We start from the raw sequence: 126798 nt of genomic DNA on the forward strand, positions 1-126798 counted from the left end.
CTGAGTCTCTGGAAACCCTTGACTAAAAAGGCAAGTTATAGAGACCAACATTGGTTGTGTCCAGATGAATATGAACTCTTGAAGGAGCTTATCCAAGTGTTCAAAACCATGTTTAAGGATATTTCCAATGCAAAAAAAATATGCAGGAGGTTGAAGTTGAAGAATTTTACATATTCCAGGCCTAGTCTCAAGTCCAACCTTATCATGAACTATGCATGACCATATTGTGAGCTACATGCTGACCTTTGCAATCGAATCAATCTGTGTTCACAAGGAACTATGCAGTTATGATTTGGCATTTGATATATGTCTTTCTACAGGGAGGTACTAGAAGAACTGAGTAGATGAGTAGTCTAGCTAGGAAGAAAACTATCAGAACATTACAAATTAAAAAAATAATAGTCTGATTTAAATTATTTTTAAGATACAGTTGTGTCAAGAAGCTTACCTGAGACAAATCAAGAAGGATGGCTAACAATTATAACCCCTACCTGGGAGCTTCAAAATGCCTGCAAGACCCATTTTCCTTGTAGAAGGTGTCATTATCATGTCTTTTACTGTCTTACTCAGCCTCCTTGGCCATAATGTATTGGACTAGGGATAGTTGTTCTAACCAGTACTCTATGGACTGCTCTGCTCTGCTCAAGAATGGCTTTCATGGAATGTGACTAGCTACATGCTGAATTAGCCACCTTCCCTCTCAGGAAATTCAAATTGGAATTTCAAGAAGAAATTGGTGCTGTGTGACAAAACTTTTCCTGGGAAGATGCAATATAAGCATCTGCTCTCTCCAGATAGGGAGCCTAAGACTGATGAAAGTACAGATAACGCCAAAGGCCAGTTTGGTAAACCAATGAGCTTTCCTGGCGTTATTTATGGGAGCGCTGGTGAAGGTTTACTTACAGGAGGAGAAATGACTCAAAGACAGTTGCATCACCAAAGCCCACCTCAGCGTGGGTGACAGCTCATAAAGGCTAAAATTCTGGAGCATGCTGCACAACCTGTAAGTGGTACAACAGTTTGGAAAGTGTCCTTTGACTCTGTTGGTCTAAACCTCTTCCAGGCAGCTTGACTGGCTTCTGCTTCCTCTGGAAAGCTTAGCTGGTGGGAGAGTGACTCTTCAGCCGTCTTCATTGCTTTTTCTGGGAGGGAGGGGCCTGGTAAATCTGGTCAGTTTCAGGGACTTCCTGGAGGTATTTTGATTTGTTTACCTTCTGTCTTGAATCCTTTCACTGCAGGGTAGAATGTTTCAATCTTAAAGGAAACTGCTACACAACAGTTGGTAACTGTTGGTAATAACCATGATAGGGTAGTCACCAGACCCGCCAAGTCTTGAAGCTAAAGGCAGACAATACAGCAACTGCAAGGTCTTGGGGGGCACCCTGCCTCCATGAGGCCTGAGAGTGCATTTGTTCCCATTTTGCTCTCCTCCACTAAGAATCTCAGTTTGTGCTTACCTTTTTCAGTAGTGTATACCATGTAATGGGGCACAGAGGGGAAGACAATCTAACCACAGCTATCCTGAACAAAAAAATGCAATAATGATTTAAAGCAGATATGAAAGGGCAAAATATCCACCCAGATGAGGCAGATAACATGCACTAGTGAAACCAGGCAGGCAGAGATAAATATGCCTTCTTAAAAAGAGCAACTGATCCCTAGCCTTGGTCATAGTTATCATTCAGAAGGAAAAACACTGTTCAACATAACTTTGATATTAAAAAAGAGATAATGCAGGCCGGGCATTGGTGGCGCACGCCTTTAATCCCAGCACTCAGGAGGCAGAGCCAGGCGGATCTCTGTGAGTTCGAGGCCAGCCTGGGCTACCAAGTGAGCTCCAGGAAAGGCGCAAAGCTACACAGAGAAACCCTGTCTCGAAAAACCAAAAAAAAAAAAGAGATAATGCATTCCATGTTCATAAAATATGCCTATCACAGTGTGAAAGTTCCTTACTTTGGAGATAGGGATGTAGCTCAGTAAGTAAAGTGTTTGCCTTCCAAGCATGAAGAACTGAGTTCTATCCCCAGCACTCACACAAAAAGCCAGACATGTTGACACATGCTTGTAATCTCAGTACAAGGGAGATGGAGCTAGAGCAGCTAGCCTGGCCAAATTAGTGAGCCCAGGACCCAGTAAGAGAGCTTATCTCAAAAAAAAAAAAAAAAAAAAAAAAAAAAAAAAAAAAAGATGGATAACTCCTGAAGAATGATATGTGAGGTGAGTAGGTAGGTAGGTAGGTAGGTGGGTGGGTGGGTGGGTGGATGGATGGAGTGATGGATAGATAACTAAATTTGAAAATACTTTATTTTATAATTTTTACAATCATTATTTATTGGAATCCATAGGAACTATGTGGAAATGAAACTACTCAGTCAATTTACATTTCTAACTCCTTAGCACATTATTATCTCATAATATTAAAATGTTTCTCTATAACTAATTAGTCTCCTAGCTGACTCATGAAACCCCTAAAACTTAGTGTGCTGACTCTTGTGGTTTGCTTTCTGCTAATGAGTCTTTGAATTAAAGGAACCCATTTCTTGGTATTTCTGACGTATATTTTCCCAGGATAATTGCCTCCCACAGACTCCTTCAGGCATCGCCTATCAGACAAAAATGCATAGTGGGAAAAATATGATTTTCTCCAACTTGATCCAGGTCTTTAATCAGAGATTGCCAGTTCTAAGCAGCTCTTCAAAGTAAGCTTTCCAATCTCTGAGGCACGACACACTGAACTAAGAAATGAACGTGGGGACTATCCTCAGCAGACACACATGGGAAGCAACATAACATATATAAAGCACATAAAAGTTTCAAAGTATGTGATGCTACATTAGTAGAACCTAATTCAACTCTCATTCCCTGCTCAGGGAAAATATGAGTAGGGTATGAATTTTGAAGCCAAACTAAACTAGATTCAAACTCTGACATGCTTCCTAGATAGATATCTTTAGCATGTACCTTAACTTCTCTGAGTTTCTGTGACTGTCTCTAAAGACTGAGACAATAAGGCATTCTAAGGCTGGTATGAAAGTGAAATGTCTTGACAAAGAAGATTACTTTCTTGTTTCCATTCCATCATCTTGTGAAATATAAGTATTAACCAATTAATATGCTTAATTAATATACAGCATGTTTTACTGTATGAGATACTTGTTTAATTTATATGATTTATATATATATATACATATATATATATAATGCATCTGAAAATGAAGAGAGAAAACATGAATATCCTTCAATACAATATTGAATGATAGCATTCTTCCTCCTCACACCTCTGTGCTGCCCTTTCATCTCAAATAGATGTGTCTGGAATAGCTTGGGTAGAAATATCACACGCTTGTTTATTTGTCATTTACTTAATAAATATTAATCCCTATTATATGGCAACCACTGAAGATAACAAAAGTAAATGACTCCTCGGACTGTGAGGCATTCATACCTCAGACTGTGATAGACTTAGGTTAAGCATAATTTCCTAAAGGACATTCTACAGAACACCAGTTCTGCAGCTTTTTAAGTGCTTTAAGAAAACTAAGTTTGGGGAAAAGTTTTCTAAATTTCATTACTGTGAGGTTTTTAGAAACAGTAGCAGTCTTGGGGGCATAGAATATAATACTGGTATTTGATCATGATCCTTTTCTCAGGAGGTCTCTTTGAGGCTTGTCAGAACAGACCTACAATGTAATGACAGAAACTCTCTGATGCTGCATTTCTGAAATCCCTTATGGGAAGCAGATATTCTTCCCAATGCGCATGCTGGGGTAGTAGGGCAGCCACAGTCATTGAATCCAGTCTAGATTGGAGATCTGATTCTGCCTCTTTTATCCTCATTCCTCAATAAGAATCCTAATAATACCAGCCTCCTAGAATTCTTGTGAGGAATAAATATAATAAGAGGGACATGCAAGGTATAGTCTGAAGTTAAAGCCTACTAGACATTCTCCCCCACCCCATTCTAGGCTGGATCTTATTACATCCTAAAAAGTATAGTACAACCCGTCAAGATAAATACATCCTGCTTGCCTACAAAGCAAATGAATGTGCTTCTCTCTCTGTATTTCCTCTGTTATTTTGCTTGAAGTTTTGTGCTCTCTGCACTTCTGTGTTTCAGCCATAAGTGCTGAGAAGACAGAAGGCAGGCAACAGGGTCTAGATAAGAAATCCCGCCTGCTTCTGAGAGTTCTCACGTCTGTACATCACCTCAGTCAGAGTGGGCACTTTGACAACATCCACCGAGCGTTATTTCATAGTGCATAAAATTCAGAAAAGCCCTCCAAACCTACCTGGGATTCTTTGATTCAAGAAATTCAAAGAAAAAGGAGGAGAGTTCTGATGGTGTTTAAACCAACACTCCATATACCCTATGATACAGCGTCTGAGAGTCATAATATAGATTCTTCACTCATTACTGTAATCCATGTCCATCAAGAAATAGCTCAATATTTTAAAAAAAAGTTCAACTTTGATAGTTAAACCCAGACTGCCTCCTATGAGGCAAACTATTTGATCCTACTCAACTCACTTTCTTCATCTACAAAACTTGAACAATAACATTATCTGTCTCAAGAGTCAGTTGTAAGTAGGAATTATATAAAATAAGAACCAAGGCTAGGAATGTAAAAAGACAATAAATAAAATTTAATGACATTCCTCTATACTTGAATATGAATATAAAATTTTATACTACAGCTAAAAAACTCTAAAATAAAAAGCTTTGATTTTTTTGTTTTAATTATACAGGGTTATATTAGGTTATTTAAAGTTCTCAGTTTCCATGATATTGTCCTTTGACTACAAGTACCTTAAGTGAAACAAAAGGAGTTGGGGGTAGATGTAACTCTAATTTGCCTCATGTTATCCTGGACTATTAGTACATCCATCTTCCAAAAAGAATAACAAAAGTTTATTATATTTGGCATTATAGTCATATTCCATCTTCATAATTAAATATATTTTTCACTAGTAATAGTTTGCCTCAATTAATTTGTTTATCTCCATCATTATGCAATCAACTTATTTACAATCACAGATTCTTCCCTCAATGTAGAAGTCTGCCTGTCCTTCTATAGTCATCCTGGCAAGGCAGCATTTAAATTTTACCTTTTGCAAGAACACTTCTGTGATTAAGCCTACACCAAATCAGTATTTATTTGCATTAATTGTGTGTTTGTAATATGTCAGGTTCTTCTCTAAGAGTTCTCTGTTGGCTCCTCTGTGGATGCTTTAGTTACACTCTTTTACAGATAAGAAAGATGAAAGATGAAATAATGAAGAGCCTTGCCTGAGACACACAGCAGACAAACAATGATCCCCTTTCCCAACTAAGTCATCAGATAGATCCCACATCCTTCACAGCAATTTATGTCCTGCTTCTTCTACATAGTTTTTCCTGAAATATCCCATGACAGTTCATGTATCAAAGTCATACTTTGTTTCTTCAGTTAGACGGTAACATTTGGGGGAGGAGGTTTCCCTTTCCTTCATTAAATCTAATATGGTGGACTATAAAGCATGAATATCCTTTGGCAAACTCTGCAGCTGTCTGGCCAGAACAGGTCATGTTGGTTAACTTCTATCCGATTTCTTATAACAGGGACTTCTGGACAGGGTAAAAGTAAACACCGTCGCTACTGTAAAGTTGCTTCGTCAGCCCACATAGTTAGCGTGGGAAAAGCAGAGGTCATTCCACATTGGTTTGTGAGTCAATGCTCGTTTTTTCCAAAAATCCATCTATGTGGCCTTGCGATAGGCACCAGCGGTGTATAATAATTTAGGAGATACAAAATAACACACCAGGCAAGTAGACATTTTACCTAACAAATTACGCCTGTTGCACATAATTCTTTCTCAAACCCCCTTATTTATAAAGGAGCAATGCCAAATTTGTTCACTGTCTGGGGTTTCTTACTTTGTCACTTTGAGGTCTACCATGCCAAGAAAGGCAAAGGAGGCAGATGAGATGAACCTGGCTAATAAACACATTTGAAGCATCTGCTATGTGAGAAATTAGTGTGAAATACAAAGCCTTTTTCACAGAGGTGTTTTCACTTAAACTTGTTTAAGATATTTGTCAACAAATTATAATAGGGGCTAGCAAGACTGCTCAGCAGGTAAAGGTACTTGCTGCCAAGCCTTACAACCCAAACTTCAACACTCAAAACCCAAATAGTTGAAGAAGAGAATTGACTCTCATGTGCATTTGTGCACTATTAGAGCACATGCACATACACACAAATAAATAAATGTAAAAATTAATTCTGTAATTAAATAAAAGTGGCAAAGATGATAGTGGGGTCAATTTATTATAGTTACTTTTAGGAGCACAGGTGAAGGGTTATTTGCCAGAGCATAGAGGAATCAAAGCAGTGGCGTCTTGAAAAGCCCACCTCAGCATAGATAAGTCAGGACTCACAAAGTGGGACAGACCTAACAGAACCTCATGGCAGTTAGTAGCAGCTGACCAGCTTTTTTATGTAGACTTTCAACATAGTCTTTAGTTGTGTTTCATTTTCTCTACAGTGATATCTCATTTTTTTTATTTTTATTAGTTCTTGAGCATTCCATAGAATAAATTTTAATTGTCCTGACTCTCCTTCCCACAACTCTTCCCAGATTCAGTCTCCAGCCAAAAAGGCTGGTCATTTCTCGGCCTTTCTGAGCTAGCAGGTTTTCACCACAACATCTGACTCCCAAGTCTTTATTGGTAAATAGAACGACTGAGACTTAGCTAAATACAGTTGGTGCTGAGCTCTGGAAGTCGTGCTGAAGAAAAGGAGGAGGGATTGTACAAGCCAGGGGGGGTCAAGGTCATGATGGGGAACCCACAGAGAAACCTGGCCTGAGCTCATGGGAGCTCATGGACTCTGGACCAACAGTTAGGGAACCTGCAAGGGACCAACCAAGGCCCTCTGCATGTGTGTGACAGTTGTGTAGCTTTGTCTGTTTGTAAGGCTCCTAGCAGTGAGATCAGGACCTGTCGCTGGTGCTCAGCTGGCTTTTGGGAACCTGTTCCCCATGCCAGATTACCTGGCCCAGCCTTGATGCAGGGGGAAGAACTCCACCTGCCTCAACTTGATGTGCCATGCTTTGTTCAAGCCCATGGGAGGCCTGCCCCTTTCTGAATGGAGATGGAGGAGGAGTGGACGGGGAGGAGAGATAAGTGGGAGTCAGGGAGAGGGAACAGGGGAAACTGTGGTCGGTATATAAAATAAATGGAAAAAATGTTAATTAAAGAAAAAAACTGCAGTTGGCAGCAGAGCCAATGCCAGCAGAGAAATCTCACCAGGCCATGGCCTGAGCAGCGTGGCATTGACTGTGGGGCCAAGAGGCCACAGAAGGTAGTTAAAATATCAGATTCAGGTATAGCTGCTAAACCAGAAGAAAAACAACACACACAAATTGAAAATTATATTAATTTCCCTGTGGCTTATAGGAAAAATATGAAGAAATCGCCATTAAAGGGTAGAAAAACAGGGCTGGAGAGATGGCTTAGTTGTTAAGAGCACTCAAGGCTCTCTCAAAGGATCTAGGTTCAATTCTCAGCATCCACATGGCAGCTCACAATTGTCAGTAACTCTGGTTCCAGCAGACCTGATGCCCTTTCCTGACTTCTGCAGGCACTTACGTGCATGTGGTGCACACACATATACTCGGGTACACATATTAAATAGATACTTTTAAAGAAAAATATTGAGAAAATGTAAGCATTGGTGATGACCAAAGAAATCTAAATGATGACAATTTAATAATGTGTTGTGCTTATTAAAATATAGAGAAAGAGGGAATTAGCTAGGATAAAATTCTGGCAAGGTTATAATAAAAAAAAAATGACTAACCTCCACTACCTGACAGTAAGACCTTATTGCTAAATATATCACCTGATATACTTATATCGTCAAACATGGAGAAATAAAGCTGTTGCATAAGTAAAAGCTTCAGCCCAGCTGAATTGCATTCATTCTGCTCACGGGTACTATACATGCTTCTAGAGGAGAACAGTGGTCATTAATCTCACCCTGCTACAAAACCTGTGAGATAGCATACTGACCTGTCTATAAGACATACTGCTGCAGTAGTGGTACAAATGTGTGGTAAAAGGCCTACTTCATAGGAAGGAACCCATACCTGAAACTGTCAATGAGGAAACTGTTAAGACTGGAGAGGTCATAGGCCTAGGGGGGAACCTACTGCAATTCATCTGCTAAATGAACAAAACAATAAAATGATTCCTAATGACATAATATACCCATAGATCACTGCACCACTGAGCCCTCGTCAAAGAAGCTTCTTGAAATAGAAGGTAATTAATAATTAGACCCACAACTGGACAACACGCAGAAAGTGAGAGACCTTGAAGCACTCAGCCCTAAGTGGGATGTCAGTGTCATACCCCTCCTCTCAAGGCTCACAGATCTAAGCAAAAGAGGATGCAGAAAGACTGTAAGAGCCAGAGGTGGTGGATGACTCCAAGCAAACAGTATTTTCCAGACACAAGAGGGCTCAAGCACATATAAACTCCATTTAGGTTGATGTTGGCTGTGGGCTTGCTGTAAATTGCCTTTATTAATATTGAAGTATGTCCCTTGTATCCCTACTCTCTAGGACTTTTAGTATGAAGGGGTGTTGGATTTTGTCAAAGGTCTTTTCTGCATATAAGGAGATGATTATTTAATTTTTATCTTGCAGTCTGTTTGTATGGACCACATATATTGATTTATCTATGTTGAACCATTCATCCATCTCTGAGATGAAGGCTACTTGATCATGGTTGATGATCTCTTTGATATGTTCTTCTATTTAGTTTGCAAGTATTTTATTGAGAATTTCTGCAGCTATGCTTTTAAAGAAAATTGGTCTGTAATTTTCTTTGTTGAGTCTTTATATGGTTTGGGAATCATGGTAACTGTGGCCTCATAAAAGGAATTATACAATTTTTCCTTCTGTTTCTATTTTTGCAGAATAATTTGACATTATTGGCATTAATTCTTCTTTGAAAGTCTAGTAGAATTCTGTACTGAATATATCTAGCCCTGGACTTTTTTGGTTGGGAGATTTTAATTACTTCTATTTCACTAGGGGCAATAGGTCTACTTAAAGTGTTTGTCTGATCTGGATTTAACTTTGGTAGGTTGTATATATCAAGAAACTTACCCATTTCTTTTATGTTTTCCAATTTAGTGAAGAACAGACTTTTAAAGTATATCCTTATGATTCTCTGCTGGATCTCTTCAGTATCTGTTATTATGTCCCCTTTTCATCTCTAATCTTATTAATTTGGATATTCTTTGTGTCTTTTGAGTAATTTGGCTATGGGTTTGTCAATTTTATTGATTTTCCCAAGGAACCATCTCCTTGTTTCACTGATTCTTTGCATTTTTTTGTTTGTATTTTATTGATTTCAGCCCTGAGTTTGATTGTTTCTTGCCATCAACTTCTTTTGGGTGCTATTTCTTGATTTTAATTCTAGAGCTTGTATGTGTGTCATTAAGTAATTAATATTAGATCTCTCCAACTTTTTTTAATGTAGGTACTTAGTGCAATGAACCCACTCTTAGAAGGGAGTGCATTGTGTCCCACAGGTTTGTGTATGTTGTGTTTTCATTTTCATCTAATTCCAAAAAGGGTTTGATTTTCTTCTTGAATTCTGTCTTGGCCCATCCTTTATTCATTAGTTGTTCATTTTCTATTTTTGGTAAACTTTCTGTTGTTTCTGCTGTTGATGATGTCCAGCTCTAATCCCTAGTGGCCAGACAGGATTCAGGGTGTTATTTCAAGTTTCTTACATCTGTTGAGATTTTCTTTGTGTCCAAGTATCTGTTGAGATTTTCTTTCTGTCCAAGTATGTTGTCAGTTTTGGAGAAAGGTTCCAGGAGGTGCAGAGAAGATGATGTATTCTTTTGTCTTTGGGTAAAATGTTCCATAAGTATCTGCTGGGTCCTTTTATGATGTCATTAACTCCAGCATTTCTCTGTTGAGTTTTTGCCTGGATAGCCTGGCCTGTCTATTGGTGAGAGTGGAGTACTGAAGTCACACACTCTCACTGTGTGGGGTCAGCATGTGATTTTAGCTGTAGTAGTGCTTCTTTGATAAATTTCTGTGCCCTTGTTTTTGTGCATATATGTGTAGAGTTGCAACATCCTCTTTGTGGGTTTTTCCTTTGATGAATATGTAGTGTCCTTCCCTACCTCTTCTGATTAGTTTTGGTTTGAAGTCTATTTTGTCAGATATTAAAATATCTACTCTCGCTTGCTTCTTAAGTAGATTTTCTTGGGATATCCTTTTCCGTCCTCTTACCCAAGGTGATGTTTATCCTTGATGTTGAGGTATATTTCTTGGATGAAGCAGGATGGATCCTATTTTCAAGTCTGTCTGTTAGTCTGCTTCTTTTTACTGGAAAATTGAGACTATTGACATTGAGAGTTATCGATAAGTAGTTTTTGTTGATTCAGTTGTGTGTGTGTGTGTGTGTGTGTGTGTCCACTCTTTTCATTTGCTTGTCTGGGATTATTTATTCCTTATGTTTTCTTGGGTGTGATTAGCCTCTTCAGGTTGAAGTTTTTCAAGTACCTTCTGAAAGGCTGGATTTGTAGAATAGATATATAAATTTGGTTTTATCATACAATGGTTTTTCTCCATCTATTGTGATTGAAAGTTTTGCTGGGTATAGTAGTCTGGGCTAGCATTTGTGGTCTCTTAGAGGTTGTAGAACAGCTCTCCAGTCCCTTCTGGCTTTTAGAGTCTGCATTGTGAAGTCAGGTGTAATCCTAAAAGGTCTGCCCTTATATGTCACTTGGACATTTTCCCTCGTAGCTTTAAATATTCTTTCTTTGTTCTGTACATTTAGTGTTTTGATTATTGTGCGTCATGTCCAGTTTAACTTAGTGATCTGTATGTTGCTTATACCTTGACAGGCACCACCTTCTTTAGGCTAGGAAAACTTGCTTCTGTGACTTTGTTGAAAGTATTTTTCTGGGCCTTTGAGCTGGGATTCTTCTTCCTCTCTTCCTATTATTTGTAGATTTAATTTTTTTGTACTATTCCTTCCTGGATGTTTTGTGCCCTGATTTTTTTTTTTTTTTTTTTTTTTAGATTTAAAGTTTTCTTTGACAGAGGTATCCACTTCTTCTATCTTATCTTCAGTGTCTAAGTTTATCTCTTCTATCTTTTGTACACTGTTGGTGAGGCTTATCTCTGAGGTTTTTGTTCAGTTTCCTAAGTTTTTCATTCCTAGTCTTACCTTAATTGGGGTTTTCTTAAATGATTCTGTTTCTACTTTCATGACTTGAACTGTTTTCTTCACTTCCTTCCACTGTTTGTATTTTCACAGACTTAATTAAGGGATGTATTTATCCTCTTCAAGTCCCTTTAACACATTCACAATAGCTATTCTGAAGTCCTTATATTATATTCATAAGGGGTGTTTGAATTTTTCAATTCCATCTTCACTTTGGATTGCATTTTTTTCAGTATTTTTTTTCTTTTATAATTAATTTAATTTTACATATCAGCCATGGATTCCCCTGTCCTCCCTCCTTCCACCCCTCCCCACCCTTCCCCAAACCAACTGCCATTCCCACCTCCTCCAAGGCAAGGACTCCCCTGGGGATTCAGCTCAGCAGGGTAGATTCTGTTGAGGCAGGTCCAGTCCCCTCCTCCCTTCACCTAGGCTGAACAAAGTGCCCAGCATAGGCCCCCAGGTTCCAAACAGCCAGCTCATGCACTAAGGACAGGTCCCGGTCCCACTGCCTGGGGGCCTCCTAAATAGTTCAAGCTAATCAACTGTCTCAATTATCCAGAGGGCCTGATCCAGTTGGGAGCTCCTCAGCTATTGGTTCATAGTTCATGTGTTTCTACTAGTTTGGCTATTTGTCCCTGTGCTTTTTCCAATCATGGTCTCAATATCTCTTGCTCATATAATCCCTCCTCTCTCACGTGCCCATTGGACTCCTGGAGCTCCACCTGGAGTTTTTCAGTATTTCTGTCTCTTTATTGAATCCAGTTTGTAGATAATCCTGAATTCTCTTTGTTATTATACTCAGCCATGAGGGTGTTGTTAGACTTCACTCAGGAGTTTATTCTTACCCTCTTGAACTTTATTTTGTTTCATTGTGTCTTCTTTAAGTGCCTTGAATTCTTTGACCATGTTTATGATCTTTTAAATTCTCTGCCCTGAGGTTCATATAGGTAATTGCCATTTGAGAACATTTCTATAAGACTGGTGATCTTCTTGGGGGGTGAAGCGGTACACATTGTCTTGGTCTTTCATATTGTTTGTGATTTGTTAATAGGACCTTGGCATGTAAGTTTAGTTAATTGGCTATGTATTTCATATGAGGTTCTATCCTACCTAAGTTGAATGAAAATTTGGTTTTGTTTTTGCTGTTGTCCAAACTTAGTTGAGCCACAGCAACAAGATAACTGAAGGAGATCAAGGGGATACAAACAGAATGGAAGAAGTCAAAGTATCTTTATTTGCAGGTGACTGTATACATTAGAGATCCTAAAAATTCCACAAGAAAACTCCTACAGCTGGTAAACACTTTCAGCAAAGTAGCAGGATACAAAATTAATACACAAAAACTGATAGCCTTCTTATGTGCAAATGACAGACTGAGAAAAAAAATCAGGGAAAAAATACCTTTCACAATAACGTCAAAAAAAATACCTTGGCATAATTCAAACTAAGCAAGTAAAAGACTTATATAATATATAAATATATAATATAAACTTTAGGACACTGAAGAAAATATCAAAAGATGGGAAGCTCTCCCATGCTACAGATTCCAGGCAATCCCCATTAAAATTCCAACACAACTCTTCACATACCTTGAAAGGATAATTCTCAGCTACATACAGAAAAACAAAAACCTAGGATAACTAAAACAATACTGAAAAATAAAAGAACTGCTGGAGGTATCACCATCCCCAAATTTAACTTGTACTATAGAGCTATAGTAATAAAAACAGCATGGTATAGACATAAAAACAAACATACTGATAAACGAAATAGAACTGAAGACCCTGACATAGTCCACACACCTATGGACACATTATTTTTTTATAAGGAAGCCAGAAATACAAACTGGAAAAAAATGGTCAAACTGGATGGCTATATGTAGAAGAATCCAAATAGAACCATACTTATCAAACTGCACAGAACTCAACTCAAAATGGATCATGGGCCTCAGCATAAGGCCATATACACTGAATCTGATAGACAGGAATGTGGGGAACAGCCTTGAACTCATTGACACAGGAAAAGAATTTCTGAACAGAACACCAACAGCACAGGTATCGAGAACAACAATTAATAAATGTGAGCTCACAAGCCTTCTGTACAACAAAGGATCCCTCACACAAAGCATCTGAACACATAATGGGGAAAGATTTTTACCAACTATATATCCAATAGAAGGTTAATATCTAAATATATTAAGTACTCAAAATACTAGACACCAAGAAAGTAAATAATCCAACTTAAAAACGGAATGAAAATCTAGACAAAATTCTCAACAGAGAAAACACAAATGGCTGAGAAGCACTTTAATAATTTTCAACATTCTTAGTCATCAGGGAACATTAGTTCAAAACTATTTCATCTTACACCAGTCAGAATGGCCAAGGTCCATAAAACAAATGACAGCTCATGCTGCAAGGATGCTGAGTAAATGGAATGAACACTCATTCATTGCTGGTGGGAGCACAAACTTGTATAGCCACTATTGAAGTCAGTGTGGCAATTCCTCAGGAACCTGGAAATAGATTGACCTCAAAATCTAGCTCTATCACTTTAGGGCATATACCCAAAGGACTCTACATCCTAATACAGAGATATTTGTTCAGCCATGTTCATTGGTGCTCTATTCATAATAACCAGAAATTGGAAATGGCCTAGATGTCTGTCAACAAATGAATGGATAAAGAAAATGTGGTACATTTACACAATGGAATATTACTCAGCTATAAATAAAATCATTAAATTCACGGGTATGAATGAAGCTAGATAGATAGATAGATAGATAGATAGATAGATAGATAGATAGATAGATAAATTAGTGGTGAAAATATTCAAAGCATGCTACATCAGTACAACCCCAGAGGTTAGTTAGGCCAGGGAACTAGGAAAAAAACCAAATACTACTCTTCTGCTAAAAGAACAGCAATAAAATGACTCCTCATGACATTCTGCTATACGCATAGATCAGTGCCCTGCTCAGCCATCATCACAGAGGCTTCCTCCTACAGTAGATGGGAACAAATACAGAGACCCACAACTAGACAATGTACAAAGTCAAAGACCTTAAAAATTCAGTACTAAATGGGATATCTCCATCAAATCCTTATCCTCAGGGCTCAGGGAACTCTGCAAAAGATTGTAAGAGCCAGCAGGGATGGAAAGACACCAAGGAAGCAAGACGTTTTAGACACAACAGAATCTGTTGCACAAGTAAAATCACAGACTATGGCAGCATGCACAGGGCCTGCATGGGTCTGGACCTGATGGCATCCCAGTATTGAGAATAGAAATGGACACAAGCCCCCATCCATAACCCATAAGCTGTCTCCAACTGATACCTGCTCACAAAAGAAAAATTAGATTTCTCCAATGGAGGCTCACTGGGCATACAAACCACACTTAAAAGCAGGCCTTATGTCCAGTAGCACATGGCCAACACAAAACAAACTCAGTGATATTTTTGGAGATTTTTGTCTCATAATGCTTTGGCTGGGCAGGTTTTTTTTTTCTACTTTTCTCCTTATATATTATGGTTTCAATGTTGTGTTTTTATGGTATTTCTGTGTTTGTGTGTCTGTGTGTGTGTGTGTGTGTGTGTGTGTGTGTGTGTCTGCACCTGTGTGTATTTCTTGTACTTTTTCTTTGATTCTTTTTTTCTGTTTGTTTTTTTGTTGTCTTATTCTGATTTGCTTTTATCTTATCTTATTTTTTTTAGATGTCTGTTTGTTTTATAATGAGAGAAAGAGAAAGAGTAATGATATGCATGGGTGGGGAAGTGAGGAGGATCTGAGAGGAGTTAGGGAAGAGGAACCATGGGCAGAATATACTGCAGGGGAAAAAAACATCTATTTTCAGTTAACTAAATGAAAGTGAAAGCAGAACACCAAAGCCTCTGGGACATATTAAAAGCAGTCCTGAGAGGTAAATTTATAGCTCTAAGTGCATACATTAAAAAATGAGAAACAGCACAAATAAATGACTTCATGATTCAACTCAAGATCTGGAAAAGCAAGGACAAGGTAAACCCAAATCCAGTATAAAGGAAGAAATAAAAAAAAAAAACTGGCATAAATTAATGAAAATGGAAAGAAAATATAAAAAGATTCGGTGAATCTAAGAACTTATTGTTTGAAAAAAATGAACAAGATTGACAGACTCTTAGCTGAATTAACTAAAGAAATAAAAAGAAGTAAAGCCAAGTTAATACAACTAGAAATGAACAAGACAGCAGAAGAGCAGACTCCAAAGAAACTCAGAAAGTTGTAAGGAAATATGCTAAAACCATTCTCCACCTGAAAACACACACACAAGCAATTTTATATGTACTGGGCAGGATATATTTAGGAACATGTATGTATGTGTATCTATGTGTGCATACATATGCATGTAATAACCATTAGTGGGGGAGAGGCCATGAATTTGAAGGAGAGTAGGGAGGGGTGTATGGGAGGGCGCAAAGAGAGGAAAGAGAAGCGAGAAATGGAATTCTATTACAATCTCAAAAACAAAAAAAAATATATTCAATTAAACTGGAAAACCTAAAATAAGTGGATAAATTTCTAGAAACATCTGCACAACCAAAATTAATCCAAGAAGAGACAAACAGCCTAAACAGGCATAATAAAGAGATTTTAAAAATAATGAAAGGTTTCCTGACCTCCCCCAAAAAAAAAGCCAAGCCCAGATGGAGTCACAGCAAAATTTGCCCAGACTTTCAAAGAAAAACTACATCCTCTGCTTCTCAAGTTATCCAAAAAAAAAAAAAGAAAAGAAATGGTAGGAGCAATTCCAAACTCTCATGAAACCAGTATAACTCTGATTCTAAAATCAGGGAAAGACAGAGCCAACAAAAGAGAGCAAAGGGCCACTGTCCCTGTGGACCACAGATTCAAAACCTTTCAGCTAAAAACTTGCAAACTGAATTCAGGCATATACCAAGATATCATTCAACAATAACAAATTGGCCTTATCCCAGAGATACAGGGATGGTTAATCATACATAAGTTGGTAAATATAATAAGTAATATAAATTGACTTGATCACATAATCATCCCAAGAGACACAGAAAAGGCCTTTATAGAATCCAGCAAGACTTAATGATAAGAGTCCTAGAGAAAACAAGACTGGAGTGAGTACACCTAAACATAATCAAGGTTATGTATGGCAAAAACAAAGCCAACATAAGAGAGAAAAATTGAAACAATCCTATTAGAATCAGAAACGAGACAGGAATGTCCATAATCCCGACTCCTTTTATAATGTCTGAAGTCTTTAGAGTAAAGAAACAAGAAAGAATTATGAATTTATCTCTATTTGCAGGTGATAGGATATTATACGTAAGAGAACATTGCTAGAAATAATCAACACTTTTAGCAAAGTGGCAGCAAAATCAACTCACAAAATCAATAGCCTTTCTATATACCAATAGCAACAAGCTGAAAAAAGATCATGGAAACATACTCATTTGTAATAGACTAAAAATGCCTTGGAATAAACCTAACCAAGAGGATTAATTATCTATAAAATAAAAACTGTAAACCCCTGGAGAAATAAACTGCAGAAGACACTAGAAGATGGAAAACCTCCCGTGCTCATGGGCTGGTAGAATATTGTGGAAATGACCATATTACCAGAAGCAATTTACAGATCCAAGGCAATCCCAATCAAAATCCCCATAACGTTCTTCACAGAAACAGAAAAATCATCCTAAATTTCATATGGAACCACAAAATACCCTGAATAGCCACAGCAAGCCTGAGCAAAAAGAGTAACACTGAGGGGATTATAATTCAGATTTGAAGTTATTTTACAGAGCCAAAGTAGTGAAAAAAAGGCATGGCAGTAACATCAAAATAAACATGTAGATCAATTGAACAGAAGACTCAGTCGTAAGTAAGCACACACACTGACAGCCACCTGGTGTTAAACAAAGATGCCAAAAGCATATAGTAGAGAAAAGACAGTATGCACCCCCCAAAAAATGATGCTGGAAAAATGAGATGTCCACATACAAAAGAATGAAATTAGACACATACTATCACCCTGTACAAATGAATCAAGAATCTCAACTCTGAAACCACTAGAAGCAAACATAGAAAGCGCCCGACAAGACAATGGCACAGGACTTTCTGAATAGGACTCTATATGCTCAATAATTAATGCCAACAATTTACAAATGGACGCTCATAAAACTAAAAATTTTCTGTACGTCAAGGAAAACAATCAAGTGAAGAGAACGCCCACAGAGTGGAAAGAATCTTTGGTAGTTATATATTCAAAAGAGGATTGCTATCTAGAATATATGAAGAACATTTTAAAAAGAATCAGGAAAACAAACAATCCAGCCACCCCGAAAAATGAGTTGTGGATCTGAACAAAGAATTTTAAAAAGAGAAAGAAGAGGAGAAAAGAAGGAAGGGAGGAAGGGAAGGGAGGGAGGAAGGGAGAGAGGGAGGGAGGGAGGGAGGAAGGGAGGGAGGGAGGGAGGGAGGGAGGAAGGAAGGGAAAAGTGAATAGGAAAGACTACTAGCAATAGTGGAAAGGATGCCTGAACTGGCTAGTAATCAGATCGGTAAATACCCTAACTGTCATCATAGAGCCTTCATCCAATAACTGATGGAAGCAGATGCAGAGATCCACAACCAAGCACCAGACTGAGCTCCAGGAGTCCAATCGAAGACAGAGAGGAGGAATTCTATGAGCAAAGGGGCATCAAGATCATGATGGGGAAACCTACAGAGACAACCAAACCAAACTAGTGGAAACTCATAAAATTTAGACCAACAGCTGTGGAGCCTCCATGGGACTAGACTAGGCCCTCTGCATAAGCAAAACAGTTGTGTAGCTTGATCTGCTTAAGGGGCCCCCTGGCAATAGGATCAGGATCCATCCCTGGTACATGAGCTGGCTTTTTGGAGCCCGCTACCTATGGTGGGACACCTTGCACAGCCTTGATGCAGGGGGAGGGGCTTGGACCTGCCTCTAGTGAATGTACCAGGCTCTGCTGACTCCCCATGGGAGGCCTTACCTTGTTAGAGGAAGGAATGAGGGGTGAGTAGTGGCAGGGAAGGCTGGATGGGCAGGAGGAGGGAAGAGAGGGGGATCTGTGGTTGATATGAATGAATGAATAAAAAAAATGAATTAAAAATTTCTAGAAAATAAGTAAATAAATAGATAAATAAATAAATGAATGAAAATACCTTTTAAAGTGTTCAAAGGCCATGCCTTTAATTCTGACTCACAGAGGCAGGTGGATCTCTGTGAGTTCCAGGACAGCCCTATTTAATAAGACCCTGTCTCAAAAGAAAAAAGTGCCCAGCATCCTTAACAGTCAGGAAAATGAAGATTAAAACTACCTTGAGATTCCATCTTACCTCAGTTGTAATGACTAAATTCAAAGCAGTAACTGACAGCAAGTGTTGGCAGGATGTGGAGAAAGAGGAACCCTTAGTCACTGTTGGTGGTATTGAAAACTGGTGCAGTCACTATAGAAATCAGTATGGAAATCCTCAAAATTCTCAAAACAGATCATAGGACCAGTGTTACCACCCTTTGGAGTGTGCTCAGTGATGCAACACCCTACACAGAGATGCTTGCCATATTCTATTCGCAATAGCTAGGAAACAGAAGTGGCCGAGCTACCCATCAACAGTGAATGAAGCGTGACACATTTACATAACTGAATTCTATGCAGTTGTGAAGAAACAAATTCACAGGTAAATGAATGGAACTTAACATATTATACTGAGTGATGTAGCCTAGACCCAGAAGGACAAACAATCATGTTCTCTCTTATTTTTTAGATCCTAGATCCAAATCTTTAAATTTAAGTGTATGGTTTGGAATAACCATAGAAGTTGGGAAAGGAGAAAGGGACCATGGGGGAAGGCAAGGAGATGGATCTCTAGAGAAGATGAGAGCAGGACACTGGTGCTATGAAGGGAGAGAGGGTCAAAATAGAGAAGAGGGAACTAACTGGGAAGGAATGAGAGAGGATAATACAAATAGCGAGGGATGGAGAGGGGTAAATAACACTAAGTATGCTTGGAAAAAGCCACAGAGAAACCTGTTATTTTATCAACTTACAAGAGAGAGAATGAGCTAATAGAGTTAACCCATACAGTGTGATAAGGCTCCCCTCAGAAGCCAAAGACTAACAGAAACCCCAGTGCCGGGCATGGGATCCCACCCTTTGAGGTTGGCTGGGGAGAACAAGAGCCCACCAAAACAATATAGGCTATTATCACAGGTCTTGGTTGCCTTCCAGAACTTGATGGTATGACGTGATTACTGAATACCACACACTTCTGTTGATCAAAGGACTTGGAGAAATCAAGCTAGTACTGACTTGGTCTCCTCCCTGAGGCCTAACTGTCATCGTGTTGAAAGGCACCACACAAGCTGCCAAGTGAGAAGAGTTATCAATAGTCCTACCCGGTTGTAAATCCTGAGGGGGGTGGGGGAGTGGGGAGAGACAGCATGGCAGAGACAGAGACACTGAGACACAGAATATTTTGAAAAGGGGGAGACAAGGATAAAACAATAATTTTGCTGTTTACAAAATACATTGACATTATTTACATATTTGTGTCATAAGGATAATTGTTATCAATGGCAGAAGTTTTTCAAGTCCAGCTTCTTTCTCATTTACTCTCTGAAAATGTCATATATGTATATCGTGTATTATGTTTGTAACTGCCCCTCATTTCTCCCTCCAGTTCCCCCAACACACCTAACCACATCCTTCTCCCAACTCTCCTGGAACTTTTTTTTTCTTTTTGGGTTTTTTAATTTTTTTTTTAAGACAAGACCTATCTGTTATGTAGCTCTGGATGTCCTAGAACTCACAGAGATCCACCTGCTTCTGCCTCCCAAGTTCTGGGATTAAAGGTGTGCACCTCTCCCAGCTCATATATATACATATATATGAATGTGTGTGTGCCCATATGCACATGGGGATGGGGCCATCCACTGAATCATGGGCAACCTATCTGTGGCTACAACCCCAAAGAAAAATGACTATCCCTCCCCACAGCTGCCAGCACTCTCAATAGATCCTGAGATGGGGTAGCATCCTCATGAGCCGCCACTCCCCATCCGTGGGGAAAGTCTGGCCACTTGATCTTGTGAAACAAGCAAAAGCTGCTGTGAGCTCATGCGTACAGCAGTCATGTCAAGTACAGCAGTCATGTCAAGTACAGCAGTCATGTCAAGTACAACAGTCATGTCAAGTACAACAGTCATGTCAAGTATAGCAGTCATGTCAAATACAGCAGTCATGTCAAGTATAGCAGTCATGTCAAGTACAGCAGTCATGTCAAATCCAGAAAACAGCATTCCGCCACACTCCTCCACATCCTCTGGCTCTTCTATTCTTGCTACCCCTTCTTCCATGATATTCCCTTGGGCCTTGGCAGGGCGTAGAGATTGATATAAATGTCTCCTTTAGGGCTGAGCACTCACAGTTACCTATCCTTAGCACTCTCTCCAGTGTAAGACTCTGCATTAACCACTGCAGAAATAAACATCCCTGTCAACGGTTAGAATAGCCGATATCTATAGGTATATGCATAAATATTTCAAAGGCAGTTTGACAGCAGGACAATATAGGAAAATAACAATTGTAGGAGCCCTTCTAGGGCCTGTGGCCTCCAGAGCCATAGGCTTTTGACTACATTTCCAGACCTAGGCATGAAGTGCCTCCTTTAACAAGGCTTCAGATCCAGCCATAGAGCAGTTGGCTGTCCACTGGGGTCATGCCACTACTGCACCAGTGAGCACATTTTGCCTGGCAAGAAAGTTTCGTAGCATGTGGGGTCCAGTGCTGGGTAAGATCATTCGTGTCTTTTTTTTTTTCCATTTCGGGGTCTGAGTACCACTTTTTAGCACCAGGAAAACTAGACAACAGAGAGGAAAACTCCTGGTCAACTTGAAATTGACCTCTCTGTGTCCTACAACCAAAATATGCGGTGGTCTTCAGCAATGGGATCTTACTATTTATTTATGGTAGACAACTAAGAGTAATGGCAACAGCCTAGGATGTTTGCAGCTCTCCCTTACTAGTACTTCAAAGGGAGGCAGCTTATGCCAAGCACTGAAGCTTTCACTTAATAACCCACGTCTACAGGGAGCAGTATTGACTTTCTTAAGTAACATTATTTGAAGCTATTAGGTCTGTAGTTGGGTATGAAGGTGTCTTTCTCCCAAAATACCAGCTTCCTCAATGTTCCCTGTAATTGGCAGAATCTCTGCTTTCCTAAAGTGTATACTGACTCATCCCTTCTTCGGAAACTAGTCTCAGATGGTGATCCGTGTATAAAATCATACCTTTGGAAAGACTAAGAGGGCAGAAAAAGTTTTAAGCAGCTGCTGTTCTGTCTGCATCTATATCACTCTTATCTGCTCATGGAGAAAAACCTACGCATACTGATGATTCCCTTTTAAGTGACCAAAGATAACTTCCCAATCTTGTTTGGTACCGATGTATCAAGTGACCGACTGCCTAAAGAGTAGGGCAGAGTTGACTTTAGACTTGTTTGCTTCAGGCAGGACATTCTAAACATTCTTCCTCTTCCCACAGAGAATATGCACCAAAGATTTTCTGTAATTCTTGCAGAGGAGCCAACTTAAATCTCTTTTTTAGAAACCGTTATGGCTAGTCAATTAGCCTCAGATGAAAATACCTAAGAAATTCTGAGAGGAAAAAAGATTCATAAAATTTTCAGCATCTAGTTAACATTTTCATCTTCCCTTTCAAGCCCTGGGAGGCTATTTTGGTGTTTCACTCTAGGGTATATGTGTTGGTGGGGTGGGGGGTGGGAGATGACTTTTACCATAATAAACATGAGGGTCAAAATCTTGAGAATGTTGGCATTAGGGCACTAGCTTTATATACAGATAAGCACTTGCACAAAACAAATAATGGCTTGTTTTCTACCTATTTTACATATATTTCCCCAAGCTCACCGAAATGATTGTCTTCAAAGCCTGTGTCCATTATCCTCTCACTGTCTTCCCTGCAATCGCGCCTCTGAATAAATACAGGGGCTGAGTTACAATTTAAAATAATGAGACCCTGCAGGCCCAGTGTCCTCACATGCAATAAAAGGGTGTGGACTAATTGCAGGAGCACAATTTTTTTTCCTACATTTGCTTCACTTTGATTGGTGGATTGGTGCTTTAAATAAAGGTTTCTGATCTTTCCAGAATGAGAGACACAGAGAGAGCCCCAGGCACAGTGCAGGAAAAAAAAATTAATCTACTTTTCTTAGAACTATTTTGATTGGCATCATCAGGCCTGGGAGCACAGTGAATGTCAGCATCTAAGGTAAAATGTGATTTTATCATTTCCATATGTTTGCTGTAAATTCTCTTTTCCTATCTCCAGATAACCTTTAGAAAGAAAATTTATCTTTATTACAAGAAGACTATTTCAACCATTAGAATGTTCCAGAAAATACAATAATACCATTTGGCTAAGAAAACAAACTTATTTGTACAACTTTTTAAAAATGTTTGTGTCTATTAGTGATGGTGCCTAATGTATAAAAATATGGAGGGTGAGCACAAGTTCTAATCAGATGTGCATTCAGGTCAAAGTAATGGGCCTTTAGAACTTACAAAATACATTTTAAGATTATTCATTTTTAGGAAGGAAAAATCACTAATATCAAAGGGGATAAATATAGTCAACACTAACTTGAAAGCTATGTGTTGAAATGATTCTGTATTATGATCCAATTATAGATTTATTTCAAATGCACTTCAAATTTTATCTGAACTTAAACAAAGAATAAAATTCTGTGACTTGTGGTTGCTAGACCCATCTTATGAAGTGAAGCATAGCATTTAAAGAATATTCCTGGAGGTTGCTCTTAAATACTCGTTTAGATTGTAGCTTCATAACAATAAATGCTCAGATAGATATTTTAACTGTTTGTCATTTCGTCCTGGGAACCACTTGTTCAGCGACACTTGGCTTTGTTAATTTGTGGTTGTTAATGATGATTGCTTGCTTGCTTGCTTTTTACCTGATTCTCTTTGGAAGAACAGACACTCACTCTTAGAAATGTACTTTGACCATTATGAATGCAATTCTGCCTGATGTAATTTTCCAACCCAACTGTGTTTTAGATTCCACTTTTCAAAATGAAGGGCCTGATCCTGTTCCTGTCCCTAGTGAAAATGAGCCTGGCGGTGCCGGTAAGTCCATCCCAGGGGATCTGTGAGGCTCCTGAGTCTGACTAAAGCAACCCTGGAGGGTTATCTGAGGGTCCGAGCACTGACTGCCTTAACTGAATACAGTGTGTAGCTCCTGATGAATCATGAGTTGTGGTGGCCAGACATCAGCTTTATCATCTAAAAGCAATAAGGCCAATACAATCTTCCACTCCAAAAAATATTTTAGAATATTTCAAAGGCAACTTCTATATCTCACTTCACTCTTTTAAAAGTTAACAGACTAAAGTATCACGGTTCTCATTATGCTATTTTATTATCAATTTCTTGCTGTCATTATGAAATTGAAGTGAAAAGAGAAAACATCTCCAAGGGGGAAAACTATGTGTCTCTTTATATTAGCAACATTACATGGTTATAAAACTAAAGCACATAGTTCCAGTTAAAGATACTCATTAGCTGGCACATTTAGCTGTTCTACCACCCAACAGGAATTTTTAAATGAAAGAAAAATCGAGGCAGGCTACCTAACTTGCCATTGTATGATAACTGAGACTGAGGTCCATTTCAGTTGTCCATCATCGATCTAAAACATTGGCTCTCTTTGAATATATAGTGATCCACATCTGAGTACTTCAGAGTCATACTGAGGAACAGGGAAACCACTTGTCTGTCCATTGGATCAGATGTTTCTGCTTTTAATTCCCCACAGAAAATGCATCTCTGTGTATTTATATCCATGTAAATAATGTTCCTCTTTAATGTATGGCTTGGAGTAGGTATAAGCAAACTACTTAGACCCATAGTTAGAGCTCTCCAAAATTTGGAATTAGGACACTTATCAATAAGGGTGAAGGTGGCTCTGCTCTCACAATACCCCCAAATTCTGAACACCTCCTGGTGCACACATGCACACAGGCACACACAATCACTTCCCTTGTCTACACAGCTCATCTATTTCTCTGCTAAAAGTGTTTGCTACACATTTTTAGTGGCTTTCCTTCAACATAAGGCCAAAATGAATTATTTGGAAAAATTTGCATCGTAACTCAGAAAAAGGGGTCGTACTTGTATGAAAAAGTTAAGGATAAAAAAAAAAGTACAGGGTGGAATTCCTTAGCCTCTTATTCCTAAAAGATAAGGATCCCACTGTTCCATACTTGTGGGGTGGATGGATGGACAAACAAAAAGGTGCTTGTAGTATAAATGAAAGACAGAAAGAATTACAATCTCAACACTAGGTAATTGAAAATATCCATGAAATCAAAGACTCTCAAAATCCAATTTTTGGTAGGTAAGGTAAAATCATAGAATTGATCCAGCACACAGGAAGCTGAGAATATTGTGAATTAGTAGCCAGCCTTGGCTACGTAAGTTCAAGGCCAGCCTAAGCTAAATCCCAAAGGCTTGTCTAAAACATATAAGTAAATAATTTTTTAAAAAACTTTAAATTTAAAAATCCAATTTCTCTTCCAGTCTCCACCCACCCTCAGACACTGGTATTTGTGCTTATTACCATACAAAAAAATTAAAAATGACTAGAAAGAGAAGTATTTTATATTTTTAGAGAGCTACTTGTAAATATACTTAGGCTTCACAATAGCATAGTACTTAGTACTAGAATATTTTTTATTTGTGAAAAAATAATTCATTGTCTGATTGAAAAATTAAAGATATATTTTATTATTTTTATTTATGTGTGTGGGTGTGTGGGTGTGTGTGGGTGTGTGTGTGTGTGTGTGTGCACGTGTGTGCGCGCGCGCACACGCGCGCGCATATGAGTGCAGGCGCCTGAGGAGGTCAGAGGCATCAATCCTCCTGGAACTAGCATTACAGATGGTTGTGAGCCACCTGACATGGATGCTAGAAACCAAACCCAGGTCTTCTGGAAGAACAACAGGTGCTCTTAATGCTGAGCCATATGTCCAGCCCATGATCTAAAACTTTAAACATAGATCCGTGAGCTTATACCCAGAATAATCTTAAATAATGGCACAGAGGCCTTTTGAATGGGAGGCAAGATAGGTCTGCACATGACTTTTCTCAATGCTTAACCATACCATATCCCATAAGCCAAAATCACAGATGTTTATAAAAAGCATAGGAACATTTAGCTCACATGTATCTCCTTTGCTTTTATATGTGATCATAATTAAGACTATGAAGTACTCTTGTGTTTTGTTCCCTTATTTTATTTCTCATTGTAAATCAGTTTTCTTTTAAAGAAACATAGTATTAAGATGAACACAAAAAAATTATGTGGGAGCAAAATTACTAAGTATAACAATTCCTCCAAATGACTTGAATTCTTCATTCTGTCTGAAAAACAAAGTCATTTGAGTAATAAACCAATATGGTAGCCTCTTAGATATTCCATTCAGCAGGGACCTCTTACTCCAAACATACATTTACAGAAATTTCTCAACAAAGAATTCAAGATCATTCATATTTCTATTTAGGCATTTCCTCAACAACCTGGGGCTCCAAACATGGCACCTCCGGGCATGGCTAGTTTGAGTCTTGAGGTAAGTATCATCAGTCATTTATATATACATATACATATACATATACATATATATATATATATGTGCAATTTCTATACTAGCCTGTCCCTGCTTGTAGATAGATATGGTGTATTGTTTCTCACTCTTCCTAGTCCAGAAATCTTTGGCTGTCATTCTGAGCAATTCTAAAATGTTAATGGTATTCATTACAATTTTATCTTATAAATTCTACTTCAGTTTTAAACTCTGAGGTATTTTAAGTTTTAGGTCACTTATATGTGAATCAAAGGAACACTAATAATTAATACTTAATATATGTACATTAATTAATTAATTATTGTACCTGCTGAAACATTCTGTAATTGAAAACAGATTCCATTTATCTCTGATGCTTATATCTTAGATAATAAAGCTCTATGACACAAACATATTTGCACAAAGTTTAGCTGTTAAAAAAAGATCCTATCAGTAGCATTAACATTAATATATATTCTGTTTAGAAAACCACAATAAAATAGGAAGATTTTATAATGAAGAAGCTAACAGAAAGTACCATGAGGCTATAAATATACTGAAAGCAATCAGTATATATATATATGGACCAGATAGTTATTTCAGATGGAAAGCTACCTTCATTGAGTGTTTCCCCTCATCTTTCTGCTCAAATTCAATACAAGCAACATTATTCTTTTCCCATTTAAAAGGTGAATCTTGGCCAGGTATGGTAGAGCTCACCTGTAGTCTCAATATGCAGGGAGACTGAGGTGAGAAGGAGGATCATGAGTTGATCCTCCCGGGTCCCCATGGAGACCAAGCTGGGCTCTACAGGGAGACCCAGTCTCAAAAAAAAAAAAAAATAGACAGAAAGAAATTTACTTTTCACAGAAACAATGGCATTCTTGGCAATCTACCTAGATACCACTTCTTACAATATTTAGTATCTATTATATTGAAGTCCTTTTTGGCTGGGGGGGGGAGAAATGAGGGTTTATTTGTATTGTCTGAAAATTCTTTTTCAGGCTGATTTTGTAAAGTAAATAAATTAAAATAATTTAATTGAGGGAAAGAGAGTTGATAAAGCAATAGTCTCATAAATGACCTTGTATTGAATGAGCTATTTTCCTATGTCTCCATGTGACATCCAATTTACTAGTATTTTCTCATTTAATGAATGGCAAAAACAAGCTCACTGTTTTCACAGACTAATCATGTCAATATCTCTTTCCTTCAGTGATAACTTGTGTCTATTTTAGCTTTATTCAAGTTGACCTGCCCCAAGATTTGCATTGATGATGTTAAATGTCATGAGAAACCAACTATGTCCAATGGGCAGCTATCCTATGTTAGCACACTAACCCACTTTTTTTTTTAATAGACGATGAGACAGTTGGGAAGCTTGCAGGGACTCAACGCACTTTCTCAGGTAACTATTGGAGATGAATGAGATCTTCCTAAAAACTTTACTTGGAAATATTTATTATGAGCATTCATGGTTGGTGGCTATGACAGCAACAGCATGGTAACTGATGACATTTGTTTATTAATTGGCAATGCCCAAACATTAAGAGAAGAAATGAGTGATTAAGAAAGACTTAAACAAAATAGAGTGTGATAGTCAAGCATGGGCCTCACTCCTGTCACCCCAGGGGTTGGAAGACTGCGTCAGGAAGAGTGCTGTGAGTTCAGAGCCAGCCTAGGCTACATAGTCGGTCTCCAAAAACAGGTTATAGTAGTGATGATGTATGGTGGCAGAAGGAAGTAAAACAATATACCCAACACTCAGAAGACTGAAGCAGCAAGATTGCAAAGTCAAGACCAACCTAGGGACATGGTGTCGTATAACCCTGTCTCAAAAACACCAACAAAATAAACTGTCAAAACACATGCACTGAATTTCCTTAAGTAAGTAAGACAATACCCTTTCTTACACTGATAATTTTGTTAAATGGCCCCAAACACAAATTCCCAATCCATAAGTCTCAACCAAGATTATGGGACATTGTGACTTGGCCCAGAACATAATTTAATTTTGTTGGAAAGAAAAAAATGACTTATCCATTTTTTCTATCAAGCGGTAAATTTTTTTTTTTGTTCCTCTCTCCTAATACTGAAATATATGTATGTTTTCTTCCTCCCCATCAGTACTCTAGACTCGGCTTCGGGAAAGCACTTAATACTTTGTGGCTGCATGGTCTCCTCCCACCGCATAACGCTTTCCCATGGATAAGACCGAGGGAACATGAAACCCAACAGGTAAGCTAATTACATCCATGTATTCAAACTCCAAGCTTTAAGCTCTTTTCCTACTTTTCTTCTTGAAACTGACACCTACTAGCAGCAAATACAAATTAGCAATTAACAAAAAAATTTCCCTAGTACCAAATAAATCAACTCCTATAACTGCTGTTACTTGGGAATTTTTCAAAAAATGGGAGTTTGTTTCAATTAAAACAAATTTGCATTTTTATTTCAAACAGCTTCTGAAATAAGATATCTACAGTAAAGATATCAGTAATAACAACAAACAACCTCAGAAATGAAAACAGGCTATATACTGGATAATTTTCATTTTAATGAAAATTTCCTAGATAATTACCTAAAGACTAATTTCAAATGACAATGAGCATCCTGACCAACAACACTATGAGAGAAACTAATAAATCTATCAATTTGTCAAGTGTTATTTATTAGGTTCCTAATGAGCATATTGTCTAAACTGTGGTTTGGGGGTGAAAATAGGGTTATTTTAGAATGGCACAAAGGCTCATGAGACTTCAAATCTGATGGGACATATTCCAAGATGTTAGTTGAGAGGTAGAAGTAATGAATGCTATAGGAGCTGACACATGGGCGATGGTTGAAGACAAAAAGCCGTGCCAAGTTAGCATGACTTCCAGACCAGATCTAGGAGTGTACAGTTAACCTACAAGTAACCTGTACTCAATCACAAGCAGTTTCTACATACAAAAAATCACATGGTAGTTCCACAGTTACTTTTAATTTTACATGGACTTCCATAACAGCATATCTACAAGGCCACACTGACCATACAAATTACGTTATTAGTGGCCGTTTCTTCACTTGTTTCCAAAGTAGATTTATGATGAAAATATTTAAGTATTTTAATTACCCTTTTATTAGATCACAAAATATATTAATACCCGTTACACACTGAGCACTTATTAGTAGCAATATTAATACATTAAATATGGGGGTTGGATAAAGGTCAATAAGATATTGTTCTCTGTCAGTTGACTTAGGGAGAAGTTTGTGACAAATTCTTGTAATCTAGTAAGAAAATGGTGAAATAAAGATATACAGGTAGTGGTGGTTACCCAGAGGAGAGGAGACATTCTACCACAAAATTCAGACACATAGATTTCCACGCCCCAAGAAACAATGGTCCCAACAAAAGTAGAGGGGTAAGTACATTTAAAACTTTCCCAAGTACACTGCCTCTGCCTCCTGCTTCAAGACTCCTCCCTTCCAAACAGCAAGCATCCACGCACTTGGCTGTAGAGATTCTAGGCACCGTGGTTCGATGAACCATCTCTTCCTGACACTCTTTTCAAATTTCTCTACAGTATGAATATTCTTTGCCTGTGCATCCCCCACCTCTCCCATCACAGCCATCCCTGCAGCCTCACCAACCAGGACTGAAACCCTTCCTCCAGCCCACTGCAGCGACTGGTGTCCAGGTCACACCCCAGAAGCCAGGGCCTCAGCCTGCAATGCACCCTGGACAGCTACCCTTGCAGGAAGGAGAACTGACAGCAGCGGATGATCAGCCTCAGGTGGTGCCCTCAGAGATCACACCAACAGCCGAGGTAACTCTCCGATATCAGAGCGGGACTACCCACTAACACAATGAAAGAAAAACTAAGTGGAGGGACATACTTAAATAATCATGTCTCTCATGACTAATATACTAAAAAACGAATACTTTATTAATATTCTTTCATGAGACATAAATATCCGTTTCTATTTTGCCATCAGAGATGGCACAGATTCCAAAAGATCTGCATCTCTAAACTTGTCTTGATGGACCCTTCCCTTGGGAATAAGACTATTCAAAGAAGGTCAGGCATACTACCTTGGGTTTTCCAGTGTTGATAATACTTAGCACAGTGATTGCTTCCTCTGCATAACAAGTCAAATATTGGATTATTATCCCTCTGCAGATAAAATACAACTATGCAAAATTACCTTGTAATGATATAAAGAAAAAGAACAATGGACAGAAAAAGAAAGGTGCCGTGCAACTACCAATTCTACGTAGCAGACATTAACATTCACTCCTATCATTCTGACTACAATCCTATAAAAATAAACATCATGAACCTTTTTAAACCTAAGAAGATGCCAGGCTTGGAGTATGCCTTTAATCCCATTACTCTAGAGGCAGAGGCAAGAGGATCTCTGAGTTCAAGACTAACCTGATCTACAGAGTAAGTTCCAGGATAGCCAGGGCTACACAGAGAAATCCTGCTTCAAAAATAAATAAATAAACAAACAAACAAACCTAAGAAAACAAGCTTTGAGAGGCTATAAAATTCTCCAAGGATTACACTCAAACTAAGTGGCAATGCCTGAATTCAAACCACTCAAGCATGTGCCAATTCCAAAACTCATTGCCACTTACTCTGTAACGTACAGCAACTCCGTGATAGACACGTCTCATCTCCCTATGGGTTCACTTGAGCCACATCAGTAAAAGAAATTGTAAAGGCATAGGTTATCCCAAGACTTAAAGAGGGTAAAACAGAGAAACATTTAAACTGCTTTACCGTAATTATAGACAAGATAAGTGAGTACTCTGTTTGCCTGTTTTGAATGACAGTTTCAATATTTCTTTATGATATAGGTCCCACTAATGGATTTTGCTGATCCACAGTTTCCAGCAGTAAGTACAGATCCCAATGAGATTCTTTCTTGGAGGAAAAAGAATCTCTATACTTTAAAAAGTTTGAATGAATTTTTTTTATTTTCTTATTTAACCTATGGGTATGGAGTGTTTCTGAGTTTCTTTTTCTTAACCATTGAGTACTAACTTTTCATACTAATCAATCGAAAAATATGTTCCTGGAGCTCTTCAAAGTTGCTGCAGTGGCTATTTGCCTGTGCTGATTGACTCCTCTGCTTTCTATCTGCTAAAGGTGTTCCAGATAGCCCGTTCCATATCTCGGGGTCCAATGGCACACAATAAAGCACCAGCTGTAAGTCACTGTTTTCTACTTCCACTTCTGTGTTTGAAACTTACTTAAATTTATCTTGGGAAGAGTCACGTTTTTATAACTATTTTGTTCTGCTTAGTTTTACCCAGGAATGTTTTACATGTCTTATGGAGCAAACCAATTGGTAAGTCCATATTCTGTAAAAAGCACCAATTAGATAATATCTTCAGAGCTAAAAGTCATAGAATCTGTACCTAATATAAGATATTCCAAATAAATATTCCCTAAATACCTACAATTGAGATTGCAATAGCAAGATGGCAAACTTCTCTATTTGCATAACTCTAGGCAGACACACACAATTGCATTAAAGAAGTTTTTTTAAATCCGTCAAATTGGCTCTATGTACTCAATAATGGCTCAGCTCTCTACTCAGCCTCTGGACACAGCACTACTAAGTCTTAAGGGAGTACTGAGTGGTTTTGTTTTTTTTTTTTTTACTTTGTCTTGAGTAAATAAGGAAGTCACAGAGGCAGCCAGTTCATAAAGCGATGCACTGTTTCTCTTTTAACAGAATGCTCCTGCCCGAGTTGGCTTCATGAGTTCAGAAGAAATGCCCGTGAGTACTGTCTGCTAACTCTTCTTAGAACAGTGGTCAGGGAGAACTGCTACAGACTTCTGCCTCCAAGAGGCAATGACACTAAAGTGCCTGTAGGATCGTTAGACCTGATTGTACTGCTCCAAAACTGAAAGCTTGACTCTGAACAGTATCAAAAGATTTAAAACATTTCAGAGTTGAGCATGGTGATAGAATCCCAACATTTGGGACATGGAGGTAGGAGGATCAAGAGTTCAAAACCAGCCTTGACTACATGAGACCCTGTCTCAAAAACAGTTGATTTTCACCACATTTTCTAATCATTTGTTCCTGGGTGGCTGCCATTCTTGAGCCTAGGGTTTTGTCCCACTCCTTGAATGTGAGCAGAAGAGTCACTGCTCCTCAAAGAGAGGTCATCGCAATGAGCTGCAAATACTCCAAAGTAAAAGAGATGTGCAGTTTACACAGACATCCCATGCCTTTTAGGACTGTTTAGTTTCCCCAAAAGATAAGTTCAAAAGTAACCCAAAGTAAATCTGCCCTTAAAAGTTAAAGAACAAAAAAGGAAAACTGAGTTTAAGTTTTGGTTATTATAAAGCATATTAAGCCAATGAGAATGTATTATTTTAAGTCAGTGAGACACGACTGTTTTATTATTGTTAGTACATGTTAAAATTTTCAGATTTAAAATCAATAAGCTCACATAATTTTAACTTTTCTCTCTGCAATGTCTACTAGTTACATCTGTTAGGGTGCAAAATGAAACTAAAACTCTATCAAGTTAACGAGTCCTTGCCAATGGCACAGCCTACCAAATTAATAAAGGTACATGCATGTTACCACTAAAAGAAGACTGTCATCGCACCATCTGTTAATGCCTTCTGTGTGCCAGATACACAGAACATGCTAGGGAGCTTAATGATTTAATGAGTTGGAAGATAGGCACCATGCTAATAATGTTACATTCATGGGATAAGAGTAATGAACATGTTATTAGAAAGAAAGTAAGACAGCCCAGCTCAGGCGTTCACAGAGCCAGCTCTAGATGAGATGAGAAGAAAGCCAAGAAAAGTGGAAGGAGAGAATATTTTATTTATACACTACCAACACAATTGGCTGAAATTAAATATCCAAGACAAATGCTAATTATCATCTTATTAGTGATCTAATTATATTCTGTCTCATTCTCAAAAGATTTTGTGATTGTTTATGAAAAACACGATAAGTATAATGAAAAAATTTAAAAGTGAGATTTAAAATGAGTCGAAACAGTGGAGAAATCACTCAGTTCTGCTCAAATATAAATAGTCCTAGATTTTGGTTCCCACAGTCATGGCAGCAAAAGGAACATGTCAAGTTTTAGAATTCTATATGTCCACAGAGGAAATGTTTCCTCCAGAGAAATCAATCCTTTTCTGATACTTCGTTTTTTAAAAAATCGAAGGAAAAGAAAAGGAACAAAACAGAACAGAAGGAAGGGGAGGGAGAGAGTGGGGAGGGGAGAGAAAGAAGACAGAGGGAGGGGGAGAGGTGAGGAGGAGGGAAGTCGAGGGTAAGGAAAGGAAAGGGTCTGAGAGAGAGAAGAGAAGGGGAGGGAGGGGCAAAGGAGGAAGAGGAGGGACGGAAGGGAAGGTGAAGTGGAAGGAGAGTTAAACTCACATAGAACCCTGCTCCTCATGCTGGCCATCTCGCCAGCCTTAACACATGGAGAGGTGCTTAGTCTTACTCAACTTGATACGCCACGTTTTGTTGATATTCATGGGAGAACTGCCCTTTCCTAAACAGAAACCGAGGAGGAGTGGATTATTGGAAGGGGGTGGCGCTGGGAGGAGAGGAGGGAGGAGAAACTGTGGCCAGGATGTAAAAATACATAAATAAATAGAATTATTTAAAAAAAAAAAAAACCTAACACATAGAGCTGTATTTGAGAGATATTGAAAAATGCCATGGCAAGGTCCTCCAGAACTTTCCTCCACAACCAAGGCAGTTATGGACCTCCCGTTTTGGTTTATGATGGTAGAGTCCTTTTCAACTGCTTATTGTTTTCCTTTTACTATTCTTACTATTCTCTCATACATTACATCCCACCCACAGTTTCCCCTCCTTACATTCCTCCCACCTGCCCTCTCCCCCAATCCACTGCTCCTTCATTTCCCTTAAAAAAAAAAAAAAAGCCTGGTATCAGTGCAACAGTCGTAACAAGTTGCAGGAAAACTAGGCACAAACCCTCCCAGCAAAGGCTGCAGACGAAGGAAAAGGCAGACTGTTGCTTACTGTTTTCTTAACATTAAGATGGCAGAGCCTCTACCTTCCTGAAAGCGGCTTTCCCCGACCCAGAGAAGTTCAGAATCCTCTCCGCTGTATTTCATAGCTAGTTCTGTGTGAAGTGTGCTTTCACAAAGCAGTCAGCCAACTCTCTGTTCTGTTAGTGTTTGTAGCTTCTCAGGGAACATACCAGGTGTAAATGCATGGGATTAGTAACACACAGTAATTATGTCATCGATGGATATTTATTTTCCAGGGAGGAAGAGGAAGTCCCATGGGCTATGGAACTCTGTTCCCAGGATTTGGGGGCTTCAGGCAAACCCTTAGAGGACTGAACCCCAATTCACCCAAAGGCGGAGACTTCACTGTGGAAGTAGATCCGGTATCTGTAACCAAAGGCCCCGAGAAGGGAGAGGGTCCAGAAGGCTCTCCACTGCAAGAGGCCAACCCAGCCAAGCGGGAAAACCCAGCTCTCCTTTCGCAAATGGCACCTGGTGCCCATGCAGGACTTCTTGCTTTCCCCAATGACCACATTCCCAGCATGGCAAGGGGTCCTGCAGGGCAAAGGCAGGGACTCCTCGAGGTCACCCCAACAGCTGCCGACCCACTGATGTCCCCGGAATTAGCAGAAGTTTATGATACCTATGGTGCTGATGTTACCACACCCCTGAGTGATGGAGAAGCTACCGTGTCCCCTGATATCACCATGTCCCCTGACACTCAGCAACCACTGATGCCTGGAAACAAAATGCACCAGTCCCAGGTGCACAACGCATGGCGTTTCCAAGAGCCCTGATGACCTTGAGATAGCCGCTACTTTGTGTATGCACAAGCTTTCCAGCTTCGTCCCCATAGCGTACCTTGTTGCTAAAACACTTACTACCCTTCCGCAGTGAAGGTATTAAGAGCACTAAGCATGTATTAATAAATACAAGTGGCTAGAAATAGTGTAGGTCCCTTCTTGCTTCCATTCTTATTGAAATAAAATGTATCAACTGTCTCTGTGATTTAGAAATACTATTAATGATATCAGAGCAAGTCTGAGTCTCAGCACTTGGGGGTCTAGCACTTAGCTGTCTTAGGCATTACAGAATTTCTCTTACTAGCAAGACATCATTATACCCAGGAAATGTGACACTGCTTCTTTCTCTAAGCAAATGCACTTAGTTTCAGAATTCTAAAGTATTTCATTTAACCCTTATTAAATGGTGATTGGTGGGGAACCCTGACTGATATTACTGGGTTTCATATATTGGGTTTAAAATTCTTATTTGTAGACTATTTTATTTAATCTAGGAAAAGAAAAGGCAATTGGCCTGTTTTAAATAAAGGATTTTTCTCACTGAAAATGTCAGGAATTGTATGCTTATTATTTATATGTACTTAAATAGTTAAGAAAAGCATACTCATCCCATGTTTGCTACTCATTAACTTATTTTATTTAATTTATTTTATCCAAAGTTCTCTGAAGATCTACATAAGCCCTAGGCACTGTGCAAGGCATCAGGTTTATGGTCCCATCCTTCAAAAATTAGAATGGACACAATTGACAGATAATCACAGTAATAACAAAACAGCCAGTCTAAGGCAAGCTCAATTACTATACATACATTATCTCACCATGCTACAAAAAAAATAAAAATACGCTGAGGCCTATTATATATTGGTAAAGTTCCCTGAAAAGACCAAGCCCTGGTAGCATGGAGAAGATGCTTCTGAGGGCCCACCAGCTGTCTTAGCAGGTAAAGACACTTAGCACCAGGCTGAGAACCTGAGTTTGGTACCCAGGGACTCACATAGTGGAAGAAGAAAAGCGACTCCCAAAAGTTGTCTTCTGACTTCCACAAGTATACCTTAGCACATGTGAGGACATGTGCACCCACACACAAATCCATGTTATTTTTTTAAATTAGAAAGCACGAGGCTTCTAGTCCAACCTAAGTGGCATTAGAGAAGCAAAGAAGAACCAAACATGTCTCCTTAATAACATAAAGGTTTGCAAAATGAGGCCTCTAAGAGGAAGAAACAGAGTCATGTAGAAAAAAGCTGACATGGGAAAGTAAGATATAGAAAACAACCCATGCCTACTACCAAGGCTGGGTGTGTATTCATCAGAGGATTCTGGCCAAGTTAAGAAATTGTGAACCCAGTTTTGACCATCACTGAAAATGAGCCTCCTGCTCCTCTCCTCCTACTTCTAAGTTTCCCAGCCCAGGTTTTAGACTCCCATCCCCTGATGAATGGCTCAGAATATGATCAAAGAAGAAAGAGCCTGAGATGTTCCCAGACCTACACCACTTTGGGAATGTTAAGAAGCACGTTGCAAAGTGCTAGAGAGGCCCACAGAAATCCACAAAGATACCCCCACAATAGACTGCTGGCAATGGTCGAGAGACAGCTGGAACTGACCTACTCTGGTGATGGGATGACCAAACACCCTAATAGTCATGCTAGAAACCCCATCCAAAGACTGAGGGATCTGGATGCAGAGATCCACAGCTAGGCCCCGGGTGGAGCTCTGGGAGTCCAATTATCAAGAAAGAGGAGGGTTTATATGAGTGAGAATTGTTGAAACCAAGGTTGGATAAAGCACAGGGACAAATAGCCAAACGAATGGAAACACATGAACTATGAACCAATGGCTGAGGGGCCCCCAACTGGATCAGGCCCTCTGAATAGGTGAGACAGTCGATTGGCTTGATTTGTTTGGGGGGCATCTAGGCAGTGGTACCAGGTCCTGTGCTCATTGCATGAGTTGGCTGTTTGAAACCTGGGGCTTATGCAGGGACGCTTGGCTCTGTCTGGGAGGAGGGGACTGGATCTGCCTGGACTGAGTCTACCAGGTTGATCCCAGTCCTCGGGGGAGGCTTTGCCCTGTAGGAGATGGGAATGGGGGGTAGGCTGGGGGGAAGGGGGCAGGAGGGGGGAGAACAAGGAAATCCGTGGCTGATATGTAGAACTGAATAGTATTGTAAAATAAAATAAAAGGAAAAAAATAAAAATAAAAAATTAAAATAAAGAAGCATGTTGCAACAACTTACTGCCACCCCCTCTCCAGGCAGGGCCCTGCTCTCAAGCTTCGTAGACTAGGGGTGGGAAAGAGGCATAAAACAAAATTAAGTTTGCCTTTTCATCGACTGGTAAAGGTACAAGGGATGGAGAGAGACTTCCATGGTGGCTGGCAGCTACTCACTGAGACACAGCTTACCACTGCAGACACTGGCTCCCAAAGCAGCCTGAACAGACGTGTGGTGCATCTGCATTCTATCCCTGACATCACCCCTGAAAATCTGTGAAACATTGGGTGTGAAACGTAGTCTCCATGTCTGTGCTTGCTTCCTGTAATGGTGCTCCTACCTGTACCACAGGGTGAAGGGCGGAAATGAGCTAAACACTCGAGTGGACTGCTGAGTCACATCCTTTTCCTCTCTTCCAACTGGCCCATTTGGTAGACAGAACTCAGCACAGCGGCAGCAGTAACAGCGAAGGATGCAACTGTCCCCACTATCTGATGGATTTGTGCTCTTCCTTCCACGCGGGACACACAGCCCTTCTGCTCCTTCTTTGTCATTCATAGCACTTGGGAGACCATATATACTGTGAACATCAGGCCCTGGGTTCAAAGTTGGCCTCTGTTGGGTGCTTAGTAGTGGTAATATCTAAATCAACTTTGGTGAGAAATAAATGCGTGTTTGAGACCTGGAATGTGCTTTATCCCTTCCACCACACAGTCATTTCAAACACTGGTGTGGTACAAACAACGAAATATCCATGGGAAGAGGCTAAATGTCACCTGAAGAACAGCCCTCTTAACTATTGAGTTTCCTCATTGTGTTTTCTCTCAACGAGGCATTTATAAGAGAAACAAATGTCTTCAAACTATATCCCATCCTGACAGGTCTACCCAAAGACCTTTCTTCTACACCCACCTCACCTCTAATCTTTCAATTTTATTCTTTCCAAACTCCTGACCAGGAGACAAATCTAGAATTTCCTGCATCAGTACAATACTGAATCTCAGATCATCTCTCCTTACACACAAAACAGACAACCAGACACATCATTTAGACGAATACAGTTCCCTGTCTGCCAACTTCCAGCTGGCACCAAAACACCGTACAGAAATCCACAAATACACTCTCCTCTCCATAAACTGCTCACAGGCAGAGTGGGCGCATAATTGGTTCCTCTGAACGGGGATACATTTCACAGTGAAAAGGGGTGTCGTTGATGATTACACTAGACAGCAAGTGTAAACAAGAACTGCCTAAAGCAAACTTGAACATCTGGCTCCTCTGACATGGAACTCCTTGTGACATCAGACCTGTGAATGGAGGGAAAGTTCTCAAAGTTTAAAAAAAAAACAAGAATGTGGAAACCCAAGCTGGTTGATTCTGTAATGTACCTGTGTCCTCCAGACCTGCTATCATAGTTCTCACTTTCACGGTTACTGTGCCCTGCTTTATAATTCAATGAACACATATACCACATAGCCCAGATGGGGACTAATGACTCTAATCACTTACAGAAAAACAGCTTGTCTCTGTCAGTACGCAGCAGCAAGGTAGGAATTACTTTTCACAAAGAAACACCTAAGGTTATATGCTGTTATTTTTCTACTAGGACTAGCCGCGGATCCCATATTGCTCTAGATACTTCTAATATATTGAGGCCTTCTGCATCCCAATATCCATGTGATAAGAGAACTTCCATTATAGAGACCCTTTTGTTCTCTATATGCTACCCCAAATGTTTAGCCTTTTGAGATACATAATATGTGGCTAGGCTGTCTTCAAGACAGGGGCCAGGGCCCATTGGGCTTCTTTCTTCTTGTAGGTAGCATAAGAAACAACAGCTTGCTGACACCCTCAGCTACCCCAACATGCCTTAGAGCACTAGATCCTTGCAGCAATTATCCTAGGAACTTCTGCACGGTTATGTTCTACCAGAAGTTCACTAATTCATGTTAACTGGACCCTGAAGCACTGGCCTCAATGTCCTGGGCTGTCACAGTGTCTTATAAGACATAAATAACCAAGAACTTTGAGGACTGTATTATAACAGATTGCAGGGCAGTTTATCTAGTTAGTCCTAGGGTAAATCACAAGCTAATATTGCTCTTGCTTTTTAAAAGCAAATTGAGTCTAACTTTTTAACTGAACAAAATAGAAAGAAAGTGTTGGCCATATCAATAACAACATATCAAGTTCCACACTGGAAAGTTATATGAAACTATAAACACTACTTGAATGAGTTCACAATAACCCACTTTAACACCCAATGACACATTGTGCTCTTGCACAACCCAAGCAGGCAAATTCAGTGTAGAGATGATACAACACCCTATCTGTCAGTACCTCTTTAGTATCCTCTGCAAGACATCACAGTTTTGTTGGAAATGATGGAGTGTGGTCCCAGAAGCTTCCTTCCAGCGATAGTTCATTCCATCAGATTTCACAGGGCTGATGTAGGAAGTGCAAAAGAATCCTGCTCCCGAGTAAGTACAACTATTAATACTATATACTCTGAAGCTGAAGATATCATCATATGATAGATCCATTGCACCTGTTGTTATATAGCTGTGGAACAAGATCCCACCCCACTCATCTGACTTCTATAAGCATTGATTAGTAAACTACAAGTGATTTTCAGATGCTAAACCACAATATCCATCCCCCAGAAGTCTGAAGTCTAGATAGCTCTCATCATTCATGACACGCAACATGGTCTCCCTAGTAGAATACCTCAAGTCCTTTCATTGAAAGTTAAAAAAATTTAATGACATACACATGTGAACACATTGCAAGACCATGCCCCACAGCGTTCTGATATCACCCTAATGGGCAGCTCCAGTTTTAGAAGCTAAAGGAGAAATGAGAAACCATGAATCCCACTATGATAACTTGAGTTAGGCTCAAGGATTCTAGAATTATTTAATAATTTTTGATTTTTGAGATCATAATTTAATTACATCAGTTCCTCTATCCCTTTTCTTTCTCTAACCCCTCCTATGTCCCCATGTACTACCCCCTTGCTCTCTTTCAAATCACGGCCTCTTTTTTTTTAATTGTTGTTAGATGTGTGTGTGTGTGTGTGTGTGTGTGTGTGTGTGTGTGTGTGTGTTCTTAAATTCATAAATACAACCTGTTCCATCCACATAATGTTACTTGTATGTATAAGTTTTCAGGCTGACCATTGGTATTGAATAACCAGTTGATGTGCTCTTCAATGGGGAAGATTATTTCTCCCCCTCTCGGCATTCCTTAGCTGCCTGCAGTTCTTTGTCTAAGGTTGAAGCCTCATGAGCATTTCCTCCAACCACTTTAGCTCGTCTATTGATGCCATCATTCCTCAGATCACGTTTAGGCAGCCATCCTGGTAAGACTTCATGGATGTAGCTTCTGACTTTTCTAGCAGACACAATCTCACAGCAAACGCCCTGTTACCCTGGATCTTACAATTTGCCCCTCTTCTTCACTAATCCCTGAGCCTTAGGTGCAGAGGTTGTATTGTGGATATATCAGTTGGGACTCCAACAGCTCTGCATTTTGATCAGGTGTGAGTTTCTGTAATAGTCCGTCTGTTGCAAAGACAAGTTTCCTTGATGAGAGGTGAAAACCATGCTAGCTGGACCTTGGAAAGGGAAGTTGATCCTAGAATTTTCATGTGGAGCAACAACTTAATTAAAATGTCCATCTACTTTTTCCCTGGAGCCCTGTGATCATCTAGTATCATCACAAAACATTATTGGTCAAAACATCCTGATCTGCATTACAGCCTATAGTTTATTGTGGTCAGAGCATCTTCCATGTCTCTATGAGACAAACTCTGCTGCCTATCTGCTGTTCCTAATGCTTATTTTTCCCATTGAGTGTTCAAAGCAACAGCTTTTGTTACATTTGCTCTACCAAGAATAGAACCACAGAGCTCATTTCTAACACCTTCAAGAAAGAGTGTTTTCTGGGATTTTCTGGGCAAGGAGAGAAAGGTAAATCCAGACTAATAAATACAGTATCTCATTATACCAGTGCCTGGTGTTTGCACACCACTGGCATAAAGACATTTTTATGTAACATATAAATAGCATTGTTTAACTTATATCAGGTAGTATGGCTTTTCCATTCACAGATGTAAAGGAGAGGTATCTGTTACGTTTGTTTTTAAGTGTTTAGACAAAAGAAAATATAGCAAGAAAGTAAGACTGGTTATCTCAAACATGAATAATCTTGGATTTAATTCCACCTTACCTTTCATGGGTGAGAATATTAATGCTTGGAAGATGTCTTTTTTTTTTTAAGTTCTTTTTGGGGGTTGGTTTCGGAGGCAGAATTTTAGCCAATGCTAACCCACACAGGTTCCATACAGCACTGAAGCATCTATTTTCTTGAGATGCTAATGGAAGTTGTGAATGACCTTTCTCAAAAACTAAATGGAAAGAAGACAAGATTCTGTCTACAGTTTCACTGTTTGCTCTGATGACTCAAAACACTTCCTTGGATCTAAGGTTAAAAAAATTTAATACAATTGTTTAAACATCCACCAGTGTATGATATAGATGAGATGAAACACTCAAATTGACCCAGATTAAGTGCTTAAATTTTATTAGAAGTTGGAATATTCTCCCCACAAAATCAAGTCTGACAAACACAAGAACTATAAACCTCAAATACGCTCCTCTTTGGGTCAAAACTGCTCAGCACTAAGCCCACACGGTGGCTGACACCTGTAATCCTGCGACTCAGAAGGCTGAGGAGAGAGGACTGCTCTGTACTCTGTCCTCCAGATAGTGTGGCAGCCAGTCAAATGACATCAACCGACAGACGGAGCTCCATTTGGTAACGAGGGAAACCAAACCGGAGTCTAGATGGTTGCTTTCTTCCATAAACATCAGAGACTGGGAAGACAGCAGAAGCAGCAGCAGCCACAGTCCACAGAAGCCAGACATTAGAAACAAAAATTTCTAGTCTGAGAAATGATCATTATAAAGCTGTTTGCTGTGATGCCTTTGCTGATGTCTTCATCTCGCTCTAACTCTCAACTTTCATCTTTTCCCCAGGCTCAGCAGCTTTCTACCCAGAGACTCGTCTAACAACCAGTTTGATAATGACATAAAGATACACTGTAGTGAGCACAGTCAAGGAGATAACTGTGGGCTTTCCATGGTGGATGGACATTTGCATTCTAATTTATTCACAAGCCAGAAATGTATGGTTGTTAAAGATACGTTTTGGAAAAACTAACATTAAAAAGTCAACCCTGGAGTTACATGTCTAGCATATTTTGAACATCATTTCTCATGGCTTTCTCCAGACATGTAACCTCCATGAAACAAGGATAGAGTCCCAAAGACAGAAACAGGAGAATGTCTATGGATGATGAGGTACAGTTACTGCTTCTCACACAGGGAAAACGGAAGACAAAGGGGTAGGGGGAGAAGAAAAAGAGGTGGAGGAGAGAGGAAAAGAAGAGGAGAAGGAGAGAAGAGGAAAAGAGGGGAGGGGAAAGGAGGGAAGGGGAGGGCAGAGGAGGGGAAGGGAGGAGAGGGGACCTAGAATGACTATCTTGGCTTCTCTAAGACTTGCCTACTTACTGCCTAAAAAAATGCCATTAATTACTTTCAAGCCAAGTTAATGAAATATAGTTCTCCCTTTAAAAGCATATTTGGAAAGTTTTGTTCTCCTTTTCTTCTGCTTTGTATTGTCCGTGTCAAGCATGGTTTTTGTGGAGATGCCATGCTGTTCTAAGGGTTGTTGCCTGTCTTGCTGTTCTGGGAAATGTGTTTGTTCAATAAAGATTCGAGTGACCACCATGTACCATGTACCACATACCATTAATCTAGGCACTAGGACACAGTGATAAACAGAATACCACATCAGTAACACAATATCAGGTCATGAGAAGCTTTATGGAAAAACTAGAGTAGAATGAAAGGAGAAGGGATGTTAGGATGATTGGAGAGAACCCTCTGAGGAAACGACATTTGAACTTAATGATGTCAAAACAGAAATTCCTGAGATCACCAGCAAACATGCTGAACATACTCATTGTTAAAGAATGCTAAATAAGCTAAATAAAAACTTCCCCACAATTATAGTCAGAAGAACAATTAAATGCCAGAGCGGTATCTCTCCAACCTAAACATCTCCAATCTGGCGTCTGTCCCTAATTCCTATCACATCCTGAAGCACCTTCTTGGTCATGGTGTGGTACCAGTGGGAGAAAAAAAACAGGCAACTTAACCTTGACTCCAATCTGATTTCATTATAACTTGAAAATATTCCTTTAATGCAAACGCTAAGCATGAATATATGAGAGTAGTCTAAACCCCAATTCTGCCCTTCTTGGCTGGTGCCAAACCTTCTGTGCCGCAGTTTCCATATCTAAAATCAAAATAATACCACAACCCAGTCAGGATTCAGCTCAGTGGTGGAGTACTTGCCAAGCACACATAAGGCTCTACGTGGAAAAAAAAACTTTAAACTAAATTGTCTATTTAATATTATCCTGGTATGGTAGCTCGTGCCTCTAAATCCCAGAATTGAGGCACTGGAGGAAGGATCATGAAGAATTCAAGGTCAGTCTTAGATATATGCCAATATGAGTCCAGCTACATAGGACTTCGTCTCAAAAAACAATAGTAATAGTAATAATAGAATCCAGCATCCAGAACTGAATAATAAAAGTCAATATTGAAAGGGCTTTCAACAGTGACTTATATATACGACAAACTCATCAAATAACAGCTATGACAATGGGTGTTTGTTGGTTTGAGACAGAGCCTCATTCTGTAGTTCTGGCTGTCCTGGAACTTGCTATGTAGACCAGACCAGCCTTGAACTCATGGAGATCCACCTGCCGCTACCTCCTAAGTGCTGGGATTAAAGATATGCACCACCACACCTGGATATGACTGTGCTTTTTGAATCTACTTATACATACAATATCTTGTTATACTTATGAAAATAATAATTCTTTAAGCAACACCTGAGTTTAAAATTCATTCTCATAGGCACACACTCTTTGAAAGCAAAATTAGCATTTTTCATATTCATTTCATTCTCCCCAGCCCTAGAACAGCTCAACAAAATAACTAATTAAACACACATTTCCCAAAGTCATTGAAAAAAAGGCTAATAAAACCTGCCAATGGACACTGACTTAAGTAAGACTGTAATGTAGAACTCACAATCTGTTCTCAGAGAGATTGTATCACCACTAGCCGAATTATGTTTTGTAGGACCACCTAAGTGAATATAACCCCTTACTTCATGCTGCCATAATCACCTACCATAGGAAGAAAATTCAGTTATGCAGATTCAGTTAGCTTTGTTCAGCTAAGACATCTTTGGCACCTACCACGCTAGGCTCTCTGCAGCCACTAGAGAAAATGGACGACTATGGTCAATGTTACCACCAAGATTAGGACATAATGGCTGTGAACACTCAGAGGACAGAAAGGCTGGCTCTGCCAGGAAAGAAGAGGAAAGTTTCCCAGTGAAGAGAATTTGTAAACTGACCCTCAAAAGATGGGAAGAAATTTTCCAAGTAGAAGAATGAAGAGGGAAGTTATAAGTCCATAAGCCACACACACAGACAGACTGATATATAGAAAGATCTGGAGAACCCTGAAGGGGGTTCCAACATACATGTCAGGATATCAGGAGAAACTGCATGGTGGTGTGTTGATAAACAAGGAGGTGATAGAAAACCTGTATTGCTACCTTAGATGTGTGCATTGTGCTCTATAGCTCTCAGAGGAACACCAGAGAGATTATAGGATCATACCTGGACTGGAAGAAAGTAATCAGGCACATGGAACATAGGACAGGAATAGTGGAAACATGAATCCAATTAGGACCATCTCCCATGTCTGTGTCTTTTTTTTTTCTTGTCTTTTTTAGAAATATTTTTATGAATTTCACATGAGTACTGTATTTACATGATTTTCACCCTTTCTTTCCCTCTCTAACTCCTCCCATATCCCCACTCTGCTCCCTCTAAAATTTATGACCTCTTCTTCTATAATTATTATTGTTACATATACACATACACCCAAACTCACCAAGCCCATTGAGTGTTGCTCCTGTGAATGTGTGTTTAAGGCTGACCACTTGGGATTGGAATTAGATAAACTACCAGGAGACTCGTTGCTGGGGGAAAAAATGGATTCTTGCTCAGCAGACATTGCTTCATCTATTTTGCAACCTTGCAAAATGTCCCCCTCCATGTTAGCATGTCAACTAGTGTGGTTATTGTTCAGGTCTTGTTTGGGCAGCCACATTGCTGCCATTTCATGGATCCATTTTCCTTGTCATGTCTAGAAGATATAACCTGCAATGGGCATCCTGGTCCTCTGGCTGTTACAATCTTTCTAGCCCCTCTTCCATGATGTTCCCCGAGCCTTAAGTGTGGGGGTTGTTTGTAATTGTACCGTTGAGACTGGGTACCACAATCACTGGTTCTCTGCATTTAGACTGGTTGTGGATCTGCCTCCATCTGCTGCTGAAAAAAAAAAGAAGTTTCTTTGATGAGAGATAAAAATTACACTTATCTGTGAGTGCAAGCATAAATATTTAGAGTGAAGTAGGAATATTACTAATATTGGAAAGTGGCAGTAGCTGGTGCTCCTCTACTAGAGTCTGTGACCTCTCCAACCATGGGTGGTTGGCTAGGTCTACAATACTAAGTACAAATTCCTTCCTATTGAATGACTTAGTCCAGTTAGACAGATATTTGTTACCCCCAAGATATAAGTACCACTATTGTACCATAGGAGATATCTTGCCAGGTCATTGTGTTCTACAGACTTTATCTCCGAGTAGGAAACTTGACTGTTCTTCTCCCTTGGCAGCTTACATAGCACCTTCAGATACTATGAGAGCCAGTCATCAGGGAAGAGGCTTCCAGGTCTCTTCCAACCCAGTTCCTCCAAAGGTATGCATTCTGTGTCTATCTTTATGACAAGGCTGACAGCATCACCTTTAATGCCAGCACTCAGAAGGCAGAAACAGGCTGACCTCTGTGAATTTGAGACTAGCTTGGTCTACATATCAAGTTTCAGGCCAGCCATAGCTATACCATGAGACTCTGTCTAAAAAAATAAAAAGTACACCAATTCATCTTTCTAGAGCTTTGTTCCCTTATCTACTCAATAAGAGAATTTGATTGCCATGTTTTACTTAATTGCACACATATTTCTTAATTACCTACTATGTTCCAGGCCCCAGAGATACAGTAATGGGCATGACAAGCAAAATGTCCTGCCTCTATATAGCTTACATTGTGGTAAAAAGACAACAAAATTTAAATTTGAAAATATTACTGAGCTGGTGGTAGGTGAGATGGAGAAAAATAATGCAGGAAGGGAGAATCGGAGGGATGGGTAGCAAGGGAGCATTCGCAAGGAGGACTGAAAGTCTTAAGGCAGAAATGAGTCTAGTATGATCCATAAAGAGCAGTGAAGCCTACGTGGCTCGAGCAGAGAAGGAATCTAGTGTAAGGGCTGGAGACCAGAGGGATAGACTCAGATCACACAAGGCCCTGTGGGAAATACAAGGGCTGACTTCAAGCCAGGCCATGATAAGGAGCCACTGGAAGAAAGCTATGACCCAACTTGTTAAAGTATTGTTAGCTTCTGGTTTGAGAAGATGCTGAAGAGAGGCAAAAAAAGAGAGTTGACAGGAATGCAATTCTGTGAGGACACCAGGGATGGGGATGTGTAAAGTGGTCTCATCCTGTGTCCATCTTTATGACAAGGCCAGCAGCATCACCTGAGAGCAAAAAGAGGGGCTAAGGACTACCCCAAGACTTCAGACACACAGAACTGGAGGGACAAGGACATGACTCCAAGTTTTGTCAACTTTTATCTTTCTTCATGGTAGCGTCTTCTACCTACTTAGAAACAAACTCCGTAAAAACTAAAAGTATTCACTATTTGTAGCTAGAGTTTTTCTGCCTGGCCCACAGTCAGGACAAATCTCTGTCACCCGCCAGTCCCACAGCCGCTCAGACCCAACCAAGTAAACACAGAGACTTATATTGTTTAAACTGTTGGGCCTAATGGCTCAGGCTTCTAGCTATCTAGTTCTTACATCTTAAATTAATCCATTTCTATAAAACTATACCTTGCCACATGCCTCGTGGCTTACCAGCGTCTTCACATGCTGCTTGTCATGGCGGCGGCTGGCAGTGCCTCTCCAACTCAGCCTTCCACTTCCCAGAATTCTCCTCTCTCCTTGTCCTGCCTATACTTCCTGCCTAGCCACTGGCCAATCAGTGTTTTATTTATACAGAGCGATATCCACAGCACTTCCCTTTTTCTTTTTTTTCAAAAAGAAAGGCTTTAACCTTAACAGTAAAATTACATATAATTTGGGAATTTGGGCGGAGCTTCTCTTACTACTTCCTGCTGGAGGGGGGCGCTATATCTTATGGGGACACAAAGAAAATTTTAGGATTATGGAGTAGTCCATGAGGCTGTATTGAATCATTTCCTGTCTTCAGACAGCTTTACAGTAAAGGTTATGGGGGAAACCCTTTCTTTAAAATCTTACTAAACTATGCAGCTGCAGAAGAGATGGCTCCACAGTTAAGACAGTTGGTTGCTTCCAGAGGACCCCAGTTTGGCTCCAGCATTCCCTCCAGGACCACAGGATCCCACACCCTCTTCTGGCTTCCTCCAGTACCCACATACTCAGGGAATATGCTCACACACATACACATTAACAAAAACAAGTGAAAGAAACACACCAGAAGGAAAATGCTCGCTTTTCTAAAGTCTCGATCTTTTTCCTTTTACTGGTGCTCTGATCCTTCGATTGTATTGTGTTCCTTTGTGTCTCATAGGAGTGCAGATGTTGCATTGCTGGTGCACGCAGACCAATCTTGTCATCAGATCAGGAAAGAACCAAGATATGCCCAGGAAGGGAAAGGCCTCGCTGCTGACACTTTCGGTCCCCAGTTCTAGGGCTGCCCCTTGTGTCTGTGTCTGCATAGGCCTGTGACAAAAGTTTCAGAGCAAGAAAGAAGTGGAGGCTGGCAGTTCTCAGAGAAGATCCACTCCTTGAATATCCTGATCTCTGCATATGGAAACATACAGAACCACAGCGTCTACTTACTGCTCAGCTATGAGGAAAGTACAGTAAGTGTAGTCTATAAAACCTTGAAGTCAAACATACTCAGTGAAGATGGATTTATGATAGCCATTGTCTGTGAATGGATGGATAAATTTTGGTGGACTTCGGTATAGTACAAGATCCATAAACAGGTTTGTAAGTAAATTGTCCTTGTATGTGAAAGGGAGTTTGGAATGTATGTGTCCTTTGAATGTAGACAGTCTGTAGAAATGCTAGCATTTCTGGAAAAAAAAAAGTGATTAGGTGTTGTCTAGGAAGAGATGACGTAAAAGACTAAATGAGATTTGACCTACTCAATCGTCTAGCTTCTCTAAGTGTTCATTTAGAAGTAGATTCGCCTTGCCTGGCACACAACATACCCCCAATACTGAGTGTATAGTCTTCTGTTGTCAAAAAAAAAAAAAAAAAAAAAAAAGCAAAGCTTTCACTTTTTCACTTGCCGTGACATTGGGTTTTGTAAACACTTAATTCATGTCAGAATTTGGAACTGAGAATTTAAAAACTCATTTCATGTAAGTTCACAGCCCACTGTACTTCTGTCTAGAAAATCTTTACATAATATTGGAGCTTGTATCCTGATGCCATTCATAAAAGCACACACACTGTCTGTGTATATTTGGAACACACACACACACACACACACACACACACACACACACACTCACACTCACACACACACACACACACCACACACACACACACACACACTCACACCACACACACACACACACACACACACACCACACACACACACACACACACTCACACACTCACACTCACACACACTAATTGAAATGGTTAAGTTCAAGCAGCTCTGCTTCAAATCCCTGTCCCAGTGTTTAGCCTTGGGCAAGCTTTTTAACTTTATTATGATTGCATTTTTTTCAACAGTAACATGTTGGTGGTGGATCACAGCGCATATTTGGCAGTGTTTTTATGAATACTAAGTAAGTCATGTAAGGCACTAAACAGTGCCTAGCACACAGTATGGGAAGTTCACATTTTCATACATCCCAAGTTCCTTTCACTGTGAGAGGAGAGCGTTTAGGGACATTTATGGTCACTACTTTCTTTTTTCAATTAAAAGTTTTATATTTCTACTCTCAAAAGAGCTTATTGAACAGTTCACAGCTAGCAATGGAAGGGAGCCCAGGAGAATTAGAAGAAGACAGGCATAAAAAAAAAATCTCATAAAATTTCTCCACAATTAGCTAAGATGGTTATTTTTCCCACTTCCATGTTCCCTCATGATTCTTCTAGAGTCAAATGGTACTGGAATGGCCATGGGAACTCTGAGGCAGCTGAGCTAGGGGACATGTAGTCTGGGTTTCATAAAACACTTTCAATATACAGTTCTAACACTGCTGGACATCTTTACACGGGAAAGGTTCCAGCAGAAACACTCCTCCTGCCCATCTCTCAATGCCTATTCACTTGGTACATAACCCAAAGATGCAGCAAACTGACACTAGAAACATGTGAGTAAAGGAGAAATGAGGTTGCAAGTGTCCAGATCACATGCCATCACAGGGGTGCCTCCAGACAGCAGGAAAAATGGTTTTCTGCATTTTATAGCATTTGTACTACTTATCACCTCCTTAAAATTTGCTATAGTTTTTTTTATCAAAACATATATTCAAAATAAAAGTATATTACTAAAAACATATATTTAGTTTCTTACATGGTTTTCTGTTCTTTTTCTTAAGAGATATCTTAAAGTTTTACTAATTTAGAACTCACATGTCCTACATCCACTGTTCATTTAAGAATCAGACACAGTTCTGGTTTCCTAATAATTGGTGTGAATGGGAAGCACACAACAGTACAGATTTTTGTAGCAAATGAATAAACTACAATGTTTGGAAAAGTGATCAAGTATATTATTTCCATAATGAGATGGCATCATAACCACTCATATGAATTGTTAAGACGTAAAGAAACACCCGATCCATGGGGGATGCTCACTGAGTCAAGTGCTGCTTTCGACCCTCAGTACATCCAATCCCAAGTCCTGTGACCTTAGGCATTGGGTTACACTGCCTCCTCAGAGAATGTGGCAAACACACTGATCTTGTTAAAGCTGATGGTGAGTATATATACATAAGAGAGTTGATTGCTCAGAGCTCCACAAAGTAACTACCACCTTTGAGGGCGGTCCAAATAAATAACCACCTTCCAGCAGTTAGCCCTTGGCCATGTTCCTCCTTGTGAGCCAAATGCTGAATATAAATAGGACAAAATCTAAAATGCTGTACAGATGCTTGGCTATTCTTTTAAAGGTTTCTTGCTATGATAGTGGAAGTGGTGGTTTATTCTGTTTATATGCTTGTTTGCTTTGTTTGTTTGTTTGTTTGTTTGTTTGTTGGCTTGTTGAGATAGACTCTCACTGTCTAGCCAAGTTTGGCTTCAAACTCATGATATTCCTCCTACATCCTCCACCTTAGTGTTGATATAAGAACCATGCACTGTCATGCCCAGATGTTGTTTTTGCTTTGATAAATAAGTAATCACAGCAAGGAGAAATATTACTCAAAAATATTTAGAAATATGTCAGTGGTTGGTAATATAGCAACTACTGAAAACCCAATAACAATAATAATAAAGTAACATTTATTTACGTATAATATTTAAAAACTAGATGTTAAAAATGTATCTCAAATTCTCAGGAAAACTATTAAAAAGTCACTATCTCTTGTTTTACAAATGAAGAAAATGGGACTTAAAAAGATGAAATCATTGCCAGGCAGTGGTGGCGCATGTCTTTAATCCCAGCACTCAGGAGGCAGAGCCAGGCTGATCTCTGTGAGTTTGAGGCCAGGCTGGTCTACAGAACGATATCAGGATGGGCACCAAAAGTACACAGAGAAACCATCTCAGGGAAAAAAAATGAAATCACTTGACCAAGACTTTAAAACATCTAAATTATAGAAGCCAGAATTTAAACCTAATACCAAGTAAATTTCACATCCTAATAACCTGTGAATAATTGTGGGCACTTAAGCCAGGACTCTGCGTGAAAGTATTCAAAATGGCTTGTGACACAGAGCACTACTCACCACTTGATCTGTGAGAGGTCTAAGAACTACCCTTCTTCTTCTTCTTCTTCTTCTTCTTCTTCTTCTTCTTCTTCTTCTTCTTCTTCTTCTTCTCCTCCTCCTCCTCCTCCTCCTCCTCCTCCTCCTCCTCCTCCTCCTTCTTCTTCTTTTTATTCTTCTTCCTCTTCCTCTTCTTCTTCCTATTATAAGGGTGTTTTCACACTTAGGGAGATTTGTATAGCTTCAGAGAGAAACCAACATGGTAGATGCATAAACACCATTTGACACCATGGTGGAATACAATATGCTTCATTTAGTGATCCTACATACTCTTTTTTAAAAAGCCACAGAAGCTCAACTTGATAGCTGTACTCCAGAAAGAATTTGAAAACTATAACTTTATTACTCTTAAGTCATTAGTAAATCATTAAAAGTTAACATACACCCACAAAAGTGCCTTGATGTATCACCAAGTCAGTCACTGAGTACTAATGGCATTGTATATTGTTGCATCTAGACTTTAAAAGAAACTTAGGGGCCATTTAATATTATCCCCATTTTACTCAACAGAAAAGCAGACGGATGGCTAATTTGTAATAGTAAGTTTAAACTTCAGCCCAACAACTTAAAATCTAGTGTTTTTCACCATATCTAAGAGTAAGAAACCAAAAGACTTCTGCACCCAATAACTTAAAACCTAGATCAGTGGGGCGCGGTGATACACAACCTTAATGCCAGTACTCAGGAGGCAGGGGCAGGGAGATCTTGGTGAGTTTGAGGCCAGCCTGCTCTACATATTGAGTTCCAGGGATACAGTGTGAGACTATGTCTCAAACAAACAAACAAACCTAGAGAATCTGAACAGAGGTAAAGAAAAGAATATGTGTTCTCTTTGGTGCAGGAAGGAGGCTCACATTTAAATACAAATGCACAAATTCTGGTCCCAGATTGAGGAGCCTCATTTTTGAATGAGAAGAGAATCCTGAATAACAGAAAGAGACAGATACACATAAAGAATTTAAGCCATGTTATAAAACAAGTTCACAGACAGTTATAATTGTTTGGACAGAAAAAAGAATTATAAAATAGGAAGTAATGGATGAGTAAACAGAGAAAAGTCACAGCCTGGTTCCAACATATTTTATAAGGTTAAGTATATCTTTAGGTTTTCTTTGCAGGGGTGGGGGTGTTGAAGGAAAAAAAGAGTTTAAGTTATTTCTCATAACCTAATCCAATCCTACTAAGGGCTAATTCTCCCAACAGAAGTATGGATTTCCATGATCAATACCCAACATTGTAACACAGAGAACTAATGTAAACAAAGCCAACAGTGGTAACTTGGTAGCAGACCTACTAACTAATACATCTATAAACCAAGACTTCGCTCCCTGGGTTCAGAATCCATGCATTTATGTGTGACTCGCCTTTCCCCTCTTGAACTAGAACACATCTTCAAAGACCAGAAGGAAGGAAGGTAAATTGGTACCAACTCCCAGTAGCCTGTCTGCTAAGGCTTCCCCAGACTCTGTGGGAAGCACAAACATATCTCAGAACTGTCAACACCATGCGTCACACTCCATCCTCACTGCCCCTAAGTGGCCTACCTCTAGCAAATTCATGCCAGTGTAAACACATGGTTACACTTGCGACTCAACTGCTACACAATCAGACAAAGGCAGCCTGACGCTTGAATCAGATACCCGTTTGCAAATCTTGCATACATACAGATTGAAAAACATGTCTAATTTACTTAATGACTATTAGTCTAATGCCACCTTATTCTTTGTAGCAGTAAAATTTGGAAATAGGGTCTCTGAAAACGGCAGTGTTGTGTAGCCCAAGAAGAAACACTGCATTTCCCATGCCTTAGAAGGAGAGCACATGTGCAACCTCTGGGTGGACACAAGAGTAAGAAGTAGGAGTCAGCTTTAGGCAGCAAATTCACTCCTCCTTGGGTTTTAAATGCCAGCATTAAAGTAAGCTAGCACACCATGACAAACATGTTCTCTCAGGAAGACATAGAAGGACCCGAGCACCCCAGATCAACCAGGAATACAAAGCTCGCTCATGTTGGTAAGAAGCAGAATTGGATTTATTTAGAAGTGAAGTCTTTATTATGAAAAGCCGAGTTGCAGAAAAACCAACAAGCCAAATACATAACTCTAAGTGAATTTCTCAACTACAGTTTTTCCATAGTTATATTATCATAAACATCTGCGAGCTACTTGCCATTCTGGTCAGTTCCTCTAAAATCCTAAATCCCCAACAACTAAGTTACATCTGAGTTTTAAAAGGAACTATACTCTAGGCTTTCATAGAATACGCACCAAATAACTGAGTCAGTCATAGATATAACCTTCCAGTTTAATTACATATTAAATGTATATCAACTAGATCTATATTATTCCACCTTTTGATGGTGGCCAGGGGTTTATGTCAGTAGCATATAGTTAATAGTCACTTTTGTTCCCAAAATATATTTGTATAAATGAAGTTTCTATACTTCAAAGCCCAAATTCACAAGGAAAGCACCTTCTAAATCTTACTGCTGTAAGCTTGTTTTTCTGAGCTGTTATTACAGATAATAAGAGACTTCACTCCACAGCTCCTATAATAACACAGTATAAATTTTGCACTCGATTTTTTTTTTTTACTTTAAACTCTTGTGATGGCAAAACCATTTTCCTCAAAGCTGATTGGTTGTGCATGTCTACAACAGTGCTTAAATGTGATCCTGCTATCAAGCCTCCTGACAAGGAGGGATCTTTTTATGTTAAGTCTTTTGGGTACTGAACATGACCTTCTTGAAGAATTTTTGTTTTATTATTAAGAAATAAATGTGTCTTGTTCCTTGGCTTTCTCTGGCTTCAGCAGTTTGTAGTCATTTCCAGCATAGACTAGTAAGAACATATTTCAAAGACAGGTTAACAAAGTTCAAGTTTACTTCTTATATAGTGCAGCTTCTCAGTGGCATTGGGTGAGTATCAAAACCATTATCAACATATTGTATAGTGCCAAATAATGACCTTACTTATGGATGTTTGCTAACTTTCCTACTGTACTCCGTGATGTTTCCAAATCACTTTTGTAGACTAATCTTTTGATAAAAGTTTCAGCTCCTTAGTTTATTTGGTGTTTGTTTCTCTTATAGGTTTCCTTCCTTTAACACTGTACCTTTGTACATTCTCCCATAAAGAAGTTTTGTCAACAGTGTACTAGAAGTATCTCAAAATACGATGCCTATCTCATTTTCTCTCTGATTTAGCTCTCATCCTAATCTTAAGGCACCGAAGATTAAGCTCGATTTTGAGGACCCTCTAAAAAGGGTATGGTTGGATAAAATGACTAATATGCCATGGGCTGCCCTAGAGGTGACGCTTTGCTATTCATTTAATTTATTTGCTCTGTTTCCAAACTGGGGTTTCTTCTCATGCAGAAATCCTTATTTTTCCCAAAAGGCTTATGAAAATTTTGGTGAGAACATGTTGCTGCTTCAGTGCAGAAATCCGGCCTCTCTTCCAAAGCCATGTAACTTGGTGAGTATTCCACTTACTCTTCTATTATCCGGTCTTTCGAATGATAAGGTTATTAAGTGCTCTTGAGAAGACAAAATCTCACTTAAATATGTAAGATGATGTGGACAACATAAAGATTTACAGTCATTGTACTTCAAAGCAGCCACTGAGTATTATTTTCAAGTCAAAAAATAAGGGTTAGCTATTATTCAGTTATGTTTTTTAGAGGTAGAAAGGACATTAAAAGTCACCCAATATAATTTGATAGTTTAAAAAAAAATAAGTGACATTATATGCACACAAAAGAAAGTAAGATGCATCCAGGCATGGGTGTACAAAATCTAGAGTGCCTGTGACTCTACTATAAAGATGAAATGGGTAACTGAAGGAGATGAGCACCCAAAGCTTCCCAAATGCCTTGATCCACAACCTCACGGACGGTTAGAGTGGAGATCCTCTGCCCATGCTCTCTTTTCACTTCCCTGTGGCTTTGTAACCTACACTGAACACACTAGCTTCAGCAGTTATTTCTCTAAGGAAGGGACGAAATGCACACCTCTGTCCCTTCCTTCTTACTTTTTCCTGACAAGCCCATGAACAAACGTGCATTATTAAAGTCATAACAATAATAGAAACACAAACAGATGAAAAAATAACTCTGGGAAATTCTATAATTTATTTAATCAGAATGTTAATATTTCTACATAATGCAATGTTGGATACAATGTCTTATAAAACTTCCCAGTCCTGATTTTTGAAGTGTACATTCATTGAAACCAAGGGTATGTACAGTGGATGCGGCTGGACCTTACTCAGCCCTTCTAAACCAACTTGGCAGTGAACTCTCAGAATCACAAATACTCTGTTTTTTCAGGTTATAAACTCTCTTAAGTCTCCTGTGATTCCCCTCCGTCTCCCTGTCCCCTTCTCTCCCTCTCCCCCTGCCTCCCCCTGACACACACATCTTTCCTCCTTAATCTGACTTTGGTAATTAATATCTACTAGTTAACATAAAATTAGGTAGAATCCCTTTATATTTCTGAACTCTCCTTGATAAACAAGTAAGGAAGCTAGTGCCTAACTAACTGTAGAGTGCCCATAAGCTAGTCCCTAACTAACTGTATAGTACCCAAAGCGTAATCATTTTGCTGTGCCCAAATGATATTCGGTTTTGTATTCTAGGTATCAAATGTAAAAATGGAGGTCCTCCTGCTTTTGCTGGGTCTGCTCGGTAACTCTGCCGCCATGCCTGTGAGTGTTTCCTTTGGTGTTGGACGTTTTCTTTGTATTCTCTCATTGCACTCCTTGGGGAAGACTGACAGGTTATTTCAGCTAAGGCTCTGCATTTCTCCCTCAGTTCCAGATGCCAATGCCCCGGATGCCTGGATTTAGCAGTAAAAGTGAAGAGGTATGTATTACGCTCCGTACTGGAGGAGATGTGGGCCAGGGTCCTACCTAGAACCTCATGAAAAGGAGATTGCTGGTACTTTTTTTTTTTTTTTTTTTTTTAGGATATAAAATGTCAAAGGGAGGGAAAGTTGAAAGTCTTTCACTCAAATCAAAGCAAAATTATTCTCCCCCAGGAGTTTACTCGTGCTTCAGCGTCCATTTAGGTTAAAATTAAGTTGTTAGCTTTGGGGTTGTTTTTGTTCACTAGTAAAGAGCCATGCACACCCGGGAGTGTTAGAAAGTAAATACTTACGTATATCTTTAACATAATTCAAACTAGTTACCGTTAGTCCAATTCCATCTACAATAGAAACAGGAATCTTGGTATTTTTGTTTGTTTGGGTTTTTCATTTTATTTAGTTTTTGAGACAGAGTCTCTACATTATGGAGCCCTGGCAGTCATGGAAATCACTATGTAGGCCAGGCTGGGCTCTAATTCACATAGATCCACCTGCCTCTGAAAGTGCTGGGATTAGAGGTGTGTGCCACCACACCCAGCAAAACAGGTATCTTTACCATGAATTATCTTGTTCTCAAATCCTAAATTCCAAATAAACAGAACATTCAAAACCTTCAAAGTAAATTATGTTTATTTTCTGTTTTGTTTTCTATATTGATTCAATATGAAGTCTAACTTCAAATTCAGAAACTCAGGGGCAGGGGAGATAGCTCACTTGGTAAAGAGTGTGCTGTACAAGCATGAAAACCTGAGTTTGATTCCCCAGAACCCCATAAAAGCTGAGGTTGGTGACACTCACTTGCAATCCCAGCACCAAGGAGTGGAAACAGGAGGTTTCCTGGAGCTCACTCAGCCTAACCAAATCAGAAAGGCCCAGATACCAAATGAAGCTCTGTTTCAAAACAGAAGGTAGATAGCTCCTAAGGAACATTATCTGAGGTCATGGCTTCCATATGTGCACAGAAGAACACTTATACAAAACTGTGCATATGAGGCTGGAGAGATGGCTCAGTGGTTAAGAGCACTGATGCTCTTCCAGAGAATAGAGAATAGAGATTGTCTGAAACCTGGAACCTCAGTGCCAGGGCATCTGACACCATCTTCCGGCCTCTGTGGGCACCAGACACTCACTGTGATACACAGACATATATGCAGGCAAGCACCCAGACATATTAAATGTTCAATTTTTTTTAAACTACACATATGCAAAAAATTTATATACTCTAGAATTTTTAATACAAGTTTTACATTCATAGAATTCGAAAGAGATTATGACTATTGTGCCTTCAGATCCTAAACTCATTTCTCATGCTTTGTGAATTAAATGAATAAAAGCTTTTCATTTTGTGCCACATTCATGGGTTCCTTTCATTTCAGATGATGCGATATAGTCAATTCAACTTCATGAATGCCCCACCTGTAAGTTCTTCTTTATATGACTTCTGAGACTTTCATGTTCATATCCAGAATCTGGGTCACGTGTGTCTTAGTTCACAGCAATGCTAATCACCAGCCATGTGTCTTAGTCACAAGCTAACCATTACAATAAACCCTTTCACTTGCCCCCTAGTGACAAACATTCTCCTTATTCATTTTTATTGTGGTTTTATTCTATAAATGAACCTCGTCCACTAATTACAAGCATTCCTTATGTCCTAGAACACTTGGTTCTGACTAAATTTCCAGGATCTATTTCCTCAAGCAATGACAACAAAAGTCGTATTGTAAATACTATTAGAAGGAAGGACTCTATCTGTGTTCTTAAATAATACTAAAATTGTGAAGTGTCTTTTTTTTTTTTACCTTGTTGGAGTGAACATGGGTTATTCTTGTGGTGGTATCGTATGCTGATTCTTTTGTTTGTTTGTTTGTTTGTTTTGTTTTGTTTTTTGGAGACAGAGTTTCTCTGTGTAGCCCCAGCTGTCCTGGAACTCAGAGATCTGGTGCCTCTGCCTCCTGAGGGCTAGGATAAAGGCATATACCACCATCGCCCAGTGTATATGCTAAATTTTAGAACAAACTAAACCGTGAGTGTCAGCTGATCCTCTGACAAAATTGTGTGACAGCCTAAAGCCACAAGTCACTTTTTACTTTTGTGGCATTATTAAGGACTTCATCAATTATGTTTAATTCTTTCCATTCAGTAATTTTTCTGTAAATTCTTTACCTAAAGTCATCATAATCAATGTTCTCCTCCTAAACTTCAGCTTTTCTTGCTGTTTTGATGTCTAAGAGTCAACATTTTCACCAATGTGAAATCCTTCATGTTTTGAGGGTTTCATGTGTTTGTTGTTTGGCTGGTTTTGGAACGTTATTTGGGTTTTGGTTGTTTTGTTTTATTTCCCTTTCTCTCTGTACCTGGCCTTATATATAGCAATTCACATGGGTTTTGAATTTGACATAATTTTCCATAAAAATCTGTACACTTAGAAAAACATAAAATGCTCATGCTTGGTGGGGTGGTACATCTCAAAAAAAATCTCTGCACTCTGGATTTCAGAGACAGGAAGATTGCTCTATGTGTATGTGCACACAATGTGTGTGCACATGTATGAAGGTCAGAGAACAACTTTGGGCATCAGTTTTGCCCTCCACCTTTCCTGAGACAGTGTCTCTCTTTGTTGTTTGTACTGAATATACCGGACCAGTTTGCCCATGAGCTTCCAGGGATTCTCTTGTCTCCATCTCCCATCTTACCATAGGAGCACTGGGGTTATAGAATCATGCTACTGTGCCCAACTTTACATGCATGGTTTCGAGTGATCCAAACTCAGGTTCCCACATTTGTGTGGCAAGCACTTTGCCCACTCGGCCATTCTTCAGCCCGTCAAGCTCTTAAACTGAAATTTCTTATTGAAGTCTGCTTTTTTGATAAGTTTGGCCAGCTTTCATTCAGTAAGACAAAACGTGATGAAATTTTTACTAAATATCTTAGCATCAAATTTCACTGGATTTTTAAGCTTTTGACTTGGTTTTAGAAGTTTACATTTAGAAGGTGAGAAGAGTCTGGTCCTCAGCCCTCATTCAATGTTACTGTTTTCGCTGCTCTCTCAGATGATGCATATGGGCCCATATGGAAATGGTTTGCCAATGCCTCCACACATGCCTCCGCCGTACCCTCCATACCAGATGCCCATGTGGCCTCAGCCAGTACCCAATGCATGGAATCCACCCCCAATGCCCAATTTCCCGAGCAAGACTGATCAAACCCAGGAGACTGCCAAACCCAACCAGACCAATCCGCAAGAGCCACAACCACAGAAACAGCCTCCAAAGGAACCACCAAATGAAGCAGCACGGGCCAAAGAGGAAGCCCAGCCACCTCAGGTGAGGTTTGACTAGACAACTTCCATATCAGAGGCTTAAAAAAATGCCTCAAAAGAGACTTGGAGGTCCATACCTTTCCAGCATCCATACTGCCTCCAAAATTCAGTACAGGTATTATTGTGTAAGAATTTGATAGTTAAATTTTGACATTTATCAGAAGTTGCCTGACAGATCAATTCCAATCTTATTTAGTTCAAAGTGACATGAATATTGTTGCCCTAAAGCTCCTTTTAAATTGGGGGACATGCCTATAATTGCAGCAATATGAAGGCTGAGGTAGGATCAGGACCTGACAACCACCTTGACCATGTGGTGAGAAAATCTTTAAAATATAATACAGAGTCTCGTGGCCACTAGAAGAAGAGTCAGAAAAGAAAGGCCAGCCTTCATTGGTCCTGCAATGCTAAGGAAGTTTCCTCACATTTCTAGACTTCTTTCCCCAAGAATAAGTCAAATGGCTTCTAGAGCATTTCCAGACCCATGCTTTGATGATACGTAATATTCTTCTGAAACTGCCACTGCCTTCAGTACTTCCAGGTGACTCAAGTGTAGTCAACACAAGACAAGAGGATGTACAAATGGCTTCTCAAGAGCTCCTGCTGTATAGAGCTTCAGAAACAGCAGCTTTTGGTTATCTCTTCTCACAGAGTTAAATATATAGGGAATACAAAGTGAATAAAAAGACACTCCTGGATTTGAATCCTGGTTTCGGTCACACCTCTGTCATTTGGGGCCACTAACTTCTCTGAACCTCAGTTCAGCTTCTCAGTGGGAATAACAATAGTGCATGGTCGTCTGAGGTCTAAGGGAGTTCCATAATCTACTACTGCTTGAATACAGTGTTTAATCGTACTATTACCGTCATCTACACCAAAAATATGCAGGGGGGACAGAACAAGGGACGTAGAAGGAGAGAAAGAGAGAGTAGGAAAGAAAGAGAGAGAAATTTAATGCAAACAAAAATATAAGCAGTCTCCAGTTTTCAAATAATTATTATCAGTTTCTTTCATTTCTCATTTTCAGTCTCACTACCAAATAACTCTAACTTGCCTTTCTTTCCAGCCATTTCCACCATTTGGCAATGGGCTTTACCCCTATCAACAACCACCATGGCCTATTCCACAGGTAAGATTTTTTTTATGTGCTGTAAATTAAATATAAGTATGTGACATTTAAGACTAATACAAGCTCATATACTGTAATATACCAATCAGTAGAGAGTATGAAACAAAATCAAGTTAGTAATTATTCAGAAAAATTATTTTAAAAATTAAGTAAATTTTTATCAGACCAGTTGTCAACACGAACAGGGCCTAAATCATGACTACTAAAAACGTAAGTTTTTTTTAATATATTTATTTATTTATTTTACATCCTGGCCACAGTTTTCCCTCCCACCTCTCCTCCAAGTACCCCCCACCTCTCCTCCAAGTACCCCCCACCTTCTCTCTGCCCCCCATCCACTCCTCCTCCATTTATATTCAGAAAAGGACAGGCCTCTCATGAATCTAATAACATGTTAACAAATTAATTTTAAATGGTTATACTATAAACCTCTCACATAAGAGATCATAATATCTTCAATGAATTTCATGATTTAATATAATAGTAAAACTGACACAAGACGGGGTTTTACACTAAGAAGCAAGCCATGATTACATTATGATCTCTCCATCATATCTTTTTTCTAACAGATATGTCATTAAAAAGAATTTTTCAAAATAATATTGAATTCTCAAAGAGTTCTTAAAGTTTAAAATTAACATTAAATATAATATTTAGCTTTTTGAACTAAAATAATAGTAAAGGCAGTATTTTTCAATCTTCCTAATGCTACGACCCTTTAATACAGCTCCTCATGTTGTGGTGATCCCAACCACAAAATCATTTTTGTTGCTACTTCATAACTGTAATGTCGCTACTGTTATGAGTTGTAATATAATAGCTATGTTTTCTGATGGTCCTAGGTGACCTCTGTAAAAGGATCATTTGACCACCCTAAAGGGGTCCTGACCCACATTGAGAACTGCTGTGTACAGGCAAGCTGTTAAAAACAACTACACATCAAGAACTACTCAATAACTGTTCATTTGGCTATGAAATAGGTTTTTCTTGCTTATAATTCTCTGACCAAGGTTTGGAATGAACAATTCACTCCTTACTTTGTTTATTCCTTAAAAGAGTGGCTTTTTTTTTTTTTTTGTCACACTCAAGGAAGGAGAGATAGGCAGTTCCAGGTAAATAGTTCAAAAGTAGCATGATTTTCATATTAAATCACTATTAATCTCATCTACATTAACCTCTTGAAGAGAAACAAAAACTAACTACTTTTTAAAACGTTGCTACGTTAACTATCCCTGCACTTTCTTTTAATTTAATGTACTCGTTTTTTAACTTTTGATATTAGTATACAAAATAATGGTTTCCTGATAGCTCTTTCTGTTTGTGTGTTTGTGTAGAGGTGTGCACGTGTGTGTGTGGATGTATATGTCCATGTATGTATGTGGAGGACAGAGGCTGATGTCCATTGTCTTCCTCAATAACCCTCCACCTCATCTTAGAGGTAGAGTTTCTTATGGAATCTGGAGTTCATGTCTTTGGCTAGGCTGGCTGGCAACCAGTTCCAGGGATCTGCCCATCTCTGCTTCCCCACCCCTAGAATTACATATGCACACCACCACACCCAGCTTTTTGGGTGGACTGGGCATCTGAACTTGGGTCCTTGGGCTTGCATGGAAAGTATCTCTCCAGCCCCTCATAATAGTGCTTCCACACATACATGTTTTCTTTTTTTCTTTTTTTTTTTTTCTTTTTGGTTTTTCGAGACAGGGTTTCTCTGTGTAGTTTTGGTGCCTGTCCTGGATCTTGCTCTGTAGACCAGGCTGGCCTCGAACTCATAGAGATCCGCCTGGCTCTGCCTCCCGAGTGCTGGAATTAAAGTCGTGTGCCACCGCCGCCCAGCTTCTTTTTTCTTATTTATCCTCCTCACCCACTGCTCTCTCTCCTCCTTGGCTCCTCTCTTGACGGTCCACCACCTTACTCCCAAAAGTTCCCGCTTTTCTTTCATGACACACATATTTCATTACTCTCTTCCCCATCCCTCTCACTTCCTGTAAGATCTCTTCATTCCCTCTTGGGGTCCTCCTGATTTACTGAGCTGCACAAACACACAAGAGCACACATACACAGACTTATGGACAAACAATCTAGAGTCCACAATTAAGAGAAAAAGGGGCAGTATTCTTTAAGCCTGACTTACTTTACTTAACACAACGATCTCCAGTTACATCCATTTCCTGAAAATGTCATTATGTCATGTTTCTTCATGGCTGATTGAAATTCCTTATGTAAATGTACACTTTCTTTACCCATTCATCTGTTAATGGATAATTAGGGGGATTCCACTTGTTTAAGTCATTGTGAAGAATGCAGCTTACAAACACAAATATTCAAGTATCGCTGTGGTATACTGATGTTAAGAGTCCTTCATGTATAAGTTCAAAAGTGGTACAGCTGGGTCAGACAGACGGTTCTACTTTCAGTTTCCTGAGCAACTCCTACACTAACATCCACAGTGGCTGTGTCACTGCATTCCCACATGCAGTTTCCAGGAGTCCTCTTTCCACACATCCTTGGCTGCATTTCTTAACGTTGGCTTCCTGGAATCATAACCATTCAGACTGTGTTGAGATAGAATCTTAAATAAAGTTTAATTTGCCCTTCTTTGATAGTTAAAAGCATTGAATGCTTTCTCAAATGTTTACTGGCCATTTGCATTTCTTCTTCTGGTAACTGTTTCTCCACTTCATTAGAGTCTTTACATTATCCCTTAAGCACAGCTGGCAATGATTCCTTCACATCTGTAGACTGTCTCTTCACTCAGGTGACTGCATCCTTTGTAGAAACTCTTTAACATTCTGTAATCCTACTTGTCAATTCTTGGGAGTCTTTATTGTGCTAATGGTGCTGTCAGAAAATTCTTACCTGTGCCTACACACATCTTGAAGTGTTCGATCTGTTTTCCTTTACTAGCTTCAAAGATACAGGTCTTGTACTCAAGCTTTTGGTCCATTTTGAGGTGGTTTTGGTGTGAGGTGAGAGATGTGGGTTTAGTTTAAATCTTCTACAGGTGGATATATAGTTTTACCATGCTAAAGAAGCTGCATTTTTTCCAGTGTTTTTGACACCTTTGTGGAAAATTAGGTGTTTGTGGCTGTGTGGGTTTATTTCTGGGTTTGGCTTTCTATTCCACCAACCTTTGTGTCTGTTTTTGTACAAATGCCATGCTAACTTTGTTACTATAGCTCTGTACTATACAGAGAAGTATCAGATATCATGCTATCACCAGAATTTCTCTTTCTGTTTAGAATTCTTCTGGTTATTTAAATCTTTTGTGCTTTCCCATAAATTTTAGAATTTTTTTCCCTATTTCTGCAAAAGATATAATTGAAATTTTGATGGAGGTTGAATTGGATATATAAATCTGTTTTAATAATGTGATCATTTTTATAATCTTGAGTTTAATAATCCACATACATGGGACACCTTTACTTTTCTTGTGTAAGCCTTCAAATTTTGTTAGGAAAATTAACTCTAATTGTAAACAAAGCATGCTAAATATCACTATTCGATCTCATACTGTTGTGTGTTCTAATATGTATAGCTGGAACCCATTATCACTCAAATATTAATCTGTCTCTCTGTCTCTCTATCTCTATCTCTCTCTATCTCTGTCTCTCTCTTTCTCTCTCTCTGTCTTTCTCTCTCTCTCTGTCTTTCTCTGTCTTTCTCTCTCTCTTTCTCTCTCTCTCTGAGATAGTGGGGTAAGGTGATTGCTAAGGCATGTGGGTATTTTTAGTAAGATAATCTCAGATCCTGTAGAAGCCTTATAAAAATAGTACTCACTGGGCTGGAGAGAAGGCTCAGAGGTTAAGAACACTGGCGGCTCTTCCAGAGGTCCTGAGTTCAATTCCCAGCAACCACATGGTGGCTCACAGCCATCTGTAATGAGATCTGGTGCCCTCTTCTGGCATGCAGGCATACATACTGTATTCATAATAAATAAATCTTTAAAAAAAAATAGTACTCACTAAAGGATCATAAGTATCAATAGGTAGATAGCAAGTCTAATGTCTCGGGAGCACCAAGTTCACAGTACTAAGACACGATTAGTCATGAACCAATTCAACGCCCCCCCAGTCTAATGAACAAATGCCATCACAGAAAGTGGGGGCCGAGGAAAGACCAGTGGGTAAAGAGCTTGCTGTGCAAGCACGATGACAAGTTTAGATCCCCAGCGCTCACACTGGGAAAAAAAAAGTGTGATGCACACCTGTGAACCCCAGCACCAGGAAGAGGAAACAGGAGAACCCCAGGGCTTGCTGACCCAGCTGCTCCAGCCAAGCAGTGAGCTCCAGGTTCAACGAGAGATCCTATCTCAGAAACTAAGGTGAAGGAGGAAAGATGAAGACATCTGACATCAGCCTCTACACACACGCACACGTACACACACACACACACACACACACACACACACACACATTTCTAGCCAAGCCGAGTAGTGCACATCTGTAATCTCAGAACTCAGAAGGCTGTGGAAGGAGGATTGTCATGAACCCAAGGCCAGCCCAGCTACATAATGTATTATATAATGCAATGTATGTGTTATAAAGCAAAACTTTAAAAAAAAATAATGGAAAAGAAGAAAGGAAAGGAAAGTGATTTCTTCCTGTGTTCATTGTGCTTTTCATCTTTCAGAGGGGACCACCACCAGCCTTTGGACGTCCAAAATTCAGCAATGAAGAAGGAGTAAGTAGGCATGATGCTATCACCCCAGTTAGGATTTACAATCTATCAGCTGCTATCTTTTAATCCAGTGTCACAAGAACCTAAAATCTATCATGAAAAACTCCTTTAACTCAAGTTCCTAAGATTTTTTTAAAGTGAAATAAAAATAAAAATCAAGCTAGTAACCTAAATAAGTTTGACACATCATTGGACACAGAAGTACATGCCTCTAGTCTCAGCACAGGAGACAGATAAACACCCTCACTTCTAAACCCAGCACCACTTAAATGGTGCATCATTTCCTCTACATGTATGAAAGATTGCTCACATATTTCCTGTGAAAACTGTTAGCCTCTTTGCAAAATTGATGGTGAACTCTAGACAGCAGAACACACAGAAAGAAATTAAGATCATCTTAGAATATCCCCTTCACAGGAAATTGCATTATCCCCTAAATATCTCATTGTATGAATACTGAAGTCCAGAGAAGATAAATTACTATTCAATGTTTCCTCTTCAGTTACAGGATAAACTGGACCAAACCTAAGTCTTATGATAACATATCTTTTTTAGTATATTCAAGGAAGTAATCAAGTATATCCAACCAGTTCTTAATATGTCATTGAGACTATGTCATCAAATAAACTATCTTAGTGGTTATGAGTCCATCCATGAATTTCCCTTACTCTTTTCCCTAAATATGTGATATGCACTCAGTGAAAGAAGAAATCAATACCTTTGCTGAAGGAGAAGGGAACAAGGTGTTCTTAAAAATAATGATGGTGAAATTGTTATCTCAATGATAGGAGAGGATTTTTTTTTAATCACTATAAAATACCCAAATAGAAGTGAGTAGATCATTGTATACAACTTCACTTCAGATTTTTATAAACAACATTAGCAAGTGAAACAGAATAATCCAAGCATTAACACACTAAATCTGTAGTCTACCTCTTGGGGACACTGTTCAATTTCTTACTAGATACTAGAAATATCTTCTCACGTATCTATTTCATCATCTCTATCCCAAAGGAGAATAAAACTATTTTCCCCTCTATTCTATTTGCTTTCAAAGAAAAACTAGGGCTGAGGATACAGCTCAGTAGTAGAATACTCAACTACCATGCCAAAGCCATGGGTTTAATTATCAGTACAGGGAGGAAAAAAAATTAAATAACCTAAATGATATGCAAATGTCTAAAAAATGCATATAGGTTATTCATTTAATTGAAAATTATTAAGCATTCCCCACTGTTCTAGAAAACTAGAATATCAAAAACAGTATTTTTACTCAAAAACTTTGCATAGAGAAATCAAGTGGAAGGACCCCGAAGAATAACTAGAATTTTAGAAGCAACTAAAATTCACTGTAATGATAATTACAACAGAAGGCTGTGTTGCTGCAGACACACAGGAACAAATTCTAAGCCTACCTCTGCTCAGGGAAGTCAGGGCACAACTGTGGCACTCAAGCTGAGGCTTGAAGGATAAGTCAAGTGTGCTGGGAAGGATGAGTGTGTAGGTGAGAAAAGGTTAGATAGAAAAGAAATCATGTGCAAAGACTCAGAGAAATAACAGTAGATGTCATTTGAAACCACATCAAGTTTAAGGAAGAGGAAATAAGGCTAACTGTCTTGGTCATGGCTCTGATGACTGTGAAAAATCTTAACATTTTTTATTATAATATGTAGCATCTATTGGACACAAAGTTCCAACTATGAAGACATATATAACATATGCCTATATTATCATTTGACTTTCATGACCAACTGTGTAGGTCATAAAACTATTCTATTATTATCTCCATATTACAAGTGAACAAAGTGAACTTAGTCAATAGTCATGGTACCGAAAGTGGTCAAAAGGGACTGCAACCCACATCTGTCTGGCAACAAGACATACAGCTTTCCATGTTATGCTAAAGGATTTAGAGTTTATCCTTTAAGGTAAAGGCAACTTTAAACACATATTTAAAAAGAAAAACATTGTAATTCTCAGAAAGCCATCCCTGGTTTCTCCTACTCTGATAGTGCTAACAAATAAAAATCGCCGATTGGGGGGATGATTATACATACAGTAGCCAGTGAGAAAGCTTCAATATTTTGGGAGTAATAGGTATAAAAGAAAACAGGACAAGGATGAAAGTTTAGATACAATGTCTGGACTCGGTAGTTAACTGTCTGGGGAAATTAGAGAGAAAGAAGAAACTGGGGGAACTGGGTTTGAGAGTAATAAATGTTCCTTAGATGTGCAATATTGGAGAATGACCTCTGTGGGGAGGGGAACCCAGTTATGGATGCGTTCAGTGGGAAGATTCTGGAGCCTTACTGACTGGACCTTAGAGAACTGTGGGACAGGCTTTACCTTTGTGAAGTAAAAGCATGTATCCATATTCAAAGTCTGGCATGTAACTGATTCCTCAGCAACATAGGTGTGTAAAATGAGAACACAGAAATGAGGATGAGAAGGATGGAACCAAAAAGCAAAAACTGCAAATCATGATGTCTTGCCTGTAATCCGAGCACTCAGAAGGCAAAGGCAGGGGGATCACAGCAAGTTCAGAACTAGATTGAGCTCCACAGCAAGTTACAGGCCAGCCAGGGTTATATGGCAAAACCCTTCCTCAAAAACAAAGAACTGGATACAATTTTAAGGTTTATAAAAGTGAACCTGGACATGGTGGCTCATGACAGCACTCAGGAGGTGCAAGCATGAGGGTTTTCACAAGTTCAAGGCCTGAGTGAAGAGTAAGACAGTGAGATCCTAGATCAAGAAAGTGTTTTAACCCTAAGGTTCAGGACCTGGACTTAAAGGCTAGAAGAATACTCAGCACCCAAAGGGTAGACTAGAGAATTCAAACTTCTAGAAGGAAAGTGTAGGCTGTAGTGGAAAGAGAAGCCTGTGTGAAAGATTTCCCTGTTACACTAATTCCAAGCAACACCATAAAAGGAAACAAAGAATAATTCTCCTTTCCTGTCTTCGTTCCTACAGAATCCTTACTATGCATATTTTGGATATCACGGCTTTGGGGGTCGTCCTTATTATTCGGAAGAGATGTTTGAAGATTATGAAAAACCCAAAGAAAAAGATCCTCCTAAACCAGAGGACCCACCCCCAGACGACCCACCCCCAGAGGCCTCCACTAACTCAACTGTGCCAGAGGCTAACGCCACACAGTCAGTTCCTGGAGGAAGTCAAGGCGGAAATGATACTAGCCCAATAGGGACCAGGGGCCCTGGGCCGAATGCTGGCAACAACCCTACAGTTCAAAATGGTATCTTCCCTCTCCCTAAAGTAAATGTTTCAGGCCAAGGAGTATCGAAAAACCAAATTCCGTGGAGACCAAGTCAGCCAAATATTTATGAGAATTATCCTTATCCGAATATGCGAAATTATCCTTCAGGAAGACAATGGCAAACCACCAGTACCATGGAGCCCAGACAGAACAGACCTGGTTACCAAAACCCACAAAGGGGTCCTCAGTGGAATTCCTTTGCTTGGGAAGGCAAACAAACTACTCGTCCAGGAAATCCAACTTACCGCAAACCTCTCCCTCCTACTTCAGGAGTCAATTATCCCAACTCTGGAGGAAATCCAGTAAATTTTGGAAGAAAATTGCCTGGGCCAAATAAACCCTTTCTGGGAGCCAATCCGGCCCCAAATAAACCCTTCATGGGACCCAATCCAGCCTCAAATAAACCCTTCATGGGAACCAATCCAGCACCAAATAAACCCTTCATGGGAACCAATCCGGCCCCAAATAAACCCTTTCTGGGAACCAATCCGGCTTCAAATAAACCCTTTGTGGGAGCCAATCCAGCCTCAAATAAACCCTTTGTGGGAGCCAATCCAGCCTCAAATAAACCCTTTGTGGGAACCAATCCTGCTGCAAATAAACCCTTTGTGGGAACCAATCCTGCTGCAAATAAACCATCTATAGGAACCAATGCTGCCTCAAATAAACCCTTTGTGGGAACCAATCCTGCTGCAAATAAACCACTTGTGAGAAACAATGCTGCCTCAAACAAACCATTTGTGAGAAACAATGCTGCCTCAAACAAACACCCTGCGGGAACCAATGTGGCCTCCATGGGTCCTAAACAGGTTACTGATAGCCACAATGTGAAAACCCAAAATCCAAAGGAAAAGTCACTTGGTCAAAAAGAAAGAACAGTCAGTCCCACAAAAGATACAGCCAGACCTTGGAGAAACTCTCAACAATACGGAATTAACAAACCAAATTATAATTTGCCTCACCCTGAGGGTAGCAGGGTAAGCCCAAATTTTAATTCTTTTGATCAACAAGAAAACTCCTACTTCCCAAGAGAAGATTCCAGAAGAGTACCAAGTCCCAAAAAGCAAATCCAAAGCCAGAATCTGCCCAAAGGAATTGCTTTAGAGCCAAGAAGAACCCCATTTGAATCAGAAACTAAGAAACCTGAATTAAAGCATAGCACACAACAGCCTGCATACCCTAAGAAAATCCCTTCTCCTACAAGAAAACATTTCCCTGCTGAAAGAAACTCTTGGAATCACCAAGAAATCCCTCCACCCCTAAAGGAAGATCATGGGAGGCAGGAAGAAATGTTACCTTATCCTTCCTATGGCTCTAGAGGAAATATTTTTTACCATGACTATAACAATCCTTACTATCCTAATGAGAATTCACCATACATTAGAAGCAATACATGGAATGAGAGGGTTAGCTCTCTCAGTACTATGAGGCAACCAGAAAATCCACAGTACCCCATGAATTCTCTAGACCAGAAGGAGACAGAGCAGTATAATGAAGAGGATCCAATTGATCCAAATGAAGATGAATCTTTTCCAGGACAAGGTAAATGGGGTGATGAAGAGCTGAACTTCAAAGGAAGCCCAACAATTAGGCAGTACGAAGGTGATAAATATGCCTCAACCCTACCACAAGAATATCTTCCCTATTCCTTAGGTAAGCCACCTAAGGAAACTTTTCCTTACAGTGAAATCTATCCCTGGAATCCACATGAAAATTTTCCAATCTATAATCCAGGTCCTACGATAGCACCACCTGTGGACCCCAGAAACTATTATATTAATAATGCCATAGGACAAGAAGAAAGCACTCTCTTTCCTTCATGGACCTCCTGGGACCATGGGACTCAAGCACAGAAGCAAAAAGAAAGTGAGCCATATTTCAGTGGAAATGTCTGGGGTCAGTCCACGAATTTACACAAGGCTAATCCACCAAACCAGAAGAGGAACCATCCTTATTCCACCAACTCCCCTGCTGGACTTCCAAAAGACCCAACATGGCTTGAAGGTGAGAATTTGAACTACGATTTACAAATTACTAGTTTAAGTCCACCGGAGAGAGAACAGTTGCCTTTCCCTGGTTTCATTCCTCAAAGTTACCCATCAGGCCAAAATGAAGCACACTTATTTCACCAAAGTCAGAGAGGTTCCTGCTGTATTGGTGGCTCCACAGCACATAAAGACAATGTGCTGGCTCTACAAGACTACACTTCATCCTATGGTCTGGCACCAAGGGAGATCAAAAAAACCAGCCCTGTGCACACAGAAAGTAGTTATACCAAGTATGCAAGACCTAATGTCTCCCCAACAATCATCCTACCTAGTCAAAGAAACATCTCAGAGAATAAACTAACTGCAGAAAGCCCAAACCCAAGTCCTTTTGGAGATGGTGTGCCTGCTCTGAGGAACACACCATATTCTGGAAAGAATCAACTGGATGCCGGAATTATGGCCTTTCCTGAAGCCAGCTCTCCTCAGCCAAAAAATACACCCTGTCTTAAAAGTGACCTTGGAGGAGATCGGAGGGATGTTCTGAAGCAATTTTTTGAAGGCAGCCAGCTCAGTGAAAGAACTGCAGACCTTATTCCTGAACAGCTCATTATTGACATCCCTGATAAAGGCTCTGGCCCAGACAGCATACAAAGTGAAGGCCAAGGAAATGGGAATGAGATGCAGCAGCAAAGACCACCTACCATTCTTAAGGTGCCATGCTTTAGCTCCAAATTAGCAAAGTTTCACTCTTCAAGCACTGGACCTCCAACTAATGATGGAAGACAAAGCCTGCTTAGTGGTGCTCTCTCTACACCTACTGAAAATCCTAAGACATCAGTTGGGTTAGCTACTAGGGAACAATTTAAAAGTATAAATGTAGATCAAGCAAATGCAGATGAACACACTACATTTGAAGCTTTTCAAGGAACCAGTCAAGAGGACCAAGTACAAGGCTGCTTACTGCTTCAGGCTTAGGGATCACTTCAACCAAGCATTCTCGGGGCATGCAAACAACTAGCAATCCTTCGTCAATGATTTTGTAATTCTGTCCCCTGAGACTTGATTATCTGATCTTCTTGCTGATCCCTACGTCTTTCACCCTCCCAACAGTAGACACAGTGGCCCAGGTAGAGTTAATGAGGGTGGGCCTTTGGGGCTGGCTGGATCCAGCACTGTAACAAATTAGTGCACACTTAAGAAAAAGCATGAAGGCTGTGACCATTCCTGCCTTGAAACTTGGAAGCTATTTGTCTGATTGTCTGAGTTAGTTTCCTCTTTCTGGCTCATTTATCCTTTTTCTCTCGAACCCCTTACAACATTGTCTGGTTTTGCACACCCCGCAGGCTGTTGAGTCTTCCATTTTCTATAGAGGCCCACACACCAGCACAGTCCTGATGCACTGGACGCCTTTTCCTTTGTGTTGTTCTTGTTCGTTCTGTTTCCCAGTTAATATGATCTCTGGCATTTTTCCTTCTACTGTCCTCTAACGCCATCATTGGCTTCCTTCTTTCTCCTTTGATCTTCTCTTTCTCCGTCCTTCTCTATAGAGCTCCTCCCCCTTCTCTCTCCATCACTTCTCACATTCTGAAGTAGCTGTCCTTGACCGTCGTCTGTCTGGTCTGTATCCTAGTGTGGAACTTGGACCTTTAACCAATTCATTTTTCCTCTCTGACTCTTTTTTCTCCTTAAATTTCTTGTTTTTCCTATTTTATATATATATATATACATATATGTATGCCATTTTTCATGCTTTTCACTCTCCTTTAATCTACTCTGTAAATTCTACTCTCTGATTTTTTTCTCAGCCAAACCATCACTGTAGATAACACCTGAAGTAGCTACTTTCATTGTTAATTTTCTCCTGACCTCTCCAAGTAGACAGCTTTGTTAAAAGAGCATATTCTAGGAGAATGGAAGACAGGCTAATTATCAGATCATAGAGCTTAGGAAAGTGGGAAATGAAGAAGAGAAGAAATTGTTGCTCTGGGACTGAGTAACCAGAAAAAGAGACTAAGTAAGGCTTGCTATACCCTGTCACCAATTCATAATCTCCAGGATCTGCAGAGGCCATTTGGGGAAGACTACCTTATGCATATAAAATACTCAATGTTCAATTGTCTTTACTAGTTCATTATAAATTATTGTACCACTATATATTATGACTATCATGCTTATGCTTCATGTTCTTGTAGGTTATTCACAGACATGACTTCCGGGTATCATAACTAAATAGTGTAAATTATTTTGTAAAGTAGATGTTTCTATATTGTCTTGCTTAGAATATATTTGAGTTTTATTGATATTATTTTTACTGCTATTAAAGGCATTTTGGCCTGTTATCTGGATATTGCCTGTTTTGAGTATGGGGGTAAAAAAGAAATCTCTAAATTAAATTACCTACAAAGTTACTTTCTATTCCTAAAGAGTTTCTTAGAGAAATTTTCCTGTGACAGATTTTTGTATGACCTCAGAAATTTGGTGAAACCATCCCAAGAAAAGGAACTTGGCCCTTGAGTCTAGTATTATGTCTTACCAATAGAAGATTCCCAACAAGCGTTTCCTGGTTGGCTGGCTTCTGAATGCCTTTAAACATTCACACCGCTACCGGTTCTTCCTGTGGGAGATAGGTGAGGATACTGGACAAAGCCCCACGTCTTCTAGCCTGGTGTTTAGCAGCATTGGCATTGGATCACTGTAGACTGTGCTACCCACTGATGGCTTAAGTTCCTCCCCGGCCCACCAGTTTTAGACTTTAACCATAGATCAAAAACCACTAGCTTGATATTTTCCCCCAAACTTCAATGTGAATACTTTCATTACAAAATGTTCAGTTTGTATTTCGCCATAATGAATAGGTGGCACAGTTGTTTTAGCAGATATTGTCATGCCAAGAGGGATGAGCCCAAGGCACAGGGGTAGAAGGATTTACCAAACATAAAAGTTTTAGTAAAGAACAGAGACTTCGGACAGAGACACAGTGGGCAAGGTCTCCTGGGCAGAGCCCCACCTGTGAAAGAGAGTGATGTGGTTCTTGTACGGGAGTTGAGAGAAGTCACCTGGGCAGCCCCCTGAGCCATTCATGCATGTCAGGTCTCCTCTGAACAAAGTGGAGATGGCAGCTCACTGTGGTCTTGAGGTAGTCGATTTAATATAACATCGTTAGGAACCATTAAGAATAGGGCTGGTATAAGGTGGTGTAAGTCACTGGGCCTGGCTCTAAACAGTAATAACCTGAGTGCCACCGAGTGAGTCATTTTGCTTTTTAGGGGGCTTTGGTTTGGGCCTTTTTGTGGGTTTTTAAATTTTATTTTATGTTTTATTGCTTTGTGGTGGTGGTAGTGGCATTTAAATTTTTCCCCTCTGGGGGAGCGGGGGAGTTTTCAGTTCTCTTTAAGGGGCTTGCCGCTGGGAGTTTGACCATGCGCCAATGAATATATGGGCAACACAAATTGGACTTGGTGTATTCTTTTTCTTTAGGGGGTAGGGCACAAGGTTGGGAGGGTAGACCTGGGAGGAATGAGAAATGAGTGTCATTGGGGTGCATTGTATGAAATTCCCAATAATCAATAAAAAACATTTGTTGGGGGAAAAAAAAAAAAAAGGATGAAGTGAACTTTTTTTTAAATCTCTTCCCACTAGCCTTGGTTTGAAGTCTATTTTGTCATGTATTTACAGTGACCTGTGTTGTTTCCTATGTCCATTTAATTGGAACACCCATTTTTATCCTTCTCCCCCAAGGTAGTGACTGTTATTTGTAGTCAAGTTTATTTAATGGAGGCAAAAAAAAAAAATTCCCCTCTGGTTTTGGCCTTTTTAAAGTCTCTACAAATGTGCTGACACGTCTGCATCTTTGAGATATTACTACTGTCATCTGTAATGTAAAGTGTAAAAATCATAGTGTGACCAAAAACAAATCTACTAAACTTGAGAGCATAATAAAAAAGAATGAAAATGGTCCTGTAGATAACGATACTTCTTCCCATGAGCACAGGGATGCTTCTACAAGCCTGCCTAGTAGGCGTGAGCTCCTTGCATTAAATGTATTGCTCGCTCTGTGTCCTGCTTAGTTGTTCTTAAAGCTTTGGAGCTCTGCTCTAAAGTAAGGAGCACGTACTGAATGTTGTGATAACAACACACCCTTTACCTCTAGCATCTCCATCCTGCCGCCGCTGCTCACTTCTGCAGTGGACGACCATATCCAACAGTCATGTCTGCTGGTTCTAACATAGGTAGGCATAACCCAGGACGTCCTTAGGAGATAAATTATCCAGAAGGAAACCATACCTGAAGGTCACAGAAACAAGAGCTGGCCCAGAGGCTCATCCACACCTTCTGTCTGTCACAGTAGCTCTGGAGGCACGGTCTGTTTCTCTGGGGGAAATCTGGGTGCTTTCCTCTACAGAAGGTGAAGCAGAAAAATGAGGTGCAGGGTCCAGCTGACCTTCTGAGAATTCAGCTTGGCAGGCGTTTTCATGGAGACACTTCCGCCATGTTTCTGGAGCATCTAAAGATGTAAACAACACATTTAAATTTGGCCACTCAAACCAGAGTCACAAATTTAATACATCTTTTTTTTTTTTTTTTTTTTTTTTTTGGTTTGGCTTGGTTTGGTTTTGGCTGTTCTCTGGGTAACAGCCATGGCTGTCCTGTAACTCAGTCTGTAGACTAGGAGATTAGGCTGGCCTTGAATTTAGATTAAAGGTGTGTGCCACCACGCCCAGCCATTTAATACAGCTTTAAAGAGAATGCTGAGTTACGTTTATGGCTTATTTAGGCATTTCAATTTCTATTAGGCATATTCTATTTCTATCCTATTTCTGTTTCTCTTGTCTCATTTAAGCCAGTTTCAGTTACCACCTTTAAAATATTATTCATCTTGTAGTCATGAAGCCAAAAGTCATCTCTAAGAACCAAAAAGGGAACCAAAAATGTGGGACTTTAAAAAGGACAGGTCTGTTTCTGCTCCCTAAAACCTTAAAGGTTTCGCTGTGACTCAGGCCAACAGCTAACTGCACCCCCAAAGGAAGCTGCACTTGATAGGAAATAGTCACCATTTCACCAAAGGATATAATATTTGGTTTTTCTCTACCTGCACCTCCTTGCCTCTCTGCCTCACCCTATTCAGTAACAACCTTGTGCTGGCTCTTTGAATGTAGAGTCCATGCCATTTAGAAACACAAATCAGCTGGTAATGAGCAAAAGATGCTAGCAGAAGAGAAGCCCATATTGGTTTTGTACTGGTCAAAAATGAATTGGGGATTTGTTTGCAAGTTCTCTGTTCTATATTAAACCCTCTGTCTTGGTGATCATGACTTAGTCATCCTTAATGTTGGATAAAGTAGTGTTTCTTGTTTATTCTTTGTCAAGAGTGTTTTAGTTACTATAGGTGATGGAAATTTCCACATAAATTTTAGAATAAACTTGCTTATACCTGAAAGAAAGAAAGAAAGAAAGAAAGAAAGAAAGAAAGAAAGAAAGGAAGGAAGGAAGGAAGGAAGGAAGGAAGGAAGGAAGGAAGGAAGGAAGGAAAGAAAGAAAGAAAGAAAGAAAGAAAGAAAGAAAGAAAGAAAGAAAGAAAGAAAGAAAGAAAGAAAGAAAGAAAGAAAGAAAAGAGGGACAAGCTGAGCTGTAATCTGACAGAGAGTAATATGAAATGAATAAAGTTGGGCTCAACAACCCCCAGCCCCAGCCCTCCCCAGTCAAGACCTTCTGCTTGTGCCTCATTTCATCCCCACCCCCTCCCCAGCACCTGGTAACACGCACAAGGAGGGGCAGGATTCCTTTTTCTTTTTTAATTCATTTTACATACCAATCACAGTTCACCCCTCCTACTGTTTTCCCCCTCCTCACCCTCCCCACCAACCCAATCCCCATCCACTCCTCCAAAGTGTAAGGTCTCCCATGGGGAGTCAACAAAGCCTGGTACTTTAAGTGGAGGCAGAACCAAGCCCCTCCTCCCCTCCCCCCCCCCCCACCATCAAGGCTGAGCAAGGCATCCCACTATAGGGAATGGACTCCAAAAAGCCAGCTCATGCACCAGGTCCCACTGCCTGGGGCCCCTCAAACAGATCAAGCTATACAACTGTCTCCCACATGCAGAGGGCCTAGTTCAGTCCCATGCAGGCTCCACAGATGTCCGTCTTGTGGTGGTATTGTGTCCCCCAAAATATTGTGCACCCTAATAAACTTATCTGGGGTCAGAGACAGAACAGCCACAATATTATACATAGAGGATAGGCAGTGGTAGCTCACACCTTTAATCCTAGCATTCCAGAGGCAGAAATCCCTCTGGATCTCTGTGAGTTCAAGGCCACATTAGAAACAGCCAGACATGGTGACACATGCCTTTAATCCCAAGAAGTGAGCCTTTAATCCCAGGAAGTGATGGCAGAAAGCAGAAGGATATATAAGGCATGAAGACCAGTAACTAGAAGCTTTTAGCTGGTTAAGCTTTCAGGCTTTTGAGCAGCAGTTCAGCTGGGATCCATTTGGATGAGGACTCAGTGCCACACCAACTCCAGTGTCGTCTGTGTGACATGAATGATTATGTCAATAATAGCGGACGGGAGATATGTGTCCCATGGGACTAAGCTCCCTGGAGGTCCCTGGCAGAGTGCCCGTGTTATGCCTCCTTCTCAAAGAAGATGTACTTCACAGATCATGAGCTCCCTGGGCTGTGGGTTCTGTATAACTGCTTTTCTGATACTGTTCTAATTAATCTATAAAACACAGCCAAAATTAATGAATGCTTGGGTTGTGAACTATGGAGGAAAGGGCAAGCTGGGCATTGATCTTAATCAGATATAACAGAATGAGCCATTTCTTAAAGACCCCAAGCCGCTAGATAAAGAAAGTATAAAGGTTCAGGCACTTCTAGGGAATAAACACTTACCCACTAGGAATCCTTTAGGAATCCCAACTAAAGTGATTTATGGTAGAAAACGTTATCTCATAGGAGGCAGATGGTGGGCCCCTCCGTTGAGGAAGTTCAGCATGGGAAACTTAAGGACTACAGCAGAACTCCTTCCCCTGACAGGTGTAAAAGTACAAGAGTCCATATTCTAACAGGTAAAAAAGGTTTTATATTAGAAGATATATGTGGTGGAAGAACTGAAGAAAGACTTAGAGAAGGTGTGCAGCATTCAAACTGGCTAAGTGGGTCATGAGAACCAGAAAAGTAGAAGTGCATAATAAACTAGATAAGATGAAGGACACAGCTGCAACCTCAAAGTCTGCACAAGTCTAGGGACTGTACTAAGTTTAGAAATCACAGGCTGCTCTTTGGGTCATAAAGTTCTTGTGGGTGAAGGGATATGTCTAGCGCCGATTAATAATTGTGTGCTTGCTGTTTTTTTTTTAAGATGATGTAATTGAATTATTGCCAAGCTCTTGTTGTTCCTTGTATGACTTGATAGTTTTCTTTTCTGTATATAAACTACTGATTTGCAGAAGTAAAATTGCAGCAGATTCAAACCACTTCTAAGTGTGTTGTCTGTCTGTCATTCGCTGAATCCTTGCCTTCCTGACTACCCAAGCCTTGTTTCTCCTACGTTCGTGGTATCCCCGGTGGGCCAGGCCATGGCAGCTCAGAGACTTCCAGTCTGAGGAAACAGGATCAGCTGAGGAACTGGCGAGGTGAGGTAGGTGTGGCTTGTTCTGCTTCTCTGATCTTCCAGCATTCACCCCAATAACTGGCCTCAGGTTTGATTTTATTAAGAAGTACCTTTAAGATTCATGCTACATGGTCTAGAGTTCGTGAGTTCCCACAAGCTTGGTTCAGTTATCTCTACAGATTTTCCCATCATGATCTTGACTCCTCATATGATCATATAATCTCTCCTCCCTCTCTGGACTCCCAGAGCTCATCCCAGTACTTGGCTGTGGATCTCTGCATCTGCTTCCATCAGTTTCTGGATGAAGGTTCTATGATCACAATTAGGGTAGACACCAATTTGATTACTGGGGAAAGCCAGTTCAGGCACCCTCTCCACTATTGCTAGTAGTCTTTGCTGGGGTCTTCCTTGTGGGTTCCTGGGAATTTCCTAGCACCAGGTTTCTCCCTAACCCCATAATGGCTCCCTCTATCAAGATATCTCTTTCATTGCTCTCCCACTCTGTCCCTCCCCCAGCTCGACCATCCAGTTCCTTCATGTTCTCATCCCTCATCCTCTCCCTTCTACTACACCCCCCATCCCTAGTTTACCAAGGAGATCTCATCTATTTCCCCTTCCCAGGGCGATCCATACATCCCTCTTAGGGTCCTCCTTGTTCCTTAGTTTCTGGAGCTGTAGGTTGTAGTCTGGTTATTCTTTGCTTTATATCTAGTATCTACTTATAAGTGAGTACATACCATGTTTGTCTTTCTGGGTCTGGGTTACCTCACTCAGTATGATTTTTTTTCTAGTTCTGTCCATTTGCCTGCAAATTTCATGATGTCATTGTTTTGTACAGCTGAGTAACACTCCATTGTGTAAATGTATCTCATTTTCTTTATCTTTTCTTTGGTTGAGGGGCATCAAGATTGTTTCCAAGTTCTGGCTATTACAAATAACTCTGCTGAGCAAGTGTCCTTGTGGTATGATTGAGCATCCCCTGGGTGTATGTTCAAGTGGTATCATTGGATCTTAAGGTAGATTGATTCCCAATTTTCTAAGTCACCATACTGATATCCAAAGTGGCCATACAAGTTTGCACTCCCACTGGCAGTGGAGGAGTGTTTCCCTTACTCCACATCCTCTCCAACATAAGCTCTCATCAGTGTTTTTGATCTTAGCCATTCTGATAGGTGTAAGATGGTATCTCGGTTATTTTGATTTGCATTTCCTTGATGACTAGGGATGTTGAGCAATTCCTTAAATGTCTTTTGGCTATTTGAGATTCTTCTGTTGAGAATTCTCTGTTTAGATCTGTAACCCATTTTTTAATTGGATTATTTGGTATTTTGATGTCTAGTTTCTAGAGTACTTTATATATTTTGGAGATCAGCCCTCTGTCAGATGTAGGGTTGGTGAAGATCTATTAAATGAAACTGTGAATGAAATAACCCTTTCCTCTCCAAGTTGCTTTTAGTCATGGTGTTTCATCACAGCAATAATAACCCTAATGTAGACAAATTTCTAAATGGTCTTATTAAGTAAAAAGCATCATCTGGGCTTCAGCAGTGTCCAGTAGTACCCACTCCTACAGCTCTACCACCCACAGTATATATACACTATTTTTCCAGCTGACTCCACTCTGTGCATTCAATTTCTCTTAGTGGACATGCCAAGATCCTGGCATCTTCAACATCCTGAGGTCTCCATTCTGACTTAGGTGTCACCTTCACAGCATCTAGGTCAGACTCAAGGAAAAGGCTTCCAAGACTCTCCTTGCAGGGAATCCAACCATGTCACATATCAGCTTTATAAAACCTTGGTGCAAGCCTCCATGACTCTGTAGTTCATGCAGTTTGTTTTTCCTGCAGATCCATACCCATATAAACAATGCTGCCATGTTCTGTGGCCACCTCAAGATGTAGTTTGACTCCCTTCTCTTATAGTTGTGGTGGCCTCTGTCTACCTTGGAGGCTGAACCTAGGGTGTGTTTTCAAGAAGAGACTTCAGCTGTATTCTAGGTTGAAGCTGTCTACTTTCAAATGAGTTTGTACTTCACAATGTGGAGTCTTTGAGGGGTGTGGCCATGCTATCAAGATACCTTTCCTATTGTCACAGTGCAAAGTGTGAGGTCTCCCCTTAGTTTTGTCCCTTTGTGTCCATTTGCCTGCAAATTTCATGACATAATTGTTTTGTACAGCTGAGTAATACTCCATTGTGTAAATGTACCTCATTTTCTTTATCCTTTCTTCAGTTGAGGGGCATCTAGGTTGTTTCCAAGTTCTGGCTATTACAAATAACTGCTGAGCAATGTGCACAACCCCTTAGTTGTGCTAACTCTTTAACAACTGTAGCTGCTTTCTTTGCTCTCTTTGCTGACAACTTTATAAACTTTCTCCCACTCCATTCCTTGACCACATGCACATTTTTCCTGTCCTTCTGCTCCTCTGGATAGTCTTGCTCACAGTGAACTGGATAAGACAACTCTGGAGAGGTGAAAAAGTTGTTTGGCTTGAACTGTTTGGGGGGCCCCCAGGCGGTGGGACTAGGGCCTGTCCCTAGTGCATGAGCCAGCTTTCTGGAGCCTGGTGCCTGTGGTGAGACACTTTGCACAGCCTTGGCGCAGGGAGGAGGGGCTTGGACCTGCCTCAACTGAGTGTGCCAGGCTCTGCTGACTCCCCATGGGAGAACTTGCCTTGGGGGAAGTGGGAGTGGGGGGGCTTGGGTGGACCAGGGGTGGGAGGAAGGAGGAGAGGGGAATCTGTGGCTGATAATGCGGGATGAATGGAAAATTTCTTAATAAAAAAAATTAATTAATTTTTTAAGAAAGAAGACTAATCAGTAAGAAGCCACAGCCTGGATGCTATGCTGTCTTGAAATTCCCTCTGCCGAGCAACTTAGTCTATTAGTTTTTAATTCAGCCTCACCCAAACACCCAGGGCTCTGGCAGAACACAGCCACATTCTATTCCAGAATGTAGCATGAAGAGCCCGATGCCAGTTCTCAACAGAGGCTTTCCCTTCTGAAATCTCATGACAGGCACACACGGTTCACATTTCTATTGGCAGTCTGAGCTCAACTCTCCTCAGAATAATCTATTAAGTTCAGTTTACAGCATTCAAGGCTTCTCTAGCCTGTAGCTCCAAACTCTTCCACATTTCTCCTGCATATCAGTTCCAAAGACCTCTGCTCATGTGGTCAGGTTTATCACAGCCACACCCTCACTACTCAGTACCAATTTTCCTCTATCTGTTACTTTTTGGTGCTCTGGGGGGAAAAACGGTTTCTTTGGTTCACACTTTGAAGGCACAATCCCTCCTGTCAGGGAAGGCCTGGTGTCAAAAGCTTAAGTCACACTGCATCTGAATTAAGGAAGCAGAGAGCCGTGAATGCTGGTGCTCAGCTGGCTTTCTTCTCTTTATTCAGTCTAGGATTCCAATCCACTGGATGACAGCGCCCACATAAGGAACTCCCTCAGAAACCTGCCTAGAGATCTGTCTCCCAGGTGAATCTAGGCCCTGTCAAGATGACAGTATTAAGTGTCACAGCCATTTAGAAAGAAAGCTGGCTGGGCGGTGGTGGCGCACGCCTTTAATCCCAGCACTCGGGAGGCAGAGGCAGGCGGATCTCTGTGAGTTCGAGGCCAGCCTGGTCTACAGAGCTAGTCCAGGAAAGGCTCCAAAGCTACAGAGAAACCCTGTCTCAAAGAAAAAAAAAAGAAGAAGGAAGGAAAGAAGGAAGCTGGCTCATGGTTTTGGGGATACAGTCCATAATGGTGGGGTGTTGGGGCAGTCATAATGTTGTTCACTACAACAGCTATCCTAAGGGAAACATAAGCACACACACATATATGTGGATATATCCTTGTTTTCATGGACTCATACTAAATAAATAAATGTAACTGTCAAAAATCTTTAGGTATGCTACTTTGTAAAATGAAAACAGAACTCTTCATAGTCCTATGAAAATTAAATGAGAATGCATATTTAAAAATTTATAGTCATGCCGGGCGGTGGTGGCGCACGCCTTTAATCCCAGCACTCGGGAGGCAGAGCCAGGTGGATCTCTGTGAGTTCGAGGCCAGCCTGGACTACCAAGTGAGTCCCAGGAAAGGCGCAAAGCTACACAGAGAAACCCTGTCTCGAAAAACCAAAAAAAAAAAAAAAAAAAAAAAAAAAAAAAAAAAATTTATAGTCATTGTACTCTGTAATCCAACCACTAGGGGGAAGTAGAGGCTCATAATCCTAATGCTATGGTTGCACTGCCCCCCCACACACAGCAGAATTTAGGAATTTGTAAGAGCTATAATTTCCCCAGCTTCCACACCCCCAAAACTACTTAGTCAGCATCTTTTGAGGGGAGGAGCTTAGTAACCTACTTTCCTGAGTCCTCCGGGTTATTCTCATGCACTCTGAAGTTAGGAACCACAACACACACCTGTGTTTTTCACCAGTTTGCTGCCTGGGCAGAAAGATGAGCAAAAGAAAATAGTCACAACTGTAATTGACTAACTATTGCTAATTACTATGACAGCTACACTAAATGACTATAAACACAGATACATAGAGAGGATGTATCATCATTCTCATAAAAGTCTATGGGATAGTGATTTGAATTCCATTTTTAAAAGAAGAAATTATCTTAAATTGAATTACCTTGTCTGATGCTAATTCAGTCACTTAAGAGTTGGTATTTTAACTTGGGCCATTAAAGTTACCTACTAGACTAATATACACAGCTACCATACAGCCAAGACCTGGAAAGTCCACCCCACTGTTCCCAGGTCAGAAGTACCTACGTGTTTGGCTTCTGATTCAGCAGCTACTTTCCATAGTGCCCTTAGATAAATACATCAATTGGCCATGGCTTCCTGCCATAAGGTTTCTTTGTGTGTGACCAGTTAGTATTCTGAAATTGCCCTACCATTTATGTGAGTGCTTTCTACTTGGACAAAGCTGAATAAAGTTTTTTTGTTTTTTAGTTTTGTTTTGTCTTTTTGAGGGGGCATAATTTGTTTTCTTCTGTTTGCAATGCTGGACATCAAACTCGAGGCCTTAAACATGGTAGGCAAGCACTGAGTACACTTCCTGCTTCCATACATTGGGTGCTACATGCTATGGGCCTGGCCTTTGTCCCTAATTTTAAATGTGAAATGACAAAGACTTCCCAAATATGTACTCAGATAAACTTTGTGATGAATGCACCACTACATTATGCTGACAAACCGTTCGCCAATAATAAGTTATATTTAATTTACATATAAGAAGATTAAACACAAGCAAAAATTGTTCCAATAAATTATTTCACACGGGTGTATATATGCTTATGAATCTATTTAATTGTTCAAACTGTGCTAGAGAATACATATTTAGGAATACAAATTTCATTAGACTCAGCTGCAACACAGAAGACTCCTCTAAGAATTTCAGACAATAATCTGATTGACAAAAAATTTATCAAAAAAATCAAGTGCCAAGTCTGTGTTATATGAAAATATGTTTTTTTTCATTTGTGCATCAAATCATATCACTTTCAGCAAAATGGTTTTGTAAATAGTTCCAAAATGTGTCCTTTACAGCTTCTAGTAAAGATACATAATTGCCCTGCGTTAATGTGTATGTTTTCTCTACACAGTGAGACATTAAGAGAGAGGATAGTACAGAATGTGCAGAAGTTCCAGCTCTCCATGGCAAAGTAAGAAAGAAAAAGGATTTAACTGAATTATGTCTCTTGACTTTTACTCTTGGAATTTTACTTTCTCCCCTTGTTTACATTTTTAAACACTAGAAAATGAACTCTTGCAAATACCTCCTCAGGCAGGCATGAGGATTTAATACTTAGAATCGAGAAGGAATTACATAATAATGATAGCAATGTTGATATTTTAACTATTTTAAGGGAATGTTAGTTTTATACCATCCAAAAAGGAAAAAAAAAATCCTGGTTTCAAACTCATTAGCAGTAAGGATAACTTCTAGGTTCAAATGGAGAGCTCCTAAAGACAGAGTTGCAGAGTGAGTAGTGACTCAAACTAGTCGGGGTAGCAGGAGTCAGGGGTCAGAGCTGTGGTCACCATTTTAGTCTCACCACGATACATAAGTGGGACCATGGATGTGTAGCACTTGTTTCTGTTGTACATGTAGCAGGTCTCGGGAACAGCACTGTCTTCATTGCAGAGAGTGCTCTGGCTGGCAGTGACAACCTGATCACCCAGCTCCACTTCCACAGGATCGCATTTCTTACAGCTGGAAAAACACATAGGTATTAGAAATCCCCCAGTCAATATTATCTCAATATACAAGTCACTATAAATGTTTATCTGACGTCTGTTAGTTCTTGTAGCTCTAACCTACAATAAATGATAAGTCTTTCCAGACCTAATCATCTGCAAAACAGAACACTTTATAAAATTCTTTAATCGTCCCTGTACCAAATGTAAGTGAAAGTAAGCAATATAATTAATGATATGATGATACAATCATCTTACCCACACTATCCAGCAGCTTCCACTGTGTTAGTTTCTCCATAGTTATAAGTTTGTTTCAATGAATTCAGTTTTAGTGACAAGAGGAATATATATTATATATGTAGATATACATATATTATATATATGGATCTACACATACAGACAGACATATTTAGGGGAACAGTGTTTCACTATATTGCTCATGCTGGCCTGGAACCATCAATCCTCCTAATCCTGCACCATCCTCTTGAGGGAATTTTCAGGTGTTTTTTGGTTTGGTTTTTTTGAGACAGGGTTTCTCTGTGTAGTTCTGGCTGTCCTGTAATTTACTCTGTAGACCAGGATGCCCTTGAACTCGGAGATCTGCCTGGATCTGCCTCCCAGGTGCCAGGATTAAAGGCGTGTGCCACCATGCCCAGTGAGGAACCTTTTTTTTTTTTTTTTTTTTTTTTGACTGTTTAACATTGGATTCTGTCATCTGCAAAGAAACACATGCATGCTAAAACCTAAAGCTACTTATTTAAATGTGAAGGTAAATCAGCCACTTCTGTATAAATAACAATAATTTCTTCTTTGAAATAAAGTTATTGCTACTATTTTCCTATGACCAAGTTTCATGAAGTTCTGGTACCTCGTCATTAACGTAGCATCAGTGTATTCAAAAGGTCAGACATTTGTCAATGTCTTATATCCCAATGTATTTTCAGAAATATCATTATTAATAAAATTAATTAAAGCAATTAACTTCAACATATGTAAGTATGAAGGAAAACCTTACAGGTCCGACAAATGGTACACAAATTTCGTTCTCAGTGGAGAGGTGGGATCCGAGATATTCTCCCTGTTGTTCAGAGGGACGCTAAAAGGAGAGAGAGAAAACGGTAAAACAATAAATACAAATATTGTTGTTCCTGGTGATAATGTCTTAAGGGAGTAGTATTTACTACTTAACTTATTATGACTTCACTCAACTGTAAACTATTACTCAGGTCTCACAAGAATTTGTTATACTTTATCAGTTTCTTGGCTATAATCTAGTTGTTTTCCTAATTTATATAGGGCTATGTGTCGAGTGTAGAAGGTGTTCTTTGTTTGTAGAATGAACAGGTAAAAAATATATTATCTGTATTTTTAAAGATATATAAATTATAAATTAATTTTTATTCATTTATTTTGTGTGTATAGGTGTTTTGTTTGCATGCATGTCTGTGTGCACCTTATTCATGTAATACCTCTGGGGGCATGTTTTATTTTATGGTTTTTTTAGGAAGGAGTTTTTTGCCTGGTTTTGTTTGGGGGTGGGTTTTATTGTGTTTTCATTTATTCTCTTGTTTTGGAGGGATTGTTTGGTGTAGTTTTATTGTTTGAGTATTGAGATGGCATTTCATTTAGCTCAGGTTTGCTTCAAACTCACTTTGTAGCAAAGGATGACCTTGAACTCCTGATTCTTTTGTCTCCATCTCCCAAAGGTTGAGACTACTCAAGTGTGTCACCATTCCCAGTTCAGCATGGACTACTTTATATACTTTATATTGTATTCCCAGTACTAACCCTCAACATTAGCTAGTCACTAAATAAAGATTTTTTTGAATTAATAAATTTGTCTATGATTTGATTTTATTATAAAGGCTCTTATGATACTAGAAAGGGCTTTTTAGCGTTTATTCATTTATTACATGTATTGTTGATGGTGAGCGTGCTCATGCCACAGCACCTGTGTGGAGATCAGAGGGTAACTGCGGGAGTCAGTCCTCTCCTTCCGCCATGCAGCGTCCTGGAGACCAAATCCAAGTTGTCATTAACTCAAAAAAAGGTTTTAAATGATGGGAAGGACAGGGAAATAAACATTTATAAGGGTCTACTGTGAGCCAAACACTGTTCTTGTATAAATTTATATTATGTAGTCTAAGCCCCAAATACATACATATCTATGCATGATTATCCTTTTTCACAGCTCAGGAATAAGGTTCAAGGTAAGTACATAACTTTTCCTAAAGCCACGCCATTACAGTAAGTAATAGGCTTGGGAATGGTGTCTTAACGACACAGCAGTGGCAATATCCTTAAAAAACACACAGCAAACATCAGTACGCATCAGCTAAGTGTCTGAAGTAAGTAAATTATCTGATTTCAGTAAATGATACAAGTAAAAGATGAATTAGAAAAATCCTGGAAGCTACCTAAACAATTGTCCCCCTGGGGATTCAAAAGTAAGTGGTTCTTCAACATGGTTTATGTGTAATGTCATGGGCTAATTCCCTTTCATTGCATGTCTGTGAGAATCTATAACTCTCAATGAGTTCTGTGGACAAAATCTGAGCAAAAACGTCTGCCCTAGACTTCTGTAAAATTTCCTCAGCTTGTTAACAAAATTCAACTTCAGTTAAGTCATGATTCAATCTCATTAAAGGTGCTACACATCAAAAGTGGATTTAAGACACTACATTTAAACCAGGCAACCCCCTTGAAGACCCCTCCCTGCTAAAGGGAGCTGTTTCTGAAAATTCCCCTGGGGATCAACGGCTAAACTAAGACACACAGACTGGAGAAGGGTTAGCCAAGCTGAGAGAGCTGACGGAAATAACTCTTGAACAGAGGACCCAGTGGATGTAAAAACAGAATAGAAAAGATGTAAAAAACAGAAAACACTGTGAACGTGAGGAAATAAAGACACACTACAGGATTCCTGGGTGGGGTTGCTTGTTTGTTTGCTTTTAACACAAAGTAAATAGAGTGAACAATCTTCAGAGCTATGCTAAGCTTTGTCGGGAGGGAAGGCACATTTGTAACAATATTGATAACAATTTTGGGGACAGCACCAAATGCATTTAATCAGGACAGTGACCCAATGTTAATAGACACATAGTTAAGCAAATAATAGTACTGTTTAAATATGTGACAGAAACTATAAAAGCTTTAAAAAGAATCGATATTCTCAATTTTTAAACAATAATCCTATGAAGTAGGCTCATTTTTCTTCTATTTAAAGGTAAGAAATTTTAGGTTTGGAGTAGACAAATAATTTGATTATGTGTGAGAGTACAGTTACAAACTGATGCAACCAGACTTTGAAACAATTTTTAAACATTATACTTTCCCCATTGATAGCTAAAATTGATTTCTATGTTCTTTTCCTACAAGAGGTTTTTGATTGGATAAAACTATTAAGGTGGGAGTACTTAGCAAGGAAAATTAGTCACTGGTTGGATGAAGTAGAAATCTTATTTCTCAAGTGTTATCAGTATCCTTGCTATTGATTAAGTGCTACCAAGTATATAAGTCTGGGCTGTATGTGAAATGAAATAAATAGCTCTGATCCAGTCTGAGTGGAAAGTCAATCTGTCAGCTTTAGTCAGTCTGCTTTATGAAGACAGTGTAAAAATACTCACTAGTCCAGAATTAGAGAACAAAGTCGAGGGTTTACCATTACCTGAAGTTGCAGCTTGAGCTGACTAAGAACACCTCAAGTGATTCAAACTGAAATCGTGCATATAAACGGGCACGTCGGTGACTAAGTAGAAACCTCTGGTTTCCTTCACTTCTGCCCTCAACTTCTGTAAAATTCCCTCAAGCTTGTTAACAAAATTCAACTTCAGTTAAGTCATGATTTGATCTCATTAAAGGTGCTACACATCAAAAGTGGATTCAAGACACTACATTTAAACCAGGCAACCCCCTTGAAGACCACCACCACCCCTCCCCCGCTCTAGGGAGCTCTCTCAGGAAACCTTGCATGATTGCCTTTAAAAAGAAAAGAAGGCTTAATAACACAAAGTATCTGCTTATAAGAGAAAAGAGCAGAAATGTGAATGTCACATACACAATTCGGATATTTCTCTCCACAATGTCCTCATTAGGATTCTCGGTGGACCGGATGATCCTGGAAGTAACTCGGGTACACATGCATTTGTTGTCAGCAAGAAGGATCCTTTCATCATCACCTTGGGTTTGAAAGGTAAAATGTATCATGAAAAAAGAAAACACAGATCTATGTTGTCCTGGGTGTTGTGGTGCAGGCCCACAATCCCAGTGCTTAGAAAATTCAGGGGGAAGGATGAGAAATTCCAGGGCTATCTAGTAAATTCCAAGACAGTCTGTATTACATAAAGAGATTTTGTCCATCCAAAAAAAAAAAAAAAAAAAAAAAGTGCATGTGTTTTAAGATGAGTTAGTTTGCTTTTCTTGCCTGAATATTATATAAGAAGTCTCATCCAGCCCAGGCTGGCCTGAAACTCACTTTGCAGCTGTGGCTGGTTTTGAACTCTCCATCCCCTGCTTCTACCACCTGAAGTGCTGAGGTTACAAGAGTATGCCACTACACCTGGATCAAAAACTTTAATTTTTATTATTCATCAGTTCCAATCTATTTTTTTCCTTTTCAAATCTATTTTTTTCCTTTTCAAATCTAAAAGAGCAAAGGAAGTCTAGATACAATCTAAAAGGAATTTTCTTTTACTTCATTGCAAAAATTAATGAGAAGCTAAAGCTGGGCGCTGGTGGCACACACCTTTAATCCCAGCACTCAGGAGGAAGAGCCAGGAGGATCTCTGCGAGTTGGAGGCCAGCCTGATCTACAGAGCGAGATCCAGGACAGGCACCAAAACTACACAAAGAAACCCTGTCTCGAAAAATCAAAACCGCGCCCCCCCCCCAAAAAAAAAAGAAGAGGAAGAAGAAGCTAGGCTGAAAGAATTCTGATTTCTATCTAATGCTTCTAATTTTTTTAGTGATGTCACCTAGTAAAAATCAATAATAAACACCAATATGAAAGATAAAACAGAAATCTACAGTATTCCTCAATCAAAGGAAATATATGAAGCATTTATAAATCCAACTGGAAACACTGAGTCATTCCAGAACTCTCATTTCTTTTTGTAAAAAAAATTTTCCCTTAAATTGTATTGGAACAAGCATCTTTTCTCCCAAAACTATGTTATTTTGTAATATTTAATGTTCTCCACCCAAACTTTCCTAAACTATATATATTGTTTTTTATAACAATAATCACAGGACACAGATCCAGCCAAACAGAGTAGCAAGAGCTATATTAATATTTCTTAGAACTCTTTTAAAGGAGAGAATGGATATCAATGAAAAACACTGTCTGCAAAGTTTTGCTGTAAAAACAACTTAGAAAATATTGTTACATATGAGTTCAATTTAATATACAATATCATTATACAGAAAAATTAGTAAATATATCAGTATGTATTAAAGCTTTAACTTTGAGAGTCAATATTCATTCTCTGATCCATGACTCAAAGAGATGTAAATATTGCAAAGAATAAACAAAGACAAATTCTAATTATATGATGTTGAATCAATACCAGATCATCTAAGAGCCAGTAATAGTCTTATTTTAATAGTTCTAGTTAAATAATAATGATGCACAATATTCTTTTTTCTATAACTTCAGGTATGCAACTTTTAAAATCCACCCCCATTGAGTTTCAACTGAAAAACTTATGAAGAATTAGTACAGACAGTCAAACTATAAAGGTTAAAGGGTCAGGACAGAGATCATTCTACTTGGAGACCTAACTATTCCTGACAGCAGAGAGAACTTAATTGAGATTCAGTCTTAATGGTAATAACTACTTCAAACATTTTTTTTTATTATTTTACAACACCATTCAGTTCAACATAATAGCCACAGATTCCCCTGTTCTCCCCCTCTCGCCCACCCCTCCCCCCATACTTCAAACATTTTAAGATTGCTGTTATTGCATTCTTAATTGTTTGAAGAACAATGTACTAGTATGCTATTATTCATAAATTCTTAATAAACCATCAAAAATAAGTCTGCATGGTGCTGGAGAAGAGATGTCAGGGGCAATTTAAGATAATGATATAGCACTTATTAATTCTCTAAAAAGGGCAAAATAATTCAAATGGTGTTCTCTTCCTTTCATCTGTGTCTATAACTCTTAAATGCTTCTCTTAATGAAAATATACGTGAGTATGTAATGTCTGATCAGAGATATACATTAACAGCCAAGAAAATTGCTTCATTAGTAAGTATTAAATAGAAAATAGCCACACTCTATAAGGCATATTTATTTCCTTTCCAGAAACATAAGAGACCATCATTACTACTCACATATTTTTTAAAAAAATAATCAGCTTAATATATCTACCAGAAAATGTACAAAAACTCTTTACCAAGACCTAGACTGTAACATTTTCTCCCTAAAATTAAGCCCTTTTCCTAACAAGTTATTTTATTTAAAAGCATCTGAGACAGGGTAGATGTGCAATAAAGTATTTGCTAAATTGAATTGCATTCAAACAAATAGAATTACACAGCACTGTGTTGTGGATATGACTTCAATGGGTTCACTAAAGGTGGCTCCACTGTGCCAACAAAACAAGACAGCAGTTAGGAATGGGGGCTATGCAGTCAAATTGCCCAAGTCTACCTGTCACTTGCTACTGCGAGCTTAGATAGGGTATTTCACCTCAGTGCCAAGTGTTTCAACTTGCTGGAAATAATAAAAAGATGCAGAAAAGGGTATTGTGAAAATTAAGTGGAATACTGCAAGTAAAGCTTTTAGCATAATACCAAAATACCATAATACACAATTCAATAAGGTAGAACTGGCTAGGTATGACGGCACATGCCTGCAATCCCAGCAGAGGCAGAGGAATTTGGACTTTGAGACCATCCTGGTCTACATAGTGAGATCCTGTCTCAAAAAACAGGAGATGGAGAACAACTATTTTATATATAGCTACATCTATTTTATATAGACATGCTTACAAATATATAAACATGTTTGAAAACACAAGTGTTTATATACTCATATGTTTTGCTACTAGTATTTTATATTTTAAATAATATTTTTAAAATGTATTATTCATGTTATTAATAAAATATAAAGTGATTATGCTTAATTACATTTCTGTCTTGAAATAAGGATATACTTCTCTATTCAGAATATGTCCCTTGATACATCTTCCTGACAACAGAAGATGAAAAACAAAAATATCAGAAGTTCACACATCCTGAACAACACTAAACATTTTTAAAGGTTATGATATAAGGAAGTTGTTGAAACTGATTCCATTTCCCTGGAGAGATAAGATAAAAATATATTTTATATCATAATTACCAGTTATTACTTCACTTCTTTAGAATAGTAATTAAGGAGACTCATGGAGAGGCCTATTGATTTTCAAAGTTAAACATGGAAACTTATGTGTGTCTACCTGTATGTACCCCAAAATATTTATTTTGTTATGCGATAGACCGAGGTAGCCAAACAGAAGAAAAAAGAACAAAGAATACAATGAGCATTGTCTGTGTATATAACAAGATTAGAAGGCAGCTGGCCAGCTAGCCAGCCAAAGCAGAAACATAAATCTTTAGACCTGAGACCCAGTCTGCTCTCTAATTCCCCTTATCCCTGGCTTTATTGTATAGGGACCACCTACCGGTTACAAGGACAGCCTTGAAAAAAATGGCCAGGACTCCCCAGAGAAGCAAGTGGGTCTTCTTCATCCTGTCTTCACTTTTGAAACACTAAAGCCAGAAAGCCAGAGCCAAGGTGTGTGTCTATAAGGAGTGTGCAAATGATGCTGCTTCTGCTTTCTTAAAATAACATCCCAGGCAACGGCGAGCTGCAAACAATCACAACTGTGGTTCAGATTTGTGCTGTATGCTACTCTGGAAAGAAGGATGTACTTCATGTTTAGATGTTTCTTTCTAATCTAAAGCTTTCCTGCAAAGCCAGGATTTGATGAATCATTTCTGCTTTGCATTTATGCTACAGCAATGTACAAACCTCAAGCCTAATAAGAATGTGAAGTCAGAACTCTATTGAGAATGTTTAAATGAGTTCTCAATTTCATCATCTGCATACACTCTTATTAGTCTTCAAATCAAACATTTGACATTTTTCATGGCTGGAACGATAAGCACAGGGAAAGAAAAGAAAAGGAATGAAGGAATAAGAAGTAACAAAGCTTTCCAGGTTCCCAATTGCATACTGTGTCAGTTTCTCTGCTAGCCTTGAATTAACCAAATTATCATAGTTAAACATCCATGTGTTTACTATTGCTACTTTCAGTTTATTTTATAAGTTCAGACACAGAAGTAGAATTTGAAACTGATAAGTCCTAAACTAATGTTACATTTTACTTCCATAGGTTTGAGAATGACTTCCTGCTTCCCCCTTAGTAATTCCTTCTAGAACCATGCACTACAATACTCTCCATGTTGTCTCAACAAAAAAACTGAATCACTGGAGTATATGCCTCAAAATTTTTCACTTAATTATTCTCAAATTAAAAAAAAAAAGAAAAGAAACCTGAGTTTCTATTCCCATCTCCAACATCCTACAGTCTCCTGTCTCGGAAACAGGATGGCTACATCTGTATGCAATAGCAACAAATGTGTGTTATTTTAGCTCTTATCTATAATTTTATAAGAGTCTCCTAACATTTTAAGAGGTAATAAACAATATTTCAAGGTCATAAGCAGGCAGCCTAAATGCAGGAAGTGACAAAGATATGAAACCTGAGCACATAATTGCATCCTTCAAAGAATCTGTAGTGAAGGCTGAGGAGATGACTCAGGAGATAAGAGCACTGGCTGCTCCTCCAGAGGACGCAGGTTTAATTCCCAGCTCCTGCAAGACAGGTCTCAACTGCCTGTAACTCCAGTTCCAGAGGATCCAGCACCTTCTTGTGGTCTCCGTAGGTACCAGACACACAAGTGGTACACAGACATACATACAGGCAAAAACCTATACACACAAAATAAAATCAATTGTATATTTTAAAAAGAATCTGTAGCAAAAGTCTAGCAAAAGCAAAGTCCCAGGCACTATAACAAATGATGCCACTATACCATCAAAGTATTTTCTCATTTTAATACTACTCTGAATAAGACTTAAAAATTACTTAGGTTTAAGAAAAATTGCTTCTCCTGGTTCTGAGTTTGGTAGCGCATGCTTGTAACCAAGTGTTCAGAAGGCTGAGGTAAAATGATCATGAGGTCAAGGCCAGCCTGCCTATGAAGCCAAACCCTGACTCCAGAAAAGGAAAAGGAGAGAAGAGAGGGGGGTGTGGGCGAGAGAGCAGGACAGGACTCCCAGGGACAATTTTATCTACCAGAAAAGCACACCGATCTAAGAGGATATTTGTGGTAATTATGGAAATCAAAACAACTATCAACAACTTTTAAGTTCCTAACCCCAACTACAGTTTCTAAATGACTGACTTATTCTATAACAGAGAGAGAGAATATGAATGATAGTGAATTCATGGGTGAATATAGCTGAGCAATCGACCGCCTATAATCCCAGTATGTGAGAAGTAGAAGCAAAAAGAACTCATGAGTTCAGGCCAACCTTGACTACACAGCAAATCTACAGTCAACCTGGGCTACATGACACCCTGACTCTCTCTCACCCCCAAAAGTTAACTGGGTAGTTTAAGTCACTATTTCCTTGAAATAATACTCAAGTCTCAACTGCCTCCCTCAAACAACTTGGATATATCCCTGGAGAAAGCGAAGTTTCCTCAAAATCTTCTTCTGTAGAAAAGCAAAGTATGATATATTTGTGATTATTATCGTATTTGGTGTCTCTGTTTCTTTTTGTCACTTTCCTAATCCTGTGGTTTAGTGTGTGCACTGTGTAAACTACATATCTAACTGTAAAGATGGTGCTGTAGTGTACTTTTGTCACAGGTAATACAGGGTCTGAAATCAGTGTTTGCCTGTGCAGCCTAGGGATCACCCACCTACAATCACTTGAAATATTAGTTAACATAGGATTTCCTGTTTACACTGAGCCAATTTCTGGAGCGATGGCCTAAGAATATGTGTTTTCAAAGGGCATCCCATCTGATTCTGATGTACTTTGAAGTTTGAAAACTAGTGGATAAGAAGCCTATGGGCAGAGAGGGCACCAACATTAAGTATGAAAGAGTATGGGGTTAATAAAGATTAAACTTTTAAAACAAATAGCATCACACTGAAAACAAGTTAGCTGAGCTGTCGTTTGGTTTGTGGGGAGAGGCTGGTGCTGTTTTGAAACAGGGTCTTCCCATGTTATCCTAGCTGGCCTGGTACTCACTATGTAGCCAGGGCTAGCCTTGAACTCCTCCTTGAAATCCTCCTACTGCAGCTTCCTGAGTGCTGAGTTACCAGCCTAGGCCATCACAGTTGGCTTCTCCACAGTCAATATTTGAACAGTCTGCATCTGGGTGTGAGACTTGGCCACGGCCCTAAGTGTCAGACTAACATTACAATCTTTTTGACTCAGTCTTTTGCAGATGAGCATGTTAGTTATTTCTCTCAATTTCACAATATCTGAAAACATGACACATGTGCCATCAGACTTAAATTATTAAGAAACAAGCTCAATGGGATAGTGCAGGGAGAGTTTTCTGCTATATACCCCTAAAGTCTTATCTACAACCACCAACAACCCATAAGTACATTTGTGTGTATCAGTTCATCTCAAGCTATGTCGTACAGCCATACAACAACAAAGACTGAAACTTTGTGTTTTCTTGTTGTTGCTGTTTGAGACATGGCATCATATTTCCTCCCAGACGGGACTAACACTTAACTGTGTGGCTCTGTCTGAGCTTGAACTCCAGCCTCAGCCTCCAAAGCGCTGGGATTACAGGCCTGAGCCACCACAGGCAGCTCCAGACTGCACTGCCCCTTTTCACTGACAAAGACATATACTCTGTCCCTCCTTAGCCTCTCTTCAGGACCATCTCTCCATGGGGAAGCCTCTTCTCATGCAAAGGGACTTGTGACAGCAGCCTGGCCTTCTGCCACAGAAACACTTGAAGCATGATATTTTAATAGCCTTCTTGGCTCTAAGTCTAAGACGGAACAGAAATCTCTTGATTTTCTTTTTAATGGATTACGGTCTACATTTAATGTCATGCAGCATATTTCCCATCTGTCCTAGAACTACAAGTGGAGAAAACAAGTTTTAATAATAAATAAAATTTCCCAACCAGCCACAACAAACATTAAAAACAAAGTACACATTAAATCTTGAACTAAATGTCAGTCTATAAATTTCAAGTAACCTAACAATCTTTTAGATTTTAAAAGTAATTTCTGGGGCTAGAGAAATGTTTCAATAGTTAAGAGTACTGACTGTTCTTGCAGAGGACCTAAGTTCAGCTCCCAGCATCCACATGGCAGCTAACAACCATCTGTAACTTTAGTACCAGGGAATTTGACCCTCTCCTGGCTTTCCTGGGTACTTGGCACACATATTACATACACATGCATGCAGACAAACACCTAGATACATAAAAATCATAATGAATCCCTTTTAAAAAACTAACTCCTCAGTATTTCCAAAAATGCTACAGAAGGCACAATATAATGTGAACCCCTTCATATATTTGATAGTATGTTGAGTATTTTCATAAAGAATACATGAAGTAAAAGAGAATAATCACCCTTCAAGTTACCTTCTTTCACATTCTTAGCATTCATATAAACAGACTCTAAAATCCACTGATTCTAAAAAAGAGAAATTAATAATTTTAAAAGAAAACTAACATGTATACTTGAGACACTGTATAATACATGCTGTCAGTTATAGGAAAACCCCACAGCTATGCTTATAATCAAGAACCCTAACACCAGAAATCCACAATTAACTGACAGTCTCATGAGCGCACATGAGGAGAGAACTGACATGGGAGAGCTCTCTCCCCCAAACACAGTCGCCGTGTGGATATGATGGTGAGCCATCAGAAACACAGCCTTTACCATGTCTCCATATAAACTTTCTCTAACTTGTGTAACTTTGACACAAAAGGCAGAGCAGAAATAACTGTTGGATCAACTCAGGGAAGTAAACTAAGGGAAGATTCTATTAGCACGAGAAGGAAGATCTTCAAAACAGAGAGATGCAGTAAGACGAAGCATTCTTAAGTGAAAACTCTGATGTCTCTATAAAACACATGTGACAAGTATTCATTATCAGTGCAGCATCAAACACATTAAAACTTCCCAAATGTCCCTGGTTGCCACCCTCAGTCACACATCTAGTTACTAGTGGAGGATAAAGGAGTTTTTCAGCTGGGCGTGATCGCTCACCCCTCAATCTCGGCACTCATGTGGCTGACACAGGAGGACTGCCATGAGTTCAAAGCCAGCCCAGGCTACAAAGTGAAACACTGTCTGGAAAGGGGAGGTGGTTTTTTCCTATTTCAACAGAGGACCTAAACCTTTGTTCTTACTGAAAGTCTGTCCTCCCACCAAGATCCTTGCTGTGTTGTTTTCAATATTCTAAAAGGACTTGTCTTCCCAGACGTTATACTCTGGGAAGACAGACAAGAAAAAGAAAGCTCAATAAATACCCATTGTGATAAATGCTCCAAAAGAAATCTGCACAGGAATAAAATGAGAGCACGTGGAGCAGGGCTGGAGTCATCTACTTCAGACAGTGTACTTGGGAAAGGCTCTGAGGAGGAGGCATGTCTAGGCAGAAACATGAACAAATCAGATGACGCTCATACAGCCATACAGAGTGATTTAAAACACCATCATTGACATTTTCAGGATTCTGTTACATCCCTAGATAGGCTAGGCTAATGAGTCCACTCCAGGTTTGCATTGTAGACTGAGGTATCCATCAACCTAATCTGGGAATTTGGGAGTTTTTGTTATTTTTGTCATGATGGATACTGAACTGGAGGGCTATGTGCTGGACAGCAAGCAGTCTATCACCAAGCTACATCCCTTGTCCCCAGACTCTTATCTCAACAAACTGAGAGATAATCCACTTTTAAGCTTATTCAAATTGTTGGCAGAATTCATGCCTCACCATTGTTAAGACTCACTCCCCATTTCCTTGCTGGCTACAAGGTTTTCTGAGCTTCCAGAAGCTGAGTGCATGCCCTGACTTGTATGTAGTCCCTTTATCATCAAAATCAGCAAGTGAGGTCAGAAGAGGGCATCAGGTCCCCTGGAACTAGAGTTATAGATGGTTGTGAGCCACGATGTGGGTGCTTGGAATGGAGCCTGGGACCTTTGCAAGAACAAGTGCCCTTAACCATAAAGTCATCTCTCCTGCTGCACAAGGGAAAGACGTTTTGAAGGGGCCATTATTCTGCCTACTACAGAAACAAACAAACAAAATGCTACAAGGGAAAAAAAGCAAATAAATGGTATTTGATGGGGGAAAGCATGGCCTGCACAGGTCAAGGAACAAAGAAGAAAACCCCCTAGATGCCTAGATGCAGCAGAGTGAGGAGGAAAATGGAAACGACACCGTATGCTTCATGATGAGAATAACTGTTGCAGGATATCTGATCGCACTGTGAAGCACTAACACTGTGTTAACAAAATTAACTTTGAATCAGGAAAAAATTATTATTAAAAGATAATACTGAGGTTGGGGATTTAGCTAAGTGGTAGAGCGCTTGCCTAGCAAGTGCAAGGCCCTGGGTTCAATCCTCAGCTCAAAAAAAAAAAAAAAAAAAAAAAAAAAAAGATAATACTTTTTCTGTTGCCAAAAAAATATTTTGCCTAAACAAAAATATAACTTGCCAAGAAAGGACTCCCAAAAGTAGGGTTGGGGCAAGGTTTTGTTTTTGTCTTTCCAGGAGAATAAAAGCATCCAACTATGGAATCTAAAGACCATTGGACAAATGAGACATCTGAAGAAAAAGAGCAAATCATCAAGAGAAAATGTCCCAAGAAAAAGAGCAAATTGGCCTAATGGAATAGCATGCTTCCAACATGGTAGAAGTTCATTAATCCTCCCAAATATTTGTTTTGCTCTCTACAAACATAAAAGGCAAATGGTCTTTTTGCGGTCCAAGTCAATTAAAAATCAAAGCTGGGTTTGACGTTGGAGTGCGGCTCTCTCCTTCTCTAAACCCAAGCATGCTTGTTACAGGAAATCCAAAATCTCTGTCTCATATTAGAAGAGCCACCTGGCATAGAGCAAAAGAAAAGCAACATTAAGGGATTATTATATTGCCACTAACCTCATAATCCTTTGGTTCTATTTTGACTCTTTAAAACTTTTCTTAAGGTATAAATATTATCTCAAAATGTATAAAATTATATATATGCACATAGATATGTATATATGTGTATGTATGTATGTATATACTTTCTGTTGGGATCATAGTAGTCATACAGAGCACTAACTAATTTTAGAAACAAGCTTCATCTAGCTTCCTGTACGTATTTTTAGGTTTGAGTCTGAAGCAGGTAACTAGGAACTAAGTTTTTATACTCCGAATGTACTTAATAGATTGTGGTCCTCTAAGCTTTTGGAGATCTACTGTATATGACATTTGAAATGTTTAAGTTTTCTGCAGTGAACTATGACCATTCCTAGCAGTGATCTTTGAGGTCTCCAAGATGATGGGGCCCTGCAATGACAGTTCTACCTGAATTGTGGTAACACCTCTAAGCTGACAAATACCACTCAAAGATCAGCTTCAGACTACAAACTGCTCAGGACAACTTCAAAGTTAACTAAGGTAGTCCAGCCTCATAGACTACTCCAGCCAAGACTTCAGACAAGTCCTGCACTTTCCCATCACACAGAGACAGGACGACAAATGATACCACTAGCTCTTCCAGGATTTGACCATTATCCCAATTTTTTTCAGGGTCCCCTAATGATGCTGTCACTCCCAGACAACAGGAACTAATTTGAAGAACACAACACCCACATTCCCAAGAGGCAGGGTGGATGGTTTTTGTCATTCAATGGGATATGGATTTTTGTCATTGTTTAGGGGGGGGTTAGTTGCATGTTGTTATTGCTCATGGTCGGGGAGGAAATTAAGCAAAGGAGATTAGATTCATGGATCTCTTTCTGAAAAGAAAAAAGGGGGAATATAGGAATGATAGGATAAAAAGGGTAGATTATTGAATCTACTTTTAGACCAAAATGCAACTACTAGTCTCAAATATTTTACAATGGTATGGATTTTTGTATACTGATACAAATTTAAGGTTATTTTTGTTACAACATACTATAAGGTATTATACCTATGCAACTCATTTAAAACTGTAAAGTTCTAGTACCTGAAACTGTGTAGGATAATTAAGATAACAATCAAACTTGAGTAAGGGTTTAGATGTTCACAGAAATATTTATTTAGCTTCATGTGTTTTAGATAGGTGGTCTTCAAACCTATCTTCAGAGATCTACATACAAAATATGGCATTTAAGATGTTTTAATAACATAAGGCTTTTCATGGCAGTGAGACACATCTGCTCCTAGCAACACCAATCTACATCAAAAAAGGAAGATGGGCATCAAAGAACCTCCATATGGAGTTTGCTTTGAATGTGGCAAAGCTAGCCATTGGGCAAGACACTGCCCTTGTCTCAACTGCTGACAGTTACTGTCCAAACTGGACAAGCAGGACACAAAGGAAAATGACTGCCTAACTTCACCAAGACAAGGTAGGCCAATCCTTCAAATTTTCTGCTTCACAGAAAGTCTGTCAGATATTCTAGGCCTATAGGCCGAAGATGGATGTCCCAATATTACAGGGGAACCTTGGGTGACTGTCCAGCAGCCAGCTGTCTCTGTCGTTTCTATAGTTTTGGAAGTTGCTTGCTCTGCACTTCTTGTTTACTCAGGTAATGGTATATCCTTCTCGGGTCTCTGATGGGGGTTGAAGACTAGATTCATAAATAATTTTATTTGATACCAAATTCAGTAAAGAAACTTACAAGAGAGATGTAAAGTTTATGAGGTTGAGGGACATAAAAGCTTAAGTTGTTGATATAAGAAAATATTTTAAGGTCTAAAAAGATTATTTTTAGGTTATGATAGAAAGTACTTTAGGTATAAAACTTTGGACTCACCAAGATAGGATAGATAACAGAGTACTTTCTCCAAATTTGCCAATTACTAATGGACTGGACATTATGAATGTAATTCTTACCTGATAACTGTTCTCATTGTATATAGTTTTACTGTGCTAGAGTTAAGACCTTTCCTTTTTATTTAGACAATATCTGACAATATTTCTTACTGTATATAGTTTTACTGTGTTAGAGTTAAAAGGGGGAAATGTTGTGGGATATTTGATTGCACAAGCAATGTTACCAATCATTTTATTTTATTATTACCACTATTGTGTATATATAATGTGTGTATGAGTAAGGCCTTGTGTGCCACGGTGTGTATGTGGAAGTCAGAGGACAACATTTGGGAGTCAGTTCTGTCCTTCACTGTGCTTCTGGGGATCAACTCAGAAATCAGTCTTGGGCCATAAGTTCTTCTATACACTAAGCTAGCTCACTGGCCCAAGAGAAACAGTTTTTTCCTATTTAAATTGTACACATTTTTCTAGGCACAGTAGCACATGCCTGGAGTCCCAGCACCCTGGCAGATGGAAGCAAGTTGATCCAGAGTTTGACATCATTTTTCAGCTTCACAGTAACTTAAGTCACATGAGATGCTACCTCAAAAAAGGAAAAAACAAAACAAAAAGGAGGGAAATAAAGAAAAATATGATCTATTTTACATTTTTGGTTTTTTGCTTCTTTGTTGAGCCATGTAACCAGACCCGCCTCATGCATGCTATGGAGAAGAGGCTTGCTCTGAACTCCTGGTTTTCCTACCTCCAGCTCTGATGGCCTGAGATCACAGACATATGCCACACACTCAGCTCTAGTCTGGATTTTACAATCAGCCATGGTCACCTTAAAAATAAAATGAAAAGTGGAACCTGGACCTAATTTCCAGTTCTCTGCACCTTCTGAAGTACCAAAGTCCAAGACACTCATTTTTCCACATCTGTATGGGAAAATCTCTTCTAATTGGTATTTCTTATCCCTAAATATTTCAGCTTTTGCAAGCAGAAATTGCAATATTGGTGTTTAGTCACAGTATTTGTCAAATTTTTATTTAGATATCAGAAAACAAAATTTTAAATCTAAAAAACTCAAAACATGAGAAATAAATTTTATTATAAAATATTTCTAAAAATTAAAAATTAAGACAACCAAAAAAAAAAAAAAAAACGTTCTCTCCAAAAGCTTTCCACACAGCCTGGTAGAGCAGGTTTGTGGTTAAATGTTTATAAGGAGAGTCACACCTGGGCCGTGGTCTGGTTCTAAATAACCTGCACCTGCAGTGGCTTTTCACAGAACTGCCCTTGCGTCTGCCAGTCAGTCGGTTGGCATCACCCTTCACTTACCCTCACCCACAGGTCCTAATCTACAAGTGGCCTACTTCCAAACTTCATTTGGAAAAAATACATTTGGAGCTCACGCCCATTTTTCTGGAGACACAATAATAAGGAGGTCCCACGAGAACCCCTCAAACAACAAAGCATTGCTTTAGTCATCAAGCCCAGCAGTCTGGTCTAGCTGTGCCTTAAGGAAATGAACATATCATCTATTTGGGGAGGAGGCTGCTGCTATAGGCAAATATGGCTTCTTTCCTTTCCTGTAATATACAATTTGCTATTTCTTGTTATAGAATCCTCTTTTACTGTGTCATTTCCTTACCAGAAATTTAATTGTTTCCCACACAACCCTTCTCAAAAATTCTAAATTATTTTAATTTAATCTGAGTAAGTCACTATTTAATTCAAGCCACCCTTTACTCTTAAAATAAATTGTAATACACTCCACTTGTGTCCCTAGATTACCTCTCATGTAGATTAGCACACTACTTTACCTTTTAAGTCGTCTCCTTCAAATGTATGTAAGTTCTCTCGTATCTAGATGAATGCTTCCTTGAAGCATAGTGGGGTCCATAAAGAGCAAGATCAAATGGCACATATTAAAAGAATAGGAAGAGAAACCAGACGGGAAGCATAGGGCTGGGGGTATGGCTCTGTGGGTTCTACCACCACCACCACACACATACATACACACACACACACACACACACACACACACACACTCATGCACAAACACACATATATGCATGCACACACATCACACACATGTATACATAATATTCACACACATGCACACACACATACACACAAATATATCATACACACATACACAAATATACCACACACATATACATACACACACATGCAGTCACACACATACAACACATACATGCACACATATGTATCATACACACATATACACATAGCAGGATTATTTGAGAAAAGAGACAGACTCACTTCTACAATTCTGGTACCCAGGAGACTGAAGCCAGAGGCTTGTCAGGCTACATAGTAAATCCCAAGCCAGCTTCGGTTACATGTGAGACCCTACAGCAGGGATTCTCAACCTGTGGGTCGTGATCCCCACAAGAAGTTACATATCAGATATTTACATTACAATTCATAGCAATAGCATAATTCTTTATGGTTGGGGTCACCACCATGTTAGGAACTGTATTAATGGGTCTCAGCATTAGGAAGGTTGAGAACCACTGTATTAGAGAGAGAGGGAGATAGAACAGAAAAGAAAATATTTTTTTCTCGTTTCAATTCTTTTATCAGGTTTTTGCAATTGTGTCATTACCATACTAAATACATTTTTCTTAAGAACAAGGAAAAAGAATAATGTATGTGAAGAAGAAGCCATAGGTTATTTTAGAATATCAGCTGCAGGGCTGTGGTTGGCCCGGTCAGTAAAAGCACTTGGCCTGTAAGCACAAGGACCTGAATTTGATGTCCAGAACCCATGTAAAATTTCAGGTGTGCTGGCCAGGGCTTTTAATCTCAATGCTGAGGACATGGGAATGGCAGGATCGGTGGGTCTCACTGGCCAGTCTAGCCTCATTGGTGCACTCTGGACCAATGAGAGACCCTATCTCAAAGGAAGTGGACCGCTCTCCTGAGGATGACACCCAAGGTTGTCTCTCCAGCCTCTGCAAACGCATCCATGCATGCTATTGCACCACACACACTCATATATCCCCCACCACATGAACATACATACACACATTACACATAAAATATCTAACAGATGCAACTGTAAAGATGTATTGAGAAAAAAATCTCAATTTTCCTACTAATCCAAAGCAATAGCTCCATAATCAGGTATTGCTTGGGTTCAGAGAGGCTTTGGAAAGCTATTTAAAGTTTCTTTTCCTGGGCTACAGATGTAGTAAAATAGTAGAGCGCTTACCTAACATGCACAAGATCCTGGGCTGGATCTCTAGCACTAAAAAAAAAAAACAAAAAAACAAAAAAAAACCCACTAAATCTCTTTCCCTGGGTTTCTTTATAACAGAGACATGGCTGAGGCATACATGTCATTAAAACTGATAATAATAAGTATAAAGTGCCTAGAACATGGCTAAAATGCAACAGCACTCGACTCTGTGAGCATTTATTTTCATTATTAATATTACTGAAGGACAGACATTTTTCTTCAGATCAACACAAACGCTAAACATGCCCATGTCCTGTTCCTTAAGCTACAGTGTGTGAATACGCTACATTACACAGCCGTGAGGCACTTAGGTTGCAGCTGGAATTAAGGTTGCTAATCAACCAGCCTTCAGATGACTCATCCTGAGTTGTCCCAATGGGTCCAAGATAACCAACCACAGGATTCTTACTGCTGAGAGGCCACAGGAGAGTGAGTGAGAGACCCAGGATTCTGAATCACTGACTTTGAAATTAAAGGAAGAAGTCATGGCAAGATAATGGGGCAGCACTGTCTAGAGCTAAGAAAGGTATAGGAACAGACTCTCCCCTAGAAAGTCCTGAAAGAATACAGTCCTCCCAACACCTGGGTTTTGACTCAGAGACCACATCAGGCCTCTAACCTACTGAAAGTAACAATACCTAATGTTTGGTCTTGAGCTTTGGTGTCCAGATGGTCAGCAGTTCCTTTCTCAAGCACAAACCTTGACCCAGATGTGGCTACATGACTTTGGAAAACTGCAGGCTCTAAGGCCTAGGTGGAAGGTCTTCTGGGGCAACACAAGACCACCCGGGCAGGGAAGTGCCCAGTAGGAGTTGGATAAAGGATCGAAGAGACCGCTTAAACTCTGTTTGCAATGCTCTCTCTAGTAGCTAGCTGAACAGTATACAAACAGCAGCGGGAAAAATAAGTTATCTGTTCCTAAGTGAACCCAGAGTCCTGCTGTGTCTCTGTCTACAGCTGTCCTTCCTTCCAGGTCCTTGTGTTGTCCACACCCCTTCTGGCTGCAGCATTGAGCCACAAGGTGTGTGGTCATTTTTATAGCACCAATGAGACTCATTATTTCCTTGTATAGTTGGAGCAACCACGTATTTTCATTTAAAGTAATTTCTCTTTAAGGCAAACTAAAACAGAGTTCCTAGCAGGAAGGCCAAAGATGCTTTCTTGGTGTTTAAAGCAATGGTTTTTGGCCAGTCTTTCATTCATTAACTATACACTGGCATTTACTCCAAATGGCCGGCCTGCAAGGGAATGAAGTATGACCTTCAATCAGAGGCAAATGCAGCCTAGTGGGTAATTGTGATACCTTCCTGAAGTGAAGCAGCACAGGTGTGTAAGGTGGGGGGACTGTTGGGATTATAGAAGGTCTCCCAGAAGAAGTGATATTCAGGCTAAGATTGAAAAGTAAGCAGAAATCAGCCATTAGAGGGATGAATACAGTTTAGGTAAAGACTGCAATGGCACTGACAAACTGGGAGTTCATAGAAACCATGACCATTCAAGGAGATAAATTTCAGTATGTCAATAGGAGCTCAGAGACTCTACACTTCACATATATATATGAATATTCATATATATATCCTTGAATAGCTAACATAATTCATAGAAAACTACAAAATTCTAGATGGGTATAAATTTGGACTTTATATAGATGAATGTAACATATTCATCAACATGAAGCACATTTTCAGACACAACATCAGAATATTTTAGGGATTTATTCATATCTGAAAGTAAAGACTTAGGGAATATATTGATATTTAATTTTTTAATAAATCTTTTTTTTTTTTAATTTCATGTGCATTGGTGTTTTGCCTGCATGTATGTCTGTGTGAGGGTGCCAGATCCCCTGGAATCAGAGTTACAGACAGTTGTGAGCTGCCATGTGGGTGCTGGGAATTGAACTCAAATCCTCTGGAAGAGCTGCCAGTGCTCTTAACCACCAAGCCATCTCTCCAGCCCCACACTGTTATTTTAAATGTGTACTGGGACACTAAGTACACTAGTTAGCAATCATAGTACAAAAGATGCTCTAGTAGAGCAATCAGGATAGACAAAAGTATTGAAAGAAAATCAGTAAATAGACAATCTTTATTTTATTTTATTTTATTTTATTTTATTTTATTTATTTATTGGTTCTTTCGAGACAGGGTTTCTTTGTGTAGCTTTGTGCCTTTCCTGGAACTCACTTTGTAGACCAGGCTGGCCTCGAACTCACAGAGATCTGCCTGGCTCTGCCTCCTGAGTGCTGGGATTAGAGGCATGTACCACTACCACCAGGCCAATCTTCATTTTTAAAAGTATCTTTTTTCTCTATTCTGTGTGAGTGTGAGAGAAGAAAACCTCCAGAAGTCTGTTCTCCCCTTCCACTGTGTGAATCCTGAGGCTTGAACCCACGTTGACAACTGCCTGCCAAGCCACCTCAATGGGCTCAAATAGACCCCCTGTCAGGGTGGGGATACAGCTTAACATATACATATGCAAGACCCTGGATTCAATCCCCAGCACCACAAAACACCAACGATGGAATAAATAAGTACACAGTTTTATCTTATCACAGAACAAAACAGATAAAACTTCCCAAAATTAACCAATGAGGGAACAACATGCCAATCTCTGAATAATATCCTCAAATTACACTTTCTGGATTTCACCTGTACTGCAAACATATCAGCTACATTGCTAAAAATGGTTTCCAAGGCTCCAAAGCAAAATCAGAGAACAGCAACACAGGGATGCTCACATTTGTTCACGTGTTTGTTATACACTGAGCACAGCTGCTAGGTCTCTGAGCACTTTTAGTCTCTAAGCCTGAGGGCTGCAGTTTTCCAGTACAAACTGCCCTGGGAGTTTTTCACAGATGATAAAATGTAAGCGAAGAAACACTATAATAGATCAGAAAGCAGAGAAAAATAAGAGGCAGATAAAGGAAGGCCCTATGTGTTAAGCTAAGGATTAAGGGGTTTGGGAGGGTTGTGAGTGTATTTATTCATTTTGTTTGTTTGTTTGTAAAGAATGAGAAAACAGGTCTGGAGACAGAGCATAGTTGATGGAGTGCTTGCCTGGCATGGATGCAATCCTGGGTTCAGTCCCCAGCACCCCATAAGACTGAGCATGGCGGCCCAAGCCTGGAGTTCTTCCTAGTTATCTTCAGCTGAAAAGATGGCCTCACCATCTTAGGCTACATATGACCCTAACTCAAAAAAAAAAAAATCAAAACAACTCTTCATTTTGTCATTCAGACAACCAAACCAATACTTTTTAAGATATAAGCTTATAAACTTTCAATACTTATCACACATTGCCATGGAAGTTTCATATATCTCACTTCCAACTCACTTCTAGGTTTTGTGACTCAAAATAGATACAGACCTTATTTGCAAAAGGTTTCTATCAGTATTAGTCTCAAAATAAGTGGTTTCCAACGGAAACCAATGGAAACTATACTTCATCTCTTCCATTTTCTTTCTTACACCTAAAAATAATCCTTCTTTCTTTTTTGTACCAAAAATAGTGAACTGTGTCTCAATAAGTTGGCAGCTATTAACACCACCCATATATTTCCTATTATTCTCATATCAGATTATTATTATTATTACTATTACTACTTCATTGAAAGTGAAAAAAACTACTTTTGACAATTTCAATCATCTGAAACTACTCTATAGTTCTGGGGTATAAATAGTCATTCAACTATTATCTTAATTCATAAAAACTGTATTTAATATTTTATCATTCAAATATTAATTACTACACAAATTTAAAACTTACATTGCTGGGCATGACAGTAAATTTTTATTTTTTTTATTTATTTATGTATTTATTTATTTATTTATTTTTGGTTTTTCAAGACAGGGTTTCTCTGTTTATCTTTGTGCCTTTCCTGGAACTCACTTGGTAGACCAGGCTGGCCTTGAACTCACAGAAATCTGCCTGGCTCTGCCTCCCGAGTGCTGGGATTAAAGGCGTGTGCCACCACCGCCCGTCGACAGTAAATATTTTTAATCCCTACACCCAGTCTAGGCTACATAATGAGATAACCTAAAAAAAAAAAAAAAAAAAAAAAAAAAAGGATGTGTTCTCAGGCCCCTGTGGTCTCAGCACTCGGGAGGTAGAGTCAGAAGAGCCAGGAGGACAAAGCCAGTCAAGGATACACAGGAAGTTCAAGACCAGCCAGGCTGCTCAAGACTCTGTCTCGAAACACAGCAGCAAATATGCAAAGAAAAAGGAGGTGATGGAGACATGACTCGTTGTTTCAGAGCAATTGTTGCTCTTCCAAAGGACCCAGGTTCGATTCCTCTCTCTCCCTCCCTCCCTCTCTCTCTCTCTCTCTCTCTCTCTCTCTCTCACACACACACACACACACACACACACACACACACACACACACACACACAGGGTGGCTCACAAACAGACATAATTCCAGTTTCAGAGTTTCCAACACCCACTTCTGGCTTTCACAGGGCACCAGGCAAATATGTAAAGTAAGTTAATACATCGAAAAGAAGAAAAAAAGAAAAACAAAGATATAACAGAACTTGGTACATATGACCACTTGTAATGTTATATATCATTAATTGTTATTACTTCACTAGTTCAGTAAGTAACAGAGTCTGGGAGTGGACAGTCCTTTCAAACCTAGAACACATTCCTTGAAGGAAGTATCCTAGCATTATCTGGACTCTAGAATGTCCCCTATGCTCTGCAAGAAACGCTCTAAATTTCTCATAAAACAAAAAAGAGTTATTTGCTAACTCCTGAACCATATGTCACATGAGGCAATAAACATTCAAGGCAATGATAAACTGTAGTCACCACAAATACAAAGTGAAAAGTCAAATGTCAGACTGGTAGGATGGCTCTGTGGGAAAGGCAACCTGATAACCTGAGTTAGACCCCAGGAACTATGGTGCATAAACACACAAGTAACACTTTTTTTCCATTCAAAGAAAAAGCCAAGTGTTTTTCAACATTTGGTCATTTTCTTGTGGACTCCTGTTTTTCCTTTTAGTGGATGTGGGCTTATGTTCCCTAGCATCACCAAAGTTAATCTATATTTTAAGGAATACAAAAAAATTTTTGACATAGGCTCTGACCCTATAGGCCATGGTGGCCTAGAACTTAATAGTGTGGAACAGGATGTCCTTAAAAACCAAAATCCTCCTGCCTCAAAAAAAAAAAAAAAAAAAGATAGAAAAAGAAAAATATTGAAACTATTCCAAATAGACAGAAAATATAATGTTTAGAATAAGCTAAATGAGCCGGGCGTTGGTGGCGCACGCCTTTAATCCCAGCACTCGGGAGGCAGAGCCAGGCGGATCTCTGTGAGTTCGAGGCCAGCCTGGGCTACCAAGTGAGCTCCAGGAAAGGCGCAAAGCTACACAGAGAAACCCTGCCTCAAAAAACCAAAAAAAAAAAAAAAAAAAAAAAAAAGAATAAGCTAAATGATATTAAAGTAATCTATTCATTCTCATTTAATATATTTGAAACAGCTTTTAACCTATCTATAATATGTTCACTTTAATCAAAGTATGACGAAGTTTAAGTTTTCACATACTTTGTTTTTTTGTTTGTTTGTTTGGTTGGTTGGTTGGTTGGTTTTGGTTTTTCAAGACAGGGTTTCTCTGTGTAGTTTTGGTGCCTGTCCTGGATCTCACTCTATAGACCAGGCTGGCCTCAAACTCACAGAGATCCACCTGGCTCTATCTCCTTAGTGCTGGGATTAAAGGTGTGTGCCACCATCACCCAGCTCAAGTTTTCACATACTTTGAAGTAAAATGAACAGAACACAAAACTATTTCATGATAAATGGAAATTTGAATACAGTATAATTTAATACAGTATAGCCCCAGTTTAGATGCAACAGTATTCAAAAATACTTTCAAAACAAACAAAAAAATTGGAAATACTCTCCCAGGCCTTTAGTTTGTCATGGTGTTGAGTATTTAGTGACCTGCTTGAGTGTCTTGCACTTGATGGTGAGCTCTGTGAGGCCATGTCTTTTCTATCTGATGACATATTTCTTGACTGATCAGTTTGCCTTTGAATCTCCAGCAGTATAAACCATGTGTTACAGATCATTAGCCATTAACATTTGCTACTAGCATAAACTACAAGCAGTTAATATTGCTATCTACTAAAGCTTACACTCAAGGGTACCACTCTGTTGTTTTGTTTTGTTTTTCTCTCATTTTTCCTTAATAATTTATGGTCACCTTGACTTTAAAAAAAGAAGAAAGGATCCAAGCACTTGGGAGGCAGAGACAAGAGGATCTCTCTGAGTTCAAGGCCAGCCTGGTCTACAAATCAAGTTCCAGGGAAGCCAGGGCTACATAGAAAAATCCTGTCTCAAAAAAAAACAAAAAGAAAGAAAAGAAAAGAAAGAAAGAGGAAGAGGAGGAGGAAAGAAAAACAAGATTAAAATATGAGGTTTATGCTCATTGTCAGAACATAGGTTTCCAGCCACATCCTATTGGGTTAAATTGTATTTTCTAAAATTGTGTAAAGGCTTTTAAAGGTTTCAGACAACCTTGGACACTTAAAAAGTATTGTGTACTTTAAGATACCACTTGTCGGGCTGAAGAGATGGCTCGGTCCTATACAAATGATAAAAGGGCTGAGAAAGAAGTCAGAGAAACATCACCCTTTACAATAGCCACTAATAATATAAAATACCTTGGGATAACACTAACTAAACAAGTGAAGGACCTTTTTGATAAGAACTTTAAATCTCTAAAGAAAGAAACTGAAGAAGATGTCAGAAAATGGAAAGATCTCCCATGCTCATGGATAGGTAGGATTAACATAGAAAAAATGGCAATCTTACCAAAAGCAAACTACAGATTCAATGCAATCCCCATCAAAATCCCAACACAATTCTTCACAGACTTGGAAAGAAAAATATTCAACTTCATATGGAAAAACAAAAGACCCAGGATAGCTAAAAGAATCCTGTATGATAAAGCAACTTTTGGAGGCATCACCATCCCTGACCTCAAACTCTACTATAGAGCTATAGTAATAAAAACAGCTTGGTACTGGTATAAAAACTGACATAAGGACCAATGGAATTGAATTGAAGAACCTGACATTAATTCATGCGCACATGAACACCTGATTTTTGACAAAGAAGCCAAAACTATACAATGGAAAAAAGAAAGTATCTTCAACAAATGGTGCTGGCATAACTGGATCTCAATATGTAAAAGATTACAAATAGATCCATATCTGTCACCATACACAAAACTCAAATCCAAGTGGATCAAAGACCTCAACATAAATCCAGTTACACTAAACTTAATAGAAGAGAAAGTAGGAAGTACTCTTGAATGCATTGGCACCGGAGACCACTTCCTAAATATAACACCAGCAGCACAGACCCTGAGCACAACAATTAATAAATGGGACCTCTTGAAACTGGGAAGCTTTTACAGGGCCAAAGACATGGTCAATAAGACAAAAAGACAGCCTACAGAATGGGAAAAGATCTTCACCAACCCCACATCTGACAGAGGATTGATCTCCACAGTATATAAAGAACTCAAGAAACTAGACATCAAAATACTAAACAATCCAATTAAAAAATGGGCTAAAGAGCTAAACAGAGAATTCACAAAACAAGAATCACAAATGGCTGAAAGACATTTAAAGAAATGCTCAACATCCTTTATCATCAGAGAAATGCAAATCAAAACGACTCTGAGATACCACCTTACACCTGTCAGAATGGCTATGATCAAAAACACCAATGACAACCAATGTTGGAGAGGATGTGGAGCAAAGGGAGCACTCCTCCATTGTTGGTGGGAATGCAAGCTTGTACAACCACTGTGGAAATCAGTATGGCAGTTTCTCAGAAAATTAGGAATCGAACTACCTCAAGACCCAGCTATACCACTCTTGGGCATATACCCAAGGAACACTGATTCATACCACAAAGATACATGCTCAACTATGTTCATAGCAGCACTATTTGTAATAGCCAGAACCTGGAAACAACCTAGATACCCATCAACTGAAGAATGGATTAAGAAAATGTGGTACATATACACAATGGAGTACTACTCAGCAGAGAAAAACAATGAAAGCATGAAATTTGCAGGCAAATGGATGGAACTAGAAAAAAATCATCCTGAGTGAGGTAACCCTAACCCAGAAGGACAAACATGGTATGTACTCACTCATAAGTGGATTCTAGATATAAAATAAAGAACAATCAGACTACAACCTACAGAACCATGGAGGCTATATATATAGCATGGAGGTCCCTAGGACGACTGTGGCTTATAATAAATTTTGGTTTTACTCAATTACTGAGCAAGCCTCAATGAAACATTTCACTATTAAGATAAAAATACATACTGTATCAAGCTGATAATAGAAAAATAAATAAAATAATTAATTTTAAAAAATAAAAGAAAAATTTGAACTATTAAAAAAAACAACAAACATATTTTACTAAAGTAAAAAAAGGGGGAACTAGGGACTCATCATTCCTCTCCACATTCTATTCTTTCCCTCGTTTTATATATTTTAAATTTTTTATCGGTGGATTCTGCTGGAGTATCCGCTACAGATAAGCACTGGAGGGTTCCTATTGCAAATCACTCTCTGGAGCAATGGAAGGATCTTTCTACTGGCACTTGGAGGAGACCCAATGTGGTGTTGATGTGGGCCCAGGGTTCTGTTTATGTCTTTCCTCAGGACAATGAGGTTCCTCTTTGGATTCTTGAGCACTGTGTGCGCCCTGTGGCTGCTGCTGAAGCCTAACATGACAGAGACCTATTGGGCCTTCATGAAAAACTCTCCCCTTCTGATGTCAATGGGGATTGAGAGCCCAATATGGCCAGCTTTGGCAAGCATTAACATAAGCCTAGGAACTATAGCCATGTGGTTGGATTCTCCAGAAGGTAATGTATGGTAAATGCTTTTTCAAGTATGTTTGACAATGTGTCACCCAGACACCTTGGAGATTAAGGATAACCCTGAAGGTCACTGACCCCCATTTGTTAACAGTAGCATGCCAGCTAAGCCTTTTCAGTTTCACAATCCTCTACAATCTGGTGTAGTACCAACTTTTCAGGAATGGCTCTGTGCAACATTTATTGGCCTCCTGAAATTCATTTAGCCCCCCTTTGAAGATACCTTAAAATTTATGAGCCTGAATGTAGCCATTATAAGACCATTAGTTATGCTCCTTATGAGCTGCCTGTTTTTTCTTTATGGTTCTTAGTTGTTCTTTTACAGAGCTGCCAGCTTAAGTCGTGCTGGGATCAAGAAAAATGGGCCTTGGCAGTTCGTGTTCCTGGAGCTGTGTCCATGCCAGTGGATGTCCACATGCTCCAGAAGAGAATTTGACATTGTTGCTGCCATTGTTGCTATTATAGCAGTGGCGGCCACCGCTGCTACTGTTTCTGGGATTAACATTTCATAACTGGTTACTACAGCTAGCATAATGGAGACCCTGGCAGCAAAAGTAGCTACCACAGTTAGTTAATCTTTCATTCTATTGGGCATGATATATTTAATTCAATAGCTATATACATCTCGATTGGCTTTGAAAATTATAAATTTATAAACTCAAGTTCCATTTGCTTTTGGGATACTATCTTACAAGGACTCCAATTTGCAGTAAGGCTCGTTAAGGAAGGGAATGGCTCAATTGCCTTTAGCCTACTGGCTATGGGTGGGTTAGGACTTTTGTTGGTCTTTTCTGTGTTGAATATGCAGACTGCAAGTCCAGTGCCACTTTGAGATCTTTGGCAGCAGTTAACTCTCAGCTCACACACAATTGAGCCTGTATGATAATGAGTATTCAGAGACGTGTAATGACTGGGGAGTGCTCACCAACCTAAGACAGAGGGCCTGTGTGGCCTGGGCAGGCGTCTCCATGACGGGTAAGGTGACCTGCTGACGTCCCACGCAACCTAAGTCAGAAACTCATTTTTTAATAAAAGGGGGACCTGTAGGGTCCTGGCCCCCATTTTGGGTAACTGTTGCCTTGCCTGCTGACCTTGACCTTGATATCCTCCCTATGCTAATTCCTTGCCGGGTTCCACTCTCCTAAATGCTTAAGGGAAGTTCCTTGTCTATGTATCCTGCATAATGGGCGTTAACAGTTTAGATGCAAGATTATAAAACATCGTTAGCGAATTTCTTCCCTCCAGGGTTCTCCCATTGTGCTGTAAGCCTGTATTTAAGACCTCCTCCCTCCTTCAATAAACAGCATTCAGCATTAAATAAATTAATTAATTAATTTAAAAAGAGAGAGAGAGATGGCTCGATGGTTAAGAGCACTGGCTGCTCTTTCAGAGGTCCTGAGTTCAATTCCCAGCACCCACATGGTGGCTCAGAACCATCTATAATAGGATCTGATGCCCTCATCTGGCATGCAGACATAGGTACCAAAAAAAAAAAAAAAGACACCACTTGTCTGAAAAATGTATTCATGTTCTTTTTTTTATTCTTCCTTTTTTTTCTTTTATTCTTTTTCTGTGTTCTCTTCTTTATAAGAAACATTTTTATTACAGAATTTAAAACCATCATTTTATGATACTGTAAGATTTGTATGATGCTCAAAAGGATGACATTCATTATGGACATCAGCTATCTCACAAGAAATCAACTGTAACGTATGCACGTATTTTCTTAACATAAAGGGGGCTGATAACAACTAAGTGTGAAGTCCTGGTGTGGGAGTTCATGGCCCTGGTTTCTATAGCAGACTCCCTAGCAGAATTGCCTGCAAGCCTCTGTTTCCACATGTGTAAAACTCAAGTTGAAACTGATGGTTGCTGAGTCCATTCTAGTCCAGTTTAGAGATGTGGCATTTATATACATCATTCACTAAGCTTTATATAGCACCTGAGGTATGTAGTGAAATATACTTTTTATACATCTTCATTAAACAAATAATTGAACATTCCTCTGTACCAAACTTAGGAAAAAAAACTGGAGGACTTTTTGTTAAAGTAACTTAAGCTGTGGTTTTGAATACAGCACAAATCCCTTAGATTTGGGCAGAAATACTAAATCCTTTTTGGGAGTTTTTTTTTTCCTTTAACGGGTTCTAGCAGGTAAACATATATTCATGTACCCTTGAACAAAGAACCAAGGCCATCCGTCTCCATCTGGGAAGGCTGTCTTTAACCCAGTGTAATGCTCTGTTTCAGGGAGATGCCAGTGGGGCAGTGAGGAAGGAGACATGGGCCTAGGCAGCCTGCTAAGTGGGATCAACGCTCTCAGTGACGGTGACAGCAGGATTACCTTAAATCCTTCTATGATTATGTGTGTGTGTGTGGGGGGGGGGTTGGTTAGGGTTGCGTTTGTTGCCTTTTTTGTTTTCTAAGACAAGGCCCCATGTGGTGTGCATAATTATGCTGACTGCTATATCCTTTTAAAGCAGTGGTTCTCAACTTTCCTAATATTGCGACCCTTTAATACAGTTCGTCATATGGTGACCCCCCAACCATAAAATTATATTTTCATTGCGACTTCGTAACTGTAACTTTGCTACTATCATGAGTTGGAACAATATAAATATCTGTTTTCCAGTGGCCTTAGGCGACCCCTGTGAAAGGATCCTTCCACCACCCCCTAAGGAGGTCGCGACACACAGGTTGAGAACTACTTTCTTATAGCTTCGCAAGGAGGGTAGCATGTAAAAAGACAGATATTTGAAGATGGCTTAGTCGGTAAAAGCGCTTTCTGCTAAGACTGGCGCGTGTTCAATGCCCTAGACCCACACGACGCCCGTACTCTCGGTTTAAAGACAGATGTAAACCCCACGCTGGTTTCCAGCACCGAACGCTGCCTAACACAGCACTTCTCCCTGTAGCCGTGCTCTGGTGCGCCCCTCCTAGACCACAAGATCTCCAAGCTCGGGAAAATCACTAATGTTGGCCACGATCATTCTCTCGGAGGCTAACACGGCCGCCCAGCATGTGCGGTGCTAGGTCAGTGTTGAAGAACACACCCTGAACAGTCATTAACGACTGTAATTAGATCCTACACGTAAATCCTTTAACAGGGGAGCCCCTGAGCGCTTCCACGAGTCTTTTCCAGAACATCTAAAAAAAAAAAAAAAAAAAAAAAACCGAAGCTTTTCCAGCAGAAGGAAACCGCGGTGTCTTTTCCCCTTCCCGGGAGCATCGTCCCCCGAAACCCTCCTCGGTCCTCCTCTCGGGGGCTCTGCCTCCTCCCATCGGGTGGTCCCCGAGCCGCGCGGGGCCCGGAAACGCCGCGTCTACGGTAGCAACCGCCCGGCACAAAAAAAGAAAAGAAAAGAACCAAGCCGGGAGGCTGGGGCTAGCCTGGATACCAGGGAGAGGCCCTGCTTCCAAAGTCAGGACAGCAGCGGGGGTAAAAACAAGCCGCCTAACTTCGCACGGACGAGCGCAGGGAACCAACCGTGAGCGGGGAGACTCTAGCGCGGCCCACGGGGCGGCCGGCCGACGGGGTGACGCAGAGGCTCGGCGCCCTCTGCCGGCCGGGAGCGGCCTCGCCGCGCTGACGGGATTCCGGCTCCACGCCCCAGGCTCGCCCGACACAGCACGGAAGTCGCCGCCCAAGGCTCGGCGGAACGGAATGGCCTCACCCGGAACCGTTTCTACCCGGAAGCATTTTTAACTCGCCGGAACCGACTGGCTTTAAGAGGGCACGGTGAGGCTAGGCTTACGGGGTGGGAGTAGGGGGGCCGAGCGGAAGTCCGGGCTCGCGCGCTGCGCGGAGAGCATCCTGGGAGCGGAAGGAAGCTGGCCCTGCCAGCCGCGGATCCGGTGCTCGGCGACTCGCGTGGCGCGGAGCGTGTTTGGTGTTGAAAGCCTCCGGTTGCTGGGACTGTCGTTTCTGCGCGGAGGTCGGAAGTGCCGGGGATCGCCGCGTCGCTGGGCGATCGCTGGGCGGGACACCGGACGGCGTGAGAGCCATGGTGAAGAGATCCCGGCGGCGTGGGGCGGCCCAGTGGGCAGCTGTGCGGGCCAAGGCAGGTCGCCCCGCCGCGGACGAAAATGAGGACGATTTAGAGCCGCCGCCCTCTCCAGGGGACTCCAGCTACTACCAGGATCAGGTAGACGAGTTCCATGAGGCGCGATCTCGGGCAGCCTTGGCTAAAGGCTGGAACGAAGTCGACAGCGGGGAGGAGGACGGTGATGAGGAGGAAGAGGTGCTAGCCCTAGATATTGATGATGAAGACGAGGAAGATGGAGAGGGCTCGGAGGACGAGGAGGATGGCGAGGACAGTGACGATAATGACGATGATGATGGTGGGAGCTCTGTGCAGAGTGAGGCTGAGGCCTCTGTGGATCCCAGCTTGTCCTGGGGTCAGAGGAAAAAGCTTTATTATGACACGGACTATGGTTCCAAATCCCGACGCCGTCAGAGTCAGCAAGAAGTAGAAGAGGAGGAAAGAGAGGAAGAGGAGGAGGCGCAGGTCATTCAGCGGCGCCTGGCCCAGGCCCTGCAAGAGGATGATTTTGGAGTCGCTTGGGTGGAGGCCTTTGCAAAACCAGTGCCCCAGGTGGATGAAGCTGAGACTCGGGTCGTGAAGGATTTGGCCAAAGTCTCGGTGAAAGAGAAGCTGAAAATGTTGAGAAAAGAATCACCAGAGCTCTTGGAGCTGATAGAAGACCTCAAGGTCAAGTTGACAGAGATGAAAGATGAATTAGAGCCGTTGTTACAGTTGGTGGAGAAAGGAGTCATTCCCCCTGGAAAAGGAAGCCAGTACCTGAGGACCAAGTATAACCTATACTTGAACTACTGCGCCAACATCAGCTTTTATTTGATCTTAAAAGCCAGGAGAGTGCCTGCACACGGGCATCCTGTTATAGAAAGGCTTGTCACTTACAGAAATCTGATCAACGAGCTGTCCGTTGTGGATCAGAAACTGTCCTCCGAAATCCGTCACCTACTCACAGCCAAGGATGGTGCTGTAAAGAAAGAACTGAATCCAAAAGCAAAATTAACCAAGACCAAGCCGAAGCCCGTTTCACAGACGGCTGCTGCTGCTGCTGATCTGCCTGATGACCCTGATCTTGATGAAGCGGCACTGAAATACTCTAAGGAAATGGAAGACCGGCAAAAGTTGAAAAGAAAGAAAGAAGAAAATAATGCTGAAGAACAGGCTCTCGAAGAGCAGAATGCAAAGAGAGCTATTACCTACCAGATTGCTAAAAACAGGGGACTTACGCCTAGGAGGAAGAAGATTGATAGGAACCCCCGAGTCAAACATAGGGAAAAGTTCAGAAGAGCCAAAATTCGAAGGCGAGGCCAGGTTCGTGAAGTTCGCAGAGAAGAACAGCGCTATAGTGGTGAACTGTCTGGCATCCGTGCCGGAGTTAAAAAGAGCATTAAGCTTAAGTAAAGTTACTCTCTGGCCTAGTTTTTGGCATTATTTTAGCTCAATAAAAGTATTTTGAACTAAAGTGATTGTGTTAATATGTGATGCCTAGTTTTCATTATAAGTTTAAAGTTTGTTGTCAACAAGGAAATGGAGGGTGTTGCTTTGGGCTTCTTGGTTGGTCTTGGTTGGTGCTGCAAATTTGAACCTGGAGCCTGTGCATAACTATCCAGGCACTTTCTTGCCAGTGAGCCATCTCCAGCCCTGGGCTACTGCTTTATTTGCCCATGAAAGTCCTACTAAAATTGTGGAAATTATGGTCAGAAGGAAAAACAAAATACTGTGTTGAAGTATGCCAATATTTTAGCAAATGTTAGCCTAGAAAACTTTCCCAGCTAGTTGAGTGTCAATGAAGCACTTTTATGTAAGTTTACATATGGAAAGAATGCATCTTTGACAGTCACGGTTTTTCTATGATAGCCTGTAAAAAGACCTGACAGATTTCAATTACAATTGTAATTCTTGGGGCAGGATATTTATATATGTGGGTCTGATGTTAAAATGGACTCCATTTGTGGTAAAAGTAACTGGTTGAATGTGACAAAATGGGAAAGATGCCTTAATTACACCAACTGTATTTTTAATAGTCTTTCTTGTGGTGAATAAGGTAAAAAGTCCATATCCCCTCTGCTGGTGACTTACTGTGGTTGCTGTTTGTGCTTATCCTCGGTTTGCTAAAAATGTCTTAAGATTACGCTTGTGTAAAACTGCCTGTCATCCTCACAGTAACAAAGGTAGGTATGGTTGTCTTAATATCACAGATGAGGAAGCTGCAGTTGGCTGAAGAGGTTATTCAGTGGGCTAGAGCTTTTGTTCTGCAAACATTCATACGTGAGTTTGAACCCCCAGCAACAACCAAAACAAACACTGCTATTTGGCTCTGTATTCCCAATTTTGGGAAGTGGAGACAGGTGGATCCCTATAACTCACTGGCCAGCCAGCCTAGCCCAAAACAAGCTTCCAGCTCAGTAGGGGACCTACGAAGGCAATAAGGCAGAAAGGGATAGAGGAAGGCACCAAGGTACCCTGCTCTGGCCTCCACATGCATACTCACCCACACCCACCGACCCACACACAGCTGAAATTATGTGAGGTTAACTTGCTAAGGATACCTGCTTGGGATCTGAACAAACCAACTTAATGTTTACTACCTTAACCTCTATTTCCCCATTGGGGCACACCTGCCAAATTATTTTTCTTAGAAATAAAAGGTACTTACTAAGATAATTTCCATACATTATTAGTACGGATTTCTGTATTCAACAGCAGAAGTGCATGCCATTTTAGGTGCGTAGGATGCAAGGGATGACTTGTGAGAGTTGGTTCTCTTCCACTGTGAGGGTTCCAAGAATTGAACCAAGGCTTGGGGACAAGTGCCTTTACCCAGTGACCCATTTCACTGGCCCTATTCACATTTTTTTAAGATGAGGAAATTGAGGTAAAGAGGATTATAATTTTTCAAAATCACAAAGCTCTTAGGCATCACAGGCATGATTTTAACCCAGTCTTGCTGGCTTCAGAGCATGACTCCATCCTTCCTGTTTGGATTAAGTAGAAAACAAAAATTTCAAAATTTCCTGGGTGATTTTTGAGTTAGTTGACTTGAGTTTCATTTTCTTCATCTTTTAGGATAACCATGTTTAAGAGCAGACTGATTAGGTCTGTTGAATTCCAAACCAAATTCTTAGCAGCTTTAGACAAAGTACTTGATGTCTCTGTCTCGTTTTGTTTTTGTTATTTTGTGTAAGCCTCAGTGGTGGGGCCTGAGGATGCAGTTCATGTAGTATAATGCTTGCCTAGATTGCAGGGAGGCCTTGGGTTCAGTCCTGCACACCTCATAAACTGGACTTGGTGGGCACACTGTAATACCAGCACTTGGGATGTAAGTGTCAAAATCAGAAGTTGTTCGAGGATACTCGGATTTACGGCCATCCTTTCTCAAAACAAAACACCACTGGCTAAGAGTAGTGCCTACTCTGGAGGGCTATTATGAGGATTAAGTGAACTAATACATGAAAATATTTAGAACATCTGTTGAAGACCACAGAAGTTTTCTTGTGAGATCTGAGTTTGCCTGACACAGCAAAGCTGTATAAAGGGATGTTTTGACCACAGGTAAGGTTGCCAGGTGTCTGGGATGGTCTGCACTTGGCTGTGCTGGGGCGAGGTCTTTTGTTCCATCCTTTGGCATTCCTTTAAAAGCCCTTTGGCAGAAACAGTCGGGGCCGATGGATAAGGATCCAGGCCCTCCTGAGGCTATCCTATGTTTCTGTCTGTCTCTCTCTGGCTGTATTTCTATCTAACATCTGCTTCTGCTCAAGAGTACCCTGGGGAAAAGTGGGGGTGGGATGGCCCCCACAATATGTTACCTAATGAGTGTTGGGTTAGCAGTAGCAAGCTAATATCCTACATGGAACCCTGTCAGAATAGTTCGAGAATAGCTCGGCTGTATGTTTTAAAATAAATTATACTTAGGCATATGGTCAAACACAATTATGAGTTTGGCCTCGGGTTAGCTGAGTTAATAGTCTCCACCTTTAACCCTGAGCATGTGTGGTGTATTTCACCTTTTCCTCACATTGAACAGTAGGTGATTGTTACAGCCATTTAAGTAGCCAAGTGACAGGTCATGCTTAAGTACTGTTTTAAGGGTTTTTTGGTCCGAGGAGTGGAGGCTTACGAGGGTCTCATGCAGGCCAGGCTGGCCTTGACGTTGAAAGTGTACCAACATCCCTGGCCAATAGTTTCTTAAACTAAAATGCCTAGGAGTCTATTGGCAAGTGTATGTGTTGTTATTCAGCCAGCTCCTGTGAGCCCCAGGCGGCTCTGGTCTTAACAGGCACTCCAGAGATCCTGGTTCAGGTGTGCAATGGGACACTGCACTAAGTTTCTCCCAGCCTGTAACATTAGGTATATGGATTAACTAGAAGAATGAGGCAAGAAACTGCAACACAGGATAGTCAGTCCTACAGAATGTGTTCCGAACAATAGGTTTTCCCTCTAAAACCATAGGTCAGAACTGTTTATAAGTGAATTACACGGAGCCAGAAGCCCCATAGAGTTTGAGTTTGGGGGGGAGAGGGTGCTGAGATGTAGCTCAGTGGTGGAGTGCTTACTTAGAAATGCAATCAATCCGAGAACTGCAAGACAGCATCATAAAACCTGCAGGGCTGGGCATGGTAGCACTTGGGAGACTGGAGTAGGAGGATTGCCATAAGTTCAAGTTCAAGACCAGAATTGGCCATGAAGACAGACCCTATGTTAAAAAGAAAAATTAGAGCGAGTTGTAATGGTACATGCCTTTAATCTCAGCACTTCCAGAAGCAGTCAGATCTTTGAGTTCAAGTCCAGCTTGGTCTACAGAGGGAGTTCCAGGACGCCTAGGCTCCATGCAGAAACCCAGATTTGAAAAGTCAAAAAAAGAAAAAGAAAAAATTAGAAATACTATGGAGCTAGGCAGTGGCGGCACATGCCTTTAATCCCAGCACTCAGGAGACAGAGGCAGGCGGATCTCTGTGAATTCAAGGCCAGCCTGGTCTATAGAGTTCCAGGACAGCCAAAGCTACACAGAGAAACCCTGTCTCATCTCAAAAAAACAAAAATTAATTAATTAATTAATTAATTAATTAAATACTATGGAAATGTTCATTTTATCCTTAGGAATTGCTTCATTTGTCCTGCATTAATAAGCAACTAAGATCATTTTACACTTCAGTAGATGAGGCGATTACTCAAATTAATAATGTATTAATATTCATACCTAGAATTTTTTATATTTAGTGATAATTTGTAGACAGTTTATTTCTATTGTGCTGAGTATTGCTTAAAAATGAGAACAAACGCCAAATTATTCTTTTTGTTTGTTTGTTTGTTTGTTTGTTTTCAAGACAGGGTTTTCTCTGTGTAGTTCTGATGCCTGTTCTGAATCTCACTCTGTAGACCAGGCAGGCTGGCCTCGAACTCACAGAGATCTACCTGGCTCTGCCTCCCAAGTGCTGGAATTAAAGGTGTGCACCACCACCATAGCCGGCCAAATTATTCTTTAAACCCCAAGAATTTTGATATACTTTTAGAAGGAACAGAGTCTGAGAACTACTTAAATCTTTTGTGCATTACAAAATGGAAAAATTAATAAAGATGTCAACTTTGGGAACAAACCTAACTATAATAAAAGTAATTAACCTCTTGTGAAAGATTTTGTTGGGCCTCAAAAGAGGGGGCATAAACCTTCCTAGGTTGAGGTGTGAGAAAAGGTGTGTATCAGTTGGAGCAAAACCTGGCAGAAAGTTGGGAGTAATAGAGACAGCAATCTGAGGAATGCCAAGAATGCGGGACCAAAAGCAAGAAAGTGAAGCGAGGCAGGAAGTAAAACTGGAAAGGTAAGGGCCTTAAATTACACACACACACCTTTACTGGCTGCATAAGGAGCTTAAGTGATATTCCTGATAGGGAGAAGGCAACCAAAGTCTCTGGAAAGGTAAGCTGGCCCTGTGGACCAGGAACTGGAATGGATTAAAGCCAGACAGAGGCAGGGAAACCAGCAATATGAGTCCTTCACAACAATGCTGGCATGTAGAGATTTAAACTAAGGCAAGGAACAGATGAAACCAGAGAGAAATTCAGAAAAGACCGTGGAGAGCGTGAGAATTAAAACAAGATGTAGTTACCAACCAACCATACAGCCTCAGCAACATTACGATGGAGGGTTGTCACGGGAAGGCTGCCATGAATCCCAGCCTGGCCTGGGTGCACAGAGTAAGATGCTACCACTACCACCACCACCCAAAAGATACTAAACACTACGCACAAAATATGGAACGCTTATATAGGGCAGAGCTTTCAATTCTCCAGCATTCTGTTCTCCACAGAATAACCAAGGAAGGCAATTTTACTGCTAATATGATTTTCACAAAAGAAACATATGAACCAGGTGGTGGTGATGGTGCACACCTTCAATTCTAGCACTCGGGAGGCAGAGGCAGGAGGATCTCTGAGTTTGAGGCTAGTCTGGCTTACAGAGTGAGTTCCAAGACAGCCAGGGCCACACAGAGCAACCCTGTCTCAAAAAAACAAAAATAGGAACATCAAACTTAATCAAAATAACAATTCAACATGTTTTGTTTTTATTATAAAATTAGTATTGACTGGTCATAGGCACATCTATAATTCCAGTAGAGGCTGAGGAAGGAAGGTTGCCAGAAGTTTGGGGCTAGCTTGGGCTAAATGATGAGTTCCAGGCTAGCCAGGATTACATAATGAGGCCATTTCTCAAAAGGTTTTTAAAAAACATTAAAAAGTAACATACCTTTTAAAAACTTTTAGACTGGCAAATAAAGAAAAATAGAAACATAAAGCCATATTTCTGCTACCCAAAGAACACTACCATTAATATTTAAGAAAATGTACAATAAACAACAGATAGGCACAATTATCTAATATTGTAGTTAATATTTTAGAAGAATAAAGTTATTGAAAGCCATCAAAATCTAGTAATTCAGAAATCAAGTACTAGATTTATTTGTTATTTTCAGATAGGGCCTCATGTAGCCTTAGCCAGTTTCAAACCCTACAAGAAGCCCAGCTGGCCTTGAGCTAACCTTCCTGTGTCTACCTCCTGAGCGCTGGGATTACAGGCGTGTACTACCACATTCCAGTAAGAACGGGGTTCTCCAGAGCTTTCAGAATTGAGGCCTATTAACTGACACCCATTTCTGCATTAAAACAAGTTTAACATGAAGTATATTGACTATATTGTTTTCAAATAAGACATTTTCAAATTGCCACATAATGTCAAACAGATGATTCAAGAAAATGATTGTCTTACAATCACAAATGCACACCTTTAATTCCTCAGGAAGCAGGGGCAGGGGGAGCTCTGTGAATTCAAGGCCAACTTGGTCTACATGGCAAGTTCCAGGATATCCAGGACTACATAATAGAGGGGCTTTGTCTCAAAAATTAAATTAAAAAAAATAATAATATGCAGCACTATGCAGTACAGGGAGAAGCAAAACCATAATTTATACAGTTAATCCGAAAATGTTACTAACTTGAGGACTTGAATTTGTTCTTTAAAATATCTCCTCTTTGATTTTTAAACATAAAAATAGAATAATTTATGTATTATACTAAAAAAGATCATCAACTCTCAAGTGCTGGCTTTACTGATTCACAGCAGTAAGAAGCTTATACTAAAAATATATTATCATCCATGGCATTAATCTCTAAAGGGCTTTATAGACTGTATTATAAACATCTATCCTTAAGATTACCAGAGTTTTTGAAACGCAAACATGGATGGCTAAAACTGCAGATAAAATTGAAGGGCACGCTCTGCTTTATTTCACAAGAAAACAGAGCTCAATTCTTAATTACAGTGACTGCACCATGTCTTCTTTTTTTGGGAAAGTGCAGGGAGATGCTCTGTACATTTTCCAGAAGGAACGTGTTCAAGCTTGTTTTTATAATCTTGGCCTCTGTCATTGTGTGTAGCCGCTGAATCAGCCCATTATGCGGCTCACTAACGCTAATGCATAGCTGTGATTATATTATTGATCAAAAACCTAAAAGCATATGAAAACTGAGGACTTGGAGTACCATCCACCTTTTTTTTTTTTAGGCAAAAAGTTCATAAATAGCCTTGCCTTTACATTTTAACAGACTCATATTTCAGCTGATTTCTTGTATTCATTATGCTGTCATTTAATTAGTGGTAGCAAAACATAAATAGAGTAGCTATTAAAGGCAGAGAAGCACGGAAACCAGTTCGCTGAAGGACTCCATGGCATGTCACCGTCTCCGTAGCTGTGACATCCTGGCTTAGCAAGGAGAAAGCTGATGTTTAGACCAGACAGCATTTTTCTTCTTTCTTTATGGAGGGGGCTATGAACAACACACAGGGGGCTGACACCTGCCATTCCCTCACTTAGTAGATGTATTTCATTCTTGAATTTGGTGACTGGTTACTTGTCTTCTTAACAATGAATTGTGAAATTTCTGTTCTTCCTCTACCCCATGCTTAAATCCCAGGTACATGCTGTCACATGTGGACCCATACCCCACTGAAACATTGCCGGTCACCTGTAGGATGGGATCCGACAAGAGTATGATTCTTAAGAGTTTCTACACGAAAGAGAGAGAGAGAGAGAGAGAGGCCCAATAAAGCACAGGACTTGGTTTTTCCTCTTTAATAGAATTTTGCACATCCTAGGAGGCAAAAAAATGTCTTTTTTCTTTTTAATCAAGATTCTCACCCTCATCAAAAGATTCAAACGAGCTGGGTTACACTATTGTATGCTTGTAATCCCAACATTCAAAAGGGCCCGGATCACGAGGATTATGAGTTCTTGACCAAACCTGTGCTCACTCCCAACCCACCCAAGTCTTTTTTTTTTTTTTAATTAACACACACACACACTCAACATGGGGCTAGGGAGATGTATCATCAGTTAAAGGTGCTTACTGTGTCTGGCAGTGGTGGCACACGCCTTTAATTCCTTGGGAGGCAGAGGCAGGCAAATCTCTGTTCCAGGCCAGCCTGGTCCACAGAGACAGTTCCAGGACAGCCAGAGTTACATGGAGAACTGGAGGGGGAAAAAAGTGCTTGCTGCTCTTGCCTAGGACCTGAGTTCCCAACACTCATGATGGGAAGCTCATAACTGCCTGTGACTCCAGCTCCAGGGAATCTGGCACTGTCTTCTGGCCTCCTGGGCACACTGAATCTACATAAACACAGACACAAGTATGAACATAAATTAAGTAAATAAATAATACATTTAAAAAAAAAAAACCTCCCAGGTTCCTCCTGGAACTCACAGAGATCCTCCTGGCTCTGCCTCCCAAGTGCTGGGATTAAAGGCGTGTGCCACCACCGCCTGGCTTTGTTTGTTTTTAATTACATGTTGCCAGCAGTGGCACACGCCTTTAATCCCAGCACTCCCACAGGCAGGTATCTCTGAGTTCGAGGCCAGCCTGGTCTAGGAAGTAAGTTCCAGGACAGTCAAGGCTACCCAGAGAAACTGTCTCAAAAAACCAAAAAAACTTACACGTTGTTAGCTAGGCTAGACTCATATTTGTAAACTGAGAACTCTGGAGGTAAGCAGATCGCTGTGAGTTCAAGGTCAGCCTGGTCTACCTAGTGAATGCCAGGTCAGCAGCCAGGGCTGCATTGTCTCAAAACAAACAGAAAGGAAATTAAAAGTAATAAGCTGTTTTGTCAAAATGAGGACACATTGCTAGTCATTATTCGATCTTGTGTAACGCCATGTTATAAGATTTGTTTATACTACTTACTTAACCTTGAAAACAGCTCTGTGAATAATTTTACAGGACAAATAACTTAGGCAGAAAGACTAAGATCAACTAGTCAAGTGAACAGCAGAAACTTAAAGCCACTAGTACATTTTCTAAGGGTGTTTAGAGTTAGCTTCTTGTAAACACTTCCTTTTTATAATGTTTCTTTAAAAAAAAAAAAAAACTTGAAGTCTGGCATTAGACGTCCCATGATAATTTCTAGTGATAAGTCAAGAGAGATTTACAGAGAATAACAAAAAGATTTTCTTTCTGCAAGTTTAAGTTCCTCTGCGGGACGGGGCGGGGGAGTGGGCAGACGATGAGACAGTGATTTCTAATTGAGTTCACACAAAATCTATGCCTGCATTTTGCGACTCAAAGCTAATCAGGAAGCAGCCCACGATAAATAAGCCCATAATAAGAGTGATAGTGCGTCATGCCTGTAAATCCCACCCTTTGGGAGCTGAGGCAGGCACTTCAAAGCGAACCTAGCCTGCGCTTCA

At 39.9% G+C, this 126798-nt stretch overlaps 4 protein-coding genes across 6 annotated transcripts; 3 read left to right on the forward strand and 1 right to left on the reverse strand.

Annotated features, from left to right (window-relative positions):
* The first annotated feature begins 23378 nt into the window (after positions 1-23378).
* On the forward strand, positions 23379-35197 carry Ambn (ameloblastin). Its single transcript, XM_006991646.2, has 10 exons — positions 23379-23443; positions 25879-25944; positions 27299-27346; positions 28066-28176; positions 29508-29750; positions 30788-30826; positions 31080-31139; positions 31237-31281; positions 31672-31716; positions 34217-35197. Exons 1-10 carry the CDS (start codon positions 23390-23392, stop codon positions 34754-34756), a joined length of 1251 nt encoding a protein of 416 aa, XP_006991708.2. The 5' UTR covers positions 23379-23389; the 3' UTR covers positions 34757-35197.
* A 19415-nt stretch (positions 35198-54612) lies between these two features.
* Positions 54613-71425, forward strand: Enam (enamelin). Of its 2 annotated transcripts, XM_006991648.3 has the most exons (8): positions 54613-54666; positions 55828-55896; positions 56003-56053; positions 57431-57472; positions 59108-59380; positions 60443-60505; positions 65138-65188; positions 68159-71425. In XM_006991648.3, exons 1-8 carry the CDS (start codon positions 54613-54615, stop codon positions 71423-71425), a joined length of 3870 nt encoding a protein of 1289 aa, XP_006991710.3. The 2 variants fall into 2 exon arrangements, with proteins under 2 accessions (XP_006991710.3, XP_042113538.1); XM_042257604.2 differs by lacking the exons at positions 54613-54666; positions 55828-55896; positions 56003-56053; ... (2 more) ...; positions 60443-60505; positions 65138-65188 and having other exon boundaries at positions 68222-68792; positions 69222-71425.
* An 11935-nt stretch (positions 71426-83360) lies between these two features.
* Positions 83361-116142, reverse strand: Jchain (joining chain of multimeric IgA and IgM). Of its 2 annotated transcripts, XM_042257607.2 has the most exons (5): positions 116017-116142; positions 91943-92128; positions 88329-88449; positions 85287-85367; positions 83361-84287 (listed from the first exon to the last, which is right to left on the reverse strand). In XM_042257607.2, exons 2-5 carry the CDS (start codon positions 92007-92009, stop codon positions 84074-84076), a joined length of 483 nt encoding a protein of 160 aa, XP_042113541.1. In that variant the 5' UTR covers positions 92010-92128; positions 116017-116142; the 3' UTR covers positions 83361-84073. The 2 variants fall into 2 exon arrangements, with proteins under 2 accessions (XP_042113541.1, XP_076402692.1); XM_076546577.1 differs by lacking the exon at positions 116017-116142 and having other exon boundaries at positions 91943-92168.
* Positions 116143-116302: 160 nt separating this feature from the next.
* Positions 116303-118028, forward strand: Utp3 (UTP3 small subunit processome component). Its single transcript, XM_006991650.4, has one exon. The coding sequence runs from the start codon at positions 116534-116536 to the stop codon at positions 117965-117967; it is 1434 nt and encodes a 477-aa protein (XP_006991712.1). The 5' UTR covers positions 116303-116533; the 3' UTR covers positions 117968-118028.
* Positions 118029-126798: the final 8770 nt, after the last annotated feature.

This window comes from Peromyscus maniculatus, chromosome 10 (assembly GCF_049852395.1).
Source record: "Peromyscus maniculatus bairdii isolate BWxNUB_F1_BW_parent chromosome 10, HU_Pman_BW_mat_3.1, whole genome shotgun sequence".
Taxonomy (NCBI): Eukaryota; Metazoa; Chordata; class Mammalia; order Rodentia; family Cricetidae; genus Peromyscus; species Peromyscus maniculatus.

Excerpts from the sequence above, each read along its gene's own strand:
- Enam (XM_006991648.3), top strand. The coding sequence starts at position 54,613 with ATGTTGCTGCTTCAGTGCAGAAATCCGGCCTCTCTTCCAAAGCCATGT. Across the intron at positions 59,381-60,442 it reads AGGAAGCCCAGCCACCTCAG|CCATTTCCACCATTTGGCAA; the intron begins GTGAGGTTTGAC and ends CTTTCTTTCCAG. Across the intron at positions 65,189-68,158 it reads AATTCAGCAATGAAGAAGGA|AATCCTTACTATGCATATTT; the intron begins GTAAGTAGGCAT and ends TCGTTCCTACAG.
- Ambn (XM_006991646.2), top strand. The coding sequence starts at position 23,390 with ATGAAGGGCCTGATCCTGTTCCTGTCCCTAGTGAAAATGAGCCTGGCG. Across the intron at positions 25,945-27,298 it reads TGGCTAGTTTGAGTCTTGAG|ACGATGAGACAGTTGGGAAG; the intron begins GTAAGTATCATC and ends TTTTTTTAATAG. Across the intron at positions 31,282-31,671 it reads CTTATGGAGCAAACCAATTG|AATGCTCCTGCCCGAGTTGG; the intron begins GTAAGTCCATAT and ends CTCTTTTAACAG.
- Jchain (XM_042257607.2), bottom strand. The coding sequence starts at position 92,009 with ATGAAGAAGACCCACTTGCTTCTCTGGGGAGTCCTGGCCATTTTTTTC. Across the intron at positions 88,450-91,942 it reads CAAGGCTGTCCTTGTAACCG|GTGATGATGAAAGGATCCTT; the intron begins GTAGGTGGTCCC and ends TTCAAACCCAAG. Across the intron at positions 85,368-88,328 it reads GAGAGAAATATCCGAATTGT|CGTCCCTCTGAACAACAGGG; the intron begins GTATGTGACATT and ends CTCTCCTTTTAG.
- Utp3 (XM_006991650.4), top strand. The coding sequence starts at position 116,534 with ATGGTGAAGAGATCCCGGCGGCGTGGGGCGGCCCAGTGGGCAGCTGTG.